Source organism: Anas platyrhynchos, chromosome 33 (genome assembly GCF_047663525.1).
Source record: "Anas platyrhynchos isolate ZD024472 breed Pekin duck chromosome 33, IASCAAS_PekinDuck_T2T, whole genome shotgun sequence".
Classification (NCBI taxonomy): Eukaryota; Metazoa; Chordata; class Aves; order Anseriformes; family Anatidae; genus Anas; species Anas platyrhynchos.
This window is the reverse complement of record NC_092618.1, coordinates 8,686,303-8,823,399: the sequence shown is the minus strand read 5'-3', so window position 1 is coordinate 8,823,399 and position 137,097 is coordinate 8,686,303. Positions and strand designations below refer to the sequence as shown.

The 137,097-nt window shown below is 59.7% G+C and overlaps 7 protein-coding genes and 3 long non-coding RNA genes across 11 annotated transcripts; all 10 read right to left on the bottom strand.

Moving 5' to 3' along the window:
- Nucleotides 1-8,440: 8,440 nt before the first annotated feature.
- LOC139998594 (protein YIF1B-like) lies at nt 8,441-12,971 on the bottom strand. The gene is made up of 3 exons (XM_072030218.1): nt 12,632-12,971; nt 12,293-12,555; nt 8,441-10,951 (listed from the first exon to the last, which is right to left on the bottom strand). Exons 1-3 carry the CDS (start codon nt 12,660-12,662, stop codon nt 10,919-10,921), a joined length of 327 nt encoding a protein of 108 aa, XP_071886319.1. The 5' UTR covers nt 12,663-12,971; the 3' UTR covers nt 8,441-10,918.
- A 12,337-nt stretch (nt 12,972-25,308) lies between these two features.
- LOC140000213 (latent-transforming growth factor beta-binding protein 4-like) lies at nt 25,309-30,964 on the bottom strand. Its single transcript, XM_072030012.1, has 6 exons — nt 30,412-30,964; nt 30,011-30,333; nt 29,213-29,278; nt 28,607-28,735; nt 26,889-27,038; nt 25,309-25,718 (listed from the first exon to the last, which is right to left on the bottom strand). Exons 1-6 carry the CDS (start codon nt 30,720-30,722, stop codon nt 25,309-25,311), a joined length of 1,389 nt encoding a protein of 462 aa, XP_071886113.1. The 5' UTR covers nt 30,723-30,964.
- A 594-nt stretch (nt 30,965-31,558) lies between these two features.
- LOC140000212 (latent-transforming growth factor beta-binding protein 4-like) lies at nt 31,559-51,787 on the bottom strand. Its single transcript, XM_072030011.1, has 15 exons — nt 51,712-51,787; nt 38,955-39,023; nt 38,735-38,857; nt 37,520-37,684; nt 37,143-37,289; nt 36,550-37,056; nt 35,694-35,822; nt 34,998-35,123; nt 34,794-34,919; nt 34,221-34,340; nt 34,023-34,148; nt 33,815-33,940; nt 33,045-33,167; nt 32,828-32,959; nt 31,559-31,566 (listed from the first exon to the last, which is right to left on the bottom strand). Exons 1-15 carry the CDS (start codon nt 51,785-51,787, stop codon nt 31,559-31,561), a joined length of 2,103 nt encoding a protein of 700 aa, XP_071886112.1.
- Nucleotides 51,788-64,364: 12,577 nt separating this feature from the next.
- Nucleotides 64,365-75,567, bottom strand: LOC140000362 (uncharacterized). Of its 2 annotated transcripts, none has more exons than XR_011805505.1 (3): nt 75,460-75,567; nt 75,109-75,372; nt 64,365-70,785 (listed from the first exon to the last, which is right to left on the bottom strand). It is a non-coding gene; the product is annotated as an uncharacterized lncRNA (long non-coding RNA). The 2 variants fall into 2 exon arrangements; XR_011805504.1 differs by lacking the exon at nt 64,365-70,785 and adding an exon at nt 71,762-73,777 and having other exon boundaries at nt 75,460-75,566.
- A 5,542-nt stretch (nt 75,568-81,109) lies between these two features.
- Nucleotides 81,110-86,624, bottom strand: LOC140000211 (latent-transforming growth factor beta-binding protein 4-like). The gene is made up of 6 exons (XM_072030010.1): nt 86,073-86,624; nt 85,672-85,994; nt 84,914-84,979; nt 84,300-84,428; nt 82,582-82,731; nt 81,110-81,519 (listed from the first exon to the last, which is right to left on the bottom strand). Exons 1-6 carry the CDS (start codon nt 86,381-86,383, stop codon nt 81,110-81,112), a joined length of 1,389 nt encoding a protein of 462 aa, XP_071886111.1. The 5' UTR covers nt 86,384-86,624.
- Nucleotides 86,625-90,249: 3,625 nt separating this feature from the next.
- Nucleotides 90,250-92,586, bottom strand: LOC140000210 (uncharacterized). Its single transcript, XM_072030009.1, has 5 exons — nt 92,575-92,586; nt 92,236-92,479; nt 91,380-91,508; nt 90,684-90,809; nt 90,250-90,605 (listed from the first exon to the last, which is right to left on the bottom strand). The coding sequence occupies exons 1-5, from the start codon at nt 92,584-92,586 to the stop codon at nt 90,250-90,252; spliced, it is 867 nt and encodes a 288-aa protein (XP_071886110.1).
- Nucleotides 92,587-92,605: 19 nt separating this feature from the next.
- On the bottom strand, nt 92,606-93,364 carry LOC140000370 (uncharacterized). The gene is made up of 3 exons (XR_011805513.1): nt 93,206-93,364; nt 92,829-92,975; nt 92,606-92,742 (listed from the first exon to the last, which is right to left on the bottom strand). It is a non-coding gene; the product is annotated as an uncharacterized lncRNA (long non-coding RNA).
- A 19,936-nt stretch (nt 93,365-113,300) lies between these two features.
- Nucleotides 113,301-118,580, bottom strand: LOC140000352 (protein YIF1B-like). Its single transcript, XM_072030219.1, has 3 exons — nt 118,475-118,580; nt 118,136-118,398; nt 113,301-116,794 (listed from the first exon to the last, which is right to left on the bottom strand). Exons 1-3 carry the CDS (start codon nt 118,503-118,505, stop codon nt 116,762-116,764), a joined length of 327 nt encoding a protein of 108 aa, XP_071886320.1. The 5' UTR covers nt 118,506-118,580; the 3' UTR covers nt 113,301-116,761.
- A 5,633-nt stretch (nt 118,581-124,213) lies between these two features.
- LOC140000209 (latent-transforming growth factor beta-binding protein 4-like) lies at nt 124,214-135,723 on the bottom strand. The gene is made up of 16 exons (XM_072030008.1): nt 135,712-135,723; nt 135,373-135,616; nt 134,517-134,645; nt 133,837-133,962; nt 133,633-133,758; nt 133,060-133,179; nt 132,862-132,987; nt 132,654-132,779; nt 131,884-132,006; nt 131,667-131,798; nt 129,252-129,486; nt 128,852-129,174; nt 128,056-128,121; nt 127,442-127,570; nt 125,775-125,924; nt 124,214-124,602 (listed from the first exon to the last, which is right to left on the bottom strand). The coding sequence occupies exons 1-16, from the start codon at nt 135,721-135,723 to the stop codon at nt 124,214-124,216; spliced, it is 2,556 nt and encodes an 851-aa protein (XP_071886109.1).
- A 19-nt stretch (nt 135,724-135,742) lies between these two features.
- LOC140000369 (uncharacterized) lies at nt 135,743-136,501 on the bottom strand. Its single transcript, XR_011805512.1, has 3 exons — nt 136,343-136,501; nt 135,966-136,112; nt 135,743-135,879 (listed from the first exon to the last, which is right to left on the bottom strand). It is a non-coding gene; the product is annotated as an uncharacterized lncRNA (long non-coding RNA).
- Between the last annotated feature and the right edge of the window lie 596 nt (nt 136,502-137,097).

Genomic DNA, 137,097 nt, shown 5'->3' with positions numbered 1-137,097 from the left:
AGGGGAACGAAGGAACGGGGGTTATGGTCAGTCTACAGCGCTTCTTCTCTGCCGCTCCTTCTCGGTCACTCTCGCCCCCTGTGCTGTGGGATCCCTCCCACGGGATGCAGTCCTTGATGAACTGATCCGGCGTGGGCTTCCCACAGGCAGCAGCTCTTCCAGAACTGCTCCAGATATGGGTCCGTAGCACGGGGTCCATCCCTCAGGAGCAGACTGCTCCAACCTGGGTCCCCCATGGGCAGCAGCTCCTGCCAGACCCCCTGCTCCTGCGTGGGCTCCTCTCCACAGGCTACAGGTCCGGCCCGGAATCTGCTCCGGCAGGGGTCTTCCACAGGCCGCAGCCTCCATCGGTGCAGGGCCACCTGCTCCACCGTGGTCTCCTCCACGCGCTGCAGCGTGGAACCCTGCTCCACCGTGGTACTCCATGAGGCTGCAGGGAGACAACCTGCTTCACCAGGGTCCTCACCACAGGCCGCAGGGGACTTGTGCTCCGGCGCCTGGAGCACCTCTCCCCCTCCTTCTTCACTGACCTTGGCGCCTGCAAGGCCGTTCCTCACTCCTCTCACTCTCCCAGCTGCTGTGTGGCGCAGCGTTTTTTTACTGGCTGGAGAACAAGAAACCCGAGCCTGCATGGAGTCTCCTGAATCACCCTTCTTGGTTCCCTCTAAACTCTTTTACATTCCTGATGGCCTCCTCGTTAAGAGTCTAATTTTATCTCAACCACAGGGCTTTCCAAGCCCCATGGCCACACTCCCAAATCTCCCCCTTCTTTATTAATATCAACCATTTTCTCCACACGAATTACCACTCCATATATCACAATCCCTCATTTTCTTTTGAATATCATTAATCCGTGTCTTGTTTTCAGATTTGGCCAAGGCCAACTGAACCACAAGAGAATGCTTTCACAATATTCCCTGCAAGATTTATAAACCAGTTTTTAACAATTGTTGGACTCCCATATCTAGAATTACGGGTCACAAAATAAGAGTTCTTGGTTCTTTACTTGCTTCTTATGTTCGAAATCTTGTTGGACTCTAGCACCGCTATCGGCAAGGGCCACTGTGTGGGGCGCCTCCCTTTGCCGGTCACAGATCCAAAGTCCAAGAAGATCACGTCGGGGTCACCAATTTGTTATAAATGAGGTCTCAACTCAATCTGAATTTTGTAATATTTATAAAACAAATATTTCTAAAAGGTAGAAAAGGCATAAAAGCTATAAAAGGTAGAAAAGGCAAGTAAACAGTGCTGGGTGTGTTCTCATCAACCACGGGGCTTGCCGACCCCCATGGCCACACTCCCACATCTCTCCCTTCTTTATTAATATCAACCAGCATCTCTCCACGAATTACCACTCCATATATAACGTAAGTACCTTAAAGAAGGTACCCCAGGATGCTGTTGGCCTTCTTGGCCCCAAGGGGATGGCTCGTGGTCCACCAGGACCCCCAGGTCCCTCTCCCCTTCCCTGCCCTCCGGCAGGCCAGCCCCCAACTTAAACTTTGGACTCCATGATCCTTATGGGTCCCTCCCAGCTGGGGATATTTTGTGATTCTAAGCGTGACGCCCAGCATTTGGCCTCGAATGCCACGCAGCTGGATGCGGCCCTCTGCACAGCCTTCCTGCCCTCATGCGGGGCCCACCCAGCCCAGGCGCGTGTCACAGTGGCACCCATTGTGACGTCACTTGGTGACACCCCAGGGCTCCGCTTTATAAGAGCGCAGCCGTGGCTCGGACCCTCAGTGTTGGTGCACGGCAGCGATGGATATGGAAGGAGCACAGGAGCCTCAAGGAGACCCTGAGCGCAGTCCAAGTCCCACAATGCCGCTGACACCCACGCGGAGGAGCCACCAGTTCCTCCTTACGAGCTCTCCCACTCCAGAGGAGGCTTCTGAATGGGATGAGGAGGGAGGCATGCCCCCCAGGCAGCCCAGGCTGGCCTGGCAGGAGACCTGGTCTTCTAGGGGCAGCAACCGGCCAGCAGAGGACAGCTTGCTGGCAGAGGACAGCACCCCAGTCGAGGCCTTTTTCCCGGAAGAGGACAGCAGCCTGGCAGAGGCCATTTTGCTGGCAGAGGCCATTGCTCAGGCAGCGGGCAGCAGCCAGGTAGAGGAGAGCCAGGACGACGTACAGTGGCTGGATCCCAGTGAGTCAGGGTCTTCGGGATGGGGTGGGGAGGGTTGGGGACACAGAGACCCCTGCCTGACTCCAGGACTCCTTCCCTGGGTAAAGCGGCGCTTGGGCTGACGGGGCCGAGCTTCCTCCGCAGCACCACAGAATGCCAGGACGCTTTGGGCTGGGGGGGACCTCGGCGATCACGATGCTTCCCCCCAGCCCAGGCTGCCCAAAGCCCACCCAGCCTGGCCGTGGGCAGTGCCAGGGAGGGGGCACCGCAGCCTGCGCCAAGGCCTCACTGCCCTGGGCGTGAAGGAGAGAAATCCCTGCCTGTCCGAAAGAAACCTGCCCTCTTTGAGGTTAAGGCCGTCACCCCTTGTCCTGTCGCTGCAGTCCATGATGAAGATCCCCCCCCAGCTTTCCTGGAGGCCCCTTTGGGCACGGGGAGGCCGCAGCGAGGTCCCCCCGCAGCCTTCTCCAGGCTCCACAAGCCCAGCTCCCTCAGCCTCTCTTCCCAGCGGAGCTGCTGCAGCCTCTGGGCATCCCCGCGGCCTCCCCACGGCCTTCTGGGGCTGGGGCCCTTCCTCTCCTCACCCCTGCATTCAGCCCCTCTCTGCAGCACTCTTTGCTTTCCTCCTTTCCAGGTAAGGCATGGAAACTGTGCAGAGACAAGGCCGTGGAATTCATCAGGGCGTATGTCAGAGGCACAGAAAAGGTAATGGCAGCCGCTTGCATCACAGCTGTGCTCCTGGCGCTGCCCTCCAGGGGTCCCACACAGCCCCAGACCCCTCAAGGCTTTGGTCCTGCTGGCCGTGGGTGTCCCCCTAATGCTCTGTTGGTGTCTTTGTGGCTGCCAGGACGACGAGGAGCAGAAGATGCTGTTCCTCAGCAAAATCTGCGATCTGTGCAGATGTGTCACCAAGAAGGGTGTGCCGCTGAACTTGCATGGCTTCTGCAGCAAACATAAGCTGGTGGAGAACATCATGGTGAGAGGATGCGCAGCGGGCTGGGGAAGGGGCAAGGCCCCCCGGCACCAGCCCCCTGGGAGGCGAGGGCTGGGGCAGCGCTGGCTTTGCTGCTGCTGGGTGCCGGCGGCTCCAAGGTCTCATCCTGCTTGTGCTCTGCAGGCGCTGCTGGAAAAGGAGCCCATGGACAGCTTGCGCACAGCATTCCGGCAGAAGGCCATGGAGACTGTCGCCCTCCTCAGGTGCGTGCCCAGCCCCTGGTGGCAATGTCCTGGTGGCCCTGAAGCTGGCAGGGAGGCTGCCCGTCCCTCCCAGGGATGCCTGGCCAAGGGAGGTCCGTGTCCTCCTTCATAAGCCTCGAGGCACTGCGTCCAACAGGCTCCTCTCTCTCTCTTCTTCAGCAAGACCGTGCCAACAGCACTGTGTGGCGAAAAGGAGAGACTCCTAAACATTTGCTTCAAGAGCATCTTCTTTCTACCTCCCAAGTCGGACATGCCAGAGACAGAAGGAGCGCTCTACACCAAGGTATGTGCTGGGTGAGGTACCGGCACCCCCAGTCCTGCTGAGCTGCTGCCTTGCTTCCCCGTGCTGACACAACCAGAGACCAGTGCAGGGCCGGGGCCCAGATTTGCTTTCCCAGCCTCGCCCCTTCCCCGACCTGATCTTGTGCTGCAGGAGGTCTGCAGGCAGCGGCTTTTTAGCCCCAAAGCCACCCCTGAACTCCCGAGGGGCTCAGAGCCAGCTCCTGGGGGTGAGGAGGGCCACAGAAATAATTCGATGCTCTTCTGTCCTCCCTGCAGACTATGAAAGCCATGGACACCATGCTGGTGGCCTTCGTACTCAACTGTCCAAAGACCAGTTTCAGCACAGAGTTGGAGAATATCTTGGAGGTTTGGCATTTGCAAAGAATTTCCAAAGAATCCTCTCAGGTCTCATTTGCAGACCACTGTCAACCCAGCAACTTCTCTCCTCGCAGGCGCTGCTGTACTTTGCCCTCTCCAAAAACCCAGCTGTGTGTGAGAGAGCTGTGAGGAGGATTGAGAGGCTGGGTGATTTCATCATCAGTTATTTTTTGAGCGAGGTAAGGCACAAGGAACCCTCCACCCTTTCCTGCATCCCAGAGCATCCTGCCACTCAGGGGTGCCTGTGAGGCAAGCCTCGATGCACGTGAGTGCCTCAGAACCGTGAATCGAGGGTCTTCGTCCCTTCTTCGCCCCTGCTCTTCCCTCCCCAGGCCCTGCTATCTCAGGGGCTGGCTCTGCCTCCACTAAGCCCTTTGTCTCTCGTCCCTTCCTCACCCAGAACTCAGATGACTATGAAAAATACAAGCACAGCTACAATGATTCCAGAGAGCTCTACATCCCCATCCTGGGACAGCTGCTGGGCCACCTCTTCATTTTCTTCAGTGGCGATATATCCATGAGACACGCAGCTTTGGATACACTTTATCGCTTCCTCACAATCTTAGAGGAAACAAGAGGTAAGAAGGTGTGGTGGGCAGCGTCTGTCCGCACACAGACATCTCCTGGTATGTCTGCTTGTTCTCCTGAGTATTGTGAAGGATTGCTTTTGTGCTTGGTGGAGGCTGCCCACGGAATTCTGCCAGGTTCCCTGGCCTCCTCTGCTCCTCACAGCAGCTTCCCGCAGCATTCTGGCTATCGTTTTCCGCAGGAGCTAGACGCTCACCTGCCGTCCAGGAGCAGTTCTCTGCTGCTGTCCTTCCCAACCCTCCCCAGATCACCTACCACGCTGTTTTGTGGTGTCCCCCAGTCTAAGCCATCGATCGATGAGCACTTCCCAAACGGCATCTTCCCCGAGGAGTGAACAGCAGAGCCAGCCGTGCATCACCAGGGATGGTGACGCCCTCCAGAATGCTCCCTGACTGTTTGCTCCCTGCCGTCTTAAAGGCAGGTGTCAGGGGGCTTCCTGCACATCCTGACCCCGAGCAGAAGGGGGTCTGTGACACGCTGCTACCCCCACGGCACCCAACGCCACTGCTTCTCCTCCTTCTGCATCATCCCTGAGGTCCCTCTTGCTCCCAGCACTCCTCACCTTGTGCTTTACATCCCTGCCCACCACTCTCCTCGCCGTGGGTCTGAGCCTCCCTCCTCAGCCATTCCTAGTGAAAGTGCTTTTCACCATTTGGCAAGCTTGTTGGCAAAGATGCGCTTCCCTACTGACTCTTTGGTGTTTCCCCCTGTTTAGAAAGCTCACAGACAAAGGACATGAAAAATTATGGGCTGCTCCGCATGATATCGAAGGATTCAAAACCTCCATTTTCTATACCATCAACTCCGTGTGAAATTGCCAAGGTAATGAGCTCTGGCCTTGCTGGGGATCTTGTCCGCAGCATCAGCAGGCATCTCGTGTGAGCAAAGGGGTCCAGAACCGGTGGGGCTGGCACGGCCTCACTCGCCCTGCTGAGAGGGTTCCTCTTGTCCCCAGGCTGGGGCTATGCGAAGGCTGCTCCCCTGTGTCCCGGCAGCAGCTCCACCCTCCTGGCCACCAGCAAGCCCTGGTTACCTGCAGGGCCAGCACTCTGGCCCCATATGCCCCATCCTCACCCCTTCCCCCGAGGGCCCTCTCTCCGGAGCTGCCCTTGCTGCTCAGCTAAGCAGCACCCTTGGGACACTCAGTGAGGCATGTCTTCGCTCCTCCTTCTTCCCACAGTGGTTTGGAGGACATCTCTTCCCTGATGAGAGGCTGGACATCGTCCTCACAGCCCTGGAAGCTTTACAAGACTCCAGCACCCATGACAAGCAGGGGGCCTGCAGCGTGCTGGACGCAGCCTTGGAGGTCCCTGACTACTGGCTGACAGATGTAAGTGGCCTGTGGCCATGGCCCTGCCCTTGAGCTCTTCCAGGCATGGTTCCTCTCTCCTTCCCTGCCTCCCTCCCTGCCTCCCTCGCACATCGGGGTCTCTTGGGCTCCAGAAGCCACCTGAAGCCAGCAGAGAGCAATGGAAGGGGTCAAAGTTTGAGTGGCAGCTGTGGCAATGGCTGCGGTCTGCTGGCAACACCATTCCCACTTTGTCCCCCAAGGTGCCAACGATCATGGAGTGCATCAGGAGAAACCTGGGCAGCATCCACACGGCATCGGCGCGGCAGTGCCTGGACTCCCTGCTTCTCCAGATGACCAACATGATGCCCTGGAGAGAAGTCATGAACCTGCTGCAGTTCTCTCCGCCACGTGACAGGTCCTGGCCTTAACATCCTTGAGGGCTTGTTCCGCGTCGGGAGATGCACCTGGAGACTCTCTGCTTGCCACACCAATGGCAAAGGGCAGGACATCCCCAAGGAGCACAGCCCTCCTTCCCACCAATGTGTTCCAGCCCTACTGGGCCAGCCAGGGCTGCAGCAGCCCAGCTGTCCAAGGCAGCCCAGAGTCCCCCTGCCCCCAGGGAACACCAGCTCAGCCCCCTCCTGCCTGCCCAGGCTGGGCCCTCAGTGCTCCCCAAGTCACAGGGGCTGCAGGACAGCCTGGGTCCTCTGGGGCTGGCCCAAGTTTGTGGCCCTGCGGCTGAGGCAGCCTCACTGACAGAGTCTTCTGGGCTTGCAGCACTGACCTGGCCATGTGGGAGGTGATCCTGGCCATGCCGAAGACCTTGAAGAGGGTTTTGAACGACATGATGGAAGACTTGCCGCTGCGCTACTGGTGCACCGCAGTCACCGAAGACACGTGCATCCGTCGCTTGGCTGTGAGTTCCCAGATGAAACCTTGCTCCCAGCAGGGCTACGTGTGCCCCTTCAGGCACACAGGCACAGCCCTGTGCCCATCTACCCCCAAATTGCCAGCTCCCGCAGGACGTACGGACACATGGTCCCTGGGGCCGGCAAGCCCCCGTAGCTCCCCGCGCCTGGTGCCTCTTTGGTGCCAGCTGGCGCTGCCCCATCCCTGCCCAAAGGTGGGAGAAGAAGAGGCTGCAGGGGGCCCTGCAGGCCCTGCCAGGCTCTCACTGCTCTTTCTTGCAGATGCTGGCCCAGAATGACATTTCTGAGGAGGACTTTGTTAACCCAGTGCACCTCCTGAGCTACCTGAGGCACCCAAGCCCAGAGATGCGCTTGATGGTTCTGAAAGGGCTCTGCACCGTGTCAGAGAGCCCTAAGAAGGTGAGCGGGCCATCGTCAAGCAAAGCCATGTTGGCAGCCTGGGGCTTTGCTCTTCTGCCCTCCCGTCCCTCCCCGCTGCCAGGAAGCAAGGCAGGAGGCTGGTGCTCAGGAACCAGAGCCCTTTGCCCAGGGTGGTCTCTCACTGCCTCACGGAAGGGAAATGGTGTCTTTCCTACAGGCAAGGGAAATTCAGGTCCTGCTGCCAGACATCCTGGAGGCCCTGCAGGACACCAACACAGACGTGGTGCTGAAGGCCCTGCCTGTGCTGAGAAACGTGATGGCTCATGTGGAGAGGAGGGAGGCCAGTGGCCCGGCTCTGCAGCTGGCTGAGAAGCTCCTGCCACTCTTTGACCACGTAAGTGTGCTGCGGGAGCCCGAGCCCTCAGCTGGGCCCCCTGTAACGAGGGCTGCCCTTCAGCCCGGCCCTGTGGGCAGCACTCAGGCAGGGCCTTCCCAGTCTCCTCGTCAGCCCAGGCGCTGGGGAGCTCTGCTTGGGCATGGCTGGTGCGGCTGGTGGCGAAAGTGGGGTGGCTGGCGGGCAGCCTGCGATGGCAACCGATTGCGTTGCCCTTCACGGGCACCAGGCCTTGCAGCTGCCCCTGAGCAGCTCCTCTGGGAAGGATCCAGCGCTGAAGCATCTCACAGTGCTGGGAGCTCCCTTCACATCGGCCACGCTAATGCTGAAATTCCTCCTGTCCTCCTCCCTGCCAGGCGTCCAGCCAGGTGCAGGAGCACTCCATCTGCCTCTTCCAAGCCGTGGTGGAGGCTGTGCTGCGGCAAAGGACGAAGAAAATGAAGAGGACAGTTCACAGGAGCCTTCTCCCACTCTACATTCATATGAGAGACCAGAGTGAGAGCGTAGCAAAGGTACAGATCTCAGAGCTGAGCAGTTATGTGGGCAAGGGTGTGCTGATGCCACAGGGTTGCTGTGGGGGATCTCTGGCCGGCAGCATGAGCTGCCTCCGATGGTGGCTGTCCCGTGGCCTTGCCTTGGCCACTGAACCCAGTGCACGCTGCCCCTCACCACAGCCTCCCATAACGCGCTGGGAAAGGCTCGCAGCCCTGCCAAGAGGAGGGGACAGAGGGTCTCCTTCCCAAGGCTGTGGTGCCATCTCCCAACCTCTGCTGCTCCGCAGGCCTCTGGGGAAGCTCTTGCTGTGGCTGCAGAGTTTCTGCGATGCAAGGAGCTCAAGCGATTCGTCCAGACAAAACAGACATGGAGGATTGGAGAGTGCTTGGTAAGGACCCAACTTGGTTTGCCCCAGCTGGGCAAACGCGCCCGGCCAGAGCCCGCTGCCTGCAGCCGCATCCTCGCTCCCTTCCTGCCAGCACAGAGCCCCAGGGGGCTCTTCTGGAGGCCCCTCTGACCTCCCTGCCCCCAGGATGCTGGAGGAGACCCTGGAGAGGGTGTGCAAGCCCCGTGACCCTGCGTTCTCTCTCTCTCCAGCTGCAGCAGGACAGAGGCAGAGTAGAAGAATACCTGCAGCAGAGCCAGCCCTACCTGAAGGCCACTCAGACCCTTGTGCGACTTGAGGCCGTCAGATTCATTGGTGAGCCCAGCCCCTGGGTCCCTCTTGGGGCAGCCTTTGGCAGCCCCAGGCACTGCCCTGTTGCCCCCAGAGCCCCCCGACTGGGCCCTTGCTCCAGGGTGCAGGAGGGGGCACAGCCTGGCTGGCCAGGCCAGGGGCTGCGCTGCTGGGAGCGTGCTGGGGAGCGGGGCTCTGATGGGGTCTCTGTGTCTAGGTCTTGCTGCGCGCTACTGCAAGGACCAGAGTGAGGAGAAGCTGAATGAAATCCTCAGCGGTGAGTGAGGGCAGTGGGGGGTGTGCTAGGGCTGGGGGGACAGCGGCAGAGGCCCCCGTGCCTTGCCCTGCTCCAGGGAAATGCTTCGGGGCGGAGGAGCAATGCAGCCATAGGAACGAGGGAGAGGAGACGGGGTAGCCTGTGGTGTCAGGGAATGGCCTCCCAGCCTGGAGCTGGGCAGTGCCGCTGAAAGGGTTGAGTGTCCCTGAGGAAGAGTCAGGGGAAAGGGCAGTAAGGCTGACAGAAGGTGGGAGCCTGTTGTAGAGCACGCAACCAGGACGAAGAGGGAGATGAGACAGCCTACAAGCAGCTAGGAGCAGGGTCACGATTGCTAGCCCTTGCTCTCATGGGGAAGCACAATAGCGAGAGGAAAGAGTCCAGGAGATTCCTGGAGTGTGTGAATCCTCCCAAGGGATGGAGGCAGGTGGTGAGGGAACCAGCTTGTGAAGGTGCCCCACTTGACCTGTGGTGCGCAGGTGGGGAAGGACTGGTGGCTGCATTTGGGACATTGCTGAGCAGCAGCTTTCAACGGATTCCTTTGTCCCTCCTGCTCCTCCTGGCCTGGGGAAGAGTCGAGAGGGGCTGGCATGCTCTGCAGGGGATGCCTGGGGATCTCTGCAAGGAGTGGGTTTTCATCTCTGCTCTTCTTTCTTTTGCAGTCCTCCAGCCTTCAAAGAAAGACCCGGAACCCATGGTCCGTTCCCTGGCAGTTCAAACCACCCTGATCCTGACGTCAAGGCATAAGGCAATGTCAGGACGGAGATTTCCACTGCTGTGGTGCCGCTAGCCCCGCAGCAGTCCTCAAAAGAGCAATATATATTTTAATAGAACTAGGTTGTTGTCTCGTTATTCCAGCAGCTCCTTCACAGTGACTCGGTGCCATGACGCTGAGCTAACTTGGAGGCCACCAAGGACCCTGAGAAGTTCCCTCTGTTCCCCTGAGAAGGCAACTTCCTTGTGAGGGGAACAGAGGGCCCTATTTGTTAGCCTGACCCTACCCGTAGGGAAGTCTGCTGCCTCCCTGGGGCTAGGGTCATGGACGTTGCCAGAAAGCTTCCCAACCTGGTTTTCCCCTCTGATTACTATCGTCTTTTGATAGTCCAGGCCGGCAGTGATACTACTGAAGATAGAAGCCTGAAGACTATCGAGCGGGACTTTAGGGGACTGGGACGGGTAGTGGATGGAGTGGGAGTTCAGGTGGTGTTTTTGTCCACCCCTACAGTGGCAGGGAGGGGTACAGAGAGGACTCACGACTCACTGGGATCCAGCAACTGCAACTCCTTCTTGCTGTCCTCTGTCAAACCTCTGTTCTCTACCACTAAGCTGTCCTCTGCTGGTCTCCTGTCCTCTGCCAGGCTGCTGTCCTCTACCGGGCTGCTGCCCTTTGACAGCAAGCTGTCCTCTGCTGGGCTTCTGTCCTCTGCCGGCAAAATGTCCTCTACCGGGGTGCTGTCCTCTGCCAGCAAGCTGTCCTCTGCTGGCCGGTTGCTGCCCTCAGAAGACCAGGTCTCCTGCCAGGCCAGCCTGGGCTGCCTGGGGGGCATGCCTCCCTCCTCATCAGATTCAGAAGGAGCCTCTGGAGTGGGAGAGTTCTCAAATAGAAAACGGAGGCTCCTTCGGGCAGGCGTGGGCTATGCTCGGGGACTCCTCGAAGGCCCAGTGCTCCTGCCCTGTCCGTCACTGCCGTGCACCGACGCTGAGGGTCCGAGCCACAGCTGCAGTCATATAAGGCGGACCCCTGGGGTGTCACCAAGGGAGGTCACCAAGGGTCCCATGTGACACGTGCCTGGGCTGGATGGGCCCCACCGGGCGCTGTAAGTTCGTGGGCGACACCAAGCTGGGCAAGGGGATCTGGACAGGCTGGATCAACGGGCCGCATCCAGCTGCGTGGCATTCAAGGCCAAATGCTGGGTTCCACACTTGGAATCATACAATATCCTGAGTTGGAAGGGGGCAGACCTGAAGGGATGAAAGACACGGTCTCCCGATGCCTCTTGAGCAGAAGGCCTTTATTGCCATTTTTCTCTGCTACATATACTTTCCCCGTAACCACATGCGCTGTCCACGCGCCCGAATCAGTCGTACAATTCATTAGAGACCCTCAGCCACGCGCCTCAAGCCAGCCAGCAATTGACCACTGCGCAAAGCTCATCTTTAATGCTGTAGCCAAGTTAATTTATCTCCACCTTGTTCAAGTTTTTGTTACTAATGCCTAGTAAAAAAAGGGGCTTTAGGGCTTTGGGGCGACTACTTAAAGGATCAGGGGAACAGGTTGTGTTTGCCTCTGTCCTTCCGATAGGGGGGATCGATGCTGACAAGCAGACTCATCACATTAACACGTAGCTTCGGGACTGGTGCAACTGGTAGAACTTTGGGCTTGCTGATCATGGGAGGGTCTATGTGACACTGGCCTGCTACCACCAGATGAGATGCGCCTCCCTGTAGTGGTTTTACCTGGCAAGGTTTTGGTAGCACGGGGCCATAGGAGTGGCTTTTGTGAGAAGGATCTGGAAGCTGCCCCATGTTTGCTAAGGGCCCCTCTGCTGACCAGAGCTGAGCCAATAAGTCACAGAATCACAGAATTTCTAGGTTGGAAGAGACCTCAAGATCATCGAGTCCAACCTCTGACCTAACGCCAACAGTCCCCACTAAACCATATCCCTAAGCTCTACATCTAAACGTCTTTTAAAGACTTCCAGGGATGGTGACTCCACCACTTCCCTGGGCAGCCTGTTCCAGTGTCTAACAACCCTTTCGGTAAAGAAGTTCTTCCTAAGATCCAACCTAAAACTCCCCTGGCGCAACTTTAGCCCATTCCTCCTCATCCTGTCATCAGGCACGTGGGAGAACAGGCCAACCCCCACCTCACTACAGCCTCCTTTAAGGTATCTGTAAAGAGCGATAAGGTCGCCCCTGAGCCTCCTCTTCTCCAGGCTGAACAAGCCCAGCTCCCTCAGCCGCTCCTCATAGGACTTGCTCTCCAGGCCCCTCACCAGCTTCGTCGCCCTTCTCTGGACCCGCTCAAGCACCTCCATGTCCTTCTTGTAGCGAGGGACCCAAAACTGAACACAGTACTCGAGGTGCGGCCTCACCAGAGCCGAGTACAGCCCCCCGTAGCCACCCATAGCCCCCCGTAGCCCCCAATAGCCCCCCATAGCACCCTAGAGCCCCCTATAGCCCCCTATAGCCCCCCTAGCCCCATATAGCCCCCTGTAGCCCCCCGCAGCCCCCTATAGCTCCCCGCCGCCCCCCCCCACCCCCCCCAATTCTCCCTCCACCCCCCCTTATCCCGCTCCTCACGTTCCGGTCCACGATGTCCCGGCCCTGGCTGGCCAAGCTGCTGCCGTAGGCGGCGGCCAGGCTGGACACGGGCTCGGCCAGGAAGGCGGCGGCGGGGGGGGGCAGGCGGGATGCGGAGGACGCCGGGGGGGCCGCCGGGGGGGCCCCGTAGGCCCGGGCCGGGCCGTGGGGGGGGGGGGCGGCCCCGCCGCTGGTGTCGTCGAAGAGCGGCCGCGGCTCCGCCATCCGCGGAGGGGCCGGGCCCGGGCCGCGGCGCTTGGGGGCTGCGGGGAGAGGAGAGGGGGGGTCAGGGGGGGCCGGGGGGGGTCGGGGGAGGGGGGGGGCGCCGGGGGTCCGCACCGAGCCCCGCCGCCGCTCCCGGGGGCTCCATGGCGCTTCCGCTTCCGGTCACGTGAGGAGCGCGGGAGGAAGCTGTTGGCGGAGCGGCGGGGCGGGGCCGGAAGTGGCGGTTGCCATGGGGACGGGCGCGCGGGGCCGTGACGTCAGCAAGGGTGTGATGTCAGCAAGGCCACCGTGCCACCAAGGTGATGACGTCACCAAGGCCACCACGTCACCAAAGCCATGATGGCAACCAAAGCCATGACGTCACCAAGGCCACCATGTCCCCAGGGCCACCACGTCCCCATAGCCCCCATGGCCCCATAGCCCCCACGGCCCCATATCCACCATGTCCCCAGCGCCATCTTATCCCCAAGGCCACCACGTCCCCAAGGCCACACGGTGGCCGTGGTGGCCCTAGGGCTGTCCCTGAGGTGTCGTGGCCATTTCCTGGCCACGGCGGCCATCTTGTCCCCAAGGCCACCACGTCCCCAGGGCTACCACTTCCCCAAGACCACCATGTCCCCAGATCCACCACATCCCTGTTGCCACCACATCTCCGTGGCCACCACATCCCCAAGGCCACACGGTGGCCGTGGTGGCCCTAGGGCTGTCCCTGAGGTGTCGTGGCCATTTCCTGGCTACGGCGGCCATCTTGTCCCCAAGGCCACCATGTCCCCATGGCCACCACATCCCCATGGCCACCATGTCTCCGTGGCCACCATGTCCCCAGGATGACCATGTCCCCATATCCACCATGTCCCCATGGCCACCACGTCCCCAAGGCCACACGGTGGCCCAGGGGGGGCTGCTGCTGCTGGGCACCCTGGGGCTCTGGGTGCTGGAGGGGGGGGCGTGGACCCTCGGGACCCCCCCCGGGACCCTCAACGCCTCCGGGACCCCGCGGTGGGACCTGGCCTCCGCCTTCTTCTTCTCCACCACCCTGCTCACCACTGTGGGTAAGGAGCCCCCCCGCCCCCAAATCGGGACCCCCCCTCCGAATTGGGACCCTCCTAAAGAACCCCATGGGCACCAGGACCCCCCCAAGGGCATTGAGACCCCCGGGACCCCCATGAACCCCAGGACCCCCATGAGCACCAATTCCCCCAGGACGCCTCTGAGCACCAGGCCCCCCCGGGACCCCCCCAAGAACACCGGGACCCCCATGAACACCAGGACCCCCGTGGGCACCAGGACCCTCCATGGCCCCCCATAGGCACCGAGCCCCCTGAGAACCTCAGGACCCCCATGGGTTTTGGGACCCCCTTTAGCACTGGGACCCCCAGGCCCCCCCCCAGCCCCACCAGGACCCCCCCAGCCCACAGAGCCCCCCAGTTCGCCCAGGACCCCCATCACCACCAAGCCCCCAACCTCCCCCCACCACCCCCAGGGGTCCCCCCTCCCCTTTCACTTACCGGGGGGGGTCCCCCCCCTAAATTTCCCTCCCCCCCCCAGGCTACGGCCCCGTGGCCCCCCTGTCCCCGGGGGGCAAAGCCTTCTGCTTGGCCTACGCGGCGCTGGGCGTCCCCTTCACGGTGTTGACGTTGGCGGTGGTGGCCCGGTGGCTTTCGGTGCCGGTCACCCGGTGGCCCCGGCGCTACCTGAGGACGCGGTGGGGTTGGAGCCCCCGGGGGGCCGCCGGGCTCCATTTGGGGCTGCTGGCGGGGGCGGTGGCGGGGGGCTTCGTGCTGCTGCCTGCCGCCGCCCTGTGGGCCCTGGGGGGCTCCGGGAGCTTCTTGGACGCCGTCTTCTTCTGCGGCATGGCCGTCACCACCGTGGGGCTGGGGGACGCGGCGGCACCGGAGGGGCACCGGAGGGGCAGCCCCCGCGCCACCTCTACCGGGTGGCCTTGGCCGGTGAGCGGGGGCGGGGGGTTGGGGGGGGGCGTTGGGGTGGGGGGCGTTGGGGTTTGGGGATCTGGGGTTGGGGTTATGTGGGGGTTGGGGCTATGTGGTTGGGGTCTTCTTGGTGGGGGGGGTCTTCATTGGGGTGGGGTCTTTATGGTGGTGGGGTCTTCATGGTTGGGGTCTTCATGGTTGGTGTCTCCATGGTTGGGGTTTAGGTGGTTGGGGTCCTCATGGTTGGGGTCTTCATGGTGGTTGGATCTTCGTGGTTGGGGGTCTTCATGGTTGGGTTCTCCATGGTGGTTGGGGTCTTCATGGTTGGGGTCTTTATGGTTGGGGTCTTCATGGTTGGGGTCTTCATGGTTGGGGTCTCCATGGTTGGGGTTTAGATGGTTGGGGTCTTCATGGTTGGGGTCTTTATGGTTGGGGTCTTCATGGTTGGGGTCTTCGTGGTTGGGGTCTTCGTGGTTGGGGGACTTCATGGTTGGGGTCTCTATGGTGGTTGGGTTCTCCATGGTTGGGGTCTCCGTGGTTGGGGTTTAGATGGTTGGGGTCTTCATGGTTGGGGTCTTGTATTGGGTCTGGCTGGAATGTTAACTTTCCCAGCAGCAGCCCATACAGTGCCGTACGCTGTACTTGTAGCTGGAACAGCAGTGTTATCACACCAGTGTTGTGTCTGCTGCTGAGCAGCAGTGGCACAGCATCGGGCCTTTCTCTAACCCTCCTAGGGGGTGGGCAAAAGTTGAGGAGAGAAACATCACTAGGGCAGCTGGCCTAAACCAATCAAAGGGATATTCCATACCATGTGATGTCACACTCAGCAATAAAAGGGGAAAAACAGGAAGAAGAGAGGAGGGGTGGGCTCTCGTTTGGAAGACGTCGGTCCTCCTCTCGAACACCGGCTGCGTGCGTTGAGGCCTTGCTTCAAGGACGTGGTCAATCATCGCTCATTTGTGGGAAGTAGAGAGTAATTTCTTTCCTCTGCACTTCCATATAGCCTTCATTTATTTTGTTTGTTTGTTTTCCTCCCTTCTTTTTATTTTCCTTTTTTCCCCTCCCTTTCCCCTTTCCCTTTTTATTTCCCCTTAGTTAAATTGTTAGTTCGGTAGTCTTTATTTTATTATTATAATTATTTTCCCTTTAATTAAATTATCCTTATCTCAACCCGTGAGTTGTTCTTTGCTTTACTTCTCCCCCTCCTCATCTAAAGGAGGGGGAGTGAGAGAGCGGTTGTGGGGTTTAGCTGCCCAGTACGGTAAAACCACCACAGTCCTTTTTGGCGCCCAACGTGGGGCACGAAGGGTTGAGATAACAATAGAATTGATTAAACGCATATAACTAACACGCTTGCTTGCTAGTAACCATGTACATTGCCCTGTTAATAATAATAGCTTTGTTCCTATGTCATGCAATCCGTGTCATATTCTCCTTTCTCCTATATATCCGATCCGACAAAGTGCTACAATCTGTGTTCACTTTTTTTAATTCGCTGTGCTGCCAAGCACTGACCTTGGTTTTAATCTGGAATTCAGGCTCTGCACTGTTATCATTTGGGTCCCATGGAAACTATCTTTCAGAGAATATTCAGAACTACACTGCCTTCCTTTTCTCATCTGGACACCAGTTTATTAATAATATTAAGAATGGTACCTTTCCCTCCTTTCACAGTGGGCTAATTACAACCGTTTGGGAGTATTTTGAAGATCCATCTGTAACCCATGTATTGCTATTTCTAATTCTGAACAACCAGTTTCATTTTCTCTCTAAGATTAGTCGATTGTTTAGAAAACTTACTTGGGAATCTGTCCCGAAACAGTCTTGTGGTGAGTGGCTAGGTGTGTGGGATGATGTTAGCAGATACCTGTCACGAGTGTCTCCTCCAATAGTTTTGAACTTCACCCCTGAGCAAGTGCTAAATCCTAAAAAATTAGTAGAATGTTTGAGAGTTGTATGTCCTGACCCTGATAATGCCGGAGAACGACAGCTTGCAGCATTGTGCTGGGTCCTGGCTTATTCCTATCAAACACTGTTTAACATCATCCAGCAACTTGAAGAGAGGGAGGAAGTCTCTGAATATGATGACCAAGTAACACACGATGTGGCTGACCCAAAAGACCAACCAACTATGGTATCAGTCGCCCCCATAGTCAAGTCAAAAAAATGGAAACGGAAATCAGCTCGTTTAGTAAGGGAAGAAGGCTCTCCTAAGGAGGAGGAAGAAGAGGAAATGGCAGGCACCTCTAAAGCAGGGCCATCACAAAAACAGCGGGAAGACGAGACAGAAATCATAAAGGAATCAGAAATCACTCGATCCTTATCCCTGAGTGAGATGCGAGAAATACGAAAGGATTATGGTCGACGCCCAGGTGAACACATCCTCACTTGGCTGCTTCGATGCTGGGATGCTGGGGCCAATAGCCTACAATTAGAAGGCAATGAAGCCAAGCAGCTGGGATCCCTCTCTAGAGAAAGGGTAATCGACAAAGTAATCGGGAGAGGAGCACAGGCCCTCAGCCTCTGGAGACGACTCCTGGCGGCTGTGAGAGAAAGATATCCCCATAAGGAAGATATTGTATATCAAATCGGCAAGTGGACCACTATAGATAAAGGTCTCCAGCATCTGCGGGAATTAGCTGTGCGGGAGATGATTTATAGTGATTTGGACAATGCCCAGACACCTCAAGACCCCGATGAAGTCCAGTGCACAACATCCATGTGGCGTAGATTTGTGCGGAGTGCACCACCAGCACATGCCAGTACCCTGGCATCAATTAACTGGGATGAGGGGATGGGACCAACATTGTATGATATGTCCTGCCAGCTTCAAAAATATGAAGACAATCTCTCTGCTCCGCTACAGTCCAGTGTCTCAGCTGTGGAGAAACTGTCTAAAGGACTTGACAAGCTCGTGGAACGAGTGGAACGAGTATATTCCCCCTCATTTGGACAGAGTGATACTTCAGCCACTAAGAATCAGCATTCGCGCACTCAAGAGAGAGAGTACCCAAGACGTACACCACGTGGCACCTTGTGGTTTTTTCTGCGTGACCATGGGGAAGATATGAGGAAATGGGATGGTGTACCTACTTCAACCCTAGCTGCTCGGGTACGTGAACTGAAAGGAAATACAGCAGCAAGAAGAGGGGTTCCTAAGAGAAATGCTGCTCCAGTTTCCATGGGGCAGTACCCCAGAGGCAGTAGAAGAGTTGATGTTATTCTTGACCCTGATGAAGAGACCTCTACCTCTCATTTGCAAGAATTAAGTGGCAGACGCTCCAGCCAGGACTAGAGGGGCCCTGCCTCTGGCCAGGTAGAGGAGAGGGATAACCGGATTTATTGGACTGTGTGGATCCGATGGCCTGGAACATCAGAACCACAAGAATACAAAGCTTTAGTGGACACTGGCGCACAATGTACCATAATGCCATCAGGCTACCAAGGGACAGAACTCACCTGTATCTCCGGAGTGACAGGGGGATCCCAACAACTATCTGTACTGGAAGCTGAAGTGAGTCTAACTGGGAATGAGTGGCAAAAGCATCCCATTGTGACTGGCCCAGAGGCTCCATGTATCCTTGGCATAGACTATCTCAAGAGAGGGTACTTCAAGGATCCAAAAGGATACCGGTGGGCTTTTGGCATAGCTGCTTTGAGCACAGAAAAGATTAGGCAGCTGTCTACCTTGCCTGGCCTTTCAGAAGACCCTTCTGTTGTAGGATTGCTGAAGGTTGAAGAACAACAGGTACCAATTGCTACTACAACGGTGCACCGACGGCAATATCGCACCAACCGAGACTCCCTGATTCCCATCCATGAGTTGATTCACCGACTGGAGAGTCAGGGAGTAATCAGCAAGACTCGCTCACCCTTTAATAGTCCTATATGGCCAGTACGAAAGTCTAATGGCGAGTGGAGGCTAACAGTGGACTACCGCGGCCTGAATGAAGTCACGCCACCACTGAGTGCTGCAGTGCCGGACATGCTGGAACTTCAGTACGAACTAGAGTCAAAGGCAGCCAAGTGGTATGCCACAATTGATATTGCTAATGCATTTTTCTCCATCCCTTTGGCAGCAGCATGCAGGCCGCAGTTTGCTTTCACTTGGAGGGGCATCCAATACACCTGGAATCGGCTGCCCCAGGGGTGGAAACACAGCCCTACCATTTGCCATGGACTGATCCAGTCTGCACTGGAGCAAGGGGGAGCTCCTGAGCACCTTCAGTACATTGACGACATCCTCGTGTGGGGCAACACAGCAGAAGAAGTTTTCGAGAAAGGGAAGAAAATAATCCAAATTCTCCTGAAAGCTGGTTTTGCCATTAAACAGAGCAAGGTCAAGGGGCCTGCACAGGAAATCCAGTTCTTGGGGGTAAAATGGCAGGATGGACGTCGCCATATTCCAATGGATGTGATCAATAAAATAACAGCAATGTCTCCGCCAACTAGCAAAAAAGAAACGCAAGCTTTCCTAGGCCTCGTGGGATTCTGGAGAATGCATGTGCCAGGCTATAGTCAACTTGTGAATCCTCTATATCGAGTGACTCGAAAGAGAAACTATTTCGAGTGGGGCCCTGAGCAACAACAGGCATTTGAACAAATCAAACAAGAAATAGCTCGTGCAGTAGCCCTTGGGCCTGTCCGTACTGGACCAGCTGTGCAAAATATACTGTACACTGCAGCTGGGGAGCATGGCCTCACCTGGAGCCTTTGGCAGAAAACCCCAGAAGAAACTCGAGGCCGACCTCTGGGCTTCTGGAGTCGGGGCTATCGAGGATCAGAAGTCAATTACACCCCAACTGAAAAAGAAATACTCACAGCATATGAGGGTGTTCGAGCTGCTTCAGAAGTTGTGGGTACAGAGGCACAGCTCCTCTTGGCACCACGGTTACCTGTGTTACATTGGATGTTCAAAGAGAAAATTCCCACTACACACCATGCAACTGATGCTACATGGAGTAAGTGGATAGCACTAATTACACAGCGGGCTCGAATGGGAAAACCCAATCGCCCAGGAATCCTGGAAGAGATTATGGACTGGCCGGAAGGTAGAGATTTCGGAGTACCAACAGAAGAGGTAACCCGTGCTGAAGAGGCACCACCATACAATGAGTTGCCAGAGGACAGAAAGCAGTATGCGTTGTTTACTGACGGATCCTGCCGTGTGATAGGGAGTCATCGGAAATGGAAAGCTGCTGTGTGGAATCCCATACGACGAGTTGCGGAGGCCATGGAAGGGGAAGGTGAGTCGAGTCAGTATGCAGAAGTAAAAGCCATACAACTAGCCCTAGATATCGCCGAAAGAGAAAATTGGCCAGTATTGTATCTTTATACTGACTCATGGATGGTGGCAAATGCTCTGTGGGGGTGGCTGCAGCAATGGAAAGAGAGCAACTGGCAGCGCAGAGGTAAACCTATCTGGGCTGCTACCCTGTGGCAAGATATTGCTGCCCGGGTAGGAAACCTGGATGTTAGAGTACGTCATGTAGATGCCCACATGCCCAAGAGTCGCGCTACTGTAGAACATCGGAACAACGAAGAAGTGGATCGAGCTTCGAAAATTGAAGTGGCTCAGGTGGACCTAGACTGGGAACGTAAGGGTGAGCTGTTTGTAGCTCGATGGGCCCATGAAACATCAGGACATCTGGGGAGGGATGCCACTTACAGATGGGCTCGTGATCGAGGGGTGGACTTGACCATTGAAGCCATCACACAGGTTACCCATGAGTGTGAGACCTGTGCTGCAATCAAGAAAGCCATGAAGGTAAAATCTCCCTGGAACAGGGGGAGATGGCTAGGGTTTCAATATGGTGAGGCCTGGCAAATTGACTATATTGGACCACTTCCAAAAACCCGCCAAGGCAAACGGTACATACTCACCATGGTAGAAGCAACTACTGGGTGGTTGGAAACATACCCTGTAAACCATGCCACGGCCCGAAATACTATCTTGGGCCTGGAAAGACAAGTATTGTGGCGTCATGGTACACCAGAGAGAATTGAGTCTGACAATGGGACTCATTTCCGAAACAATCTTGTTACCTCCTGGGCAAAGAGGCATGGTATTGAGTGGGTATACCACATCCCTTATCACCCACAAGCCTCTGGGAAGGTTGAGAGGTACAATGGACTGTTAAAGACTATGTTACGAGCATTAGGTGCTGGGACATGGAAACAATGGGACACAAATCTACCAGAAGCCACTTGGCTAGTTAACAATAGGGGGTCTAACAGCCGTGCTGGTCCTGCCGAAACAAAACCCCTACACACTGTGAAAGGAGCTAAAGTTCCCGTAGTGCATGTAGGAAGGTGGATGGGGAAGGCAGTGTGGGTTGCTCCTGCCTCGGGAAAAGGCAAACCCACTCGTGGGATTGTCTTCGCCCAAGGACCAGGGTATACCTGGTGGGTCATGCAAAGGAATGGGGATATCAAGTGTGTGCCTCAAGGAGATTTGACACTGAGAGAAAACTAATCTGTAATCTAAGTTATATGTTGTAGGAAGATGCTGTAGGATCAACGACAGGTCATCATTGCAAGGAGCCGGGCAGTGCAACAAGAACTTGAGCTAAGCTGGTGCTCGCGTCCAGACATCCAACTCCACCTGCCTTGAGTGGCCACTTTGGCAGATGAAGACCTAATCATCAACAGCTCTTATGAACGTTTTCCAAGAAAGACCTATGGAATGAGAAGATACACCTGCCTATTAATCCTGTCCTATTAAATCCTTGTCCTGTTAAAGGACAAGGAATAATGATGAGGATGCTTGTATGCTAAAGTATGGGGATCTGAGTGTGACACAAATGTTATGGAATAAGGGGTGGAGGTTGTATTGGGTCTGGCTGGAATGTTAACTTTCCCAGCAGCAGCCCATACAGTGCCGTACGCTGTACTTGTAGCTGGAACAGCAGTGTTATCACACCAGTGTTGTGTCTGCTGCTGAGCAGCAGTGGCACAGTATTAGGCCTTTCTCTAACCCTCCTAGGGGGTGGGCAAAAGTTGAGGAGAGAAACATCACTAGGGCAGCTGGCCTAAACCAATCAAAGGGATATTCCATACCATGTGATGTCACACTCAGCAATAAAAGGGGAAAAACAGGAAGAAGAGAGGAGGGGTGGGCTCTCGTTTGGAAGACGTCGGTCCTCCTCTCGAACACCGGCTGCGTGCGTTGAGGCCTTGCTTCAAGGACGTGGTCAATCATCGCTCATTTGTGGGAAGTAGAGAGTAATTTCTTTCCTCTGCACTTCCATATAGCCTTCATTTATTTTGTTTGTTTGTTTTCCTCCCTTCTTTTTATTTTCCTTTTTTCCCCTCCCTTTCCCCTTTCCCTTTTTATTTCCCCTTAGTTAAATTGTTAGTTCGGTAGTCTTTATTTTATTATTATAATTATTTTCCCTTTAATTAAATTATCCTTATCTCAACCCGTGAGTTGTTCTTTGCTTTACTTCTCCCCCTCCTCATCTAAAGGAGGGGGAGTGAGAGAGCGGTTGTGGGGTTTAGCTGCCCAGTACGGTAAAACCACCACAGTCCTTTATGGTTGGGGTCTTCATGGTTGGGGTCTTCATGGTTGGGGTCTCCATGGTTGGGGTTTAGATGGTTGGGGTCTTCATGGTTGGGATCTTCGTGGTTGGGGTCTTCGTGGTTGGGGTCTCCATTGGGGTGGTGTCTTTATGGTGGTTGGGTCTCCATGGTTGGGGTCTCCATGGTGGTTGGGTCTCCACTGGGGCGCGGTCTCCATTGGGGTGGGGTCTTCATGGTTGGGGTCTTCGTGGTTGGGGTCTTCGTGGTTGGGGGACTTCATGGTTGGGGTCTCTATGGTGGTTGGGTTCTCCATGGTTGGGGTCTCCGTGGTTGGGGTCTCCATTGGGGTGGGGTCTTTCTGGTGGTGTCTTTATGGTGGTTGGGGTCTTCATGGTTGGGGTCTCCATGGTGGTTGGGTCTCCATTGGGGTGGGGTCTTCATGGTGGCGGGGTCTTCATGGATGGGGTCACCATGGCGGATTGGGTCTTCATTGGGGGGGGGTCTCCATGGGGATCTCTCCATGGGGTGGGGGTCTCCACGGGGGGGTGGGGGTCTCTGACCGCTGTGTCCCCCCCCCCCAGCCTACCTGCTGCTGGGGGTGACGGCGGCGCTGCTGCTGCTGGCGGCCTTCCAGCAGCTGCTGGAGCTGCACGGGGTCAGCGCCGCGCTGCGCCCCCCCCCGGACCCCCCCGAGGAGGACGGGGGGCTGCTGGACGAGGGGGGGCAATAAACGGGGGGCTCGAAGCGCGACGGGCTCGCTGTGGTCACTGGGGGGGGTTGGGGGTCCCAGATGCATGGGGGGGGGGTCCCAGACACATGGGGGGGGTCCCAGACACATGGGGGGGGTCCCAGGTCCAATAGGGGGGTTCCCGGTCCCATTGGGGGGTCACAGACCCATGGGGGGGGGGGGTCACAGCACCATTGGGGTGGGGATCCTGATCCCATTGGGGGGGGTCCCCAAACCCATGGAGGGGTCCCAGACACATGGGGGGCTCCCAGTCCCATTGGGGGGGCAGACACATTGAGGGGGGGAGCAGATACATGGGGGGGGTCCCAGTCCCACTGGGGGGGGTCCCAAACCCATAGAGGGGTCCCAGTCCCAAGTAGAGGGGTCCAGACTCATGAGGGGGGGGTCCCATTTGGGGTCCCAGTCCCTGTGACACCACAGCCCCCCCCCCACCCGACCCTATTAGGATGAAAGAACTCCCCCCCCCCCAGCTCATTTTATAGAAAACCTTTATTCTGTAAAAATTGGGGGGGAAGTGAGGGGGGGCTCACATGGACGGGGGGGGAGGGAGCGGGGGGCCGGGCACCCCCATGGGCACCCCCAGGAGCCCCCCCCCCACCTCACCCCACAGCGGGCGGGGGGGGGATGCCGGACGGTGCCCCCCAGTGTCTCTCCATCCCCCCCCCCCCCCAGCTCCGATATATACAGACAATAAATACAGGGCCCCCCCCCCGGGATGGGGAGGGGGGGGCTCAGGCCGGGGGGCGCGCGGGGATGCAGCGGGGGGGTCCCTGCGCCGGGACAGAGCCGGGGGGGCAGAGGCAGCGGAAGGAGCCGGGGGTGTTGAGGCAGCGCCCCCCCCGGCACAGGGCGGCCTCCGAGCACTCGTCGAGGTCTGCGGGGAAAAGGGGGGGGGTCAGGGGGGGTCGGGGAGGGGGATTAAGGGGGGTTGGGGGGGATTTGGGGTGGGATTGGGGTGGGATTGGGGGGTTTTGGGGGGATTGGGGGAGATTGGGGGGGGAATGGGGTGGGATTTGGGGTGGGATTGGGGGGGGGGTTGGGGGGGATTGGGGTGGGATTGGGATTGGGGGGGATTGGGGTGGGATTGAGGGGGATTGGGATGGGATTGGGATGGGATTGGGGTGGGATTGGGGTGGGGTGGAATTGGGATTGTGTGGGTTTTGGGGTGGGATTGAGGGGGATGGGGATGGGATTGGGGTGGGATTTTGGTGGGGATTGGGATTGTGGGGGATTGGGATGGGATTGGGGTGGGATTGGGATTGGGGGGGATTTGAGGGGGGATTGGGGTGGGATTGGGGTTTGATTGGGATTGGGTAGGATTTGGGGTGGGATTGGGGTTGGGATTGGATTTGGGGTTAGACTGGGGTGGGGAGGGGTTGCGGATGGGATTGGGGTGAGATTTGGGATGGGATTGGGGTGGGATTAGGATGGGTTTGTGTTGGGATGGGAAGGGATTTGGGGTGGGACTGAGATTGGTTGGGATTTGGGGCGGGATTGGGATTTAGTTGGGATTTGGGGTGGGATTGGGATTGGATTTGGGGTCGGACTGGGGTGGGAAGGGGTTGCAGATGGGATTGGGGGGGGTGGGGATGGGATTGGGGTGGGATTGGGATTGGGGGTATGGAATGGGCATGGGATCGGGATTTGGGGTAGGATTGGGGTAGGATTGGGGTAGGATTTGGGGTTGGATTAGGGTGGGATTGGGGGTTGGATTAAAGTGGGATTGGGGATGGGATGGGGTGGGATTTGGTCTGGGACTGGGGTTTGGGATGGGATGGGATTGGGATGGGAACAGGCTGGGATTATGCCGGGATCAGGCCGGAATCAGGCCGGAATCAGGCCGGGATTAGGCCAGGATTAGGCTGGGATCAGGCCGGGATCAGGCCGGGATTAGGCCTGGATTATGCCAGATTAGGCCGGGACTAGGCCGGGATTATGAAGGAATTAGGACGGGATCAGGCCGGGATTATTCCGGGATCAGGCCGGGATTAGGCCGGATTAGGCCGGGATTATGCCGGGACTAGGCCGGATTAGGCCGGGATTAGGCCGGATTAGGCCGGATTAGGCTGGGATTAGGCCGGATTAGGCCGTATTATGCCGGGATTATGCCGGGACTAGGCCGGATTAGGCCGGATTAGGCCGGGACTAGGCCGGATTAGGCCGTATTATGCCGGGATTATGCCGGGACTAGGCCGGATTAGGCCGGATTAGGCCGGGATTATGCCGGAATCAGGCCGGGATTATGCCGGGACTAGGCCGGGACTAGGCCGGATTAGGCCGGATTAGGCCGGATTAGGCCGGGATTATGCCGGGACTAGGCCGGGACTAGGCCGGATTAGGCCGGATTAGGCCGGATTAGGCCGGGATTAGGCCGTGTCTCACCCACGCAGGCCACGCGTGCCGCGTCCAGCCGGTAGCCGGGGTCGCAGGCGCAGGTGAAGCCCTGGGGCACCCGCACGCAGTGCCCATGCTCGCAGCCGCTCAGCACCCCGCACAGCTCCGGCGGCAGCGCCTCGTCCCGGGGGTCTGCGGGGGGGGGTCCCCGTCAGCCCCCTCCCCATAAAAAAAACAAAATCCCCCCCCAAAACCCCTCAATCCCGCCCCCCCCCAAACTCACCATCCTCGCTGGCTCGCCCCGGCCGCTCGGCCACACCATGGGGCTGGAAGAGCCACGGGGGGGGGTCCTGGGGGGCGCTGGGGGGGCTGCGGGGCCGGGAGGAGCGGGGGGGGCCCCGGCGGGACCCCTCGAAATCCTCCAAGTCCTCGTAGCGGGGGGGGGCGGCGTAAAGGGCGTCCCCGCGGGGGTCGTAGCCCCCCCCCAGCCCATAGGGGTCGTAGTCGGCGCGCAGCCCCGGGGGGGGCAGGCGGGGGCCCGGACCCCCAAAGGGGAGGGGGCCGTAGGGCAGCCCGTAGTGGGGGGGGTATTCGGGGCCGTATTCGTAGGGGGGGCCCAGCCCCGGGCCGGGGGGGCGCAGGACGTTGCAGAGGAACTCGAAGTCATCTGGGGGGGGGGGGGGGGGAGAAAAAAAAATGGGGGGGGGGCAGGTTGTGGGGTGGGGTCCTAAAAATTGGGGATGCTAAGGGGGGGGGTGTAAAGAGGTGGGGGGGGCACTGTTATATGGGGGGTACCCAAGGGGTCTCCATTAGGGGGGGGGCGTTGTGGGGTGGTGGGAGGGGTTCCCATTATTGGGGGGGGCAAAGGGGTCCCTGTTATGGGGGGGGTCCAAGGGGTCCCAATCATGGGGGGGGTGTCTAAGGGGGACCCACTCTGGGGGGTGCCCATGGGGTCCCCATTATGGGGGTCTGGGGGGGGTCCCTATTGCTGGGGTAGGAGGGGGGCAGGGTGGGGGTCCCCCTGTGTGGGGTCTTGGGGACATGGGGACATGGGGACATGGGTATAGGGGATGGGGGGGTCGTGGGCATGGGAGGGGGCATGGGGACGTGGGCATGGGGGGGGGGACAGGGACATGGGGGGACATGGGGACACAGGGATGTGAGGCTATAGGGCCTTAGGGACATGGGGACATGGGGACGAGGGGACAAGGGGCCGTAGGGGACACGGGTGCATGGCAACATGAGGCTATGGGGCCACGTGGCTGTGGGGTCATAGGGACGTGGGGACATGGGGACACGGGGACATGGGGACACAGTGAGGTGGGGACATGGGGAGGTGATGTGGGATGTGGGGAGACAATGGGGGACACTGGGATGAAGGGATGTGGGACATGGGGACATGGGGACACGGGGATATGGTGACGTGGGACAGGGGGATGTGGGACAAGGGGAGGCGACGTGGGACATGGGGACACAGGGACACGGGGATTTGGGGACATGGGGGATACAGCGCCATGGGGGTATGGGGACACAGGACGTGGGGACACGGTGACGTGGGACATCAGGATGTGGGACATGGGGACACGGGGACACGGGGATTTGGGGACATGGGGGATACAGCGCCATGGGGGTATGGGGACACAGGACGTGGGGACACGGTGACGTGGGACATCAGGATGTGGGACATGGGGACACGGGGGGGGCATCAGGGGACAGTGCCGGGACACGGGGATGGGGGGCCACGGGGACATAGGGCAGGGATATGGGGACACGTGGGGACAGGGCGACACGGGGGGGGTGACGGTGACACGGGGGGGGTGACAGGGGGTGGCCTCACCCATGGCGCGGGTGTCGTTGGTGACGCAGCGGCGCTGGGAGCCGTCCAGCACCAGGGGGGGGGCGCAGGAGCAGAAGTAGGAGCCCACCGTGTTGACGCAGCGGCCCCCGATGCACGGCTCCGCGTCCTCGTCCTGGCACTCGTCGTTATCTGGGGGGGGGGCGGTGGTGGTCGGCAAGGGGGTGGGGGGCACGGGGGGGGGGGCTGGAAGGGGGCTCGGGGGGCTGGAAGGGTGCTCGGGGGGCTGAGGGCAGGGTGCTTGGGGTGCGAGTAGGGTGCTCGGGGTGCAGACAGGGTGCAGGCAGGGTGCTGAGGGTGCAGGGAGGGTGCACTCAGGGCACAAGTTGGGTGCTCAGGGTGCAGGTATTGTGCAGGGAGGGTGCACTCAGAGCACAATTAGGGTGCTCAGGGTGCAGGTAGGGCACGCTCAGGGTGCTCAGGGTGCTGGCTGGGTGCTGGAAGGGTGTGGGCAGGGTGCTCAGGGTGTGAGCTGGGTGCAGGCAGGGTGCTCAGGGTGCAGTCAGGGTGCAAGTAGGGTGCTCAGGGTGCAGGTAGAGCGCACTCAGGGCACAAGTTGGGTGCTCAGGGTGCAAAGAGGGTGCTCAGGGTGCAGCCAGGGTGCACTCAGAGCACAATTAGGGTGCTCAGGGTGCAGGCAGGGTGCTGGCAGGGCACAAGTTGGGTGCTCAGGGTGCAAGTAGGGTGCACTCAGGGCATAAGTTGGGTGCTCAGGGTGCTGGCTGGGTGCTGGCAGGGTGCTCAGGGTGCAGGCAGGGTGCAAGTAGGGTGCTCAGGGTGCTGGCAGGGTGCTGGAAGGGTGTGGGCAGGGTGCTCTCAGGGTGTGAGCTGGGTGCAGGCAGGGTGCTCAGGGTGCTGGCAGGGTGCAAGTAGGGTGCTCAGGGTGCAGGTAGAGTGCACTCAGGGCATAAGTTGGGTGCTCAGGGTGCAGACAGGGCACGCTCAGGGTGCTCAGGATGCAAGTTGGGTGCTCAGGGTGCTGGCTGGGTGCAGGCAGGGTGCTCAGGGTGCAGGTAGGGTGCTGGCAGGGCACAAGTTGGGTGCTCAGGGTGCAAAGAGGGTGCTCAGGGTGCAGCCAGGGTGCTCTTAGGGTGCTTTCTGGGTACAGGTTGTGTGCTCAGGGTGCAGGTAGGGAGCTCAGCGTGCTGGCTGGGTGCTCAGGGTGCTCTCAGGGTGCAAGTAGGGTGCAGGCAGGGTGCAAGTAGGGCGCACTCAGGGCACAATTAGGGTGCTCAGGGTGCAGGTAGGGCGCACTCAGGGTGCAGTCAGGGCACAAGTCGGGTGCTCAGGGTGCAAAGAGGGTGCTCAGGGTGCACTCAGGGCACAATTAGGGTGCTCAGGGTGCTCAGGGTGCAGGCAGGGTGCACCCAGGGCACAATTAGGGTGCTGAGGTCAGGGTGCTGGGGGTGCTGGGGGTGCTGGGGGTGCTGGCAGGGTGCTCAGGGTGCTGAGGGCAGGGTGCTCAAGGTGCGAGTAGGGTGCTCGGGGTGCACAGGGTGCTCTTAGGGTGCAGTCAGGGTGCAAGTAGGGTGCTCTCAGGGTGCAGGCAGGGTGCTCAGGGTGCTCAGGATGCAAGTAGGGTGCTCAGGGTGCAGGCAGGGTGCACCCAGGGCACAAGTAGGGTGCTGGGGGTGCTGGGGTCAGGGTGCTGGGGGTGCTGGGGGGGTGCTGGGGGGGTGCTGGGGGTGCTGGGTGCTCACCCACGCACTGCAGGTGCTCCTGCTCGTAGTAGTAGCCGCTGGGGCAGTAGCAGCTGAAGCCGGGGGCGGCGTTGATGCAGACCCCCCCCCGGCACAGCTGCGGCGCGAACACCCGGCACTCGTCCACATCTGGGGGGTAAGGGGGGGGGCGACGTCAGGGGGAGGGTCCTCGGAATTGGGGGGGGCACCCCCGAAACGGGGGAGCCCCTATATAGGAGGGGAACCCCAAAATAGGGGGGGTATTGCCCCAAAATAGGCGGGATGCACCCAAAAGGGGAGGGGCGTAACCCCACAAAATAGGGGGGGCATCCCCAAATTGAGGGGGCACCCTGAAAAATGGGGACATCCCCAAAATGGGAGGGGTGAGTCCCCCAAATGGGGGCCATTCCCAAATTAGGGGGGGTGAGTCCCCAAAATGGGGGGCATCCCATAAATGGGGGAGCCCCAAAACAGGGGTGGCATCCCCAAAATGGGGGGGCATCCCCAACATTGGGGAACCGCTAAATACAGGGGGGAGCCCCTGAGTAGGGGGGGGAGTCCCTAAACGGAGGGAGCCCCCAAATGGGGGGGGCCCCATCGCTGTGCCCCCCCCGCGGCCGCACTGACCTGCTGCTGAGCCCTGGGGCCCCGTGGTCTGGCCGGTCCCGTGGGGGCAGAGGGCTCGGTGCTCGGCTTGGGGGGGGGGACAGAGGTGTCACCCCCCCTGCACCTTGGCACCATCCTGACCCCATCCCCAGCCCATCCCTGTCCCCATCCACACCCCGATCCCAATCCCATCCCATCCCAGTCCTAATCCCTGGCAATACCCACCCCAATCCCAATCCCTTTACAATCCCATCCCCATCCCCATCCCAAATCCCATCACCACCCCAAACCCATCCCAATCCCTTCCCACCCCAATCCCAGTCCCATCCTCATCCCATCCCCATCCCATCCCCATTCCATCCCAGTCCCAATCCCAATCTATCTCAATCCCATCACCAACCCCATCCCAATTCCATCTCCACCCCCCCAATCCTATCCCAATCCCATCCCAATCCTAATCCTATCTCCATCCCAATCCCATCCCATCCCAGTCCCAATTGCAACTCCAATCCCATCGCCATCCCATCCCATCCCAAATCGCATCCCATCCCACTCCACTCCAATCCCAATCCCATCCCATCCCATCCCAGTCCTATCCCCATCCCTTCCCATCCCAATCCCAATCCCCATCCCCATCCCCATCCCCATCCCCATCCCCATCCCCATCCCCATCCCCATCCCCATCCCCATCCCCATCCCTATCCCCGTCCCCATCCCCAATCCCAATCCCCATCCCCAATCCCACTCCCACCCCAATCCCTTCCCACCCCATGCCATCCCCAATCCCCTCCCCCCCCCATAGCGTCCCCATGTCCCCACCGGTTCCAGGCGTGGGGCACGGCCTCGGGGGGGGGCAGCGGACCCCCCAGGCGCCCCCCACGCTGCAGCAGCACTGCTGCCGGCTGACGTTGGGCGCCAGCACCCCGCAGGCGGGGCTGAAGCACGCCGCCAAGCCCGGGGGGGCTTCCACGGCTCCGGGGGGGGCCGGAGGAGTGGGGTCGCTGGGGGGGGTCCCCCGCACGTCCCCGTCACCGGATCGAACTCGTGCCCCCCGTCGGGGCAGAGGCAGAGGAAGGAGCCGTCCACGTTCTCGCAGCGCGCCGCCCCGCACACCCCCGGCAGCGTCGCGCACTCGTCCACGTCTGGGGGGGAAACACGAAGGGGGGGGGCTCAGTGTCACTCTGGGTGTCCCCCCCCTGCTGTCCCCGCTGTCCCCGTACCCTGGCAGTGGTGGCCGTGCCGGGCGGCCTCGTAGCCCTGGTGGCAGGCGCACTGGAAGGAGCCGGGGAGGTTGTGGCAGGCGGCGTGGGGGCCGCAGCGGGACCCCCCCTCGGCGCACTCGTCCTCGTCTGCAAGCGGGGAGGTGACGTTTTTTTGGGGGGAGGGGGCGGTGGGGACATTGGGGGGGGGAGCGTGGAGCCGTCCCCCAAAAGCTCAGCCCCATGGGGGGGTCCCCACTGTCCCCCGATGGTCCCTGCTCTCCGTCTCCATCCTGACCCCATGGAGAAGCCCCCCTGCACCTCGACCCCATTGGCTTGTCCCCAGTGGCCCCATTGGCTTGTCCCCAATGTCCCCCATCGTTTTGTCCCCATTATCTCCCGTGGTGTTGTCCCTGATGTCCCCTGCTGCCCATCCCCATCCTGACCCCATAGAGAAGTCCCCCTGCACCTCGACCCCATTGGCTTGTCCCCAGCATCCCCGTTGTTTTTTCCATGTCCCCCATAGCTTTGTCCCTATTGTGCCCCATTGGCTTGTCCCTGATGTCCCCCATGCCATGGCCCCTCAGGGTCCCCTCAGCCTCTCCGTACCCCCATCCCCATCCCCGTGCCCCAGTCCCTGTCCCCATGGCCCCATCCCCGTCCCCATGGCCCCATCCCCGTCCCCATGGCCCTGTCCCCATCCCCATGGCCCCATCCCCATCCCCATGGCCCCATCCCCGTTCCCATGGCCCCATCCCCATCCCCATGGCCCCATCCCCATCCCCATGGCCCCATCCCCATCCCCATGGCCTCATCCCCGTCCCCATGGCCCCATCCCCATCCCCATGGCCCCGTCCCCATCCCCATGGCTTCATCCCCGTCCCCATGGCCCCATCCCCATCCCCATGGCCCTGTCCCCGTCCCTATGGCCCCGTACCCTCACACCCCCCGCCGTCCCGGGGCCGGTAGCCGGGCTGGCAGGGGGGCACGCAGCGGTAGGATCCGGGCAGGTTCTCGCAGCGCTCGGCCCCACACAACTCGGCCCCATGCTCCTGGCACTCGTCCACATCTGCGGGGACACCGGGGGGACCCCAAGCATGGGGGGGGGACAAGGTGGGGTGGGGGATGATGGGGACCACGGCCCCGGGCAGGATGAGCCCCGTGCGCATCACAGCCCTGTGTGCGGGTTCCCATCCCTGTCCCAGTCCCCATCCTCGTCCCGTTCTGGTCCCTGGACCTGTCTCCATTCCCATCCCATCCCCAACCCCATCCCAATCTCACCCTAATCCCATCCCAATCCCACCCCCTATTTTCATCCATTATTGGTCTCCATCTCCATCCCCATCCCAATCCTGTTCCAATCCCACCCCCATCCCCATTCCAAACCCATTCCATCCCCATCCCAGTCCCAGTCCCAGTCCCAGTCCCAGTCCCAGTCTCAGTCCCAGTCTCAGTCCCAGTCGCAGTCGCAGTCCCAGTCCCAGTCCCAGTCCCAGTCTCAGTCCCAGTCCCAGTCCCAGTCCCAGTCCCAGTCCCTATTTTCATCCATTATTAGTCTCCATTTCCATCCCCACCCCAATCCCATCCCCATCCCATCCCATCCCATCCCAACCCATCCCATCCCCACCCCAATCCCCTCCCATCCCCCTCCCATCCCCATCCCAATCTCACCCCAATCCCATCCCCTCCCATCCCCACCCCAATCCCCTCCCATCCCCTCCCATCCCCATCCCCATCCCAGTCCCAGTCCCAGTCCCAGTCCCAGTCCCAGTCCCAGTCCCAGTCCCAGTCCCAGTCCCTATTTTCATCCATTATTAGTCTCCATTTCCATCCCCACCCCAATCCCAATCCCATCCCCATCCCATCCCCATCCCATCCCCATCCCAATCCCACCCCAATCCCATCCCCTCCCATCCCCATCCCATCCCCATCCCATCCCCACCCCAATCCCACCCCAATCCCACCCCCTCCCATCCCCATCCTAGTCCCAGTCCCTAAACCCATCCACTATCGGTCTCTATCTCCATCCCCACCCCAATCCCAACCCCAACCCCAATCCCAATCCCCATCCCCATCCCATCCCCACCCCAATCTCCTCCCATCCCCATCCCCATCCCATCCCAATCCCATCCCAATCCCATCCCAATCCCCTCCCATCCCCACCCCAATCCCCTCCCATCCCCCTCCCAATCCCACCCCAATCCCATCCCCTCCCATCCCCATCCTAGTCCCAGTCCCTAAACCCATCCACTATTGGTCTCTATCTCCATCCCCAACCCCAACCCCAACCCCAACCCCAACCCCAATCCCAATCCCAATCCCAATCCCAATCCCAATCCCAATCCCAACCCCAACCCCAACCCCAACCCCAATCCCAATCCCAATCCCAATCCCAATCCCAATCCCAATCCCAATCCCAATCCCAATCCCCGCTCACCCTCACACCCCCCGCCGTCCCGGGGCCGGTAGCCGTGCTGGCAGGCGGGCACGCAGCGGTAGGATCCGGGCAAGTTCTCGCAGCGCTCAGCCCCACACAACTCGGCCCCGTGCTCCTGGCACTCGTCCACATCTGCGGGGACAGGGCCACCCTCGCCGCCAGCCCCAGGGTGGGGGGCACCCAAAATCCCCCCCCCCCCAACCCCCCAGCCCCTCACCGTGGCACTGGGCCCGCTCGGCGTCGGTGCGGAAGCCGGCGGGGCAGTGGCACTCGAAGGCGCCGTCGGTGTTGGCGCAGCGGCCGCCCCGGCACACGTCCCCGCGCTGGCACTCGTCCACGTCTGGGGGGGGACACGGGGTGAGGACGGGGGGGACATGGGCACGGGGTGGACGTGGGTACAGGGGGGGGACACGGGGGCAGGGGGGATACGGGGAAAGAGGGGGACACAAGGGGCTGGTGGCACCCCGTGGTACCCGGATGCGTGGGTGGGTGGTGGAGGGGTGGGGTGGGATGGGATGGGACTGGGGTGGGATTGGGATTGGGATGGAAATGGGGATGGGGTGGAAAAGGGATGGGATGGGATTGGGGTGGGATTGGGATTGGGGTGGAAAAAGGGTAGGATGGGGATGGGATTGGGGTGGGATGGGGATGGGATTGGGATGGGGATGGGGACTGGGGTGGGAATGGGGATGGGATGGAGACAGAGATGGGATGGGGGTTGGGATTGGGGTGGGATGGGATGGGGACAGGGAGAGACATTGGGATGGGATAGGATGGGGATGGGATTGGGATGGGGATAGGATTGGGATTGGATGGGGACATGGATAGGCACGGGGATGGGACTGAGTAGATTAACTGGGACTAAAAAACCGCAACTGGAATAGAAACCACAATGAGAATGGGGACTGCAATGGGACCGGGATGGGTATGGGGACGGGGACAGGGACAGGGACAGGGACAGGGACCGGGACCATGCCGGGCTCTGACCAACGCATGCGGTGCCCTCGGGGGTGCTGGCATAGCCCTGGGCGCAGAGGCAGCTGTAGGAGCCCTCGGTGTTGAGGCACTCGCCGTGGGGGAAGCAGAAGTCGCCCTCCAGGCACTCGTTGACATCTGTGGGCAGATGGGGGCCGTGGGGGGGCCGTCGGGTGTGGGGGGGACACGGCACCATCCCCACGCCGCCCCCACCACTCACCCGCGCATGGCGCGCCGCCGGCACCCACCCGGTATCCGCGCCGGCACTGGCAGTGGAAGGAGCCCTCGGTGTTACTGCAGCGGCCGTGGGGACCGCAGGGCGAGCCCGTGGCGCACTCGTCCACGTCTAGGGGGTGGCACAATTAAGGGTTGGCCCCCCCCTCGGGGGGACAGGGGGGACGTGGGGGGACGCGGGTACCTGCGCAGCGCCCATGGTGCAGCTCGAAGCCGTCGCGGCACGGCCGGCACTGGAAGGAGCCCGGCGTGTTGGCGCACTCCTGGCCGGGGCAGGCCAGGTGGTTCTCGCACTCGTCGATGTCTGCGCGGCACGGAGAGGGGGCGGCGGTGGTGGCACCGCGGGGAGGGCGTGGGTGGTGGCACCACGGACGGGGACACCACGGATGGGGACACCACAGATGGGGACACCACGTATTGGGAGGTTATGGATGGGTTCACCATGGATGGGGACTCCATGGATGGGGACACCACGCATGGGGACACCACGCATGGGGACACCACGTATTGGGAGGTTATGGATGGGTTCACCATGGATGTTTAACCCCGTGGCTGGCAACACTATGGCATGGTGACCCCATGGCTGCTGACCCAATGGATGGTGACCCCATGAACGATGACCCCATGGGTGTTGAACACGCAGATGGTGTCCCCATACCCTTGGTGTCCCCATACCCTTGGTGTCCCCACACCCCGGTGTCCCCACACCCAGTGTCCCCACAGCCCGGTGTCCCCACACCCCCGTGTCCCCGCTCACCCTGGCACTGTCCCGTGGGCGTGCTGGCCTGGTAGCCGGCCGGGCAGACGCAGCGGTAGCCACCGGGCAAGTTCTCGCAGCGGCTCTGGGCGCAGGGCGAGGGGCTCTGGGCGCATTCATCCACATCTACGGGGACACGGCCACCTCAGCCCCATCCCCGTTGTCCCCATTGTCCCCCTCTGTCCCCCCCCCGTCCCTGCTGACCTTGGCAGTCGGTGCCGCCGGGGCCGGGCCGGTAGCCGGGGCCGCAGACGCAGCGGAAGCTCCCCACCGTGTTCTCGCAGCGGCCGGGGGCGCAGGGCCGGGGGCTGCGCCGGCACTCGTCCACGTCTGGGCAGGCGGGGGGACGGACGGCAATGGGGACAGACGGACGGACAGGAGCGGGGACGGATGGAGAGGTGGGTGGGAGGGAAGGGGGAGAGGGGAGTGGGGAGGTGGGTGCGCGGGGAAATGGGGGCAGGGGGAAATGGGGGCACGGGGAGGTGGGGGCATGGAGAGATGGGTGGGTGCGTGGGGAAACGGGTGCATGGGGAAATGGGGGCAGGGGGAAATTGGGGCTTGGAGAGGTGGGTGCACGGGGAGGTGGGTGCACAAGGAAGTGGATAGATGGGGAAATGGGTGCACGGAGAAATGGGTGGGTACATGGGGAGGTGGGCGCATGGGGAAATGGGTGCAGAAGGAAATGGGTGCGTGAGGAAATGGGTGCATGAGGAAATGGGTGGCTGCACGGGGAAATAGGTGCACGGGGAAACGGGTGAGTGCATGGGGAGGTGGGTGCATGGGGAAACAGGTGCACAGGGAGGTGGGTGCACAGGGAAATGGGCGCACGGGGAAATGAGTGCAGGGGGAGGTGGGTGCATGGGGACATGGGTGCCCAGGGAGGGGCCGGGCGCCGCTCACCGATGCAGTGGGTGCCCTGGGTGCTGAGCCAGAAGCCGGGGTGGCACAGGCAGGTGTAGCCGCCCTGGCGCGGGACGCAGCGCCCGGGGCCGCAGATCCGCGGGTTCCGCTCGCACACGCTGCCGGCGGCTGCAAGCGGGCACACGTGAGTAACACATGTGTGTGCAAACGGGCAGGCGTGCAGCTGTGCACACCTGTGCAAACATGCACGCATGCACACTGTGCACGTGTGTGCAATCAAGCATGCATGCAACTGTGGACATGTGTGCAAATAGGCATACAGGACACATGCACACGTGTAGGCGTGTGTAAGTAGGCATTGTGCACACGTGTGTAAGCAGGCATGCATGTAGCCGTGCACACGTGTGCAAATAGTCATGCATGCAAACCGTGCACACGTGCACAATATATTTAGCTGTGCATGCATGAGATGCACACGTGCTACTGCAGCTGCATGCAGCTGGGCAAGCCTGCAATGGTGTGCACACGTGTAACACGCACGTGTGTAACTGTGCACGCCTATAACTGTGCACAAATGAGACTGAATAAATGCAAATTGCACACGTAACTGCTTGCACATGTAACTGAGCACACGTGCACATGCAACTGCACACATGCAGCCATGCAAGCATGCAACCATGCACAAGTGCACAGCCACATGCACACACGTGTGACCTTGCACGCCTGTGCTGAGATGTGTATGTGCAACGGCGCAGAGCGTAACCACACGTGCAAAAAATAAAATAAAATGCACGCACACAGCTGCACACAGTGCAACCCTGCGCACATCTGCAACCATGCATGCGTGCAACGGTGCACACACGTGTGCAGCCGTGCACAAGTGCCCCAGCCCTACCTGGTGCCGGACCCTCCGGGCCGGGTGGCGTGGGGAGGGGTCCCAGCAGCCCCAGGGTGGGTCGAGGCACGATGACAACCTCGGGGGCTGGTGGTGGCACCTCGGGGATGCGCGGTGGCACCTCGGGGACGCGTTGTGGCACCTCGGGGACGTCTGGTGGCACCTCGGGGACACGTTGTGGCGCCTCAGGGACCCGCTGTGGAACCTTGGGGACATGTGGCACCTCAGGGACATGCGGTGGTGCCTCAGGGACACGTGGTGGCACATCAGGGACATGTGGTGACACCTCGGGGACACGTGGTGGTACCTCGGGGATGCGTTGTGGCACCTCGGGGACACGTGGTGGCACATCGGGGACCCGTGGTGGCACCTCGGGGACACGCGGTGGCACGTGTGGGACGCGTGGTGGCACCTCAGGGACGCGTTGTGGCACCTTGGGGACCCGCGGTGGCACCTCGGGGACAGGCGGTGACCTGCTGGGGGGCGGCCGACCGGGGCGCCAGCGAGCTGTGGGGCAGAGCAATGGGGTGAGGGGGGGTCCTGGCAGCCGGGGGGGGTGGGGGGGGACAAAGCGGGGGGGACAAGGGGCTCACGGGCGGCGGTCCCAGCTGGGGAGGGGACACGGGGACGCCCCAGGGGGACACGGGGCAGGTCCTGGCCCAGGTAGCGGGTGTTGTAGTGCAGGTCGGAGGCCGAGTAGTGGTAGCCGGGGCCGGCGGGGCAGATCTCCTTGAACCCCTCTGCAATTGAAGGGGGGGGAGGGGGTGTCAAAATGGACCCCCCCCCAAAAAAAATTACCCCCCTCCCCCAAAAAAAACCCCCCTCCAAAGGGTGAGCCCGTGGCTTTGGGTGCAAATCCCATGAAACGGAGGCTCCCCAAAGGGTTTTTGTTTTTTTTGGGGGGGGTCCGCCCTAAAGGGTTTTTTTTGGGGGGATCCCAAGGGGTTGGGGGGGTCCCGGGGGGGCTCACCGGAGCCGAAGGGGGGGCAGCGCTGGCACGCCGGCCCCCAGGCCTTGCCCACGCGGCTGCAGCAGCAGATCTGGCGGGTGATGTTGCGCAGGGTGGGCAGCGCGCAGCGCCCCTCCCGCAGCACCCGGTAACATGGCCCCCGCGCCTCCGAGATCACCTGGTGGGCTGGGGGGGGGGGGGGCGGGGGGGTGGTACCGGTCACCCTAATCCCAATCCCAATCCCAATCCCAGTCCTAGTCCTGGTCCTAACCCCAATCCCAATCCCAACCCCAATTCCAATCCCAACCCCAATTCCAATCCCAATCCCAGTCCTAGTCCTGGTCCTAACCCCAATCCCAATCCCAACCCCAATTCCAATCCCAACCCCAAAACCCCAATCCCAATCCCAATCCCAATCCCAATCCCAATCCCAGTCCTAGTCCTGGTCCTAACCCCAATCCCATTTCATCCTGTTCCCATCCCAATCCCACCTCATCCTACTCCATCCCCATCCCACCCCAATCCTTTCCCCTTCCTCTTCCCTTCCCTATCCCCTCCCAATCCCAATCCCAATCCCAATCCCAATCCCAATCCCTATTCCATTTCAGACCACCCCCATCCCCATCCCATCCCCATCCCCTCCCAATCCCAACTCCAACTCCAATCCCAACCCCTACTCCCTCCTCACCCCATCCCCATCCACATCCCAACCACAATCCCAATCCCAACCCTAATCCCAATTCCAACCCCAATCCCAATCCCTACCACAATTCCAGGCCTTGCCCCGACCTCAACCCCAACCCCAATTCCAATTCCAATCCCAATCCCAGCCCCAGCCCCAGCCCCTGCCCCAACCCCAATCCCAATCCCAATCCCAATCCCAATCCCAATCCCAATCCCAACCCCAACCCCAGCCCCAACCCCAATCCCAATCCCAACCCCACCCATAATCCCAACCCCAACCTCATCCCCAATCCCACCCCCAACCCCAACCCCAATCTCAACCCCAACCCCAACCTCACCCCCAATCCCAATCCCAATCCCACCCCCAATCCCATCCCGATCCCAACCCCAATCCCAATCCCAACCCCAACCCCAATCCCAGCCCCAACCCCAACCCCAACCCCAATCCCAATCCCAATCCCAATCCCAATCCCAATCCCAACCCCAACCCTACCCATAATCCCAACCCCAACCCCACCCCCAACCCCACCCCCAATCCCATCCCGATCCCACAGATGCAGCTGCTCCGGGACGAGTCCAGGATGAAGCCCTCGTGGCAGAGGCAGGCGAAGCTGCCCCGGGTGTTGGTGCAGAGCCCGTTCTTGCAGAACCCCCCCTCCTGGCACTCATCCACATCTGGGGGGGGGACGCACACACACAGGGTGGGGGTCAGCACCCCAAAACCCCCCCATCCCCTTTTAACCCCCCCAAAAATAAATCTCCCCAAACTCACCCACGCAGGAGCCGTTGGCGCGGCGGAAACCTTTGGGGCAGGGGTGCTGCCCCACGGCGGGGGGGTTCGCTGCAAATGGGGGGGGGGGAGGGGGGGACAAAGTGAGCCCCCCCCACACACCGCAGAACCCCCCCCAACCCCATAACCCCAAAAAAAACCCCGCTGCCTTACGGGGGTCGGCGTCGCAGGGCTGGCACTCGTGCACCCCCCAGGCCACACCGGCCCCCCGGCAGCAGACGTCCTGGGTGCGCAGACCGGGCAGGGGCGAGCTGCACTGCACGGGGCGGGGGGGTCGGGGGGCGCCGGGACCCCCCCCGTGTCCCCATGTCCCCCCCCACGTCCCCATGTCCCCACCTGGATCCCCAGGTCCCCCTCCGTGTCCCCACCACGTCCCCAGCCCCACATCCTCGGCCACCTCCCCGTGCTCACGGTGCCATCCCCATGTCCCCACCCCAATGTCCCCATCCCCATGTCCCCATCCCCATCCCAATGTCCCCATCCCCATGTCCCCATCCCCACCCCAATGTCCCCATCCCCATCCCAATGTCCCCACCCCAATGTCCCCATCCCCATGTCCCCATCCCCACCCCAATGTCCCCATCCCCATGTCCCCATCCCCACCCCAATGTCCCCATCCCCATCCCAATGTCCCCACCCCAATGTCCCCATCCCCATGTCCCCATCCCCACCCCAATGTCCCCATCCCCATCCCAATGTCCCCACCCCAATGTCCCCATCCCCATGTCCCCATCCCCACCCCAATGTCCCCATCCCATCCCAATGTCCCCACCCCAATGTCCCCACCCCAATGTCCCCATCCCCATGTCCCCATCCCCACCCCAATGTCCCCATCCCATCCCAATGTCCCCACCCCAATGTCCCCATCCCCACCCCAATGTCCCCATCCCCATGTCCCCATCCCAATGTCCCCATCCCTGTCCCCATGTCCCCATCCCCGCCCCCAAGTCCCCATCCCCATCCCCATGTCCCCCATCTCCCCAGGCACAACTTGTGGCCATTTCCTCAAGTCCTATCATTAGTTATCTGAGAAAAGAGGCTGACCCCCTCCTCATCACAACCTCCCTTCAGGAAGTTGTAGAGTACAATGAGGTCTCCCCTGAGCCTCCACTTCCGCAGACCAACCACCCCCAGCTCCCTCAGCCGCTCCTCACAGGACTTGTGCCCCAGGCCCTTCCCCAGCTTTGTAGCCCTGCTCTGGGCACACTCCAGGGCCTCGATGTCCTTCTGGTACTGAGGGGCCCAAAGCTGAGCACAGCACCTGAGGGGCGGCCTCACCATGTAATACACAATAAATGTTTGTTCATTGTCTTTTGTATTATAAAAACAAGGAGTTCTGTTTGAGGAGCAGGAGTTGCAAAAGCTCCCTGCTGAAGTAAGGAGCTGTATAATACTTGGCTAGACACTATGAAAATTCTTTTGCTTAATGTAACAAAAAAGAGAACCCCCTCCCCTTCTCTCCTTCTGCATCTCAGTTGCCTCTTTCGTTCAAAGACCCTGCTGCAAAGCTCATGTAACCATCTCCTGATAAGTTGTTAAACTAGTGTATCAACATCCTGCCTTCCTGTCTCACGCTGGGCCAACATGACCAACTAAAAAAAGAAGTTGAACCACAACGCCGAGGAAGACTACGGCCTTCATCTTCACGACCACCAGAGGGACAGAGACGACCCCCTAGCAACAGTGCGCACAGTCGCAGAATATACCAGGATGTGCTGCGTAATCCCGGAATTACCAAGATGTAAAAAGGGACCCTGGGGGGGGGTGAGGTGCGTGCCGTTGGTGGAGCCGAGACTCCGTTGCCGCCCAGCGCTGTTTTGCTTGCTGTTGCTTACTCAATAACTTCCTTTCTATTATTAATGCAATGCTCTCTGAAAATTAATTAAGGGGGCAACTTATAACACTGGGGAGCTCTGCTTGGGCATGGCTGGTGCGGCTGGTGGCGAAAGTGGGGTGGCTGGCGGGCAGCCTGCGATGGCAACCGATTGTGTTGCCCTTCACGGGCACCAGGCCTTGCAGCTGCCCCTGAGCAGCTCCTCTGGGAAGGATCCAGCGCTGAAGCATCTCACAGTGCTGGGAGCTCCCTTCACATCGGCCACGCTAATGCTGAAATTCCTCCTGTCCTCCTCCCTGCCAGGCGTCCAGCCAGGTGCAGGAGCACTCCATCTGCCTCTTCCAAGCCGTGGTGGAGGCTGTGCTGTGGCAAAGGACGAAGAAAATGAAGAGGACAGTTCACAGGAGCCTTCTCCCACTCTACGTTCATATGAGAGACCAGAGTGAGAGCGTAGCAAAGGTACAGATCTCAGAGCTGAGCAGTTATGTGGGCAAGGGTGTGCTGATGCCACAGGGTTGCTGTGGGGGATCTCTGGCCGGCAGCATGAGCTGCCTCCGATGGTGGCTGTCCCGTGGCCTTGCCTTGGCCACTGAACCCAGTGCACGCTGCCCCCCACCACAGCCTCCCATAACGCGCTGGGAAAGGCTCGCAGCCCTGCCAAGAGGAGGGGACAGAGGGTCTCCTTCCCAAGGCTGTGGTGCCATCTCCCAACCTCTGCTGCTCCGCAGGCCTCTGGGGAAGCTCTTGCTGTGGCTGCAGAGTTTCTGCGATGCAAGGAGCTCAAGCGATTCGTCCAGACAAAACAGACATGGAGGATTGGAGAGTGCTTGGTAAGGACCCAACTTGGTTTGCCCCAGCTGGGCAAACGCGCCCGGCCAGAGCCCGCTGCCTGCAGCCGCATCCTCGCTCCCTTCCTGCCAGCACAGAGCCCCAGGGGGCTCTTCTGCAGGCCCCTCTGCCCTCCCTGCCCCCAGGATGCTGGAGGAGACCCTGGAGAGGGTGTGCAAGCCCCGTGACCCTGCGTTCTCTCTCTCTCCAGCTGCAGCAGGACAGAGGCAGAGTAGAAGAATACCTGCAGCAGAGCCAGCCCTACCTGAAGGCCACTCAGACCCTTGTGCGACTTGAGGCCGTCAGATTCATTGGTGAGCCCAGCCCCTGGGTCCCTCTTGGGGCAGCCTTTGGCAGCCCCAGGCACTTCCCTGGCAGTGAGGCACAGCCCTGTTGCCCCCAGAGCCCCCCGACTGGGCCCTTGCTCCAGGGTGCAGGAGGGGGCACAGCCTGGCTGGCCAGGCCAGGGGCTGCGCTGCTGGGAGCGTGCTGGGGAGCGGGGCTCTGATGGGGTCTCTGTGTCTAGGTCTTGCTGCGCGCTACTGCGAGGACCAGAGCGAGGAGAAGCTGAATGAAATCCTCAGCGGTGAGTGAGGGCAGTGGGGGGTGTGCTAGGGCTGGGGGGACAGCGGCAGAGGCCCCCGTGCCTTGCCCTGCTCCAGGGAAATGCTTTGGGGCGGAGGAGCAATGCAGCCATAGGAACGAGGGAGAGGAGACGGGGTAGCCTGTGGTGTCAGGGAATGGCCTCCCAGCCTGGAGCTGGGCAGTGCCGCTGAAAGGGTTGAGTGTCCCTGAGGAAGAGTCAGGGGAAAGGGCAGTAAGGCTGACAGAAGGTGGGAGCCTGTTGTAGAGCACGCAACCAGGACGAAGAGGGAGATGAGACAGCCTACAAGCAGCTAGGAGCAGGGTCACGATTGCTAGCCCTTGCTCTCATGGGGAAGCACAATAGCGAGAGGAAAGAGTCCAGGAGATTCCTGGAGTGTGTGAATCCTCCCAAGGGATGGAGGCAGGTGGTGAGGGAACCAGCTTGTGAAGGTGCCCCACTTGACCTGTGGTGCGCAGGTGGGGAAGGACTGGTGGCTGCATTTGGGACATTGCTGAGCAGCAGCTTTCAACGGATTCCTTTGTCCCTCCTGCTCCTCCTGGCCTGGGGAAGAGTCGAGTGGGGCTGGCATGCTCTGCAGGGGATGCCTGGGGATCTCTGCAAGGAGTGGGTTTTCATCTCTGCTCTTCTTTCTTTTGCAGTCCTCCAGCCTTCATATAAAGACCCGGAACCCATGGTCCGTTCCCTGGCAGTTCAAACCACCCTGATCCTGATGTCAAGGCATAAGGCAATGTCAGGACGGAGATTTCCACTGCTGTGTTGCTGCTAGCCCCGCAGCAGTCCTCAAAAGAGCAATATATATTTTAATAGAACTAGGTTGTTGTCTCGTTATTCCAGCAGCTCCTTCACAGTGACTCGGTGCCATGACGCTGAGCTAACTTGGAGGCCACCAAGGACGTCTTTTCCCTGGGCCCGGTGACTGCATGGCGCCTACTCAACCAGTGAAAGAGTCACAGAACCCTTGCGCTTGGAAAAGGGCCTTCAGCTCAAGTCCAAGCGTCAGCTAACACCACCAGGCCCACCACAAAACCACGGCCCTTAGCGCCAAGTCCACGCATTTCATAGAATCATAGAATATCCTGAGTTGGAAGGGACCCTTAAGGATCATCAAGTCCAACTCTTGACACTGCACAGGTCTACCCAAAAGTTCAGACCATGTGACTAAGTGCACAGTCCAATCTCTTCTTAAATTGAGTCAGGCTCGGTGCAGTGACCACTTCCCTGGGGAGCCTGTTCCAGTGTGCAACCACTCTCTCTGTGAAGAACCCCTTCCTGATGTCCAGCCTAAACTTCCCCTGCCTCAGCTTAACTCCGTTCCCACGGGTCCTGTTGCTGGTGTTAATGGAGAAAAGGTCTCCTGCCTCTCGACACCCCGTTACGAGGAAGTTGTAGACTGCGATGAGGTCTCCCCTCAGCCTCCTCTTCTCCAGGCTGAACAGGCCCAGTGCCCTCAGCCGTTCCTCGTACGTCTTCCCCTCCAGGCCTTTCACCATCTTCGTAGCCCTCCTCTGGACACTCTCCAACAGTTTCATGTCCTTTTTATACTGTGGTGCCCAGAACTGCACACAGTACTCGAGGGGAGGCCGCACCAGCGCAGAGTAGAGCGGGACAATCACCTCCCTTGACCTACTAGCGATGCCGTGCTTGATGCACCCCAGGACACGGTTGGCCCTCCTGGCTGCCAGGGCACACTGCCGGCTCATATTCAACTTGTTGTCTACCACGACCCCCAGATCCCTCTCTTCTAGGCTGCTCTCCAGCGTCTCGTCGCCCAGTCTGTACGTGCAGCCAGGGTTTCCCCGTCCCAGGTGCAGGACCCGGCACTTGCTCTTATTGAACTTCATGCGGTTGGTGATGGCCCAGCTCTCCAACCTATCCAGATCCCTCTGCAAGGCCTTTCCACCCTCATTCGAGTCCACAACTCCTCCAAGTTTGGTGTCATCAGCAAACTTGCTCAAAATGCCTTCTATTCCTACATCCAGATCGTTTATAAAAATATTGAAAAGTACCGGCCCTAAAATGGAGCCTTGAGGGACCCCACTGGTGACCGCCCGCCAGCCTGACGCAGCACCATTCACCATAACCCTTTGGGCCCTGCCCGTTAGCCAATTGCTCACCCATCGTATGATGTTTTTATTTAGCTGTATGGTGGACATTTTGTCCAGTAGGATCCTATGGGAAACCGTGTCAAAAGCCTTGCTGAAGTCCAAAAAAATCACATCAGCTGGTTTCCCTTGGTCCACCATACGGGTGATCTTATCATAAAAGGAAATCAGGTTAGTTAGGCAGGACCTACCCTTCACAAACCCATGCTGGCTGGGACCAATGACTGCATTGTCCCCCAGGCGCGCCTCAATACGTTCGAGAACCATCTTCTCCATGATTTTACCAGGCACTGATGTGAGACTGACAGGCCTGTAATTGCTAGGGTCTTCTTTCTGACCCTTCTTGAAAATCGGCACAACATTTGCCAGCTTCCAGTCTACCGGGACCTCTCCAGACTCCCAGGATCGTTGAAAAATAATTGAGAGAGGTTCCGGACCCATGGACTTGTAGGGATCCAGGTGGAGTAGCAGATCCCGCACACGTTCAGGGTCGGTTGGGAGTTTGTCATCCCCACCGTCCCGGTCCTCCAGCTCGGGGCACCCTGGGTCCCGAAGCCCATCATCGGCATTGAAGACAGAGGCAAAGAAGGCGTTAAGCGTCTCTGCTTTGCCTATGTCATCGTCTGTGAGAAGACCTTCCCTATCAAGGAGCGGCCCTATGTATTCTTTAGTTCTCCTTTTTCCATTCACATATCTAAAAAAACCCTTTTTATTTTCTCTCACAGACACAGCCAGCTTCAACTCTAGGTGTGCTTTAGCCACACGAATTTTCTTCCTACAGACACGAACAGCATCCCTGTATTCTTTCCATGTCACCTGGCCCTCCTTCCAGTAGCGAAACACTCTCTGTTTCCGCCTAATCTCCATTAGAATGTTCCTGGTCAGCCACGCCGGCCTCCTGCCACGCCTGCCTGACTTGCGATATTTAGGAATTGCCTGATCTTGTGCTTCTAGGAGGCATCGCTTAAAGAGTGACCAGCACTGGTGGACATCAAGGCCTTCAAGAGCAGCTTCCCAGGGGACCTTGCTGACTAGTTCCCCGAGCAGCCTGAAGTCCGCCTTCCCCATATCTAGGGATGAGGTTTTGGTGGCACTTTTCCTTCTGTCACCGTAAATTTTGAACTCAACCACTTCATGGTCGCTATGACCGAGGCGGCCACCAATCACCACATCTCCCACCAGACCCTCTCTGTTTTCTAGCAACAGGTCTAGGAGGGCACCTTTCCTAGTTGGCTCCGTTAACACCTGCACCAAGAAGTGCAAGGAGCTATTAAAGGAGCTATTTCTTTAATAGCTCCAGGCCTGGGACTCCAGCAGTGCCCTGGGCAGCCGGTTCCACCCTTTGCATGAAGAAATTCTTCCTGACATCCCATCCTGTGAGTCCACCTGTGGTAGGTGCGCCCAGGTAGAAGAACTGCTCAGCCTCCTGGCAGAGCTTCGGGAGGACGTGGGCAGGCTGAGGAGCACCAGGGAGTCGGAGAAGGTTGAACTGTACTGTGCCAGCCCTGGGACAGATGCGTCAGGCAGACACAGCAGAGGAAATGGAGGATCCCCTACCCTCTGGCCATCAGGCAGAAGGAGTGCATCTCAGTGACGAAGGGATGGAAGTTTAGATCTGCTCGGGGCAGCAGGCGAACCCCTCCTTGCCTACCTCACCTTCCTTTCAGGTGCCCTGAAACAACAGACTCTGGAAGTAATGGACACACAAACGATGATGTGCATGAAGGTCCATCCAGGTTGGAGGGGTTTTCTAGGGCAAGTCAGCCTTCCCCAGTATCACGACCACCTCCATCAAGAAGAAGAGAAGGGTTACTGTCATACGTGACTCCCTTCTGAGCAGAACAGAGGGCCGCATATGCCGGCCTGACCCAACCCATGGAGAAGTCTGCTGCCTCCCAGGAGATCAGGGTAAAAGGTGTTTCTGGAAAGCTCACTTGCCCCGTAAGGCCCTCTGAGCATCATCCATTATTGTTCTGTCCTGACAGAATCTTCTAAGTGGCACACCAAAATGGGAGGGAGTGTGCGCTAGCGAGATCCTTCGGCCTGCTCCATGCCACGCTGGGTACACTGGAGCACATTTGGAATGTTTCTGCACCGATGCACCCAGCATGAGGGACAAGCAGGAGGAGCTGGAAGCTTCAGCTCCATCCCAGAACAAGCGAGACTTGGTGTGCTGTGATGGACGGGTATGGGCTCTTCAGGAAGGATAGGCAGGGCAGGCGAGGCAAGGGGCTGGCACAAGGACGTGGCCGAGAGCTTCTGGGTAAGGATTAAGGGAGAAAGCAATCACTTGGATGTTGCAGTGGGTGTTTGCGATACCAATGAATTATTCGCTAAGCAACTAAGAGAGACCTCTCTTAGCTCAACTGCCCTTGTCCTGATGGGGGACTTCAACTTGCCAGACGTTAACTGGGAAGACCACACAGCTGATACAAGCAGGTCCAGGAGATTCCTCACACACCTTGATGACAACTCCTTGGTACAGCTACTGAGGGAGACAACAAGGAAAGGTGCCATCCTAGACCTGTTGCTTGTGTTATAAATGGCTCAGTCTTCAAAATAGGATTATAATCAAAGTTTACAATTTATTAAAGGAATAGAGGTAAGCAAACAGCGCTGGGTGCGCCGGGAGTCTCTGCTCCACCAGGACGCACACCAGTTACATCAAGCAGCTGATTTTTATGCTCCTAGGCTGATACATATTCATTACTACTTCTAAAAAAAATGGGTTATTATAATTAGCTTCCGGGATCCAAACCCTCCTACTGGAGCATGCGCATCAGTCTCTGGTGGTCCCCCTGGGGGTCTCTGGGGGTCTTTCATGCTGAAGGCTCGTAGTCTTCCTCTCAGTTTTTTTTTCTTGTCCTTCCCCTTTGTACTCCTTGGCAGCATGTCAAAAGCTTACACAGCGTTCCCTGCAAGTTTTGTCTTCTAGCCATCCTTCAGCTTCTTTCTTCTCCTTAATCTCCTGGCCGCCTGGCCAGATATCAGGGGCTTGCATAGTGTCCCATTCAGAAGTCATAACAGTTACTAGTTGTTAGCAGTTGTTCTGAAACCCCCAGACATCAGAGACTTCAAAGAAAGAACATACAAACACAAATAGCTCTCTATTGACACTTCACATTTAAAAATCTTTGGCGATTGGAGGAAAACTGCCAGTACGCCTGCTTTTGGCAGGGGGGTTGGACCCGATGATCTCTTGAGGTCCCTTCCAACCCCTCCAATTCTGTGAACTTTGGACACGGGGAGGGCAGAGTTCAGGCTGCTCAGGGAACTAGTTCGGAAGATCCCCTGAGAAGCTGTTTTGGAAGGTATCGGGGTCCATCTTTTTAAGCACGACCTCCTAAGAGCACAGGAGCAGGCGATTCCAAAATGTTGGAAGTCAAGCAGGCGGGGCAGGAGGCCAGCTTGGCTGAGCAGGGATCTTCTTCTAGAGCTTAAGTGCAAAAAGAAAGCGTGTGGCCACTGGAAGCGAGGTCGTGTGACATGGCAGGGCTACAGAGGTGCTGTTTGCCTCTGTCAGGAGAAAATTCGTGCAGGCAAAGCTCAGGGGTGACGCTGGCTAGTAGTGTGGGCAACAACGCAGATATATACATTAATATGTGTATTGAAGATGTGAACTGCTAAAGGAGGGCTAGAGGAAACATTGGTCCCTTACTTGCTGAGGATGGTCACCTCACAAACACAGACATAGGCGAAGCAGAGCCATTTAATGTCTCTTTTGCCTCTGTCTTCAAGAGCAATGATGGGCTCTGGGACCCAAGGGGCCCAGAGTTGGGGGGCCATGAGTGCGGTAACAAAAACCTCCTAGCCAAACCCACACTGGATGCATATGAGTCCACGGGGCCTGAGGGGATTCATTCCAGGGTTCTCAGAGGGCCGACTAATCTCCTTGTGAGACCTCTCTCAATTATTTTTCAATGGTCTTGGGAGGCCAGAGAGGTCCAAGTTGACTGTAGGCTGGCAATCATTGTGACAGGTTTCCAGAAGGGCAAGAAAGAAGAGCCCAATAATTACAGACCCGCCAGTCTCTCTTCAGAGCCTAGTAAAAATACGGAGAAACTCTTCTGGGCATTACTGAAGAACACCGGAAAGACAACGCAGTTGTTGATCACAGCCCACCCAGGTTCATGAGGGGAAAGTCCTGTTTAACAAACTTAATTTCCTTTTATGACAACATCACCCGTCTAGTTGAGCAAGGGATGCCAGGTTTTGGATTTCCATCAAGTTTTCAGTACTGTTTCTCTCAGTATCCTTCTGGACAAAATGTCCATTGTACAGCTAGATAAATACATGCGGTTTAGGGTGAAAAGTTGGCTGATGGGTTGGGCTCAAGGGGTTACAGAAATGGGGTTGCATCAGGCTGTTGACCAGTCCCTAGTGGGGTTCCCCAGGGTTCCACTTAGGGCCAGCAGAAGAGGCTGGAGAGCAGCCTTGCAGAAAGGGATCTGGGGGTTTTGGTCGACAGCAAGTTGCATACGTGTCAGAATTCAGCCTGGAGGAGAGTGAGGGGAGGCCTCCTGGCGGCCTGCAGCTCCCTCACGAGGGGAGCAGAGGGGCAGTGTGGCATTTAGGGGTGTAGCCGATTAACCGTTACGGGTCCGGTCAGATTCAGGGTCCTGAACTATCACAATCACAGATTCACCAATAACGCATGTATGAAATACAGAGGTGGCACAGGTGCGCAGCCTGGAAATGAACGCGTTACAAGGCACAAAGACTCTATAGAGATTCCTAAGTTTCCGCAGAGACACACGATATAACCTAGTGTTCAAATCTCACCCAAAGGCGTCCCAATGGGCGAGAAGAGAGGCTCAGCCCGTCGACTGATCCCAGGAGTCAGGAGGTCCTCAGGATGGTGTATTCCCTTGGGATGGCATCTCCCCTGATGGTGGTATCTTCCCTAATGATGGTACCTTCCCTAACAATGGTATCTTCCCTGACACACCCTCTCTCTTAGGCCAATTTATGAGGTGGAGCTTGAGTGACTCTAGTCAAGCATATTTTAGTTAGGATTGGTGAAAAGGTTTCTTGTCTCTGTTTAAAGTAGTAGGCTCTGAGAAATTCAGAGCACATGCTCAGAGAGGGGTGGTCGCACCTTGGAAGCAGGGAGCTTTTGGGATGGAGGTGTGTTTTGGCATTTTAATGATATTATAATTGTACTGGGTCTGGCTGGAATGTTAACTTTCCCGGCAGCAGCCCATACAGTGCCGTACTCTGGACTTGTAGCTGGAACAGCAGTGTTATCACACCAGTGTTGTGTCTACTGCTGAGCAGCAGTGGCACAGCATCGGGCCTTTCTCTAACCCTCCTAGGGGGTGGGCAAAAAGTGAGGAGAGAAACATCACTAGGGCAGCTGACCTAAACCGATCAAAGGGATATTCCATACCATGTGATGTCACACTCAGCAATAAAAGGTGGAAACAGGAAGAAGAGGGGAGGGGTGGGCTCTTGTTGAGAAGACGTCGGTCCTCCTCTGGAACACTGGCTGCGTGCGTTGAGGCCTTGCTTCAAGGACGCGGTCAATCATCGCTCATTTGTGGGAAGTAGAGAGTAATTTCTTTCCTCTGCACTTCCATATAGCTTTCATTTATTTTGTTGGTTTGTTTTCCTCCCTTCTTTTTATTTTTCCTTTTCCCCTCCCTTTTCCCCTTTCCCTTTTATTTCCCCTTAGTTAAATTTTTAGTTCATAGTAGTCTTGATTTAATTATTATAGTTATTTCCCTTTAATTAAATTATCCTTATCTCAACCCGTGAGTTGTTCTTTGCTTTATTTCTCCCCCTCCTCATCTAAAGGAGGGGGAGTGAGAGAGCGGTTGTGGGGTTTAGCTGCCCAGCACGGTAAAACCACCACAATAATGAGCAAAAGTACATTAGAATACAGCATTTGTCAAAACATGACAGGTCGTTGGCTCAGGGTAGCAAAAAGTGCAGCTTATCGGTCTCAGCGTGCACAGGAACAATCGAGTCCGCACCTGGTCACAGAGCCTAGCCGTGGTGTCTCCACTCCACTCTATGCTCCGTGCTGTTCCTTAGAGCTAGCACACCAGGTTCCCCCAGCGCAATAGCATCTAAGGTTGGAAGCCTAGGGAATGCTCAGGTAATGCAGCTACGCCCTACCCTGAAAGCCTTTTCAATGCTGTGCATTTTCTTTAAGATGTGAATGTTAGTTTTATTTTCCTAGTTACTTCAGGCAACTGCACCACAGGCAGGTGCTGAGCTCTGCTCTCTGGGGACAGTGACAGGACCCGAGAGAACGGCACGGAGCTGGGACAGGGGAGGCAGAGGCTGGGTGTTAGGAAAAGGTTTTTCACTGAAAGGGTGGTCGGGCACTGGGACAAGCTGCCCAGGGCATTGGGCATGGCTCCAAGCCTGCTGGAAGTCAAGTCAAGCGTTTGCACAACGCTCTAACATCCTCCGATAATGGGTGGTTCTGTGTGGAGCCTGGCGTTTGACTCAATGATCCTTGTGGGTCTTGTGTGGGAAAGGAATTTGTAGGTGGCTTTGCACTATTGCACACGTTCCTGAATTAGAGATAATGAAGAAATAATCGTAGAATCGTAGAATCTCCCGAGTTGGAAGGGACCCATAACGTTCAAGTCCAACTGCTGGCACCGCACAGGTCTACCCAAAAGTTTAGACCATGTGACTAAGTGCACAGTCCAATCGCTTCTTCAATTCAGACAGGCTTGGTGCAGTGACTACTTCACTGGGAAGCCTGCTCCAGTGTGCGACCACCCTCTTGGTGAAGAACCTCTTCCTGATGTGCAGCCCAAACTTCCCCTGCCTCAGCTTAACACCTTTCCCACGGGTCCTATCACTGGTGATTACGGAGAATAGGTCACCTGCCTCTCCACTCCCCCTCGCAAGGAAGTTGTAGACTGCGATGAGGTCCCCCCTCAGCCTCCTCTTCTCCAGGCTGAACAGGCCCAGCGCCCTCAGCCGCTCCTCATATGTCTTCCCCTCTAGGCCCTTCACCATCTTCGTCGCCCTCCTCTGGACCCTCTCCAACAGAGAGCCGGAGTCGCCAGGTCAACCCAGACCCGGCAAGGGGGGGGGGGAGGAAAAAAAACGGGGAAGGAGACGGGAGAGAGACCCAATCCATGCCGCGTGGAGCGGGGAAGTGGGGCCGTGTGATGGGAAGAGGGTAAGAGGGAAAAGAGGGAGAAAAGCGAGAGTGTTCTCCCCCGAGGGGGGAACGAGTGAACGGCAGGCAGGCGCAGGTCTGCGCGTGACAACTGCATCCCCTTGCCTTTCCCTCCTCCGCCCGGTGGTGGCAAGGGCGAAAAGTGACAAAAACTCGTGTCAAGGGCTGACTCTCAATAGATCGCAGCGAGGGAGCTGCTCTGCTACGTACGGAACCCTGACCCAGAATCAGGTCGTCTACAAATGATTTAGCACCGGGTTTCCCACGAACATGCGGGACGCAACGGTAAGCATACATGCGCCCAAGCCTTGAGCAGCCAGTTTCTCCGGGAGAATTCTGTGAGAAAAGGTGTCGAAAGCCTTACGGAGGGTTAGGTAGACCACATCCACAGCCATTCCTTCATCCACTGAGCACATTGCCTTGTCTTAGAAGGAGATCAGATTTGTCAAGCAGGACCTCTCTTTGATAACCACCTACTGAAATGGCCTGATCACCCGACTGTTCTTTCAGTGTTACAGAATCACAGAATCACAGAATTTCTAGGTTGGAAGAGACCTCAAGATCATCGAGTCCAACCTCTGACCTAACGCCAACAGTCCCCACTAAACCATATCCCTAAGCTCTACATCTAAACGTCTTTTAAAGACTTCCAGGGATGGTGACTCCACCACTTCCCTGGGCAGTCTGTTCCAGTGCCTAACAACCCTTTCGGTAAAGAAGTTCTTCCTAAGATCCAACCTAAAACTCCCCTGGCGCAACTTTAGCCCATTCCCCCTCGTCCTGTCACCAGGCACGTGGGAGAACAGGCCAACCCCCACCTCACTACAGCCTCCTTTAAGGTATCTGTAAAGAGCGATAAGGTCGCCCCTGAGCCTCCTCTTCTCCAGGCTGAACAAGCCCAGCTCCCTCAGCCGCTCCTCGTAGGACTTGTTCTCCAGGCCCCTCACCAGCTTCGTCGCCCTTCTTTGGACCCGCTCAAGCACCTCGATGTCCTTCTTGTAGCGAGGGGCCCAAAACTGAACACAGTACTCGAGGTGCGGCCTCACCAGAGCCGAGTACAGGGGGAAATGTGTTGTGTGATGGTACTCCGGATAATCTGATCCATGAGCTTTCCCAGCATCGTGGACAGAATAACAGATCCGTAGGTCCCCGACTCCTCCTTCCAGCCCTTCCTGTAGACAGACGTCACATTTGCTAGTCGCCAGTTGACCGCAGCCTCCCCTGATAGCCACGACTGCTGATCAATGATGGTTGCAGGTTGGCAAGTGATTCTGCCAGCTCCCTCAGTAGTGACAGGTGGATCCAATTCTGCCCCATAGATGTGTGTATATCTAAGTGGAGTAGCAGTTCTCTAACTATTTCCTCCTGGATTATGAGTGTTTCATTCTGCTCCCTGTACCTATCTACCAGCTCTGGAGGCTGAGTACCAGGGGAACAACTGGTCTTGCTGCTAAAAACTGAGGCAACGAAGGAATTAAGTACCTCAGCCTTTTCCTCATGTCTTCTATGGTTCTATGTCACTATCATTCCCCTCACATCCAATTCAGAATGGAGATGCTCCTTAATGCTCTTGTTATGTGTATATATATGTGTATATATATATATATATATATATATATATAATTACTCTTTTTGTTAGTAATAGTCAGATAGAGCTCCAGTTAGGATTTGGCCATTCTGATTTTGTCCCTGCACAGCTTCAAGACATGGAGGACTGAGCTCCACACCAAACGAAAAAATGGATGGAAAAAAAGCACAGAAAAGGTGGAACGTGGCAGCTTTACATCCCCTGCCCTTACCTGAGTCTATGCTGTAATTCCGTTCAACTGCTTACTGCCGTATTCTCTAAAGCGTCCTGCAACTCCTGTTGCTGTTATCTTGTGAGAGACAGCACAATCAGGGTGAGTCATCTGCCTACAGAAATTAACAACTGACAGAATGGAGCATCTGTCCAGGAGAAGTTGGAGTGGCTGATGGGCCTGCCACAGGGACTGGCGTGTGCCTGCAGGAAAAGTCCCAGGGGTCGGAGACGTGTTGCCTGTGGCTTGTTAAGCACAGGTCAAGCCCCAGCACATTCCAGTAATTTGTGTCTCTTTGGAAATGCCAGGGTGATCACACGCAGTTTTCAAGCATTTCACAGTTTTTTCTAGGATTCTGCACATTCTCAGAGGTGAAGCTCCAAAGCACTGGAGGTGCCCACTGCTCTAGGTTCCTGCCCATATCCTCACACAGTCCCTGCCACTCCTAACTCTCCTGCCTCTGGAAAGATCTCTGGATGGCATGCTTAAGTAGTTGTTTAAAATTATACAAAACCTGAATCACATTTAGGAGATGGGACAACAGAAACATGCTGGTTCGGCCATCCCACGGATATTCAAAGCTTTCAAGAGCTATTGTAATTAGCCCGGAGGAGAAGAAGAAAGGGAGAGTGAAGAAGTGGGGAGAAACGTCCCCCACTGTCCACACCAGTTCCATCCCCCCACCTCCTGCCCCACCCTGCACAGGAGAAAAGGCAAAAAGTGTAAAATAATGTAACTATTAATAGTTTCTAAGAGATGAAGAGATGGTTCCCGAGGTACAGAGGTGGCAATAATTTTATCCTGTCATAAGTCAGTGTTATCCCATACATCAAAACAGTAACCTTAAACCAGCCCCCAGAATTGATGAACAGCATGACATGGAAGACAGACAGTTAGTGATGTGCTATACAACACAATTCTGAAAACAAGCACAACAGCCCCAAGATCAAAAAGATCAACATTGTGATCAGCAACTGTTAAAGCAACTGTTAAACTGATCTATTGCTTATAACAATTTACTTTTAAAATGCTCTGGTCCGATTTGTCATCTCAACCTTTGTGCTCCATGCTAGGCACCAAAAAGACTTGCAGTGGTTTGACCCAGGAGGCAGCTCAGCACTACAGATCTATTTATCCAATGCAATGAAGGAGAGAACTGGGAGAAAAAAAAAAAAAGAAAAAAAAAAAAGACACAAAAGGAGTAGGTTGTTATTGTTATTGTTACAGACACCAACAGAGTAAGGGCATGATATTTTTGTGTGCACATCAATGTGGGGGGGAGGATTGGGAGGGACCGTGGGTGGGGCAAAGGGTCACGGGGATCTGGGGCAGTCATGTGTATAAGAAGCTATGCTACGCAGCAATAAATTGGCACTTGAGCTAGACACGGTGTGTCTGTCTCTGGTGTCCCTGCTTGGGGAGCAGACGTCCAGGCAGCCAAGTGATGTTGTCTCTCGGGATGGGGTAGCACGGAGAGAGACAACAATCAAAAGACAGGAAAGGTGGCGGTGATTAATTGAAAAGTGTTGGACCTAAGCATGACGTATATGGTATGGAATTAGGGGTGGATATTGTCCTAGTTTTGGCTGCGATAGAGTTCATTTTTCTTCCTAGTAGCTGGTATGTTGCTGCCTTTCGTATTTACAGAATCACAGAACAGTTTGGGTAGGAAAGGACCTTAAAGATCACATAATTCCAACTCTCCTGCCATGGGCAGAGACATCTTCCGCTAGACCAGGTTGCTGAAAGCCCCATCCAACCTGGCCCTGCTTCCAGAGATGAGGCAGCCACAGCTTCTCTGGGCAGCCTGTTCCCGTGCCTAATCATTCTCTGAGTAAACAACTTTCTAATATCTAATCCGGATCTACCCTCTTGCAGTTTAAAACCATTACCCCTAGTTACTGCTGGCTCATATTCAGCTGACTATCTACCAATATCCCCAGGAGCCTTTCTGCTGGGCGGCTTTCCACGCACTCTTCCCCCAGCTTGTGGCATTACATGGGGTTGTTGTGCCCAAGTGCAGGACCCGGCACTTTGCCTTGTTGAACTTCATCCAGTTGGCCTCAGCCCATGGGTGCAGCCTATCCATTTCCCTCTGCAGAGCCTTCCTACCCTCAAGGAGATCAACACTCTCTCTGAACTAGGTGTCATCTGCAAACTCACTGAGGGTGCACTTGATCCCCTTGTCCAGATCACTGATGGAGATATTGAAAAGAAGTGGCCCCAGTACTGGGCCCAGTGGGACACCACTAGTGACTGGCCTCCAGCTGCATTTAGCTCCATTCACCACAGCAATTTGGACCTGGCCACCCAGACAGTTTTCGACCCATTGATGCATCCATCCATCCAGGCCTTGAGCCGCCAGTTCCTCTGGGAGAATGCTGTGGGAAATGGTTTCAAAAGCCTTACTGAGGTCTAGGTAGACCACGTCCACAGCCTTCCCCTTGTCCACTGAAAGCATAACCTTATCTTCAAAGGGGATCAGATTTGCCAAGCAGGACCTGGCGTTGATAAACTCATGATGACTGGGCCTGCTCACCTGCTTGTCCTGGAAGCGTTGCGTGACAATCTGCTCCATGAGCTTCCCCAGCACCAAGATCAGACTGACAGGCCTGTAGTTCCCCGGATCCTCCTTCCGGCCCTTCTTGTAGACAGACGTCACGTTTGCTAGTCACCGGGTGACTGGGACCTCCCCTGATAGCCAGGACTGCTGGTCAGTGATGGAAAGCAGCTTGGAGAGCACTTCAGCCAGCTCCCTCAGTAACAACGGGTGGATGCCATCTAGCCCCCTAGACTTGTGCACATCTGAGTGCAGTAGCAGTTTTCTCAACATTTCCTCATGAGAGCTTCATTCTGCTGAAGGTCCTTATCTACCAGCTCAGAGGGCTGAGTACTAGGGGAACAACTGGTCTTGCTGCTAAACACTGAGGTAAAGAATGCATTAAGTACCTCAGCCTTTTCCACATCTCTTCTAATTCTGTTTTCCCACATCCAATAAAGGATGAAGATTCTCTTTTCCCTCCCCTCCCCTCCCCTCCCTTCCCCTCTGCTCTCCTTTCATTATAAAAACCTTTCTTATTGTCTCTGACAGCAATAGATAGATTGATCTCCGCTAGGGTCTGGCCCTTCCAATTTTGTCCTTGCCCACCCTAACAACATTTAGGACACAGCTTCAGACAAAATGACAGCATACATGAGAAGCACAGAAAAGGTGGAATCTGGCAGCCTTCCATCCACCAGCCTTCTGTGAGTCTGTGCTGCAATTCTGTTCAACTGGTTACTCCTCTACTGTCCACAATATCTACTAACACCTCATTGATGCTATCTTGTGAGAGACAGCACAATCAGGGGGAGCCGTCTTCCTGCAGAAATTAACAGATGAAAGAATGGAGCATTCAAGGTCCAGGGGAACCTTGAGAAACTGCAGGATTTTGCCTACAGAAACCTCTTGACATTTACAAGAAGAAAAGCCTCATCCTGCACCAGAGGAAGAGGAACCCCACACATCAGGGCAGACTGGGACCTTGCTGAGTGAGCAGTGCCCAGGAGGAGGAGGGCCTGGGCACCACGAGGGATGCCATACGAGCTCACCAGGAGCTCACCAGGAACCAGGCCAACTTCCTACAGAGCTGCCTTATGAGGAGCATGGCCACCAAGAAAATGTAAGTTACCATGCTCGGCTCCGATCTGATGAGACACCACACAGCCAGCAGGGAAAGAGGTGCAGGTCTGTGAATCTCTTGGACAGCCTGGTGTGGAGAGGAGCAAGCACACTGGAAAGGCTGAAAGTCCCAACAGGCCTGAGGTCTGTGTGTCAATGGCTAGGGCTCTTGTCTCCGACAGCGAGGCCTATGAGGAGGCAGCTTCTTGTTAAAGCACCAGGGTCTCATTGCCTCCTCACCAGCCATGAACCAGGCAGGAGTCGTACCCTTCTCCTGCACTGGGCCATGGACATCCCCATCTCCTACTGCCCAGGAAGAGCCCTGAGCTCCTGTGTGAAGGGAAAGGATCTCCCTTCCCAGGAGCCTGGGGTCAAAGCCTGTTTTTCAATACATCAGTGTCACCTTCACATTTGTCTACCTGTCCTCACTGCCTCCAGTGTTCTGCTCTAATGAGCTCCAAGGGAGGCTGTGTCAGTGCCAGCAGAGTCCCCCCTCAGGGGGACACTGCAGGAAACTTGCATCTGCCTTGGATTTCTTGAGAGATTTCTTCAACGCACTCTCAGTGCCTGAGGTTCATGGGCTCATCGCCAAAGCCCCCAGAGGGCTGATTCCAATGCCTCTGCTGCTGATCTGGGCTGGGCTCCTGGGACAGGGAGAGCTCCTGGCAAGAGGGCCCTGGTGCAGAGAGACAGCTCTGCCCAGGAGCAGCTCCTCTGCACAGCGCAGAAGGGCTGGGGGCTCTGACCCCCATGGGGAGAGGAGAGGAGAGAGGGGTTTGTTATAAATGGCTCAGGATTCAAATTAGGATTAAATAAAAAAATAGGATTTATTAAAAGAATATAAAGGAATAGAGGTAAGCAAACAGCGCTGGGTGCACCGGGAGTCTCCACTCCACCAGGACGCACACCAGTTACATCAAGCAGCTGATTTTTATGCACCTAGACTAATACATATTCATTACTACTTCTTAAAAAGTAGATTATTATAATTAGCTTCTGGGGTCCAGTTCCTCCTACTGGAGCATGCGCATCAGTCTCCTCTGGGGGTCTCTAGGGGTCTTTCATGCTGAAGGCTCGTAGTCTTCCTCTCACCCTTTGTACTTACTCGGCACTATTCCAAGTTTATGGAACACTCTCTGTACACTCTCCGCAGGTCTTGTCTCCCAACTGTCCTTCAGCTTCTTTTTTCTTCCTCTTAATCTCTTGGCCCCCCTGGCCAGATACCAAGGATCTCATAACAGTCACCAGCAGTCACCAGTTATTATCAGTTGTTCTGAAACTCCCAAACAGGTTGACGACTCACGAGCAATTAAAACATTCTTTCCCAGCTATTTACAGTCATCTACATAACATCTATAGCAGTGTTAAATCAATCTCGAAGAAGACAGAAAAAAACTGTAACTGTTAGAACTAGAAGTCAGGAATAACAAAAGCAAACAGGTTCATAAATTTAAGGAGTGTTTTCTGAAGACTTGATAAATTGACTGGAATGAGGGGGAGACTGGGACACACTGCATCTGTGGTTCAAGAATTAAACTGCCAGTGCAGGGCCCAGAGGCAGACAGGATTCAAACAGAGGCAGACAGGATTCAAACAGAATTATTCTTTATGGACACGAATTTATGGACACGAATTGGAATTGTTAAAACATTCCTCACAGGTTGGAGGCAGTTGGGAGTGGGAGGGTGCTGAGAGCTGCCTGCAGGAGAAACCTGCACAGCCCTTGACAAGGTAAGTCTCTGGCTGCAGGGCCATGCAGCTGCAGCTCCTGGAAGGGTCTTGTTTCTGGGAGGGCGGTGGGCAATGCAGTAGGCTGTGAGAGTCCTGCTGGATTGCACTGCGAGGTGAGGAAGTCTGGCAGAAGCCCCTTGGAGTGGCCTAAGCCAGGTGCCCCTGACACCCTAGAAGCCTCGAACACCCTGCTGGTGATGCAGGGCTCTCTCTCAGCTGCCCCATAGCTCCTGCTGCATGGAGGTGCCCCTTGGCAGGGCCCTGGTGGTGGCAGGGTGCTGCAGGGCAGCGCTGAGCACAGCCGCATGGGATGGGGTCTGCGAGCACAGGCGGGGGAAAGAAGAGTTTGGCCAAGATCAGCAGGAACAGAGTGGCCAAGAATCCTCTAGGTACAGCATGTTGTGTGCCTGGGATACTGGAATACCCCAGCGTGTGGATATTCACCTGTCTGCGGGGTGTTTTCCTGGGCTTCAGGCTGCTCTCCAGCAGGATGCAGCTCTCTCGTGGCATCCTTGTGGCATGCAGGCGTCCCAAGGAGAAGACACCTCCTTGCTAAGGCCATGTCCGTGCTGCTGGATGTCTGTCTGTGGGCAGCTGGAGTGAGGCCTCGGCAGCCCTGGCTAGGGGGGAAGAGCTGAGATCCTGCTCAGGCCCCCAGGGCCAAGGTAAGGATTCTGTCCAGCCTCACTCGGACTGGGGCTTCTCTGCTCTCAGCTGTCTCCGTTTTTTTCTCAGCGTAACACGAGTATGATCGGTGTCCTAAGCATTACAGGGGGAATTATAAGAAAATACAGCAAATAAAATCTCTCTTGCTCTACAGTGTGGTCGGATGAGTTGTTTGCAAAAAGACTGCATGGCTCATTGATCTGACAAGTGGACTGCACTTGAGTTTCCCCCACGGTCCTGCTTCCCTCCTGCTGCACAGCAGGAAGGACTCCTCTGGAGCCCACAGCAGCCCCTGCTCCCAGTGTCACACGCAGCCAGCACCACCCAGAGCTCAAGCAAGAGAGCTGCAGAAAGCTGCGGGCTTTCCAGGAGATGAAATAGGTTTTCCTCATTGAAGTCTGTTCTATTTTTTTTTCTCCTCTTCAAAGATACCTGTGTCCAAAGTCAGCAAATGCCCAACAGCAGCTCTGTGAGCGAGTTCCTCCTGCTGGCATTCGCAGACACGCGCGAGCTGCGGCTCCTGCACTTCGTGCTCTTCCTGGCCATCTCCCTGGCTGCCCTCCTGGGCAACGGCCTCATCCTCACCGCCGTAGCCTGCGACCACCGCCTCCACACCCCCATGTACTTCTTCCTCCTCAACCTCGCCCTTCTCGACCTGGGCTGCATCTCCACCACTCTGCCCAAAGGCATGGCCAATGCCCTCTGGGACACCAGGGCCATCTCTTACCACGGGTGTGCTGCACAGGTCTTCTTTTTTGTCTTCTTGGTTGGAGCAGAGTATTCCCTCCTCACCGTCATGGCCTACGACCGCTACGTTGCCATCTGCAAGCCCCTGCACTACGGGAGCCTCCTGGGCAGCAGAGCTTGTGCCCAGATGGCAGCAGCTGCCTGGGGCAGTGGCTTTCTCAGTGCTGTCCTGCACACAGCCAATACATTTTCCCTGTCCCTCTGCCTTGGAAACGCAGTGGCCCAGTTCTTCTGTGAGATCCCCCAGATCCTCAAGCTCTCCTGCTCAGATGCCTACCTCAGGGAAGTTGCTGTACTCTTATTTACTCTTTCTTTAATCTTTGCTTGTTTTGTTTTCATTATGTTGTCCTATATACGGATTTTCAGGGCTGTGCTGAGGATTCCCTCTGAGAAGGACCAGCACAAAGCCTTTTCCACGTGCCTCCCTCATCTGGTTGTGGTCTCTCTGACTGTCAGCACTGGCATGTTTGCCTACCTGAAGCCCCCCTCCATCTCCTCTCCATCCCTGGACCTGTTGGTGGCCGCTCTATTCTCGGTGGTGGCTCCAGCAGTGAACCCCTTCATCTACAGCATGAGGAACAAGGACCTCAAGAATGCCTTGTGGAAACTGATGACTTGATTTGCTTCGGAAACAATAATTTCACAGTCTGTTTCTGCAGATTACTCAGAATATCACTTACACAGAACAACCTATATTCCCTTTTTTGTTGTTTTTGTGTGTGTGAGTGTGTATTTTTAGTACTGGTATTACTTAGTTTTGTGTTTTGTTTTGTTGTTGTTTCTTTTTTTTTTTTCAGGTTAGGTTGCCCAATAAAATGTCATTTTTGTCCCACTCCCAATTCTGTACGTGTGTTTAGTGTATGTACTGAGTCTCTGTCCATGTGGAATTATGGTCTCTGTGAACTTTTAACGAAATAAAACAGCCTACACTGCCTTCTTTGTCTGATGTCCTTCCTCTGAGACCTGGTCTGGCTCTGCTGGGGCAGTGCCCATTTGCAGAGGAAAAGAGTCCCATTCCAGCAGCACAGCCAGGGAGCACCAGCGCTTGGGGCATGCCAAGCTGCTCTCTTGCCTCTGCCGCCCTCTCCTGCTGGTGGGGCCAGGCCCGGCTGCTCCTGGAGCTTGGTGCCAGTGCTGTTGTGGGGCTGTGCTGGGACTGCTGGCAGGTTAATGTTTCTTGCAGAGGGAATTAGCATCTGCCAGCAGAGTCCAGGGTATTGGCCGGAGCAGCATGAGCCCATAAAACAGGTGGAGCCCGCAGAGCATGAGCCTGTGCAAGGTGAATTTAGCAGAGCTCAAGTGCTCAAGCTGCTGCCAACAGGCAGAGGAGAGCTCTGCAGCCCCACGACACGCAGTAGCCCCAGCAAAGGAGGCTGGTGACTGATTCCTTGCAGCCTTGGGCAATGACAGTGACCCCATGAGCTGGGTCTGCCTCCCAGCCTGCCCAGCATGGCCCTGCAGAGTGTCCCCGTGCCCTGGGCACCACAGCCCCCTTGCTCTGCAGAGCAGCACCGCCAGCTCGGGCTGGGGCAGGGGCTGGGAGGGCGCTTCCCAGAGTGTCTTCTAGGCCAGCTTCAGGCACACAACATCTGCATGTCAGAGTGATCTTTGCTGTGTGCAAGGAGCTGAGAGACCAACAACAGTCATGGGGCTGGAACATTGCCTGCAAGGTCCCACCTGCCCTAGCACCTCCCAGAACTGGCACGGAACTGGTTCACATGCATCAGAGGGTCTGGGAGCCCAGCAGCAGTGCCATGGGCTTGAAGGATCACAATCAGATCACTTCTACCTGGGCAGGTCCTAGGCCAAAAAGGGGGTGTTTTGTAGGTATGATATTATGAGGCGGTGGTGCCTCAGAAATTCTAAGTCCAGCAGGAAGTGAATGGCTGTTAAATGGCCTTTGAGGTGGCTTCTTGGAGAAATAGCTGGCAGCTCATCCCTTGACTCCCGGCTGGGATCTATGCCATTAGGCTCATATCTGCAAAAGTACCTGAAAGGCAAGCAGAAGGCACTTGCTGTGCCTGTAGTTTGTGAGATCCGCTCTTTCCGAGTACCTGGTAGGCCCCATAAAGGAAGAGGTCTTGGATAGGGCTTGTCATGTCAGAGGTGTCAGCTTTTGCCTGAAGTCATCCTTCAGGACTGCTTTCAGTTTTCAACACAGAGGGGGCCACTGCCTCCAAGATGCCTGGGGTAAACTGAACCATGCACGAGGGCCTGGAAAAAGTTACCCTGGCTGCATAGGAGCCATTCTATATCCAAAAGCTGGAGGCAGGAAACAAATTTTTAGCGTGGTACGGAGCTGCAGGGCACATTGTGCAGGGTGTTCCTGCAGCCTTTATGTTCTTTTCCATCCTGGCTTCGGTGCTGCGTCTGTCTTAAGAAAGGAGTAGCCAACAGAGGTAAGACAGACACTGTGAGATCATGAAAGCCATCAGAAAACTACCCCTAAGAAGATGACTGATATGGGGAGGTCAGAAGAAGCCTGGCCAGGAGAAATGTGAGATTTGGGAGAGAGAAGAGGCCAGCAGGAATCAATGATTTCTGGGAGGCTAGAAGGTTCAGGCAATGTTGATTCTGCTGTAGCACTGACTTAAAAGAGTCATGTAAAGACCTTGCCCTATTTTAACCAGCAACATTAATCCTTAAACCTAAATGCTACTGTACACACTGTCAGGAATCCACTACTCTAATGCCTGACCTCAACGCATCCCTTGAAGCCAAAATTCATCACATAGCCCCTTCCCCTTGTTTTTACTCTCTTAATCACTCTGATCCCTGACCTTAACACTAGCATTAAAATGCTCTTTTTAACCCTAGGAAACTGCCTGAGAGACCTAAACAAAACCCTAAACCACAAAGCTTGTCCATACCCTAAACACAGACCTGATACCCACATAAGAATACCAAAACATTCCCATTCAAACTTTGCTTAATCTTTAACCCAGTAAGGTGGGCCCTAGTCCCTAGTCATATACATGAACACCTAACACCCAAAACCCCTGTTCCTGTGCATTAACCTCCTCACCTTCAGCCCCTCTACTAAGCCTTAACTTTAGGCCCGTCATCCCTTGGGACAGGGCAGGAACCATGAGGTTGCTCTGCAGTCATGGCACTCAAAGCTGAATGTGAGGGGCCATGGATCTCATCAGATTGTGGGCCACAAGGAGGAGACAGGGGAGAATGCTCTGATGAGCTCAGCTCTGCCTCAGGAAGTCCTGCACCAGCAGGAGCAATGTGACTGTGGCAGTGACGGTAAGGTCACTTCTGTCCCTGCAGAAGATAGGGCAGCAGCAGGAACATGTCACAGAAAGGGACTGAGAGGTCACTTCTGTCTGTAGGTGGCAGGTCACCCTTGACTTAGAGCTGGGATCGGTACTTTTCGGCTGACATCTGCCAGTGGCCCTGGTAGGCCAGCAAAAGGCACCTGGCTGGCATGCTGACTGTGGGATCCCCTCTGCCTACATACCCAGGAGGACCCATGCAGAAAGAAGGCCCACATATGGGTTGTCCTGTCCCTTCTGCTTGAGTCCATGACTGGACAGCAGCAGGCCCATGGCTTGGAAGATGCTGGTGCGGTGACTTCTGTCTGGTTGGCTGACAGGCCGCAAGGAGCCTGATGGATTGGGATGCCTACTTTAGGAGGGGGTTCCACCCTGATGGAGCTTTCTTTTGTAGTAGAAAAGAGTAGGAGAGAAAAAACTGCCACAAAGTGCACTTTGGAATGTTGGTGCTGGCCACGAGGAGGAAGAACTGTCCCTCAGAGTGTTGTGCTGCGTTGCCAGAGGTCACCCAAAGAGCGTCTGTGATCAGAGCATGGCTTTGTGTGAGAAGGAGCAGCTGGGGAGGGTTGATGAGACACTGGTGAAATGATGGAAATGCTGGGATGAGAGCAAGGTGGTGAACAGAGACGGGTGTCTACAGTCCTCAAAGAAATAGGTGAAAGTCATCAAAGTCAACAAAGTGCTCTGCCGGGCACTGCCCAGCCCAGCCCGGCCCCTGCCCACCTCTCCCCACCACCCTGCCCTCTCTCCAGCCCAGCCCAGCCCAGCAGCCCAGGCTGGGCTGGCCCCAGGGCAATGCCCTCCACAGGCTGCTGCAGGGCTCTGGGCACGGCCACCCCAGCCCCAGCCCCTCACAAGGCACCGCAGCTGCTGGGACAAAGTGTGGTGGTTTTACTCAGGTGGGCAGCCGAGCTCCACCACAACCGCTCTCTCACTCCCCCTCTCCTCAAAGAGGAAGGGGGAGAAAATACAACACAGAGAACTCGAGGTTTGAGATGAGAAAGGTTTAATTAAATGGAAAGGGAATGGGGAGGAAAAAAAAAAAAAAAACGAAACAAAAGAAACAATCAGTCCGCGCGGGAGCACGGAGAGAGGGAAAAAAAAATTATTCTCTACTTCCCATCAACGAGCGGTGTTCAGCCACGTCCTGGGAAGCAGGGCCTGAGGGTCCGAGCCACGGCTGCGCTCGCGTCAGGCAGCACCCTGGGGTGTCACCAAGTGACGTCACAATGGGTGCCCACCCAGCCCAGGCGCGTGTCACAGTGGCACCCATTGTGACGTCACTTGGTGACACCCCAGGGCTCCGCCTTATAAGAGCGCAGCCGTGGCTCGGACCCTCAGTGTCGGTGCACGGCAGTGACGGACAGGGCAGGAGCACAGGGCCTTCGAGGAGTCCCCGAGCATAGCCCACGTCCCACAATGCCGCAACCGCCCGCCCGGAGGAGCCGCCGGTTTATCCTTGTGAGCTCTCCCACTCCAGAGGCTGCTTCTGAAGGGGAGTCGCAGCTGCTGGATCGCAGTGAGTCTTAGGGATGCGGTGGGGAGGGTTGGGGACACAGAGACCCCTGCCTGACTCCAGGACTCCTTCCCTGGGTAAAGCGGCGCTTGGGCTGACGGGGCCGAGCTTCCTCCGCAGCACCACAGAATGCCAGGACGCTTTGGGCTGGGGGGGACCTCGGCGATCACGATGCTTCCCCCCAGCCCAGGCTGCCCAAAGCCCACCCAGCCTGGCCGTGGGCAGTGCCAGGGAGGGGGCACCGCAGCCTGCGCCAAGGCCTCACTGCCCTGGGCGTGAAGGAGAGAAATCCCTGCCTGTCCGAAAGAAACCTGCCCTCTTTGAGGTTAAGGCCGTCACCCCTTGTCCTGTCGCTGCAGTCCATGATGAAGATCCCCCCCCAGCTTTCCTGGAGGCCCCTTTGGGCACGGGGAGGCCGCAGCGAGGTCCCCCCGCAGCCTTCTCCAGGCTCCACAAGCCCAGCTCCCTCAGCCTCTCTTCCCAGCGGAGCTGCTGCAGCCTCTGGGCATCCCCGCGGCCTCCCCACGGCCTTCTGGGGCTGGGGCCCTTCCTCTCCTCACCCCTGCATTCAGCCCCTCTCTGCAGCACTCTTTGCTTTCCTCCTTTCCAGGTAATATATGGAAACTGTGCAGAGACAAGGCCGTGGAATTCATCAGGGCGTATGTCAGAGGCACAGAAAAGGTAATGGCAGCCGCTTGCATCACAGCTGTGCTCCTGGCGCTGCCCTCCAGGGGTCCCACACAGCCCCAGACCCCTCAAGGCTTTGGTCCTGCTGGCCGTGGGTGTCCCCCTAATGCTCTGTTGGTGTCTTTGTGGCTGCCAGGACGACGAGGAGCAGAAGATGCTGTTCCTCAGCAAAATCTGCGATCTGTGCAGATGTGTCACAGAGAGGGGTGTGCCAATGAACTTGCATGACTTCTGCTGCCAAACTAACCTGGTGGAGAACATCATGGTGAGAGGATGCGCAGCGGGTTGGGGAAGGGGCAAGGCCCCCCGGCACCAGCCCCCTGGGAGGCGAGGGCTGGGGCAGCGCTGGCTCTGCTGCTGCTGGGTGCCGGCGGCTCCAAGGTCTCATCCTGCTTGTGCTCTGCAGGCGCTGCTGGAAAAGGAGCCCATGGACAGCTTGCGCACAGCATTCCGGCAGAAGGCCATGGAGACTGTCGCCCTCCTCAGGTGCGTGCCCAGCCCCTGGTGGCAATGTCCTGGTGGCCCTGAAGCTGGCAGGGAGGCTGCCCGTCCCTCCCAGGGATGCCTGGCCAAGGGAGGTCCGTGTCCTCCTTCATAAGCCTCGAGGCACTGCGTCCAACAGGCTCCTCTCTCTCTTTTCTTCAGCAAGACCGTGCCAATAGTACTGCATGGCAAAAAGGAGAGACTCCTGCGTGTGTGCTGTAAGAGCATCTTCTTTCTGCCTCCCGAGTCAGATGTGCCAGAGACAGAAAGAGCGCTCTTCACTGAGGTATGTGCTGGGTGAGGTACCGGCACCCCCAGTCCTGCTGAGCTGCTGCCTTGCTTCCCCGTGCTGACACAACCAGAGACCAGTGCAGGGCCGGGGCCCAGATTTGCTTTCCCAGCCTCGCCCCTTTCCCGACCTGATCTTGTGCTGCAGGAGGTCTGCACACAGTGGCTTTTTAGCCCCAAAGACACCCCTGAACTTCAGAGGGGCTCAGAGCCAGCTCCTGGGGGTGAGGAGGGCCACAGAAATAATTCGATGCTCTTCTGTCCTCCCTGCAGACTATGAAAGCCATGGACACCATGCTGGCGGCCTTCGTACGCAACTGTCCCAACACCAGTGTCAGCATAGAGTTGGAGAATATCTTGGAGGTTTGGCATTTGCAAAGAACTTCCAAAGAATCCTCTCAGGTCTCATTTGCAGACCACTGTCAACCCAGCAACTTCTCTCCTCGCAGGCGCTGCTGGACTTTGCCCTCTCCAAAGACCCAGCTGTGTGTGAGAGAGCTGTGAGGATGATTGAGAGGCTGAGTGCTTTCATCGTCTTGTATTTTGAGGCCGAGGTAAGGCACAACGAACCCTTCACCCTTTCCTGCATCCCAGAGCATCCTGCCACTCAGGGGTGCCTGTGAGGCAAGCCTCGATGCACGTGAGTGCCTCAGAACCGTGAATCGAGGGTCTTCGTCCCTCCTTCGCCCCTGCTCTTCCCTTCCCAGGCCGTGCTCTCTCAGGGACCGGCTCTGCCTCCACTAAGCCCTTTGTCTCTCCTCCCTTCCTCACCCAGATCACAGATGACTATGAAAACTATAGCGATGATGATTCCAGAGAGCTCTACATCCCCATCCTGGGACAGCTGCTGGGCATCCTCTTCATTTTCACGGGTGACAAAATTTCCATCAGATTCACAGCTTTAGAAACTCTTTCTCACATATACAACATCATCAGAAAAGGAAGAGGTAAGAAGGTGTGGTGGGCAGCGTCCGTCTGCACACAAACATCTACTGATATGTCTACTTGTTTTCCCCGAGTTTAGTGGGGACTGTTAGTGTTAGGTTAGAGGTTGGACTCGATGATCTTGAGGTCTCTTCCAACCTAGACATTCTGTGATTCTGTGAGTATTGTGAAGGATTGTTTTTGTGCTTGGTGGAGGCTGCCCACGGAATTCTGCCAGGTTCCCTGGCCTCCTCTGCTCCTCACAGCAGCTTCCCGCAGCATTCTGGCTATCGTTTTCCGCAGAAGCTAGACGCTCACCTGCCGTCCAGGAGCAGTTCTCTGCTGCTGTCCTTCCCAACCCTCCCCAGATCACCTACCACGCTGTTTTGTGGTGTCCCCCAGTCTAAGCCATCAATCGATGAGCACTTCCCAAACGGCATCTTCCCCGAGGAGTGAACAGCAGAGCCAGCCGTGCATCACCAGGGATGGTGACGCCCTCCAGAATGCTCCCTGACTGTTTGCTCCCTGCCGTCTTAAAGGCAGGTGTCAGGGGGCTTCCTGCACATCCTGACCCCGAGCAGAAGGGGGTCTGTGACACGCTGCTACCCCCACGGCACCCAACGCCATTGCTTCTCCTCCTTCTGCATCATCCCTGAGGTCCCTCTTGCTCCCAGCACTCCTCACCTTGTGCTTTACATCCCTGCCCACCACTCTCCTCGCCGTGGGTCCGAGCCTCCCTCCTCAGCCATTCCTAGTGAAAGTGCTTTTCACCATTTGGCAAGCTTGTTGGCAAAGATGCTCTTCCCTACTGACTCTTCGCTGTTTCCCCCTGTTTAGAATGCATATTGAGAGCGGACATGGTAAATTATGCAGTGAGACACAAGAAATTGGAGTATGCAAAACTTCCATTTTCTATAACATCAACTCCGTGTGAAATTGCCAAGGTAATGAGCTCTGGCCTTGCTGGGGATCTTGTCCGCAGCATCAGCAGGCATCTCGTGTGAGCAAAGGGGTCCAGAACCGGTGGGGCTGGCACGGCCTCACTCGCCCTGCTGAGAGGGTTCCTCTTGTCCCCAGGCTGGGGCTATGCGAAGGCTGCTCCCCTGTGTCCCGGCAGCAGCTCCAGCCCTCCTGGCCACCAGCAAGCCCTGGTTACCTGCAGGGCCAGCACTCTGGCCCCATATGCCCCATCCTCACCCCTTCCCCCGAGGGCCCTCTCTCCAGAGCCGCTCTTGCTGCTCAGCTAAGCAGCACCCTTGGGACACTCAGTGAGGCATGTCTTCGCTCCTCCTTCTTCCCACAGCGGTTTCGAGGACATCTCTTCCCTGCTGAGAGGCTGGACATCATCCTCACAGCCCTGGAAGCTTTACCAGACTCCAGCATCCATGACAAGCAGGGGGCCTGCAGCGTGCTGGACGCAGCCTTGGAGGACCCTGACTACTGGCTGACAGATGTAAGTGGCCTGTGGCCATGGCCCTGCCCTTGAGCTCTTCCAGGCATGGTTCCTCTCTCCTTCCCTGCCTCCCTCCCTGCCTCCCTCGCACATCGGGGTCTCTTGGGCTCCAGAAGCCACCTGAAGCCAGCAGAGAGCAATGGAAGGGGCCAAAGTTTGAGTGGCAGCTGTGGCAATGGCTGCGGTCTGCTGGCAACACCATTCCCACTTTGTCCCCCAAGGTGCCAACAATCATGGAGCGCATCAGGAGAAACCTGGGCAGCATCCACACGGCATCGGCGCGGCAGTGCCTGGACTCCCTGCTTCTCCAGCTGACCAACATGATGCCCAGGGAAGAAGTTGAGAACCTGCTGCAGTTCTCTCCGCCACGTGACAGGTCCTGGCCTTAACATCCTTGAGGGCTTGTTCCGCGTCGGGAGATGCACCTGGAGACTCTCTGCTTGCCACACCAATGGCAAAGAGCAGGACATCCCCAAGGAGCACAGCCCTCCTTCCCACCAATGTGTTCCAGCCCTACTGGGCCAGCCAGGGCTGCAGCAGCCCAGCTGTCCAAGGCAGCCCAGAGTCCCCCTGCCCCCAGGGAACACCAGCTCAGCCCCCTCCTGCCTGCCCAGGCTGGGCCCTCAGTGCTCCCCAAGTCACAGGGGCTGCAGGACAGCCTGGGTCCTCTGGGGCTGGCCCAGTTTGTGGCCCTGCGGCTGAGGCAGCCTCACTGACAGAGTATTCTGGGCTTGCAGCACTGACCTGGCCATGTGGGAGGTGATCCTGGCCATGCCGCAGACCTTGAAGAGGGTTTTAAACATCATGATGGAAGACTTGCCGCTGTGCCTGTGGTGCACCGCAGTCACCGAAGACACGTGCATCCGTCGCTTGGCTGTGAGTTCCCAGATGAAACCTTGCTCCCAGCAGGGCTACGTGTGCCCCTTCAGGCACACAGGCACAGCCCTGTGCCCATCTACCCCCAAACTGCCAGCTCCCGCAGGACGTACGGACACATGGTCCCTGGGGCCGGCAAGCCCCCGTAGCTCCCCGCGCCTGGTGCCTCTTTGGTGCCAGCTGGCGCTGCCCCATCCCTGCCCAAAGGTGGGAGAAGAAGAGGCTGCAGGGAGCCCTGCAGGCCCTGCCAGGCTCTCACTGCTCTTTCTTGCAGATGCTGGGCCACAATCACATTTTTTTGGAGGACTTTGGTAACCCAGTGCACCTCCAGAGCTACCTGAGGCACCCAAGACCAGAGATGCGCTTGATGGTTCTGAAAGGGCTCTGCACCGTGTCAGAGAGCCCTGAGAAGGTGAGCGGGCCATCGTCAAGCAAAGCCATGTTGGCAGCCTGGGGCTTTGCTCTTCTGCCCTCCCGTCCCTCCCCGCTGCCAGGAAGCAAGGCAGGAGGCTGGTGCTCAGGAACCAGAGCCCTTTGCCCAGGGTGGTCTCTCACTGCCTCACGGAAGGGAAATGGTGTCTTTCCTACAGGCAAGGAAAATTCAGGTCGTGCTGCCAGACATCCTGGAGGCTCTGCAGGACACCAACACAGACGTGGTGCTGAAGGCCCTGCCTGTGCTGAGAAACGTGATGGCTCATGTGGAGAGGAGGGAGGCCAGTGGCCCGGCTCTGCAGCTGGCTGAGAAGCTCCTGCCACTCTTTGACCACGTAAGTGTGCTGCGGGAGCCCGAGCCCTCAGCTGGGCCCCCTGTAACGAGGGCTGCCCTTCAGCCCGGCCCTGTGGGCAGCACTCAGGCAGGGCCTTCCCAGTCTCCTCGTCAGCCCAGGCGCTGGGGAGCTCTGCTTGGGCATGGCTGGTGCGGCTGGTGGCGAAAGTGGGGTGGCTGGCGGGCAGCCTGCGATGGCAACCGATTGCGTTGCCCTTCACGGGCACCAGGCCTTGCAGCTGCCCCTGAGCAGCTCCTCTGGGAAGGATCCAGCGCTGAAGCATCTCACAGTGCTGGGAGCTCCCTTCACATCGGCCACGCTAATGCTGAAATTCCTCCTGTCCTCCTCCCTGCCAGGCGTCCAGCCAGGTGCAGGAGCACTCCATCTGCCTCTTCCAAGCCGTGGTGAAAGCTGTGCTGTGGCAAAGGAAGAAGGAAATGAAGAGGACGGTGCACAGGAGCCTTCTCCCACTCTACTTTCACATGAGAGACCAGAGTGAGAGCGTAGCAAAGGTACAGATCTCAGAGCTGAGCAGTTATGTGGGCAAGGGTGTGCTGATGCCACAGGGTTGCTCTGGGGGATCTCTGGCCGGCAGCATGAGCTGCCTCCGATGGTGGCAGTCCCGTGGCCTTGCCTTGGCCACTGAACCCAGTGCACGCTGCCCCTCACCACAGCCTCCCATAACGCGCTGGGAAAGGCTCGCAGCCCTGCCAAGAGGAGGGGACAGAGGGTCTCCTTCCCAAGGCTGTGCTGCTACCTCCCAACCTCTGCTGCTCCGCAGGCCTCTGGGAAAGCTCTCGCCGTGGCTGCAGAGTTTCTGCGACGCAAGGAGCTGAAGCGCTTGGCCCAGACAGAACAGACATGGAGGATCGGGGAGTGCTTGGTAAGGACCCAACTTGGTTTGCTCCAGCTGGGCAAACGCGCCCGGCCAGAGCCCGCTGCCTGCAGCCGCATCCTCGCTCCCTTCCTGCCAGCACAGAGCCCCAGGGGGCTCTTCTGGAGGCCCCTCTGACCTCCCTGCCCCCAGAATGCTGGAGGAGACCCTGGAGAGGGTGTGCAAGCCCCGTGACCCTGTGTTCTCTCTCTCTCCAGCTGCAGCAGGACAGAGGCAGAGTAGAAGAATACCTGCAGCAGAGCCAGCCCTACCTGCAGGCCACTCAGACCCTTGTGCGACTTGAGGCCGTCAGATTCATTGGTGAGCCCAGCCCCTGGGTCCCTCTTGGGGCAGCCTTTGGCAGCCCCAGGCACTGCCCTGTTGCCCCCAGAGCCCCCCGACTGGGCCCTTGCTCCAGGGTGCAGGAGGGGGCACAGCCTGGCTGGCCAGGCCAGGGGCTGTGCTGCTGGGAGCGTGCTGGGGAGCGGGGCTCTGATGGGATCTCTGTGTCTAGGTCTTGCTGCGCGCTACTGCAAGGACCAGAGCGAGGAGAAGCTGAATGAAATCCTCAGCGGTGAGTGAGGGCAGTGGGGGGTGTGCTAGGGCTGGGGGGACAGCGGCAGAGGCCCCCGTGCCTTGCCCTGCTCCAGGGAAATGCTTCGGGGCGGAGGAGCAATGCAGCCATAGGAACGAGGGAGAGGAGACGGGGTAGCCTGTGGTGTCAGGGAATGGCCTCCCAGCCTGGAGCTGGGCAGTGCCGCTGAAAGGGTTGAGTGTCCCTGAGGAAGAGTCAGGGGAAAGGGCAGTAAGGCTGACAGAAGGTGGGAGCCTGTTGTAGAGCACGCAACCAGGACGAAGAGGGAGATGAGACAGCCTACAAGCAGCTAGGAGCAGGGTCACGATTGCTAGCCCTTGCTCTCATGGGGAAGCACAATAGCGAGAGGAAAGAGTCCAGGAGATTCCTGGAGTGTGTGAATCCTCCCAAGGGATGGAGGCAGGTGGTGAGGGAACCAGCTTGTGAAGGTGCCCCACTTGACCTGTGGTGCGCAGGTGGGGAAGGACTGGTGGCTGCATTTGGGACATTGCTGAGCAGCAGCTTTCAACGGATTCCTTTGTCCCTCCTGCTCCTCCTGGCCTGGGGAAGAGTCGAGTGGGGCTGGCATGCTCTGCAGGGGATGCCTGGGGATCTCTGCAAGGAGTGGGTTTTCATCTCTGCTCTTCTTTCTTTTGCAGTCCTCCAGCCTTCAGAGAAAGACCCGGAACCCATGGTCCGTTCCCTGGCAGTTGAAACCACCGTGAATCTGACGTCAAGGCATAAGGCAATGTCAGGACGGAGATTTCCACTGCCGTGTTGCCGCTAGCCCCGCAGCAGTCCTCAAAAGAGCAATATATATATTTAATAGAACTAGGTTGTTGTCTCGTTATTCCAGCAGCTCCTTCACAGTGACTCGGTGCCATGACGCTGAGCTAACTTGGAGGCCACCAAGGACCCTGAGAAGTTCCCTCTGTTCCCCTGAGAAGGCAACTTCCTTGTGAGGGGAACAGAGGGCCCTATTTGTTAGCCTGACCCTACCCGTAGGGAAGTCTGCTGCCTCCCTGGGGCTAGGGTCATGGACGTTGCCAGAAAGCTTCCCAACCTGGTTTTCCCCTCTGATTACTATCGTCTTTTGATAGTCCAGGCCGGCAGTGATACTACTGAAGATAGAAGCCTGAAGACTATCGAGCGGGACTTTAGGGGACTGGGACGGGTAGTGGATGGAGTGGGAGTTCAGGTGGTGTTTTTGTCCACCCCTACAGTGGCAGGGAGGGGTACAGAGAGGACTCACGACTCACTGGGATCCAGCAACTGCAACTCCTTCTTGCTGTCCTCTGTCAAACCTCTGTTCTCTACCACTAAGCTGTCCTCTGCTGGTCTCCTGTCCTCTGCCAGGCTGCTGTCCTCTACCGGGCTGCTGCCCTTTGACAGCAAGCTGTCCTCTGCTGGGCTTCTGTCCTCTGCCGGCAAAATGTCCTCTACCGGGGTGCTGTCCTCTGCCAGCAAGCTGTCCTCTGCTGGCCAGTTGCTGCCCTCAGAAGACCAGGTCTCCTGCCAGGCCAGCCTGGGCTGCCTGGGGGGCATGCCTCCCTCCTCATCAGATTCAGAAGGAGCCTCTGGAGTGGGAGAGTTCTCAAATAGAAAACGGAGGCTCCTTCGGGCAGGCGTGGGCTATGCTCGGGGACTCCTCGAAGGCCCAGTGCTCCTGCCCTGTCCGTCACTGCCGTGCACCGACGCTGAGGGTCCGAGCCACAGCTGCAGTCATATAAGGCGGACCCCTGGGGTGTCACCAAGGGAGGTCACCAAGGGTCCCATGTGACACGTGCCTGGGCTGGATGGGCCCCACCGGGCGCTGTAAGTTCGTGGGCGACACCAAGCTGGGCAAGGGGATCTGGACAGGCTGGATCAACGGGCCGCATCCAGCTGCGTGGCATTCAAGGCCAAATGCTGGGTTCCACACTTGGAATCATACAATATCCTGAGTTGGAAGGGGGCAGACCTGAAGGGATGAAAGACACGGTCTCCCGATGCCTCTTGAGCAGAAGGCCTTTATTGCCATTTTTCTCTGCTACATATACTTTCCCCGTAACCACATGCGCTGTCCACGCGCCCGAATCAGTCGTACAATTCATTAGAGACCCTCAGCCACGCGCCTCAAGCCAGCCAGCAATTGACCACTGCGCAAAGCTCATCTTTAATGCTGTAGCCAAGTTAATTTATCTCCACCTTGTTCAAGTTTTTGTTACTAATGCCTAGTAAAAAAAGGGGCTTTAGGGCTTTGGGGCGACTACTTAAAGGATCAGGGGCACAGGTTGTGTTTGCCTCTGTCCTTCCGATAGGGGGGATCGATGCTGACAAGCAGACTCATCACATTAACACGTAGCTTCGGGACTGGTGCAACTGGTAGAACTTTGGGCTTGCTGATCATGGGAGGGTCTATGTGACACTGGCCTGCTACCACCAGATGAGATGCGCCTCCCTGTAGTGGTTTTACCTGGCAAGGTTTTGGTAGCACGGGGCCATAGGAGTGGCTTTTGTGAGAAGGATCTGGAAGCTGCCCCATGTTTGCTAAGGGCCCCTCTGCTGACCAGAGCTGAGCCAATAAGTCACAGAATCACAGAATTTCTAGGTTGGAAGAGACCTCAAGATCATCGAGTCCAACCTCTGACCTAACGCCAACAGTCCCCACTAAACCATATCCCTAAGCTCTACATCTAAACGTCTTTTAAAGACTTCCAGGGATGGTGACTCCACCACTTCCCTGGGCAGCCTGTTCCAGTGTCTAACAACCCTTTCGGTAAAGAAGTTCTTCCTAAGATCCAACCTAAAACTCCCCTGGCGCAACTTTAGCCCATTCCTCCTCATCCTGTCATCAGGCACGTGGGAGAACAGGCCAACCCCCACCTCACTACAGCCTCCTTTAAGGTATCTGTAGAGAGCGATAAGGTCGCCCCTGAGCCTCCTCTTCTCCAGGCTGAACAAGCCCAGCTCCCTCAGCCGCTCCTCATAGGACTTGCTCTCCAGGCCCCTCACCAGCTTCGTCGCCCTTCTCTGGACCCGCTCAAGCACCTCCATGTCCTTCTTGTAGCGAGGGACCCAAAACTGAACACAGTACTCGAGGTGCGGCCTCACCAGAGCCGAGTACAGCCCCCCGTAGCCACCCATAGCCCCCCGTAGCCCCCAATAGCCCCCCATAGCACCCTAGAGCCCCCTATAGCCCCCCTAGCCCCATATAGCCCCCTGTAGCCCCCCGCAGCCCCCTATAGCTCCCCGCCGCCCCCCCCCACCCCCCCCAATTCTCCCTCCACCCCCCCTTATCCCGCTCCTCACGTTCCGGTCCACGATGTCCCGGCCCTGGCTGGCCAAGCTGCTGCCGTAGGCGGCGGCCAGGCTGGACACGGGCTCGGCCAGGAAGGCGGCGGCGGGGGGGGGCAGGCGGGATGCGGAGGACGCCGGGGGGGCCGCCGGGGGGGCCCCGTAGGCCCGGGCCGGGCCGTGGGGGGGGGGGGGCGGCCCCGCCGCTGGTGTCGTCGAAGAGCGGCCGCGGCTCCGCCATCCGCGGAGGGGCCGGGCCCGGGCCGCGGCGCTTGGGGGCTGCGGGGAGAGGAGAGGAGAGGAGAGGGGGGGTCAGGGGGGGTCGGGGGGGGTCGGGGGAGGGGGGGGGCGCCGGGGAGTCCGCACCGAGCCCCGCCGCCGCTCCCGGGGGCTCCATGGCGCTTCCGCTTCCGGTCACGTGAGGAGCGCGGGAGGAAGCTGTTGGCGGAGCGGCGGGGCGGGGCCGGAAGTGGCGGTTGCCATGGGGACGGGCGCGCGGGGCCGTGACGTCAGCAAGGGTGTGATGTCAGCAAGGCCACCGTGCCACCAAGGTGATGACGTCACCAAGGCCACCACGTCACCAAAGCCATGATGGCAACCAAAGCCATGACGTCACCAAGGCCACCATGTCCCCAGGGCCACCACGTCCCCATAGCCCCCATGGCCCCATAGCCCCCACGGCCCCATATCCACCATGTCCCCAGCGCCATCTTATCCCCAAGGCCACCACGTCCCCAAGGCCACACGGTGGCCGTGGTGGCCCTAGGGCTGTCCCTGAGGTGTCGTGGCCATTTCCTGGCCACGGCGGCCATCTTGTCCCCAAGGCCACCACGTCCCCAGGGCTACCACTTCCCCAAGACCACCATGTCCCCAGATCCACCACATCCCTGTTGCCACCACATCTCCGTGGCCACCACATCCCCAAGGCCACACGGTGGCCGTGGTGGCCCTAGGGCTGTCCCTGAGGTGTCGTGGCCATTTCCTGGCTACGGCGGCCATCTTGTCCCCAAGGCCACCATGTCCCCATGGCCACCACATCCCCATGGCCACCATGTCTCCGTGGCCACCATGTCCCCAGGATGACCATGTCCCCATATCCACCATGTCCCCATGGCCACCACGTCCCCAAGGCCACACGGTGGCCCAGGGGGGGCTGCTGCTGCTGGGCACCCTGGGGCTCTGGGTGCTGGAGGGGGGGGCGCGGACCCTCGGGACCCCCCCCGGGACCCTCAACGCCTCCGGGACCCCGCGGTGGGACCTGGCCTCCGCCTTCTTCTTCTCCACCACCCTGCTCACCACTGTGGGTAAGGAGCCCCCCCGCCCCCAAATCGGGACCCCCCCTCCGAATTGGGACCCTCCTAAAGAACCCCATGGGCACCAGGACCCCCCCAAGGGCATTGAGACCCCCGGGACCCCCATGAACCCCAGGACCCCCATGAGCACCAATTCCCCCAGGACGCCTCTGAGCACCAGGCCCCCCCGGGACCCCCCAAGAACACCGGGACCCCCATGAACACCAGGACCCCCGTGGGCACCAGGACCCTCCATGGCCCCCCATAGGCACCGAGCCCCCTGAGAACCTCAGGACCCCCATGGGTTTTGGGACCCCCTTTAGCACTGGGACCCCCAGGCCCCCCCCCAGCCCCACCAGGACCCCCCCAGCCCACAGAGCCCCCCAGTTCGCCCAGGACCCCCATCACCACCAAGCCCCCAACCTCCCCCCACCACCCCCAGGGGTCCCCCCTCCCCTTTCACTTACCGGGGGGGGTCCCCCCCCTAAATTTCCCCCCCCCCCCCAGGCTACGGCCCCGTGGCCCCCCTGTCCCCGGGGGGCAAAGCCTTCTGCTTGGCCTACGCGGCGCTGGGCGTCCCCTTCACGGTGTTGACGTTGGCGGTGGTGGCCCGGTGGCTTTCGGTGCCGGTCACCCGGTGGCCCCGGCGCTACCTGAGGACGCGGTGGGGTTGGAGCCCCCGGGGGGCCGCCGGGCTCCATTTGGGGCTGCTGGCGGGGGCGGTGGCGGGGGGCTTCGTGCTGCTGCCTGCCGCCGCCCTGTGGGCCCTGGGGGGCTCCGGGAGCTTCTTGGACGCCGTCTTCTTCTGCGGCATGGCCGTCACCACCGTGGGGCTGGGGGACGCGGCGGGGGCACCGGAGGGGCAGCCCCCGCGCCACCTCTACCGGGTGGCCTTGGCCGGTGAGCGGGGGCGGGGGGTTGGGGGGGGGCGTTGGGGTGGGGGGCGTTGGGGTTTGGGGATCTGGGGTTGGGGTTATGTGGGGGTTGGGGCTATGTGGTTGGGGTCTTCTTGGTGGGGGGGGTCTTCATTGGGGTGGGGTCTTTATGGTGGTGGGGTCTTCATGGTTGGGGTCTTCATGGTTGGTGTCTCCATGGTTGGGGTTTAGGTGGTTGGGGTCCTCATGGTTGGGGTCTTCATGGTGGTTGGATCTTCGTGGTTGGGGGTCTTCATGGTTGGGTTCTCCATGGTGGTTGGGGTCTTCATGGTTGGGGTCTTTATGGTTGGGGTCTTCATGGTTGGGGTCTTCATGGTTGGGGTCTCCATGGTTGGGTTTAGATGGTTGGGGTCTTCATGGTTGGGGTCTTTATGGTTGGGGTCTTCATGGTTGGGGTCTTCGTGGTTGGGGTCTTCGTGGTTGGGGGACTTCATGGTTGGGGTCTCTATGGTGGTTGGGTTCTCCATGGTTGGGGTCTCCGTGGTTGGGGTTTAGATGGTTGGGGTCTTCATGGTTGGGGTCTTTATGGTTGGGGTCTTCATGGTTGGGGTCTTCATGGTTGGGGTCTCCATGGTTGGGGTTTAGATGGTTGGGGTCTTCATGGTTGGGATCTTCGTGGTTGGGGTCTTCGTGGTTGGGGTCTCCATTGGGGTGGTGTCTTTATGGTGGTTGGGTCTCCATGGTTGGGGTCTCCATGGTGGTTGGGTCTCCACTGGGGCGCGGTCTCCATTGGGGTGGGGTCTTCATGGTTGGGGTCTTCGTGGTTGGGGTCTTCGTGGTTGGGGGACTTCATGGTTGGGGTCTCTATGGTGGTTGGGTTCTCCATGGTTGGGGTCTCCGTGGTTGGGGTCTCCATTGGGGTGGGGTCTTTCTGGTGGTGTCTTTATGGTGGTTGGGGTCTTCATGGTTGGGGTCTCCATGGTGGTTGGGTCTCCATTGGGGTGGGGTCTTCATGGTGGCGGGGTCTTCATGGATGGGGTCACCATGGCGGATTGGGTCTTCATTGGGGGGGGGTCTCCATGGGGATCTCTCCATGGGGTGGGGGTCTCCACGGGGGGGTGGGGGTCTCTGACCGCTGTGTCCCCCCCCCCCAGCCTACCTGCTGCTGGGGGTGACGGCGGCGCTGCTGCTGCTGGCGGCCTTCCAGCAGCTGCTGGAGCTGCACGGGGTCAGCGCCGCGCTGCGCCCCCCCCCGGACCCCCCCGAGGAGGACGGGGGGCTGCTGGACGAGGGGGGGCAATAAACGGGGGGCTCGAAGCGCGACGGGCTCGCTGTGGTCACTGGGGGGGGTTGGGGGTCCCAGATGCATGGGGGGGGGGTCCCAGACACATGGGGGGGGTCCCAGACACATGGGGGGGGTCCCAGGTCCAATAGGGGGGTTCCCGGTCCCATTGGGGGGTCACAGACCCATGGGGGGGGGGGGGTCACAGCACCATTGGGGTGGGGATCCTGATCCCATTGGGGGGGGTCCCGAAACCCATGGAGGGGTCCCAGACACATGGGGGGCTCCCAGTCCCATTGGGGGGGGCAGACACATTGAGGGGGGGAGCAGATACATGGGGGGGGTCCCAGTCCCACTGGGGGGGGTCCCAAACCCATAGAGGGGTCCCAGTCCCAAGTAGAGGGGTCCAGACTCATGAGGGGGGGGTCCCATTTGGGGTCCCAGTCCCTGTGACACCACAGCCCCCCCCCCACCCGACCCTATTAGGATGAAAGAACTCCCCCCCCCCCAGCTCATTTTATAGAAAACCTTTATTCTGTAAAAATTGGGGGGGAAGTGAGGGGGGGCTCACATGGACGGGGGGGGAGGGAGCGGGGGGCCGGGCACCCCCATGGGCACCCCCAGGAGCCCCCCCCCCACCTCACCCCACAGCGGGCGGGGGGGGGATGCCGGACGGTGACCCCCAGTGTCTCTCCATCCCCCCCCCCCCAGCTCCGATATATACAGACAATAAATACAGGGCCCCCCCCCCGGGATGGGGAGGGGGGGGCTCAGGCCGGGGGGCGCGCGGGGATGCAGCGGGGGGGTCCCTGCGCCGGGACAGAGCCGGGGGGGCAGAGGCAGCGGAAGGAGCCGGGGGTGTTGAGGCAGCGCCCCCCCCGGCACAGGGCGGCCTCCGAGCACTCGTCGAGGTCTGCGGGGAAAAGGGGGGGGGTCAGGGGGGGTCGGGGAGGGGGATTAAGGGGGGTTGGGGGGGATTTGGGGTGGGATTGGGGTGGGATTGGGGGGTTTTGGGGGGATTGGGGGAGATTGGGGGGGGAATGGGGTGGGATTTGGGGTGGGATTGGGGGGGGGGTTGGGGGGGATTGGGGTGGGATTGGGATTGGGGGGGATTGGGGTGGGATTGAGGGGGATTGGGATGGGATTGGGATGGGATTGGGGTGGGATTGGGGTGGGGTGGAATTGGGATTGTGTGGGTTTTGGGGTGGGATTGAGGGGGATGGGGATGGGATTGGGGTGGGATTTTGGTGGGGATTGGGATTGTGGGGGATTGGGATGGGATTGGGGTGGGATTGGGATTGGGGGGGATTTGAGGGGGGATTGGGGTGGGATTGGGGTTTGATTGGGATTGGGTAGGATTTGGGGTGGGATTGGGGTTGGGATTGGATTTGGGGTTAGACTGGGGTGGGGAGGGGTTGCGGATGGGATTGGGGTGAGATTTGGGATGGGATTGGGGTGGGATTAGGATGGGTTTGTGTTGGGATGGGAAGGGATTTGGGGTGGGACTGAGATTGGTTGGGATTTGGGGCGGGATTGGGATTTAGTTGGGATTTGGGGTGGGATTGGGATTGGATTTGGGGTCGGACTGGGGTGGGAAGGGGTTGCAGATGGGATTTGGGGGGGTGGGGATGGGATTGGGGTGGGATTGGGATTGGGGGTATGGAATGGGCATGGGATCGGGATTTGGGGTAGGATTGGGGTAGGATTGGGGTAGGATTTGGGGTTGGATTAGGGTGGGATTGGGGGTTGGATTAAAGTGGGATTGGGGATGGGATGGGGTGGGATTTGGTCTGGGACTGGGGTTTGGGATGGGATGGGATTGGGATGGGAACAGGCTGGGATTATGCCGGGATCAGGCCGGAATCAGGCCGGAATCAGGCCGGGATTAGGCCAGGATTAGGCTGGGATCAGGCCGGGATCAGGCCGGGATTAGGCCTGGATTATGCCAGATTAGGCCGGGACTAGGCCGGGATTATGAAGGAATTAGGACGGGATCAGGCCGGGATTATTCCGGGATCAGGCCGGGATTAGGCCGGATTAGGCCGGGATTATGCCAGGACTAGGCCGGATTAGGCCGGGATTAGGCCGGATTAGGCCGGATTAGGCTGGGATTAGGCCGGATTAGGCCGTATTATGCCGGGATTATGCCGGGACTAGGCCGGATTAGGCCGGATTAGGCCGGGACTAGGCCGGATTAGGCCGTATTATGCCGGGATTATGCCGGGACTAGGCCGGATTAGGCCGGATTAGGCCGGGATTATGCCGGAATCAGGCCGGGATTATGCCGGGACTAGGCCGGGACTAGGCCGGATTAGGCCGGATTAGGCCGGATTAGGCCGGGATTAGGCCGTGTCTCACCCACGCAGGCCACGCGTGCCGCGTCCAGCCGGTAGCCGGGGTCGCAGGCGCAGGTGAAGCCCTGGGGCACCCGCACGCAGTGCCCATGCTCGCAGCCGCTCAGCACCCCGCACAGCTCCGGCGGCAGCGCCTCGTCCCGGGGGTCTGCGGGGGGGGGTCCCCGTCAGCCCCCTCCCCATAAAAAAAACAAAATCCCCCCCCAAAACCCCTCAATCCCGCCCCCCCCCAAACTCACCATCCTCGCTGGCTCGCCCCGGCCGCTCGGCCACACCATGGGGCTGGAAGAGCCACGGGGGGGGGTCCTGGGGGGCGCTGGGGGGGCTGCGGGGCCGGGAGGAGCGGGGGGGGCCCCGGCGGGACCCCTCGAAATCCTCCAAGTCCTCGTAGCGGGGGGGGGCGGCGTAAAGGGCGTCCCCGCGGGGGTCGTAGCCCCCCCCCAGCCCATAGGGGTCGTAGTCGGCGCGCAGCCCCGGGGGGGGCAGGCGGGGGCCCGGACCCCCAAAGGGGAGGGGGCCGTAGGGCAGCCCGTAGTGGGGGGGGTATTCGGGGCCGTATTCGTAGGGGGGGCCCAGCCCCGGGCCGGGGGGGCGCAGGACGTTGCAGAGGAACTCGAAGTCATCTGGGGGGGGGGGGGGGGGGAGAAAAAAAAATGGGGGGGGGGGCAGGTTGTGGGGTGGGGTCCTAAAAATTGGGGATGCTAAGGGGGGGGGTGTAAAGAGGTGGGGGGGGCACTGTTATATGGGGGGTACCCAAGGGGTCTCCATTAGGGGGGGGGCGTTGTGGGGTGGTGGGAGGGGTTCCCATTATTGGGGGGGGCAAAGGGGTCCCTGTTATGGGGGGGGTCCAAGGGGTCCCAATCATGGGGGGGGTGTCTAAGGGGGACCCACTCTGGGGGGTGCCCATGGGGTCCCCATTATGGGGGTCTGGGGGGGGTCCCTATTGCTGGGGTAGGAGGGGGGCAGGGTGGGGGTCCCCCTGTGTGGGGTCTTGGGGACATGGGGACATGGGGACATGGGTATAGGGGATGGGGGGGTCGTGGGCATGGGAGGGGGCATGGGGACGTGGGCATGGGGGGGGGGACAGGGACATGGGGGGACATGGGGACACAGGGATGTGAGGCTATAGGGCCTTAGGGACATGGGGACATGGGGACGAGGGGACAAGGGGCCGTAGGGGACACGGGTGCATGGCAACATGAGGCTATGGGGCCACGTGGCTGTGGGGTCATAGGGACGTGGGGACATGGGGACACGGGGACATGGGGACACAGTGAGGTGGGGACATGGGGAGGTGATGTGGGATGTGGGGAGACAATGGGGGACACTGGGATGAAGGGATGTGGGACATGGGGACATGGGGACACGGGGATATGGTGACGTGGGACAGGGGGATGTGGGACAAGGGGAGGCGACGTGGGACATGGGGACACAGGGACACGGGGATTTGGGGACATGGGGGATACAGCGCCATGGGGGTATGGGGACACAGGACGTGGGGACACGGTGACGTGGGACATCAGGATGTGGGACATGGGGACACGGGGGGGGCATCAGGGGACAGTGCCGGGACACGGGGATGGGGGGCCACGGGGACATAGGGCAGGGATATGGGGACACGTGGGGACAGGGCGACACGGGGGGGGTGACGGTGACACGGGGGGGGTGACAGGGGGTGGCCTCACCCATGGCGCGGGTGTCGTTGGTGACGCAGCGGCGCTGGGAGCCGTCCAGCACCAGGGGGGGGGCGCAGGAGCAGAAGTAGGAGCCCACCGTGTTGACGCAGCGGCCCCCGATGCACGGCTCCGCGTCCTCGTCCTGGCACTCGTCGTTATCTGGGGGGGGGGCGGTGGTGGTCGGCAAGGGGGTGGGGGGCACGGGGGGGGGGGCTGGAAGGGGGCTCGGGGGGCTGGAAGGGTGCTCGGGGGGCTGAGGGCAGGGTGCTTGGGGTGCGAGTAGGGTGCTCGGGGTGCAGACAGGGTGCAGGCAGGGTGCTGAGGGTGCAGGGAGGGTGCACTCAGGGCACAAGTTGGGTGCTCAGGGTGCAGGTATTGTGCAGGGAGGGTGCACTCAGAGCACAATTAGGGTGCTCAGGGTGCAGGTAGGGCACGCTCAGGGTGCTCAGGGTGCTGGCTGGGTGCTGGAAGGGTGTGGGCAGGGTGCTCAGGGTGTGAGCTGGGTGCAGGCAGGGTGCTCAGGGTGCAGTCAGGGTGCAAGTAGGGTGCTCAGGGTGCAGGTAGAGCGCACTCAGGGCACAAGTTGGGTGCTCAGGGTGCAAAGAGGGTGCTCAGGGTGCAGCCAGGGTGCACTCAGAGCACAATTAGGGTGCTCAGGGTGCAGGCAGGGTGCTGGCAGGGCACAAGTTGGGTGCTCAGGGTGCAAGTAGGGTGCACTCAGGGCATAAGTTGGGTGCTCAGGGTGCTGGCTGGGTGCTGGCAGGGTGCTCAGGGTGCAGGCAGGGTGCAAGTAGGGTGCTCAGGGTGCTGGCAGGGTGCTGGAAGGGTGTGGGCAGGGTGCTCTCAGGGTGTGAGCTGGGTGCAGGCAGGGTGCTCAGGGTGCTGGCAGGGTGCAAGTAGGGTGCTCAGGGTGCAGGTAGAGCGCACTCAGGGCATAAGTTGGGTGCTCAGGGTGCAGACAGGGCACGCTCAGGGTGCTCAGGATGCAAGTTGGGTGCTCAGGGTGCTGGCTGGGTGCAGGCAGGGTGCTCAGGGTGCAGGTAGGGTGCTGGCAGGGCACAAGTTGGGTGCTCAGGGTGCAAAGAGGGTGCTCAGGGTGCAGCCAGGGTGCTCTTAGGGTGCTTTCTGGGTACAGGTTGTGTGCTCAGGGTGCAGGTAGGGAGCTCAGCGTGCTGGCTGGGTGCTCAGGGTGCTCTCAGGGTGCAAGTAGGGTGCAGGCAGGGTGCAAGTAGGGCGCACTCAGGGCACAATTAGGGTGCTCAGGGTGCAGGTAGGGCGCACTCAGGGTGCAGTCAGGGCACAAGTCGGGTGCTCAGGGTGCAAAGAGGGTGCTCAGGGTGCACTCAGGGCACAATTAGGGTGCTCGGGGTGCTCAGGGTGCAGGCAGGGTGCACCCAGGGCACAATTAGGGTGCTGAGGTCAGGGTGCTGGGGGTGCTGGGGGTGCTGGGGGTGCTGGCAGGGTGCTCAGGGTGCTGAGGGCAGGGTGCTCAAGGTGCGAGTAGGGTGCTCGGGGTGCACAGGGTGCTCTTAGGGTGCAGTCAGGGTGCAAGTAGGGTGCTCTCAGGGTGCAGGCAGGGTGCTCAGGGTGCTCAGGATGCAAGTAGGGTGCTCAGGGTGCAGGCAGGGTGCACCCAGGGCACAAGTAGGGTGCTGGGGGTGCTGGGGTCAGGGTGCTGGGGGTGCTGGGGGGGTGCTGGGGGGGTGCTGGGGGTGCTGGGTGCTCACCCACGCACTGCAGGTGCTCCTGCTCGTAGTAGTAGCCGCTGGGGCAGTAGCAGCTGAAGCCGGGGGCGGTGTTGATGCAGACCCCCCCCCGGCACAGCTGCGGCGCGAACACCCGGCACTCGTCCACATCTGGGGGGTAAGGGGGTAAGGGGGGGGGCGACGTCAGGGGGAGGGTCCTCGGAATTGGGGGGGGCACCCCCGAAACGGGGGAGCCCCTATATAGGAGGGGAACCCCAAAATAGGGGGGGTATTGCCCCAAAATAGGCGGGATGCACCCAAAAGGGGAGGGGCGTAACCCCACAAAATAGGGGGGGCATCCCCAAATTGAGGGGGCACCCTGAAAAATGGGGACATCCCCAAAATGGGAGGGGTGAGTCCCCCAAATGGGGGCCATTCCCAAATTAGGGGGGGTGAGTCCCCAAAATGGGGGGCATCCCATAAATGGGGGAGCCCCAAAACAGGGGTGGCATCCCCAAAATGGGGGGGCATCCCCAACATTGGGGAACCGCTAAATACAGGGGGGAGCCCCTGAGTAGGGGGGGGAGTCCCTAAACGGAGGGAGCCCCCAAATGGGGGGGGCCCCATTGCTGTGCCCCCCCCGCGGCCGCACTGACCTGCTGCTGAGCCCTGGGGCCCCGTGGTCTGGCCGGTCCCGTGGGGGCAGAGGGCTCGGTGCTCGGCTTGGGGGGGGGGACAGAGGTGTCACCCCCCCTGCACCTTGGCACCATCCTGACCCCATCCCCAGCCCATCCCTGTCCCCATCCACACCCCGATCCCAATCCCATCCCATCCCAGTCCTAATCCCTGGCAATACCCACCCCAATCCCAATCCCTTTACAATCCCATCCCCATCCCCATCCCAAATCCCATCACCACCCCAAACCCATCCCAATCCCTTCCCACCCCAATCCCAGTCCCATCCTCATCCCATCCCCATCCCATCCCCATTCCATCCCAGTCCCAATCCCAATCTATCTCAATCCCATCACCAACCCCATCCCAATTCCATCTCCACCCCCCCAATCCTATCCCAATCCCATCCCAATCCTAATCCTATCTCCATCCCAATCCCATCCCATCCCAGTCCCAATTGCAACTCCAATCCCATCGCCATCCCATCCCATCCCAAATCGCATCCCATCCCACTCCACTCCAATCCCAATCCCATCCCATCCCATCCCATCCCCATCCCCATCCCCATCCCCATCCCCATCCCCATCCCCATCCCCATCCCCATCCCCATCCCCATCCCTATCCCCGTCCCCATCCCCAATCCCAATCCCCATCCCCAATCCCACTCCCACCCCAATCCCTTCCCACCCCACGCCATCCCCAATCCCCTCCCCCCCCCATAGCGTCCCCATGTCCCCACCGGTTCCAGGCGTGGGGCACGGCCTCGGGGGGGGGCAGCGGACCCCCCAGGCGCCCCCCACGCTGCAGCAGCACTGCTGCCGGCTGACGTTGGGCGCCAGCACCCCGCAGGCGGGGCTGAAGCACGCCGCCAAGCCCGGGGGGGCTTCCACGGCTCCGGGGGGGGCCGGAGGAGTGGGGTCGCTGGGGGGGGTCCCCCGCACGTCCCCGTCACCGGATCGAACTCGTGCCCCCCGTCGGGGCAGAGGCAGAGGAAGGAGCCGTCCACGTTCTCGCAGCGCGCCGCCCCGCACACCCCCGGCAGCGTCGCGCACTCGTCCACGTCTGGGGGGGAAACACGAAGGGGGGGGGCTCAGTGTCACTCTGGGTGTCCCCCCCCTGCTGTCCCCGCTGTCCCCGTACCCTGGCAGTGGTGGCCGTGCCGGGCGGCCTCGTAGCCCTGGTGGCAGGCGCACTGGAAGGAGCCGGGGAGGTTGTGGCAGGCGGCGTGGGGGCCGCAGCGGGACCCCCCCTCGGCGCACTCGTCCTCGTCTGCAAGCGGGGAGGTGACGTTTTTTTGGGGGGAGGGGGCGGTGGGGACATTGGGGGGGGGAGCGTGGAGCCGTCCCCCAAAAGCTCAGCCCCATGGGGGGGTCCCCACTGTCCCCCGATGGTCCCTGCTCTCCGTCTCCATCCTGACCCCATGGAGAAGCCCCCCTGCACCTCGACCCCATTGGCTTGTCCCCAGTGGCCCCATTGGCTTGTCCCCAATGTCCCCCATCGTTTTGTCCCCATTATCTCCCGTGGTGTTGTCCCTGATGTCCCCTGCTGCCCATCCCCATCCTGACCCCATAGAGAAGTCCCCCTGCACCTCGACCCCATTGGCTTGTCCCCAGCATCCCCGTTGTTTTTTCCATGTCCCCCATAGCTTTGTCCCTATTGTGCCCCATTGGCTTGTCCCTGATGTCCCCCATGCCATGGCCCCTCAGGGTCCCCTCAGCCTCTCCGTACCCCCATCCCCATCCCCGTGCCCCAGTCCCTGTCCCCATGGCCCCATCCCCGTCCCCATGGCCCCATCCCCGTCCCCATGGCCCTGTCCCCATCCCCATGGCCCCATCCCCATCCCCATGGCCCCATCCCCGTTCCCATGGCCCCATCCCCATCCCCATGGCCCCATCCCCATCCCCATGGCCCCATCCCCATCCCCATGGCCTCATCCCCGTCCCCATGGCCCCATCCCCATCCCCATGGCCCCGTCCCCATCCCCATGGCTTCATCCCCGTCCCCATGGCCCCATCCCCATCCCCATGGCCCTGTCCCCGTCCCTATGGCCCCGTACCCTCACACCCCCCGCCGTCCCGGGGCCGGTAGCCGGGCTGGCAGGGGGGCACGCAGCGGTAGGATCCGGGCAGGTTCTCGCAGCGCTCGGCCCCACACAACTCGGCCCCATGCTCCTGGCACTCGTCCACATCTGCGGGGACACCGGGGGGACCCCAAGCATGGGGGGGGGACAAGGTGGGGTGGGGGATGATGGGGACCACGGCCCCGGGCAGGATGAGCCCCGTGCGCATCACAGCCCTGTGTGCGGGTTCCCATCCCTGTCCCAGTCCCCATCCTCGTCCCGTTCTGGTCCCTGGACCTGTCTCCATTCCCATCCCATCCCCAACCCCATCCCAATCTCACCCTAATCCCATCCCAATCCCACCCCCTATTTTCATCCATTATTGGTCTCCATCTCCATCCCCATCCCAATCCTGTTCCAATCCCACCCCCATCCCCATTCCAAACCCATTCCATCCCCATCCCAGTCCCAGTCCCAGTCCCAGTCCCAGTCCCAGTCTCAGTCCCAGTCTCAGTCCCAGTCGCAGTCGCAGTCCCAGTCCCAGTCCCAGTCCCAGTCTCAGTCCCAGTCCCAGTCCCAGTCCCAGTCCCAGTCCCTATTTTCATCCATTATTAGTCTCCATTTCCATCCCCACCCCAATCCCATCCCCATCCCATCCCATCCCATCCCAACCCATCCCATCCCCACCCCAATCCCCTCCCATCCCCCTCCCATCCCCATCCCAATCTCACCCCAATCCCATCCCCTCCCATCCCCACCCCAATCCCCTCCCATCCCCTCCCATCCCCATCCCCATCCCAGTCCCAGTCCCAGTCCCAGTCCCAGTCCCAGTCCCAGTCCCAGTCCCAGTCCCAGTCCCTATTTTCATCCATTATTAGTCTCCATTTCCATCCCCACCCCAATCCCAATCCCATCCCCATCCCATCCCCATCCCATCCCCATCCCAATCCCACCCCAATCCCATCCCCTCCCATCCCCATCCCATCCCCATCCCATCCCCACCCCAATCCCACCCCAATCCCACCCCCTCCCATCCCCATCCTAGTCCCAGTCCCTAAACCCATCCACTATCGGTCTCTATCTCCATCCCCACCCCAATCCCAACCCCAACCCCAATCCCAATCCCCATCCCCATCCCATCCCCACCCCAATCTCCTCCCATCCCCATCCCCATCCCATCCCAATCCCATCCCAATCCCATCCCAATCCCCTCCCATCCCCACCCCAATCCCCTCCCATCCCCCTCCCAATCCCACCCCAATCCCATCCCCTCCCATCCCCATCCTAGTCCCAGTCCCTAAACCCATCCACTATTGGTCTCTATCTCCATCCCCAACCCCAACCCCAACCCCAACCCCAACCCCAATCCCAATCCCAATCCCAATCCCAATCCCAATCCCAACCCCAACCCCAACCCCAACCCCAATCCCAATCCCAATCCCAATCCCAATCCCAATCCCAACCCCAACCCCAACCCCAACCCCAACCCCAATCCCAATCCCAATCCCAATCCCAATCCCCGCTCACCCTCACACCCCCCGCCGTCCCGGGGCCGGTAGCCGTGCTGGCAGGCGGGCACGCAGCGGTAGGATCCGGGCAAGTTCTCGCAGCGCTCAGCCCCACACAACTCGGCCCCGTGCTCCTGGCACTCGTCCACATCTGCGGGGACAGGGCCACCCTCGCCGCCAGCCCCAGGGTGGGGGGCACCCAAAATCCCCCCCCCCCCAACCCCCCAGCCCCTCACCGTGGCACTGGGCCCGCTCGGCGTCGGTGCGGAAGCCGGCGGGGCAGTGGCACTCGAAGGCGCCGTCGGTGTTGGCGCAGCGGCCGCCCCGGCACACGTCCCCGCGCTGGCACTCGTCCACGTCTGGGGGGGGACACGGGGTGAGGACGGGGGGGACATGGGCACGGGGTGGACGTGGGTACAGGGGGGGGACACGGGGGCAGGGGGGATACGGGGAAAGAGGGGGACACAAGGGGCTGGTGGCACCCCGTGGTACCCGGATGCGTGGGTGGGTGGTGGAGGGGTGGGGTGGGATGGGATGGGACTGGGGTGGGATTGGGATTGGGATGGAAATGGGGATGGGGTGGAAAAGGGATGGGATTGGGGTGGGATTGGGATTGGGGTGGAAAAAGGGTAGGATGGGGATGGGATTGGGGTGGGATGGGGATGGGATTGGGATGGGGATGGGGACTGGGGTGGGAATGGGGATGGGATGGAGACAGAGATGGGATGGGGGTTGGGATTGGGGTGGGATGGGATGGGGACAGGGAGAGACATTGGGATGGGATAGGATGGGGATGGGATTGGGATGGGGATAGGATTGGGATTGGATGGGGACATGGATAGGCACGGGGATGGGACTGAGTAGATTAACTGGGACTAAAAAACCGCAACTGGAATAGAAACCACAATGAGAATGGGGACTGCAATGGGACCGGGATGGGTATGGGGACGGGGACAGGGACAGGGACAGGGACAGGGACCGGGACCATGCCGGGCTCTGACCAACACATGCGGTGCCCTCGGGGGTGCTGGCATAGCCCTGGGCGCAGAGGCAGCTGTAGGAGCCCTCGGTGTTGAGGCACTCGCCGTGGGGGAAGCAGAAGTCGCCCTCCAGGCACTCGTTGACATCTGTGGGCAGATGGGGGCCGTGGGGGGGCCGTCGGGTGTGGGGGGGACACGGCACCATCCCCACGCCGCCCCCACCACTCACCCGCGCATGGCGCGCCGCCGGCACCCACCCGGTATCCGCGCCGGCACTGGCAGTGGAAGGAGCCCTCGGTGTTACTGCAGCGGCCGTGGGGACCGCAGGGCGAGCCCGTGGCGCACTCGTCCACGTCTAGGGGGTGGCACAATTAAGGGTTGGCCCCCCCCTCGGGGGGACAGGGGGGACGTGGGGGGACGCGGGTACCTGCGCAGCGCCCATGGTGCAGCTCGAAGCCGTCGCGGCACGGCCGGCACTGGAAGGAGCCCGGCGTGTTGGCGCACTCCTGGCCGGGGCAGGCCAGGTGGTTCTCGCACTCGTCGATGTCTGCGCGGCACGGAGAGGGGGCGGCGGTGGTGGCACCGCGGGGAGGGCGTGGGTGGTGGCACCACGGACGGGGACACCACGCATGGGGACACCACAGATGGGGACACCACGTATTGGGAGGTTATGGATGGGTTCACCATGGATGGGGACTCCATGGATGGGGACACCACGCATGGGGACACCACGCATGGGGACACCACGTATTGGGAGGTTATGGATGGGTTCACCATGGATGTTTAACCCCGTGGCTGGCAACACTATGGCATGGTGACCCCATGGCTGCTGACCCAATGGATGGTGACCCCATGAACGATGACCCCATGGGTGTTGAACACGCAGATGGTGTCCCCATACCCTTGGTGTCCCCATACCCTTGGTGTCCCCACACCCCGGTGTCCCCACACCCAGTGTCCCCACAGCCCGGTGTCCCCACACCCCCGTGTCCCCGCTCACGCTGGCACTGTCCCGTGGGCGTGCTGGCCTGGTAGCCGGCCGGGCAGACGCAGCGGTAGCCACCGGGCAAGTTCTCGCAGCGGCTCTGGGCGCAGGGCGAGGGGCTCTGGGCGCATTCATCCACATCTACGGGGACACGGCCACCTCAGCCCCATCCCCGTTGTCCCCATTGTCCCCCTCTGTCCCCCCCCCGTCCCTGCTGACCTTGGCAGTCGGTGCCGCCGGGGCCGGGCCGGTAGCCGGGGCCGCAGACGCAGCGGAAGCTCCCCACCGTGTTCTCGCAGCGGCCGGGGGCGCAGGGCCGGGGGCTGCGCCGGCACTCGTCCACGTCTGGGCAGGCGGGGGGACGGACGGCAATGGGGACAGACGGACGGACAGGAGCGGGGACGGATGGAGAGGTGGGTGGGAGGGAAGGGGGAGAGGGGAGTGGGGAGGTGGGTGCGCGGGGAAATGGGGGCAGGGGGAAATGGGGGCACGGGAAGGTGGGGGCATGGAGAGATGGGTGGGTGCGTGGGGAAACGGGTGCATGGGGAAATGGGGGCAGGGGGAAATTGGGGCTTGGAGAGGTGGGTGCACGGGGAGGTGGGTGCACAAGGAAGTGGATAGATGGGGAAATGGGTGCACGGAGAAATGGGTGGGTACATGGGGAGGTGGGCGCATGGGGAAATGGGTGCAGAAGGAAATGGGTGCGTGAGGAAATGGGTGCATGAGGAAATGGGTGGCTGCACGGGGAAATAGGTGCACGGGGAAACGGGTGAGTGCATGGGGAGGTGGGTGCATGGGGAAACAGGTGCACAGGGAGGTGGGTGCACAGGGAAATGGGCGCACGGGGAAATGAGTGCAGGGGGAGGTGGGTGCACGGGGACATGGGTGCCCAGGGAGGGGCCGGGCGCCGCTCACCGATGCAGTGGGTGCCCTGGGTGCTGAGCCAGAAGCCGGGGTGGCACAGGCAGGTGTAGCCGCCCTGGCGCGGGACGCAGCGCCCGGGGCCGCAGATCCGCGGGTTCCGCTCGCACACGCTGCCGGCGGCTGCAAGCGGGCACACGTGAGTAACACATGTGTGTGCAAACGGGCAGGCGTGCAGCTGTGCACACCTGTGCAAACATGCACGCATGCACACTGTGCACGTGTGTGCAATCAAGCATGCATGCAACTGTGGACATGTGTGCAAATAGGCATACAGGACACATGCACACGTGTAGGCGTGTGTAAGTAGGCATTGTGCACACGTGTGTAAGCAGGCATGCATGTAGCCGTGCACACGTGTGCAAATAGTCATGCATGCAAACCGTGCACACGTGCACAATATATTTAGCTGTGCATGCATGAGATGCACACGTGCTACTGCAGCTGCATGCAGCTGGGCAAGCCTGCAATGGTGTGCACACGTGTAACACGCACGTGTGTAACTGTGCACGCCTATAACTGTGCACAAATGAGACTGAATAAATGCAAATTGCACACGTAACTGCTTGCACATGTAACTGAGCACACGTGCACATGCAACTGCACACATGCAGCCATGCAAGCATGCAACCATGCACAAGTGCACAGCCACATGCACACACGTGTGACCTTGCACGCCTGTGCTGAGATGTGTATGTGCAACGGCGCAGAGCGTAACCACACGTGCAAAAAATAAAATAAAATGCACGCACACAGCTGCACACAGTGCAACCCTGCGCACATCTGCAACCATGCATGCGTGCAACGGTGCACACACGTGTGCAGCCGTGCACAAGTGCCCCAGCCCTACCTGGTGCCGGACCCTCCGGGCCGGGTGGCGTGGGGAGGGGTCCCAGCAGCCCCAGGGTGGGTCGAGGCACGATGACAACCTCGGGGGCTGGTGGTGGCACCTCGGGGATGCGCGGTGGCACCTCGGGGACGCGTTGTGGCACCTCGGGGACGTCTGGTGGCACCTCGGGGACACGTTGTGGCGCCTCAGGGACCCGCTGTGGAACCTTGGGGACATGTGGCACCTCAGGGACATGCGGTGGTGCCTCAGGGACACGTGGTGGCACATCAGGGACATGTGGTGACACCTCGGGGACACGTGGTGGTACCTCGGGGATGCGTTGTGGCACCTCGGGGACACGTGGTGGCACATCGGGGACCCGTGGTGGCACCTCGGGGACACGCGGTGGCACGTGTGGGACGCGTGGTGGCACCTCAGGGACGCGTTGTGGCACCTTGGGGACCCGCGGTGGCACCTCGGGGACAGGCGGTGACCTGCTGGGGGGCGGCCGACCGGGGCGCCAGCGAGCTGTGGGGCAGAGCAATGGGGTGAGGGGGGGTCCTGGCAGCCGGGGGGGGTGGGGGGGGACAAAGCGGGGGGGACAAGGGGCTCACGGGCGGCGGTCCCAGCTGGGGAGGGGACACGGGGACGCCCCAGGGGGACACGGGGCAGGTCCTGGCCCAGGTAGCGGGTGTTGTAGTGCAGGTCGGAGGCCGAGTAGTGGTAGCCGGGGCCGGCGGGGCAGATCTCCTTGAACCCCTCTGCAATTGAAGGGGGGGGAGGGGGTGTCAAAATGGACCCCCCCCCAAAAAAAATTACCCCCCTCCCCCAAAAAAAACCCCCCTCCAAAGGGTGAGCCCGTGGCTTTGGGTGCAAATCCCATGAAACGGAGGCTCCCCAAAGGGTTTTTGTTTTTTTTGGGGGGGGTCCGCCCTAAAGGGTTTTTTTTGGGGGGATCCCAAGGGGTTGGGGGGGTCCCGGGGGGGCTCACCGGAGCCGAAGGGGGGGCAGCGCTGGCACGCCGGCCCCCAGGCCTTGCCCACGCGGCTGCAGCAGCAGATCTGGCGGGTGATGTTGCGCAGGGTGGGCAGCGCGCAGCGCCCCTCCCGCAGCACCCGGTAACATGGCCCCCGCGCCTCCGAGATCACCTGGTGGGCTGGGGGGGGGGGGGGCGGGGGGGTGGTACCGGTCACCCTAATCCCAATCCCAATCCCAATCCCAGTCCTAGTCCTGGTCCTAACCCCAATCCCAATCCCAACCCCAATTCCAATCCCAACCCCAATTCCAATCCCAATCCCAGTCCTAGTCCTGGTCCTAACCCCAATCCCAATCCCAACCCCAATTCCAATCCCAACCCCAAAACCCCAATCCCAATCCCAATCCCAATCCCAATCCCAATCCCAGTCCTAGTCCTGGTCCTAACCCCAATCCCATTTCATCCTGTTCCCATCCCAATCCCACCTCATCCTACTCCATCCCCATCCCACCCCAATCCTTTCCCCTTCCTCTTCCCTTCCCTATCCCCTCCCAATCCCAATCCCAATCCCAATCCCAATCCCAATCCCTATTCCATTTCAGACCACCCCCATCCCCATCCCATCCCCATCCCCTCCCAATCCCAACTCCAACTCCAATCCCAACCCCTACTCCCTCCTCACCCCATCCCCATCCACATCCCAACCACAATCCCAATCCCAACCCTAATCCCAATTCCAACCCCAATCCCAATCCCTACCACAATTCCAGGCCTTGCCCCGACCTCAACCCCAACCCCAATTCCAATTCCAATCCCAATCCCAGCCCCAGCCCCAGCCCCTGCCCCAACCCCAATCCCAATCCCAATCCCAATCCCAATCCCAATCCCAACCCCAACCCCAGCCCCAACCCCAATCCCAATCCCAATCCCAACCCCACCCATAATCCCAACCCCAACCTCATCCCCAATCCCACCCCCAACCCCAACCCCAATCTCAACCCCAACCCCAACCTCACCCCCAATCCCAATCCCAATCCCACCCCCAATCCCATCCCGATCCCAACCCCAATCCCAATCCCAACCCCAACCCCAATCCCAGCCCCAACCCCAACCCCAACCCCAATCCCAATCCCAATCCCAATCCCAATCCCAATCCCAACCCCAACCCTACCCATAATCCCAACCCCAACCCCACCCCCAACCCCACCCCCAATCCCATCCCGATCCCACAGATGCAGCTGCTCCGGGACGAGTCCAGGATGAAGCCCTCGTGGCAGAGGCAGGCGAAGCTGCCCCGGGTGTTGGTGCAGAGCCCGTTCTTGCAGAACCCCCCCTCCTGGCACTCATCCACATCTGGGGGGGGGACGCACACACACAGGGTGGGGGTCAGCACCCCAAAACCCCCCCCATCCCCTTTTAACCCCCCCAAAAATAAATCTCCCCAAACTCACCCACGCAGGAGCCGTTGGCGCGGCGGAAACCTTTGGGGCAGGGGTGCTGCCCCACGGCGGGGGGGTTTGCTGCAAATGGAGGGGGGGGAGGGGGGGACAAAGTGAGCCCCCCCCCCACACCGCAGAACCCCCCCCAACCCCATAACCCCAAAAAAAACCCCGCTGCCTTACGGGGGTCGGCGTCGCAGGGCTGGCACTCGTGCACCCCCCAGGCCACACCGGCCCCCCGGCAGCAGACGTCCTGGGTGCGCAGACCGGGCAGGGGCGAGCTGCACTGCACGGGGCGGGGGGGTCGGGGGGCGCCGGGACCCCCCCCGTGTCCCCATGTCCCCCCCCACGTCCCCATGTCCCCACCTGGATCCCCAGGTCCCCCTCCGTGTCCCCACCACGTCCCCAGCCCCACATCCTCGGCCACCTCCCCGTGCTCACGGTGCCATCCCCATGTCTCCACCCCAATGTCCCCATCCCCATGTCCCCATCCCCACCCCAATGTCCCCATCCCCATCCCAATGTCCCCACCCCAATGTCCCCATCCCCATGTCCCCATCCCCACCCCAATGTCCCCATCCCCATCCCAATGTCCCCACCCCAATGTCCCCATCCCCATGTCCCCATCCCCACCCCAATGTCCCCATCCCATCCCAATGTCCCCACCCCAATGTCCCCACCCCAATGTCCCCATCCCCATGTCCCCATCCCCACCCCAATGTCCCCATCCCATCCCAATGTCCCCACCCCAATGTCCCCACCCCAATGTCCCCATCCCAATGTCCCCATCCCTGTCCCCATGTCCCCATCCCCGCCCCCAAGTCCCCATCCCCATCCCCATGTCCCCCATCTCCCCAGGCACAACTTGTGGCCATTTCCTCAAGTCCTATCATTAGTTATCTGAGAAAAGAGGCTGACCCCCTCCTCATCACAACCTCCCTTCAGGAAGTTGTAGAGTACAATGAGGTCTCCCCTGAGCCTCCACTTCCGCAGACCAACCACCCCCAGCTCCCTCAGCCGCTCCTCACAGGACTTGTGCCCCAGGCCCTTCCCCAGCTTTGTAGCCCTGCTCTGGGCACACTCCAGGGCCTCGATGTCCTTCTGGTACTGAGGGGCCCAAAGCTGAGCACAGCACCTGAGGGGCGGCCTCACCATGTAATACACAATAAATGTTTGTTCATTGTCTTTTGTATTATAAAAACAAGGAGTTCTGTTTGAGGAGCAGGAGTTGCAAAAGATCCCTGCTGAAGTAAGGAGCTGTATAATACTTGGCTAGACACTATGAAAATTCTTTTGCTTAATGTAACAAAAAAGAGAACCCCCTCCCCTTCTCTCCTTCTGCATCTCAGTTGCCTCTTTCGTTCAAAGACCCTGCTGCAAAGCTCATGTAACCATCTCCTGATAAGTTGTTAAACTAGTGTATCAACATCCTGCCTTCCTGTCTCACGCTGGGCCAACATGACCAACTAAAAAAAGAAGTTGAACCACAACGCCGAGGAAGACTACGGCCTTCATCTTCACGACCACCAGAGGGACAGAGACGACCCCCTAGCAACAGTGCGCACAGTCGCAGAATATACCAGGATGTGCTGCGTAATCCCGGAATTACCAAGATGTAAAAAGGGACCCTGGGGGGGGGTGAGGTGCGTGCCGTTGGTGGAGCCGAGACTCCGTTGCCGCCCAGCGCTGTTTTGCTTGCTGTTGCTTACTCAATAACTTCCTTTCTATTATTAATGCAATGCTCTCTGAAAATTAATTAAGGGGGCAACTTATAACACTGGGGAGCTCTGCTTGGGCATGGCTGGTGCGGCTGGTGGCGAAAGTGGGGTGGCTGGCGGGCAGCCTGCGATGGCAACCGATTGTGTTGCCCTTCACGGGCACCAGGCCTTGCAGCTGCCCCTGAGCAGCTCCTCTGGGAAGGATCCAGCGCTGAAGCATCTCACAGTGCTGGGAGCTCCCTTCACATCGGCCACGCTAATGCTGAAATTCCTCCTGTCCTCCTCCCTGCCAGGCGTCCAGCCAGGTGCGGGAGCACTCCATCTGCCTCTTCCAAGCCGTGGTGGAGGCTGTGCTGCGGCAAAGGACGAAGAAAATGAAGAGGACAGTTCACAGGAGCCTTCTCCCACTCTACGTTCATATGAGAGACCAGAGTGAGAGCGTAGCAAAGGTACAGATCTCAGAGCTGAGCAGTTATGTGGGCAAGGGTGTGCTGATGCCACAGGGTTGCTGTGGGGGATCTCTGGCCGGCAGCATGAGCTGCCTCCGATGGTGGCTGTCCCGTGGCCTTGCCTTGGCCACTGAACCCAGTGCACGCTGCCCCCCACCACAGCCTCCCATAACGCGCTGGGAAAGGCTCGCAGCCCTGCCAAGAGGAGGGGACAGAGGGTCTCCTTCCCAAGGCTGTGCTGCTACCTCCCAACCTCTGCTGCTCCGCAGGCCTCTGGGGAAGCTCTCGCCGTGACTGCAGAGTTTCTGCGATGCAAGGAGCTGAAGCGCTTGGCCCAGACAGAACAGACGTGGAGGATCGGGGAGTGCTTGGTAAGGACCCAACTTGGTTTGCCCCAGCTGGGCAAACGCGCCCGGCCAGAGCCCGCTGCCTGCAGCCGCATCCTCGCTCCCTTCCTGCCAGCACAGAGCCCCAGGGGGCTCTTCTGCAGGCCCCTCTGCCCTCCCTGCCCCCAGGATGCTGGAGGAGACCCTGGAGAGGGTGTGCAAGCCCCGTGACCCTGCGTTCTCTCTCTCTCCAGCTGCAGCAGGACAGAGGCAGAGTAGAAGAATACCTGCAGCAGAGCCAGCCCTACCTGAAGGCCACTCAGACCCTTGTGCGACTTGAGGCCGTCAGATTCATTGGTGAGCCCAGCCCCTGGGTCCCTCTTGGGGCAGCCTTTGGCAGCCCCAGGCACTGCCCTGTTGCCCCCAGAGCCCCCCGACTGGGCCCTTGCTCCAGGGTGCAGGAGGGGGCACAGCCTGGCTGGCCAGGCCAGGGGCTGCGCTGCTGGGAGCGTGCTGGGGAGCGGGGCTCTGATGGGATCTCTGTGTCTAGGTCTTGCTGCGCGCTACTGCAAGGACCAGAGCGAGGAGAAGCTGAATGAAATCCTCAGCGGTGAGTGAGGGCAGTGGGGGGTGTGCTAGGGCTGGGGGGACAGCGGCAGAGGCCCCCGTGCCTTGCCCTTCTCCAGGGAAATGCTTCGGGGCGGAGGAGCAATGCAGCCATAGGAACGAGGGAGAGGAGACGGGGTAGCCTGTGGTGTCAGGGAATGGCCTCCCAGCCTGGAGCTGGGCAGTGCCGCTGAAAGGGTTGAGTGTCCCTGAGGAAGAGTCAGGGGAAAGGGCAGTAAGGCTGACAGAAGGTGGGAGCCTGTTGTAGAGCACGCAACCAGGACGAAGAGGGAGATGAGACAGCCTACAAGCAGCTAGGAGCAGGGTCACGATTGCTAGCCCTTGCTCTCATGGGGAAGCACAATAGCGAGAGGAAAGAGTCCAGGAGATTCCTGGAGTGTGTGAATCCTCCCAAGGGATGGAGGCAGGTGGTGAGGGAACCAGCTTGTGAAGGTGCCCCACTTGACCTGTGGTGCGCAGGTGGGGAAGGACTGGTGGCTGCATTTGGGACATTGCTGAGCAGCAGCTTTCAACGGATTCCTTTGTCCCTCCTGCTCCTCCTGGCCTGGGGAAGAGTCGAGTGGGGCTGGCATGCTCTGCAGGGGATGCCTGGGGATCTCTGCAAGGAGTGGGTTTTCATCTCTGCTCTTCTTTCTTTTGCAGTCCTCCGGCCTTCAGAGAACGACCCGGAACCCATGGTCCGTTCCCTGGCAGTTCAAACCACCCTGATCCTGACGTCAAGGCATAAGGCAATGTCAGGACGGAGATTTCCACTGCTGTGGTGCCGCTAGCCCCGCAGCAGTCCTCAAAAGAGCAATATATATTTTAATAGAACTAGGTTGTTGTCTCGTTATTCCAGCAGCTCCTTCACAGTGACTCGGTGCCATGACGCTGAGCTAACTTGGAGGCCACCAAGGACGTCTTTTCCCTGGGCCCGGTGACTGCATGGCGCCTACTCAACCAGTGAAAGAGTCACAGAACCCTTGCGCTTGGAAAAGGGCCTTCAGCTCAAGTCCAAGCGTCAGCTAACACCACCAGGCCCACCACAAAACCACGGCCCTTAGCGCCAAGTCCACGCATTTCATAGAATCATAGAATCATAGAATATCCTGAGTTGGAAGGGACCCTTAAGGATCATCAAGTCCAACTCTTGACACTGCACAGGTCTACCCAAAAGTTCAGACCATGTGACTAAGTGCACAGTCCAATCTCTTCTTAAATTGAGTCAGGCTCGGTGCAGTGACCACTTCCCTGGGGAGCCTGTTCCAGTGTGCAACCACTCTCTCTGTGAAGAACCCCTTCCTGATGTCCAGCCTAAACTTCCCCTGCCTCAGCTTAACTCCGTTCCCACGGGTCCTGTTGCTGGTGTTAATGGAGAAAAGGTCTCCTGCCTCTCGACACCCCCTTACGAGGAAGTTGTAGACTGCGATGAGGTCTCCCCTCAGCCTCCTCTTCTCCAGGCTGAACAGGCCCAGTGCCCTCAGCCGTTCCTCGTACGTCTTCCCCTCCAGGCCTTTCACCATCTTCGTAGCCCTCCTCTGGACACTCTCCAACAGTTTCATGTCCTTTTTATACTGTGGTGCCCAGAACTGCACACAGTACTCGAGGGGAGGCCGCACCAGCGCAGAGTAGAGCGGGACAATCACCTCCCTTGACCTACTAGCGATGCCGTGCTTGATGCACCCCAGGACACGGTTGGCCCTCCTGGCTGCCAGGGCACACTGCCGGCTCATATTCAACTTGTTGTCTACCACGACCCCCAGATCCCTCTCTTCTAGGCTGCTCTCCAGCGTCTCGTCGCCCAGTCTGTACGTGCAGCCAGGGTTTCCCCGTCCCAGGTGCAGGACCCGGCACTTGCTCTTATTGAACTTCATGCGGTTGGTGATCGCCCAGCTCTCCAACCTATCCAGATCCCTCTGCAAGGCCTTTCCACCCTCAACAGAGTCCACAACTCCTCCAAGTTTGGTGTCATCAGCAAACTTGCTCAAAATGCCTTCTATTCCTACATCCAGATCGTTTATAAAAATATTGAAAAGTACCGGCCCTAAAATGGAGCCTTGAGGGACCCCACTGGTGACCGCCCGCCAGCCTGACGCAGCGCCATTCACCATAACCCTTTGGGCCCTGCCCGTTAGCCAATTGCTCACCCATCGTATGATGTTTTTATTTAGCTGTATGGTGGACATTTTGTCCAGTAGGATCCTATGGGAAACCGTGTCAAAAGCCTTGCTGAAGTCCAAAAAAATCACATCAGCTGGTTTCCCTTGGTCCACCATACGGGTGATCTTATCATAAAAGGAAATCAGGTTAGTTAGGCAGGACCTACCCTTCACAAACCCATGCTGGCTGGGACCAATGACTGCATTGTCCCCCAGGTGCGCCTCAATACGTTCGAGAACCATCTTCTCCATGATTTTACCAGGCACTGATGTGAGACTGACAGGCCTGTAATTGCTAGGGTCTTCTTTCTGACCCTTCTTGAAAATCGGCACAACATTTGCCAGCTTCCAGTCTACCGGGACCTCTCCAGACTCCCAGGATCGTTGAAAAATAATTGAGAGAGGTTCCGCGATGACGTCCGCCAGCTCCTTCAGCACCCGGGGATGAATCCCATCCGGACCCATGGACTTGTAGGGATCCAGGTGGAGTAGCAGATCCCGCACACGTTCAGGGTCGGTTGGGAGTTTGTCATCCCCACCGTCCCGGTCCTCCAGCTCGGGGCACCCTGGGTCCCGAAGCCCATCATCGGCATTGAAGACAGAGGCAAAGAAGGCGTTAAGCGTCTCTGCTTTGCCTATGTCATCGTCTGTGAGAAGACCTTCCCTATCAAGGAGCGGCCCTATGTATTCTTTAGTTCTCCTTTTTCCATTCACATATCTAAAAAAACCCTTTTTATTTTCTCTCACAGACACAGCCAGCTTCAACTCTAGGTGTGCTTTAGCCACACGAATTTTCTTCCTACAGACACGAACAGCATCCCTGTATTCTTTCCATGTCACCTGGCCCTCCTTCCAGTAGCGAAACACTCTCTGTTTCCGCCTAATCTCCATTAGAATGTTCCTGGTCAGCCACGACGGCCTCCTGCCCCGCCTGCCTGACTTGCGATATTTAGGAATTGCCTGATCTTGTGCTTCTAGGAGGCATCGCTTAAAGAGTGACCAGCACTGGTGGACATCAAGGCCTTCAAGAGCAGCTTCCCAGGGGACCTTGCTGACTAGTTCCCCGAGCAGCCTGAAGTCCGCCTTCCCCATATCTAGGGATGAGGTTTTGGTGGCACTTTTCCTTCTGTCACCGTAAATTTTGAACTCAACCACTTCATGGTCGCTATGACCGAGGCGGCCACCAATCACCACATCTCCCACCAGACCCTCTCTGTTTTCTAGCAACAGGTCTAGGAGGGCACCTTTCCTAGTTGGCTCCGTTAACACCTGCACCAAGAAGTGCAAGGAGCTATTAAAGGAGCTATTTCTTTAATAGCTCCAGGCCTGGGACTCCAGCAGTGCCCTGGGCAGCCGGTTCCACCCTTTGCATGAAGAAATTCTTCCTGACATCCCATCCTGTGAGTCCACCTGTGGTAGGTGCGCCCAGGTAGAAGAACTGCTCAGCCTCCTGGCAGAGCTTCGGGAGGACGTGGGCAGGCTGAGGAGCACCAGGGAGTCGGAGAAGGTTGAACTGTACTGTGCCAGCCCTGGGACAGATGCGTCAGGCAGACACAGCAGAGGAAATGGAGGATCCCCTACCCTCTGGCCATCAGGCAGAAGGAGTGCATCTCAGTGACGAAGGGATGGAAGTTTAGACCTGCTCGGGGCAGCAGGCGGACCCCTCCTTGCCTACCTCACCTTCCTTTCAGGTGCCCTGAAACAACAGACTCTGGAAGTAATGGACACACAAACGATGATGTGCATGAAGGTCCATCCAGGTTGGAGGGGTTTTCTAGGGCAAGTCAGCCTTCCCCAGTATCACGACCACCTCCATCAAGAAGAAGAGAAGGGTTACTGTCATAAGTGACTCCCTTCTGAGCAGAACAGAGGGCCGCATATGCCGGCCTGACCCAACCCATGGAGAAGTCTGCTGCCTCCCAGGAGATCAGGGTAAAAGGTGTTTCTGGAAAGCTCACTTGCCCCGTAAGGCCCTCTGAGCATCATCCATTATTGTTCTGTCCTGACAGAATCTTCTAAGTGGCACACCAAAATGGGAGGGAGTGTGCGCTAGCGAGATCCTTCGGCCTGCTCCATGCCACGCTGGGTACACTGGAGCACATTTGGAATGTTTCTGCACCGATGCACCCAGCATGAGGGACAAGCAGGAGGAGCTGGAAGCTTCAGCTCCATCCCAGAACAAGCGAGACTTGGTGTGCTGTGATGGACGGGTATGGGCTCTTCAGGAAAGATAGGCAGGGCAGGCGAGGCAAGGGGCTGGCACAAGGACGTGGCCGAGAGCTTCTGGGTAAGGATTAAGGGAGAAAGCAATCACTTGGATGTTGCAGTGGGTGTTTGCGATACCAATGAATTATTCGCTAAGCAACTAAGAGAGACCTCTCTTAGCTCAACTGCCCTTGTCCTGATGGGGGACTTCAACTTGCCAGACGTTAACTGGGAAGACCACACAGCTGATACAAGCAGGTCCAGGAGATTCCTCACACACCTTGATGACAACTCCTTGGTACAGCTACTGAGGGAGACAACAAGGAAAGGTGCCATCCTAGACCTGTTGCTTGTGTTATAAATGGCTCAGTCTTCAAAATAGGATTATAATCAAAGTTTACAATTTATTAAAGGAATAGAGGTAAGCAAACAGCGCTGGGTGCGCCGGGAGTCTCTGCTCCACCAGGACGCACACCAGTTACATCAAGCAGCTGATTTTTATGCTCCTAGGCTGATACATATTCATTACTACTTCTAAAAAAAATGGGTTATTATAATTAGCTTCCGGGATCCAAACCCTCCTACTGGAGCATGCGCATCAGTCTCTGGTGGTCCCCCTGGGGGTCTCTGGGGGTCTTTCATGCTGAAGGCTCGTAGTCTTCCTCTCAGTTTTTTTTTCTTGTCCTTCCCCTTTGTACTCCTTGGCAGCATGTCAAAAGCTTACACAGCGTTCCCTGCAAGTTTTGTCTTCTAGCCATCCTTCAGCTTCTTTCTTCTCCTTAATCTCCTGGCCGCCTGGCCAGATATCAGGGGCTTGCATAGTGTCCCATTCAGAAGTCATAACAGTTACTAGTTGTTAGCAGTTGTTCTGAAACCCCCAGACATCAGAGACTTCAAAGAAAGAACATACAAACACAAATAGCTCTCTATTGACACTTCACATTTAAAAATCTTTGGCGATTGGAGGAAAACTGCCAGTACGCCTGCTTTTGGCAGGGGGGTTGGACCCGATGATCTCTTGAGGTCCCTTCCAACCCCTCCAATTCTGTGAACTTTGGACACGGGGAGGGCAGAGTTCAGGCTGCTCAGGGAACTAGTTCGGAAGATCCCCTGAGAAGCTGTTTTGGAAGGTATCGGGGTCCATCTTTTTAAGCACGACCTCCTAAGAGCACAGGAGCAGGCAATTCCAAAATGTTGGAAGTCAAGCAGGCGGGGCAGGAGGCCAGCTTGGCTGAGCAGGGATCTTCTTCTAGAGCTTAAGTGGGAAAAGAAAGCGTGTGGCCACTGGAAGCGAGGTCGTGTGACATGGCAGGGCTACAGAGGTGCTGTTTGCCTCTGTCAGGAGAAAATTGGTGCAGGCAAAGCTCAGGGGTGAACCTGGCTAGTAGTGTGGGCGACAACGCAGATATATACATTAATATGTGTATTGAAGATGTGAACTGCTAAAGGAGGGCTAGAGGAAACATTGGTCCCTTACTTGCTGAGGATGGTCACCTCACAAACACAGACATAGGCGAAGCAGAGCCATTTAATGTCTCTTTTGCCTCTGTCTTCAAGAGCAATGATGGGCTCTGGGACCCAAGGGGCCCAGAGTTGGGGGGCCATGAGTGCGGTAACAAAAACCTCCTAGCCAAACCCACACTGGATGCATATGAGTCTACGGGGCCTGAGGGGATTCATTCCAGGGTTCTCAGAGGGCCGACTAATGTCCTTGTGAGACCTCTCTCAATTATTTTTCAATGGTCTTGGGAGCCCAGAGAGGTCCAAGTTGACTGTAGGCTGGCAATCATTGTGACAGGTTTCAAGAAGGGCAAGAAAGAAGAGCCCAATAATTACAGACCCGCCAGTCTCTCTTCAGAGCCTAGTAAAAATACGGAGAAACTCTTCTGGGCATTCCTGAAGAACACCGGAAAGACAACGCAGTCGTTGATCACAGCCCACCCAGGTTCATGAGGGGAAAGTCCTGTTTAACAAACTTAATTTCCTTTTATGACAACATCACCCGTCTAGTTGAGCAAGGGATGCCAGGTTTTGGATTTCCATCAAGTTTTCAGTACTGTTTCTCTCAGTATCCTTCTGGACAAAATGTCCATTGTACAGCTAGATAAATACATGCGGTTTAGGGTGAAAAGTTGGCTGATGGGTTGGGCTCAAGGGGTTACAGAAATGGGGTTGCATCAGGCTGTTGACCAGTCCCTAGTGGGGTTCCCCAGGGTTCCACTTAGGGCCAGCAGAAGAGGCTGGAGAGCAGCCTTGCAGAAAGGGATCTGGGGGTTTTGGTCGACAGCAAGTTGAATACGTGTCAGAAAAATAAAGTGTGTGGCCACTGGAAGCGAGGTCGTGTGACATGGCAGGGCTACAGAGGTGCTGTTTGCCTCTGTTGGGAGAAAATTCCACCATACACCAGCCACAGGACTCATCCCACCAGGTTTCACTTATGCCGATGATGTCGTAGCTGTGGGACAGGGCCAAGACTTCTAGCTCATCCATTTGATTCCTCATAGTGCCTGCGTTTGTGTAGAAGCACTTCAAATGCGCCTCCCTACACACTGCGCCTTGTGGAGCTGACCGCAGGACCTCACTAGCACACCGTCCCTCTGATTCTAGCGCACCATCCCTCAGCTTAGCAGCGGTGTGTCTGGTTTTATCCCCTTCCTCCTTCGACTCTAGTTTAAAGCCCTATCTATCAGCCCTGCCAAGTCCTGAGCAAAAATCCTTACCCCTCTCTGAGAGAGTGTGGTGGTTTTACTTGGGTGGGCAGCCGAGCTTCACCCCTCCTCAAAGAGGAACGGGGAGAAAATACGATGAAAAGGGCTCAAGGGTTGAGATAAGGACGAGGAGATGGCACAGTAATTATCGTGACGGACAAAACAGACTCAGCATAGGGAGATGGTAAGATTTATTGCTTATTACTAACAAGCTAGAGAAGTGAGAAACAAAGGAGAGAAGCCAAAAGCACCTTCTCCCCCGTCTACCCTCTTCCACCTCCTCCCCCCGAGCAGTGCAGGGGAACGAAGGAACGGGGGTTATGGTCAGTCTACAGCGCTTCTTCTCTGCCGCTCCTTCTCGGTCACTCTCGCCCCCTGTGCTGTGGGATCCCTCCCACGGGATGCAGTCCTTGATGAACTGATCCGGCGTGGGCTTCCCACAGGCAGCAGCTCTTCCAGAACTGCTCCAGATATGGGTCCGTAGCACGGGGTCCATCCCTCAGGAGCAGACTGCTCCAACCTGGGTCCCCCATGGGCAGCAGCTCCTGCCAGACCCCCTGCTCCTGCGTGGGCTCCTCTCCACAGGCTACAGGTCCGGCCCGGAATCTGCTCCGGCAGGGGTCTTCCACAGGCCGCAGCCTCCATCGGTGCAGGGCCACCTGCTCCACCGTGGTCTCCTCCACGCGCTGCAGCGTGGAACCCTGCTCCACCGTGGTACTCCATGAGGCTGCAGGGAGACAACCTGCTTCACCAGGGTCCTCACCACAGGCCGCAGGGGACTTCTGCTCCGGCGCCTGGAGCACCTCTCCCCCTCCTTCTTCACTGACCTTGGCGCCTGCAAGGCCGTTCCTCACTCCTCTCACTCTCCCAGCTGCTGTGTGGCGCAGCGTTTTTTTACTGGCTGGAGAACAAGAAACCCGAGCCTGCATGGAGTCTCCTGAATCACCCTTCTTGGTTCCCTCTAAACTCTTTTACATTCCTGATGGCCTCCTCGTTAAGAGTCTAATTTTATCTCAACCACAGGGCTTTCCAAGCCCCATGGCCACACTCCCAAATCTCCCCCTTCTTTATTAATATCAACCATTTTCTCCACACGAATTACCACTCCATATATCACAATCCCTCATTTTCTTTTGAATATCATTAATCCGTGTCTTGTTTTCAGATTTGGCCAAGGCCAACTGAACCACAAGAGAATGCTTTCACAATATTCCCTGCAAGATTTATAAACCAGTTTTTAACAATTGTTGGACTCCCATATCTAGAATTACGGGTCACAAAATAAGAGTTCTTGGTTCTTTACTTGCTTCTTATGTTCGAAATCTTGTTGGACTCTAGCACCGCTATCGGCAAGGGCCACTGTGTGGGGCGCCTCCCTTTGCCGGTCACAGATCCAAAGTCCAAGAAGATCACGTCGGGGTCACCAATTTGTTATAAATGAGGTCTCAACTCAATCTGAATTTTGTAATATTTATAAAACAAATATTTCTAAAAGGTAGAAAAGGCATAAAAGCTATAAAAGGTAGAAAAGGCAAGTAAACAGTGCTGGGTGTGTTCTCATCAACCACGGGGCTTGCCGACCCCCATGGCCACACTCCCACATCTCTCCCTTCTTTATTAATATCAACCAGCATCTCTCCACGAATTACCACTCCATATATAACGTAAGTACCTTAAAGAAGGTACCCCAGGATGCTGTTGGCCTTCTTGGCCCCAAGGGGATGGCTCGTGGTCCACCAGGACCCCCAGGTCCCTCTCCCCTTCCCTGCCCTCCGGCAGGCCAGCCCCCAACTTAAACTTTGGACTCCATGATCCTTATGGGTCCCTCCCAGCTGGGGATATTTTGTGATTCTAAGCGTGACGCCCAGCATTTGGCCTCGAATGCCACGCAGCTGGATGCGGCCCTCTGCACAGCCTTCCTGCCCTCATGCGGGGCCCACCCAGCCCAGGCGCGTGTCACAGTGGCACCCATTGTGACGTCACTTGGTGACACCCCAGGGCTCCGCTTTATAAGAGCGCAGCCGTGGCTCGGACCCTCAGTGTTGGTGCACGGCAGCGATGGATATGGAAGGAGCACAGGAGCCTCAAGGAGACCCTGAGCGCAGTCCAAGTCCCACAATGCCGCTGACACCCACGCGGAGGAGCCACCAGTTCCTCCTTACGAGCTCTCCCACTCCAGAGGAGGCTTCTGAATGGGATGAGGAGGGAGGCATGCCCCCCAGGCAGCCCAGGCTGGCCTGGCAGGAGACCTGGTCTTCTGAGGGCAGCAACCGGCCAGCAGAGGACAGCTTGCTGGCAGTGGAAAGAACCCCAGTCGAGGCCTTTTTGCCATCAGAGGACAGCAGCCTGGCAGAAGACAGCTTGCTGGCAGAGGACAGCACCTCGGTAGAGGACATATTGCCGGCAGAGGACAACAGCCTGGCAGAGGACAGCAGCCCGGCAGAGGCCATTGCTCAGGCAGCGGGCAGCAGCCAGGTAGAGGAGAGCCAGGACGACGTACAGTGGCTGGATCCCAGTGAGTCAGGGTCTTCGGGATGGGGTGGGGAGGGTTGGGGACACAGAGACCCCTGCCTGACTCCAGGACTCCTTCCCTGGGTAAAGCGGCGCTTGGGCTGACGGGGCCGAGCTTCCTCCGCAGCACCACAGAATGCCAGGACGCTTTGGGCTGGGGGGGACCTCGGCGATCACGATGCTTCCCCCCAGCCCAGGCTGCCCAAAGCCCACCCAGCCTGGCCGTGGGCAGTGCCAGGGACGGGGCACCGCAGCCTGCGCCAAGGCCTCACTGCCCTGGGCGTGAAGGAGAGAAATCCCTGCCTGTCCGAAAGAAACCTGCCCTCTTTGAGGTTAAGGCCGTCACCCCTTGTCCTGTCGCTGCAGTCCATGATGAAGATCCCCCCCCAGCTTTCCTGGAGGCCCCTTTGGGCATGGGGAGGCCGCAGCGAGGTCCCCCCCGCTGCGGACACCCACGCGGAGGAGCCACCAGTTACTCATTACGAGCTCTCCCACTCCAGAGGAGGCTTCTGAATGGGATGAGGAGGGAGGCATGCCCCCCGGGCAGCCCAGCCTGTTCTGGCAGGAGACCTGGTCTTCTGAGGGCAGCGACCAGCCAGCAGAGGACAGCTTGCTGGAAGAAGGCTACATCGCAGATGAGGACAGCATCCTGTCTGAGGACAGCGAGGGGAGCCTGGATGACCTGCTGGATGTGGAACGCAGCCTGCCAGAGGACACTGCCCTGTCAGAGCCCACCAATACGGCCCAGTTGCTGGAGGATGCTGGTAAGTGAGGGTCCCTGTGAGACAAGGTGGGGGCCCAGTGTGGGAGAGAGCTGGGGGGCCCCATCCCATCCCATCCCATCCCATCCCATCCCATCCCATCCCATCCCATCCCATCCCATCCCATCCCATCCCATCCCATCCCATCCCATCTACCTGCGGTGGGGCCGGGCAGCGAGAGGCACCCATGGGGAGGCTGTGCCAGGGAGAAATCCCTGCCTGTCCGAAAGAAACCTGCCCTCTTTGAGGTTAAGGCCGTCACCCCTTGTCCTGTCGCTGCAGTCCATGATGAAGATCCCCCCCCAGCTTTCCTGGAGGCCCCTTTGGGCACGGGGAGGCCGCAGCGAGGTCCCCCCGCAGCCTTCTCCAGGCTCCACAAGCCCAGCTCCCTCAGCCTCTCTTCCCAGCGGAGCTGCTGCAGCCTCTGGGCATCCCCGCGGCCTCCCCACGGCCTTCTGGGGCTGGGGCCCTTCCTCTCCTCACCCCTGCATTCAGCCCCTCTCTGCAGCACTCTTTGCTTTCCTCCTTTCCAGGTAAGGCATGGAAACTGTGCAGAGACAAGGCCGTGGAATTCATCAGGGCGTATGTCAGAGGCACAGAAAAGGTAATGGCAGCCGCTTGCATCACAGCTGTGCTCCTGGCGCTGCCCTCCAGGGGTCCCACACAGCCCCAGACCCCTCAAGGCTTTGGTCCTGCTGGCCGTGGGTGTCCCCCTAATGCTCTGTTGGTGTCTTTGTGGCTGCCAGGACGACGAGGAGCAGAAGATGCTGTTCCTCAGCAAAATCTGCGATCTGTGCAGATGTGTCACCAAGAAGGGTGTGCCGCTGAACTTGCATGGCTTCTGCAGCAAACATAAGCTGGTGGAGAACATCATGGTGAGAGGATGCGCAGCGGGCTGGGGAAGGGGCAAGGCCCCCCGGCACCAGCCCCCTGGGAGGCGAGGGCTGGGGCAGCGCTGGCTCTGCTGCTGCTGGGTGCCGGCGGCTCCAAGGTCTCATCCTGCTTGTGCTCTGCAGGCGCTGCTGGAAAAGGAGCCCGTGGACAGCTTGCGCACAGCATTCCGGCAGAAGGCCATGGAGACTGTCGCCCTCCTCAGGTGCGTGCCCAGCCCCTGGTGGCAATGTCCTGGTGGCCCTGAAGCTGGCAGGGAGGCTGCCCGTCCCTCCCAGGGATGCCTGGCCAAGGTCCGTGTCCTCCTTCATAAGCCTCGAGGCACTGCGTCCAACAGGCTCCTCTCTCTCTCTTCTTCAGCAAGACCGTGCCAACAGCACTGTGTGGCGAAAAGGAGAGACTCCTAAACATTTGCTTCAAGAGCATCTTCTTTCTACCTCCCAAGTCGGACATGCCAGAGACAGAAGGAGCGCTCTACACCAAGGTATGTGCTGGGTGAGGTACCGGCACCCCCAGTCCTGCTGAGCTGCTGCCTTGCTTCCCCGTGCTGACACAACCAGAGACCAGTGCAGGGCCGGGGCCCAGATTTGCTTTCCCAGCCTCGCCCCTTCCCCGACCTGATCTTGTGCTGCAGGAGGTCTGCAGGCAGCGGCTTTTTAGCCCCAAAGCCACCCCTGAACTCCCGAGGGGCTCAGAGCCAGCTCCTGGGGGTGAGGAGGGCCACAGAAATAATTTGATGCTCTTCTGTCCTCCCTGCAGACTATGAAAGCCATGGACACCATGCTGGTGGCCTTCGTACTCAACTGTCCAAAGACCAGTTTCAGCACAGAGTTGGAGAATATCTTGGAGGTTTGGCATTTGCAAAGAATTTCCAAAGAATCCTCTCAGGTCTCATTTGCAGACCACTGTCAACCCAGCAACTTCTCTCCTCGCAGGCGCTGCTGGACTTTGCCCTCTCCAAAAACCCAGCTGTGTGTGAGAGAGCTGTGAGGAGGATTGAGAGGCTGGGTGATTTCATCATCAGTTATTTTTTGAGCGAGGTAAGGCACAAGGAACCCTCCACCCTTTCCTGCATCCCAGAGCATCCTGCCACTCAGGGGTGCCTGTGAGGCAAGCCTCGATGCACGTGAGTGCCTCAGAACCGTGAATCGAGGGTCTTCGTCCCTTCTTCGCCCCTGCTCTTCCCTCCCCAGGCCCTGCTATCTCAGGGGCTGGCTCTGCCTCCACTAAGCCCTTTGTCTCTCGTCCCTTCCTCACCCAGAACTCAGATGACTATGAAAAATACAAGCACAGCTACAATGATTCCAGAGAGCTCTACATCCCCATCCTGGGACAGCTGCTGGGCCACCTCTTCATTTTCTTCAGTGGCGATATATCCATGAGACACGCAGCTTTGGATACACTTTATCGCTTCCTCACAATCTTAGAGGAAACAAGAGGTAAGAAGGTGTGGTGGGCAGCGTCTGTCCGCACACAGACATCTCCTGGTATGTCTGCTTGTTCTCCTGAGTATTGTGAAGGATTGCTTTTGTGCTTGGTGGAGGCTGCCCACGGAATTCTGCCAGGTTCCCTGGCCTCCTCTGCTCCTCACAGCAGCTTCCCGCAGCATTCTGGCTATCGTTTTCCGCAGAAGCTAGACGCTCACCTGCCGTCCAGGAGCAGTTCTCTGCTGCTGTCCTTCCCAACCCTCCCCAGATCACCTACCACGCTGTTTTGTGGTGTCCCCCAGTCTAAGCCATCAATCGATGAGCACTTCCCAAACGGCATCTTCCCCGAGGAGTGAACAGCAGAGCCAGCCGTGCATCACCAGGGATGGTGACGCCCTCCAGAATGCTCCCTGACTGTTTGCTCCCTGCCGTCTTAAAGGCAGGTGTCAGGGGGCTTCCTGCACATCCTGACCCCGAGCAGAAGGGGGTCTGTGACACGCTGCTACCCCCACGGCACCCAACGCCATTGCTTCTCCTCCTTCTGCATCATCCCTGAGGTCCCTCTTGCTCCCAGCACTCCTCACCTTGTGCTTTACATCCCTGCCCACCACTCTCCTCGCCGTGGGTCTGAGCCTCCCTCCTCAGCCATTCCTAGTGAAAGTGCTTTTCACCATTTGGCAAGCTTGTTGGCAAAGATGCGCTTCCCTACTGACTCTTTGGTGTTTCCCCCTGTTTAGAAAGCTCACAGACAAAGGACATGAAAAATTATGGGCTGCTCCGCATGATATCGAAGGATTCAAAACCTCCATTTTCTATACCATCAACTCCGTGTGAAATTGCCAAGGTAATGAGCTCTGGCCTTGCTGGGGATCTTGTCCGCAGCATCAGCAGGCATCTCGTGTGAGCAAAGGGGTCCAGAACCGGTGGGGCTGGCACGGCCTCACTCGCCCTGCTGAGAGGGTTCCTCTTGTCCCCAGGCTGGGGCTATGCGAAGGCTGCTCCCCTGTGTCCCGGCAGCAGCTCCAGCCCTCCTGGCCACCAGCAAGCCCTGGTTACCTGCAGGGCCAGCACTCTGGCCCCATATGCCCCATCCTCACCCCTTCCCCCGAGGGCCCTCTCTCCGGAGCTGCCCTTGCTGCTCAGCTAAGCAGCACCCTTGGGACACTCAGTGAGGCATGTCTTCGCTCCTCCTTCTTCCCACAGTGGTTTGGAGGACATCTCTTCCCTGATGAGAGGCTGGACATCGTCCTCACAGCCCTGGAAGCTTTACAAGACTCCAGCACCCATGACAAGCAGGGGGCCTGCAGCGTGCTGGACGCAGCCTTGGAGGTCCCTGACTACTGGCTGACAGATGTAAGTGGCCTGTGGCCATGGCCCTGCCCTTGAGCTCTTCCAGGCATGGTTCCTCTCTCCTTCCCTGCCTCCCTCCCTGCCTCCCTCGCACATCGGGGTCTCTTGGGCTCCAGAAGCCACCTGAAGCCAGCAGAGAGCAATGGAAGGGGCCAAAGTTTGAGTGGCAGCTGTGGCAATGGCTGCGGTCTGCTGGCAACACCATTCCCACTTTGTCCCCCAAGGTGCCAACGATCATGGAGTGCATCAGGAGAAACCTGGGCAGCATCCACACGGCATCGGCGCGGCAGTGCCTGGACTCCCTGCTTCTCCAGCTGACCAACATGATGCCCTGGAGAGAAGTCATGAACCTGCTGCAGTTCTCTCCGCCACGTGACAGGTCCTGGCCTTAACATCCTTGAGGGCTTGTTCCGCGTCGGGAGATGCACCTGGAGACTCTCTGCTTGCCACACCAATGGCAAAGGGCAGGACATCCCCAAGGAGCACAGCCCTCCTTCCCACCAATGTGTTCCAGCCCTACTGGGCCAGCCAGGGCTGCAGCAGCCCAGCTGTCCAAGGCAGCCCAGAGTCCCCCTGCCCCCAGGGAACACCAGCTCAGCCCCCTCCTGCCTGCCCAGGCTGGGCCCTCAGTGCTCCCCAAGTCACAGGGGCTGCAGGACAGCCTGGGTCCTCTGGGGCTGGCCCAAGTTTGTGGCCCTGCGGCTGAGGCAGCCTCACTGACAGAGTCTTCTGGGCTTGCAGCACTGACCTGGCCATGTGGGAGGTGATCCTGGCCATGCCGAAGACCTTGAAGAGGGTTTTGAACGACATGATGGAAGACTTGCCGCTGCGCTACTGGTGCACCGCAGTCACCGAAGACACGTGCATCCGTCGCTTGGCTGTGAGTTCCCAGATGAAACCTTGCTCCCAGCAGGGCTACGTGTGCCCCTTCAGGCACACAGGCACAGCCCTGTGCCCATCTACCCCCAAATTGCCAGCTCCCGCAGGACGTACGGACACATGGTCCCTGGGGCCGGCAAGCCCCCGTAGCTCCCCGCGCCTGGTGCCTCTTTGGTGCCAGCTGGCGCTGCCCCATCCCTGCCCAAAGGTGGGAGAAGAAGAGGCTGCAGGGGGCCCTGCAGGCCCTGCCAGGCTCTCACTGCTCTTTCTTGCAGATGCTGGCCCAGAATGACATTTCTGAGGAGGACTTTGTTAACCCAGTGCACCTCCTGAGCTACCTGAGGCACCCAAGACCAGAGATGCGCTTGATGGTTCTGAAAGGGCTCTGCACCGTGTCAGAGAGCCCTGAGAAGGTGAGCGGGCCATCGTCAAGCAAAGCCATGTTGGCAGCCTGGGGCTTTGCTCTTCTGCCCTCCCGTCCCTCCCCGCTGCCAGGAAGCAAGGCAGGAGGCTGGTGCTCAGGAACCAGAGCCCTTTGCCCAGGGTGGTCTCTCACTGCCTCACGGAAGGGAAATGGTGTCTTTCCTACAGGCAAGGGAAATTCAGGTCCTGCTGCCAGACATCCTGGAGGCCCTGCAGGACACCAACACAGACGTGGTGCTGAAGGCCCTGCCTGTGCTGAGAAACGTGATGGCTCATGTGGAGAGGAGGGAGGCCAGTGGCCCGGCTCTGCAGCTGGCTGAGAAGCTCCTGCCACTCTTTGACCACGTAAGTGTGCTGCGGGAGCCCGAGCCCTCAGCTGGGCCCCCTGTAACGAGGGCTGCCCTTCAGCCCGGCCCTGTGGGCAGCACTCAGGCAGGGCCTTCCCAGTCTCCTCGTCAGCCCAGGCGCTGGGGAGCTCTGCTTGGGCATGGCTGGTGCGGCTGGTGGCGAAAGTGGGGTGGCTGGCGGGCAGCCTGCGATGGCAACCGATTGCGTTGCCCTTCACGGGCACCAGGCCTTGCAGCTGCCCCTGAGCAGCTCCTCTGGGAAGGATCCAGCGCTGAAGCATCTCACAGTGCTGGGAGCTCCCTTCACATCGGCCACGCTAATGCTGAAATTCCTCCTGTCCTCCTCCCTGCCAGGCGTCCAGCCAGGTGCGGGAGCACTCCATCTGCCTCTTCCAAGCCGTGGTGGAAGCTGTGCTGCGGCAAAGGACGAAGAAAATGAAGAGGACAGTTCACAGGAGCCTTCTCCCACTCTACATTCATATGAGAGACCAGAGTGAGAGCGTAGCAAAGGTACAGATCTCAGAGCTGAGCAGTTATGTGGGCAAGGGTGTGCTGATGCCACAGGGTTGCTGTGGGGGATCTCTGGCCGGCAGCATGAGCTGCCTCCGATGGTGGCTGTCCCGTGGCCTTGCCTTGGCCACTGAACCCAGTGCACGCTGCCCCTCACCACAGCCTCCCATAACGCGCTGGGAAAGGCTCGCAGCCCTGCCAAGAGGAGGGGACAGAGGGTCTCCTTCCCAAGGCTGTGCTGCCATCTCCCAACCTCTGCTGCTCCGCAGGCCTCTGGGGAAGCTCTTGCTGTGGCTGCAGAGTTTCTGCGATGCAAGGAGCTCAAGCGATTCGTCCAGACAAAACAGACATGGAGGGTTGGAGAGTGCTTGGTAAGGACCCAACTTGGTTTGCCCCAGCTGGGCAAACGCGCCCGGCCAGAGCCCGCTGCCTGCAGCCGCATCCTCGCTCCCTTCCTGCCAGCACAGAGCCCCAGGGGGCTCTTCTGGAGGCCCCTCTGACCTCCCTGCCCCCAGGATGCTGGAGGAGACCCTGGAGAGGGTGTGCAAGCCCCGTGACCCTGCGTTCTCTCTCTCTCCAGCTGCAGCAGGACAGAGGCAGAGTAGAAGAATACCTGCAGCAGAGCCAGCCCTACCTGAAGGCCACTCAGACCCTTGTGCGACTTGAGGCCGTCAGATTCATTGGTGAGCCCAGCCCCTGGGTCCCTCTTGGGGCAGCCTTTGGCAGCCCCAGGCACTGCCCTGTTGCCCCCAGAGCCCCCCGACTGGGCCCTTGCTCCAGGGTGCAGGAGGGGGCACAGCCTGGCTGGCCAGGCCAGGGGCTGCGCTGCTGGGAGCGTGCTGGGGAGCGGGGCTCTGATGGGGTCTCTGTGTCTAGGTCTTGCTGCGCGCTACTGCAAGGACCAGAGTGAGGAGAAGCTGAATGAAATCCTCAGCGGTGAGTGAGGGCAGTGGGGGGTGTGCTAGGGCTGGGGGGACAGCGGCAGAGGCCCCCGTGCCTTGCCCTGCTCCAGGGAAATGCTTCGGGGCGGAGGAGCAATGCAGCCATAGGAACGAGGGAGAGGAGACGGGGTAGCCTGTGGTGTCAGGGAATGGCCTCCCAGCCTGGAGCTGGGCAGTGCCGCTGAAAGGGTTGAGTGTCCCTGAGGAAGAGTCAGGGGAAAGGGCAGTAAGGCTGACAGAAGGTGGGAGCCTGTTGTAGAGCACGCAACCAGGACGAAGAGGGAGATGAGACAGCCTACAAGCAGCTAGGAGCAGGGTCACGATTGCTAGCCCTTGCTCTCATGGGGAAGCACAATAGCGAGAGGAAAGAGTCCAGGAGATTCCTGGAGTGTGTGAATCCTCCCAAGGGATGGAGGCAGGTGGTGAGGGAACCAGCTTGTGAAGGTGCCCCACTTGACCTGTGGTGCGCAGGTGGGGAAGGACTGGTGGCTGCATTTGGGACATTGCTGAGCAGCAGCTTTCAACGGATTCCTTTGTCCCTCCTGCTCCTCCTGGCCTGGGGAAGAGTCGAGTGGGGCTGGCATGCTCTGCAGGGGATGCCTGGGGATCTCTGCAAGGAGTGGGTTTTCATCTCTGCTCTTCTTTCTTTTGCAGTCCTCCGGCCTTCAGAGAACGACCCGGAACCCATGGTCTGTTCCCTGGCAGTTCAAACCACCCTGATCCTGACGTCAAGGCATAAGGCAATGTCAGGACGGAGATTTCCACTGCTGTGGTGCCGCTAGCCCCGCAGCAGTCCTCAAAAGAGCAATATATATTTTAATAGAACTAGGTTGTTGTCTCGTTATTCCAGCAGCTCCTTCACAGTGACTCGGTGCCATGACGCTGAGCTAACTTGGAGGCCACCAAGGACCCTGAGAAGTTCCCTCTGTTCCCCTGAGAAGGCAACTTCCTTGTGAGGGGAACAGAGGGCCCTATTTGTTAGCCTGACCCTACCCATAGGGAAGTCTGCTGCCTCCCTGGGGCTAGGGTCATGGACGTTGCCAGAAAGCTTCCCAACCTGGTTTTCCCCTCTGATTACTATCGTCTTTTGATAGTCCAGGCCGGCAGTGATACTACTGAAGATAGAAGCCTGAAGACTATCGAGCGGGACTTTAGGGGACTGGGACGGGTAGTGGATGGAGTGGGAGTTCAGGTGGTGTTTTTGTCCACCCCTACAGTGGCAGGGAGGGGTACAGAGAGGACTCACGACTCACTGGGATCCAGCAACTGCAACTCCTTCTTGCTGTCCTCTGTCAAACCTCTGTTCTCTACCACTAAGCTGTCCTCTGCTGGTCTCCTGTCCTCTGCCAGGCTGCTGTCCTCTACCGGGCTGCTGCCCTTTGACAGCAAGCTGTCCTCTGCTGGGCTTCTGTCCTCTGCCGGCAAAATGTCCTCTACCGGGGTGCTGTCCTCTGCCAGCAAGCTGTCCTCTGCTGGCCGGTTGCTGCCCTCAGAAGACCAGGTCTCCTGCCAGGCCAGCCTGGGCTGCCTGGGGGGCATGCCTCCCTCCTCATCAGATTCAGAAGGAGCCTCTGGAGTGGGAGAGTTCTCAAATAGAAAACGGAGGCTCCTTCGGGCAGGCGTGGGCTATGCTCGGGGACTCCTCGAAGGCCCAGTGCTCCTGCCCTGTCCGTCACTGCCGTGCACCGACGCTGAGGGTCCGAGCCACAGCTGCAGTCATATAAGGCGGACCCCTGGGGTGTCACCAAGGGAGGTCACCAAGGGTCCCATGTGACACGTGCCTGGGCTGGATGGGCCCCACCGGGCGCTGTAAGTTCGTGGGCGACACCAAGCTGGGCAAGGGGATCTGGACAGGCTGGATCAACGGGCCGCATCCAGCTGCGTGGCATTCAAGGCCAAATGCTGGGTTCCACACTTGGAATCATACAATATCCTGAGTTGGAAGGGGGCAGACCTGAAGGGATGAAAGACACGGTCTCCCGATGCCTCTTGAGCAGAAGGCCTTTATTGCCATTTTTCTCTGCTACATATACTTTCCCCGTAACCACATGCGCTGTCCACGCGCCCGAATCAGTCGTACAATTCATTAGAGACCCTCAGCCACGCGCCTCAAGCCAGCCAGCAATTGACCACTGCGCAAAGCTCATCTTTAATGCTGTAGCCAAGTTAATTTATCTCCACCTTGTTCAAGTTTTTGTTACTAATGCCTAGTAAAAAAAGGGGCTTTAGGGCTTTGGGGCGACTACTTAAAGGATCAGGGGCACAGGTTGTGTTTGCCTCTGTCCTTCCGATAGGGGGGATCGATGCTGACAAGCAGACTCATCACATTAACACGTAGCTTCGGGACTGGTGCAACTGGTAGAACTTTGGGCTTGCTGATCATGGGAGGGTCTATGTGACACTGGCCTGCTACCACCAGATGAGATGCGCCTCCCTGTAGTGGTTTTACCTGGCAAGGTTTTGGTAGCACGGGGCCATAGGAGTGGCTTTTGTGAGAAGGATCTGGAAGCTGCCCCATGTTTGCTAAGGGCCCCTCTGCTGACCAGAGCTGAGCCAATAAGTCACAGAATCACAGAATTTCTAGGTTGGAAGAGACCTCAAGATCATCGAGTCCAACCTCTGACCTAACGCCAACAGTCCCCACTAAACCATATCCCTAAGCTCTACATCTAAACGTCTTTTAAAGACTTCCAGGGATGGTGACTCCACCACTTCCCTGGGCAGCCTGTTCCAGTGTCTAACAACCCTTTCGGTAAAGAAGTTCTTCCTAAGATCCAACCTAAAACTCCCCTGGCGCAACTTTAGCCCATTCCTCCTCATCCTGTCATCAGGCACGTGGGAGAACAGGCCAACCCCCACCTCACTACAGCCTCCTTTAAGGTATCTGTAAAGAGCGATAAGGTCGCCCCTGAGCCTCCTCTTCTCCAGGCTGAACAAGCCCAGCTCCCTCAGCCGCTCCTCGTAGGACTTGTTCTCCAGGCCCCTCACCAGCTTCGTCGCCCTTCTCTGGACCCGCTCAAGCACCTCCATGTCCTTCTTGTAGCGAGGGACCCAAAACTGAACACAGTACTCGAGGTGCGGCCTCACCAGAGCCGAGTACAGCCCCCCGTAGCCACCCATAGCCCCCCGTAGCCCCCAATAGCCCCCCATAGCACCCTAGAGCCCCCTATAGCCCCCTATAGCCCCCCTAGCCCCATATAGCCCCCTGTAGCCCCCCGCAGCCCCCTATAGCTCCCCGCCGCCCCCCCCCACCCCCCCCAATTCTCCCTCCACCCCCCCTTATCCCGCTCCTCACGTTCCGGTCCACGATGTCCCGGCCCTGGCTGGCCAAGCTGCTGCCGTAGGCGGCGGCCAGGCTGGACACGGGCTCGGCCAGGAAGGCGGCGGCGGGGGGGGGCAGGCGGGATGCGGAGGACGCCGGGGGGGCCGCCGGGGGGGCCCCGTAGGCCCGGGCCGGGCCGTGGGGGGGGGGGGCGGCCCCGCCGCTGGTGTCGTCGAAGAGCGGCCGCGGCTCCGCCATCCGCGGAGGGGCCGGGCCCGGGCCGCGGCGCTTGGGGGCTGCGGGGAGAGGAGAGGGGGGGTCAGGGGGGGCCGGGGGGGGTCGGGGGAGGGGGGGGGCGCCGGGGGTCCGCACCGAGCCCCGCCGCCGCTCCCGGGGGCTCCATGGCGCTTCCGCTTCCGGTCACGTGAGGAGCGCGGGAGGAAGCTGTTGGCGGAGCGGCGGGGCGGGGCCGGAAGTGGCGGTTGCCATGGGGACGGGCGCGCGGGGCCGTGACGTCAGCAAGGGTGTGATGTCAGCAAGGCCACCGTGCCACTAAGGTGATGACGTCACCAAGGCCACCACGTCACCAAAGCCATGATGGCAACCAAAGCCATGACGTCACCAAGGCCACCATGTCCCCAGGGCCACCACGTCCCCATAGCCCCCATGGCCCCATAGCCCCCACGGCCCCATATCCACCATGTCCCCAGCGCCATCTTATCCCCAAGGCCACCACGTCCCCAAGGCCACACGGTGGCCGTGGTGGCCCTAGGGCTGTCCCTGAGGTGTCGTGGCCATTTCCTGGCCACGGCGGCCATCTTGTCCCCAAGGCCACCACGTCCCCAGGGCTACCACTTCCCCAAGACCACCATGTCCCCAGATCCACCACATCCCTGTTGCCACCACATCTCCGTGGCCACCACATCCCCAAGGCCACACGGTGGCCGTGGTGGCCCTAGGGCTGTCCCTGAGGTGTCGTGGCCATTTCCTGGCTACGGCGGCCATCTTGTCCCCAAGGCCACCATGTCCCCATGGCCACCACATCCCCATGGCCACCATGTCTCCGTGGCCACCATGTCCCCAGGATGACCATGTCCCCATATCCACCATGTCCCCATGGCCACCACGTCCCCAAGGCCACACGGTGGCCCAGGGGGGGCTGCTGCTGCTGGGCACCCTGGGGCTCTGGGTGCTGGAGGGGGGGGCGCGGACCCTCGGGACCCCCCCCGGGACCCTCAACGCCTCCGGGACCCCGCGGTGGGACCTGGCCTCCGCCTTCTTCTTCTCCACCACCCTGCTCACCACTGTGGGTAAGGAGCCCCCCCGCCCCCAAATCGGGACCCCCCCTCCGAATTGGGACCCTCCTAAAGAACCCCATGGGCACCAGGACCCCCCCAAGGGCATTGAGACCCCCGGGACCCCCATGAACCCCAGGACCCCCATGAGCACCAATTCCCCCAGGACGCCTCTGAGCACCAGGCCCCCCCGGGACCCCCCCAAGAACACCGGGACCCCCATGAACACCAGGACCCCCGTGGGCACCAGGACCCTCCATGGCCCCCCATAGGCACCGAGCCCCCTGAGAACCTCAGGACCCCCATGGGTTTTGGGACCCCCTTTAGCACTGGGACCCCCAGGCCCCCCCCCAGCCCCACCAGGACCCCCCCAGCCCACAGAGCCCCCCAGTTCGCCCAGGACCCCCATCACCACCAAGCCCCCAACCTCCCCCCACCACCCCCAGGGGTCCCCCCTCCCCTTTCACTTACCGGGGGGGGTCCCCCCCCTAAATTTCCCCCCCCCCCCCAGGCTACGGCCCCGTGGCCCCCCTGTCCCCGGGGGGCAAAGCCTTCTGCTTGGCCTACGCGGCGCTGGGCGTCCCCTTCACGGTGTTGACGTTGGCGGTGGTGGCCCGGTGGCTTTCGGTGCCGGTCACCCGGTGGCCCCGGCGCTACCTGAGGACGCGGTGGGGTTGGAGCCCCCGGGGGGCCGCCGGGCTCCATTTGGGGCTGCTGGCGGTGGCGGTGGCGGGGGGCTTCGTGCTGCTGCCTGCCGCCGCCCTGTGGGCCCTGGGGGGCTCCGGGAGCTTCTTGGACGCCGTCTTCTTCTGCGGCATGGCCGTCACCACCGTGGGGCTGGGGGACGCGGCGGGGGCACCGGAGGGGCAGCCCCCGCGCCACCTCTACCGGGTGGCCTTGGCCGGTGAGCGGGGGCGGGGGGTTGGGGGGGGGCGTTGGGGTGGGGGGCGTTGGGGTTTGGGGATCTGGGGTTGGGGTTATGTGGGGGTTGGGGCTATGTGGTTGGGGTCTTCTTGGTGGGGGGGGTCTTCATTGGGGTGGGGTCTTTATGGTGGTGGGGTCTTCATGGTTGGGGTCTTCATGGTTGGTGTCTCCATGGTTGGGGTTTAGGTGGTTGGGGTCCTCATGGTTGGGGTCTTCATGGTGGTTGGATCTTCGTGGTTGGGGGTCTTCATGGTTGGGTTCTCCATGGTGGTTGGGGTCTTCATGGTTGGGGTCTTTATGGTTGGGGTCTTCATGGTTGGGGTCTTCATGGTTGGGGTCTCCATGGTTGGGGTTTAGATGGTTGGGGTCTTCATGGTTGGGGTCTTTATGGTTGGGGTCTTCATGGTTGGGGTCTTCGTGGTTGGGGTCTTCGTGGTTGGGGGACTTCATGGTTGGGGTCTCTATGGTGGTTGGGTTCTCCATGGTTGGGGTCTCCGTGGTTGGGGTTTAGATGGTTGGGGTCTTCATGGTTGGGGTCTTTATGGTTGGGGTCTTCATGGTTGGGGTCTTCATGGTTGGGGTCTCCATGGTTGGGGTTTAGATGGTTGGGGTCTTCATGGTTGGGATCTTCGTGGTTGGGGTCTTCGTGGTTGGGGTCTCCATTGGGGTGGTGTCTTTATGGTGGTTGGGTCTCCATGGTTGGGGTCTCCATGGTGGTTGGGTCTCCACTGGGGCGCGGTCTCCATTGGGGTGGGGTCTTCATGGTTGGGGTCTTCGTGGTTGGGGTCTTCGTGGTTGGGGGACTTCATGGTTGGGGTCTCTATGGTGGTTGGGTTCTCCATGGTTGGGGTCTCCGTGGTTGGGGTCTCCATTGGGGTGGGGTCTTTCTGGTGGTGTCTTTATGGTGGTTGGGGTCTTCATGGTTGGGGTCTCCATGGTGGTTGGGTCTCCATTGGGGTGGGGTCTTCATGGTGGCGGGGTCTTCATGGATGGGGTCACCATGGCGGATTGGGTCTTCATTGGGGGGGGGTCTCCATGGGGATCTCTCCATGGGGTGGGGGTCTCCACGGGGGGGTGGGGGTCTCTGACCGCTGTGTCCCCCCCCCCCAGCCTACCTGCTGCTGGGGGTGACGGCGGCGCTGCTGCTGCTGGCGGCCTTCCAGCAGCTGCTGGAGCTGCACGGGGTCAGCGCCGCGCTGCGCCCCCCCCCGGACCCCCCCGAGGAGGACGGGGGGCTGCTGGACGAGGGGGGGCAATAAACGGGGGGCTCGAAGCGCGACGGGCTCGCTGTGGTCACTGGGGGGGGTTGGGGGTCCCAGATGCATGGGGGGGGGGTCCCAGACACATGGGGGGGGTCCCAGACACATGGGGGGGGTCCCAGGTCCAATAGGGGGGTTCCCGGTCCCATTGGGGGGTCACAGACCCATGGGGGGGGGGGGTCACAGCACCATTGGGGTGGGGATCCTGATCCCATTGGGGGGGGTCCCCAAACCCATGGAGGGGTCCCAGACACATGGGGGGCTCCCAGTCCCATTGGGGGGGGCAGACACATTGAGGGGGGGAGCAGATACATGGGGGGGGTCCCAGTCCCACTGGGGGGGGTCCCAAACCCATAGAGGGGTCCCAGTCCCAAGTAGAGGGGTCCAGACTCATGAGGGGGGGGTCCCATTTGGGGTCCCAGTCCCTGTGACACCACAGCCCCCCCCCCACCCGACCCTATTAGGATGAAAGAACTCCCCCCCCCCCAGCTCATTTTATAGAAAACCTTTATTCTGTAAAAATTGGGGGGGAAGTGAGGGGGGGCTCACATGGACGGGGGGGGAGGGAGCGGGGGGCCGGGCACCCCCATGGGCACCCCCAGGAGCCCCCCCCCCACCTCACCCCACAGCGGGCGGGGGGGGGATGCCGGACGGTGCCCCCCAGTGTCTCTCCATCCCCCCCCCCCCCCAGCTCCGATATATACAGACAATAAATACAGGGCCCCCCCCCCGGGATGGGGAGGGGGGGGCTCAGGCCGGGGGGCGCGCGGGGATGCAGCGGGGGGGTCCCTGCGCCGGGACAGAGCCGGGGGGGCAGAGGCAGCGGAAGGAGCCGGGGGTGTTGAGGCAGCGCCCCCCCCGGCACAGGGCGGCCTCCGAGCACTCGTCGAGGTCTGCGGGGAAAAGGGGGGGGGTCAGGGGGGGTCGGGGAGGGGGATTAAGGGGGGTTGGGGGGGATTTGGGGTGGGATTGGGGTGGGATTGGGGGGTTTTGGGGGGATTGGGGGAGATTGGGGGGGGAATGGGGTGGGATTTGGGGTGGGATTGGGGGGGGGGGTTGGGGGGGATTGGGGTGGGATTGGGATTGGGGGGGATTGGGGTGGGATTGAGGGGGATTGGGATGGGATTGGGATGGGATTGGGGTGGGATTGGGGTGGGGTGGAATTGGGATTGTGTGGGTTTTGGGGTGGGATTGAGGGGGATGGGGATGGGATTGGGGTGGGATTTTGGTGGGGATTGGGATTGTGGGGGATTGGGATGGGATTGGGGTGGGATTGGGATTGGGGGGGATTTGAGGGGGGATTGGGGTGGGATTGGGGTTTGATTGGGATTGGGTAGGATTTGGGGTGGGATTGGGGTTGGGATTGGATTTGGGGTTAGACTGGGGTGGGGAGGGGTTGCGGATGGGATTGGGGTGAGATTTGGGATGGGATTGGGGTGGGATTAGGATGGGTTTGTGTTGGGATGGGAAGGGATTTGGGGTGGGGACTGAGATTGGTTGGGATTTGGGGCGGGATTGGGATTTAGTTGGGATTTGGGGTGGGATTGGGATTGGATTTGGGGTCGGACTGGGGTGGGAAGGGGTTGCAGATGGGATTGGGGGGGTGGGGATGGGATTGGGGTGGGATTGGGATTGGGGGTATGGAATGGGCATGGGATCGGGATTTGGGGTAGGATTGGGGTAGGATTGGGGTAGGATTTGGGGTTGGATTAGGGTGGGATTGGGGGTTGGATTAAAGTGGGATTGGGGATGGGATGGGGTGGGATTTGGTCTGGGACTGGGGTTTGGGATGGGATGGGATTGGGATGGGAACAGGCTGGGATTATGCCGGGATCAGGCCGGAATCAGGCCGGAATCAGGCCGGGATTAGGCCAGGATTAGGCTGGGATCAGGCCGGGATCAGGCCGGGATTAGGCCTGGATTATGCCAGATTAGGCCGGGACTAGGCCGGGATTATGAAGGAATTAGGACGGGATCAGGCCGGGATTATTCCGGGATCAGGCCGGGATTAGGCCGGATTAGGCCGGGATTATGCCGGGACTAGGCCGGATTAGGCCGGGATTAGGCCGGATTAGGCCGGATTAGGCTGGGATTAGGCCGGATTAGGCCGTATTATGCCGGGATTATGCCGGGACTAGGCCGGATTAGGCCGGATTAGGCCGGGACTAGGCCGGATTAGGCCGTATTATGCCGGGATTATGCCGGGACTAGGCCGGATTAGGCCGGATTAGGCCGGGATTATGCCGGAATCAGGCCGGGATTATGCCGGGACTAGGCCGGGACTAGGCCGGATTAGGCCGGATTAGGCCGGATTAGGCCGGGATTATGCCGGGACTAGGCCGGGACTAGGCCGGATTAGGCCGGATTAGGCCGGATTAGGCCGGGATTAGGCCGTGTCTCACCCACGCAGGCCACGCGTGCCGCGTCCAGCCGGTAGCCGGGGTCGCAGGCGCAGGTGAAGCCCTGGGGCACCCGCACGCAGTGCCCATGCTCGCAGCCGCTCAGCACCCCGCACAGCTCCGGCGGCAGCGCCTCGTCCCGGGGGTCTGCGGGGGGGGGTCCCCGTCAGCCCCCTCCCCATAAAAAAAACAAAATCCCCCCCCAAAACCCCTCAATCCCGCCCCCCCCCAAACTCACCATCCTCGCTGGCTCGCCCCGGCCGCTCGGCCACACCATGGGGCTGGAAGAGCCACGGGGGGGGGTCCTGGGGGGCGCTGGGGGGGCTGCGGGGCCGGGAGGAGCGGGGGGGGCCCCGGCGGGACCCCTCGAAATCCTCCAAGTCCTCGTAGCGGGGGGGGGGCGGCGTAAAGGGCGTCCCCGCGGGGGTCGTAGCCCCCCCCCAGCCCATAGGGGTCGTAGTCGGCGCGCAGCCCCGGGGGGGGCAGGCGGGGGCCCGGACCCCCAAAGGGGAGGGGGCCGTAGGGCAGCCCGTAGTGGGGGGGGTATTCGGGGCCGTATTCGTAGGGGGGGCCCAGCCCCGGGCCGGGGGGGCGCAGGACGTTGCAGAGGAACTCGAAGTCATCTGGGGGGGGGGGGGGGGGGAGAAAAAAAAATGGGGGGGGGGGCAGGTTGTGGGGTGGGGTCCTAAAAATTGGGGATGCTAAGGGGGGGGGGTGTAAAGAGGTGGGGGGGGCACTGTTATATGGGGGGTACCCAAGGGGTCTCCATTAGGGGGGGGGCGTTGTGGGGTGGTGGGAGGGGTTCCCATTATTGGGGGGGGCAAAGGGGTCCCTGTTATGGGGGGGGTCCAAGGGGTCCCAATCATGGGGGGGGTGTCTAAGGGGGACCCACTCTGGGGGGTGCCCATGGGGTCCCCATTATGGGGGTCTGGGGGGGTCCCTATTGCTGGGGTAGGAGGGGGGCAGGGTGGGGGTCCCCCTGTGTGGGGTCTTGGGGACATGGGGACATGGGGACATGGGTATAGGGGATGGGGGGTCGTGGGCATGGGAGGGGGCATGGGGACGTGGGCATGGGGGGGGGGACAGGGACATGGGGGGACATGGGGACACAGGGATGTGAGGCTATAGGGCCTTAGGGACATGGGGACATGGGGACGAGGGGACAAGGGGCCGTAGGGGACACGGGTGCATGGCAACATGAGGCTATGGGGCCACGTGGCTGTGGGGTCATAGGGACGTGGGGACATGGGGACACGGGGACATGGGGACACAGTGAGGTGGGGACATGGGGAGGTGATGTGGGATGTGGGGAGACAATGGGGGACACTGGGATGAAGGGATGTGGGACATGGGGACATGGGGACACGGGGATATGGTGACGTGGGACAGGGGGATGTGGGACAAGGGGGAGGCGACGTGGGACATGGGGACACAGGGACACGGGGATTTGGGGACATGGGGGATACAGCGCCATGGGGGTATGGGGACACAGGACGTGGGGACACGGTGACGTGGGACATCAGGATGTGGGACATGGGGACACGGGGACACGGGGATTTGGGGACATGGGGGATACAGCGCCATGGGGGTATGGGGACACAGGACGTGGGGACACGGTGACGTGGGACATCAGGATGTGGGACATGGGGACACGGGGGGGGCATCAGGGGACAGTGCCGGGACACGGGGATGGGGGGCCACGGGGACATAGGGCAGGGATATGGGGACACGTGGGGACAGGGCGACACGGGGGGGGTGACGGTGACACGGGGGGGGTGACAGGGGGTGGCCTCACCCATGGCGCGGGTGTCGTTGGTGACGCAGCGGCGCTGGGAGCCGTCCAGCACCAGGGGGGGGGCGCAGGAGCAGAAGTAGGAGCCCACCGTGTTGACGCAGCGGCCCCCGATGCACGGCTCCGCGTCCTCGTCCTGGCACTCGTCGTTATCTGGGGGGGGGGCGGTGGTGGTCGGCAAGGGGGTGGGGGGCACGGGGGGGGGGGCTGGAAGGGGGCTCGGGGGGCTGGAAGGGTGCTCGGGGGGCTGAGGGCAGGGTGCTTGGGGTGCGAGTAGGGTGCTCGGGGTGCAGACAGGGTGCAGGCAGGGTGCTGAGGGTGCAGGGAGGGTGCACTCAGGGCACAAGTTGGGTGCTCAGGGTGCAGGTATTGTGCAGGGAGGGTGCACTCAGAGCACAATTAGGGTGCTCAGGGTGCAGGTAGGGCACGCTCAGGGTGCTCAGGGTGCTGGCTGGGTGCTGGAAGGGTGTGGGCAGGGTGCTCAGGGTGTGAGCTGGGTGCAGGCAGGGTGCTCAGGGTGCAGTCAGGGTGCAAGTAGGGTGCTCAGGGTGCAGGTAGAGCGCACTCAGGGCACAAGTTGGGTGCTCAGGGTGCAAAGAGGGTGCTCAGGGTGCAGCCAGGGTGCACTCAGAGCACAATTAGGGTGCTCAGGGTGCAGGCAGGGTGCTGGCAGGGCACAAGTTGGGTGCTCAGGGTGCAAGTAGGGTGCACTCAGGGCATAAGTTGGGTGCTCAGGGTGCTGGCTGGGTGCTGGCAGGGTGCTCAGGGTGCAGGCAGGGTGCAAGTAGGGTGCTCAGGGTGCTGGCAGGGTGCTGGAAGGGTGTGGGCAGGGTGCTCTCAGGGTGTGAGCTGGGTGCAGGCAGGGTGCTCAGGGTGCTGGCAGGGTGCAAGTAGGGTGCTCAGGGTGCAGGTAGAGTGCACTCAGGGCATAAGTTGGGTGCTCAGGGTGCAGACAGGGCACGCTCAGGGTGCTCAGGATGCAAGTTGGGTGCTCAGGGTGCTGGCTGGGTGCAGGCAGGGTGCTCAGGGTGCAGGTAGGGTGCTGGCAGGGCACAAGTTGGGTGCTCAGGGTGCAAAGAGGGTGCTCAGGGTGCAGCCAGGGTGCTCTTAGGGTGCTTTCTGGGTACAGGTTGTGTGCTCAGGGTGCAGGTAGGGAGCTCAGCGTGCTGGCTGGGTGCTCAGGGTGCTCTCAGGGTGCAAGTAGGGTGCAGGCAGGGTGCAAGTAGGGCGCACTCAGGGCACAATTAGGGTGCTCAGGGTGCAGGTAGGGCGCACTCAGGGTGCAGTCAGGGCACAAGTCGGGTGCTCAGGGTGCTCAGGGTGCAGGCAGGGTGCACCCAGGGCACAATTAGGGTGCTGAGGTCAGGGTGCTGGGGGTGCTGGGGGTGCTGGGGGTGCTGGCAGGGTGCTCAGGGTGCTGAGGGCAGGGTGCTCAAGGTGCGAGTAGGGTGCTCGGGGTGCACAGGGTGCTCTTAGGGTGCAGTCAGGGTGCAAGTAGGGTGCTCTCAGGGTGCAGGCAGGGTGCTCAGGGTGCTCAGGATGCAAGTAGGGTGCTCAGGGTGCAGGCAGGGTGCACCCAGGGCACAAGTAGGGTGCTGGGGGTGCTGAGGTCAGGGTGCTGGGGGTGCTGGGGGGGTGCTGGGGGGGTGCTGGGGGTGCTGGGTGCTCACCCACGCACTGCAGGTGCTCCTGCTCGTAGTAGTAGCCGCTGGGGCAGTAGCAGCTGAAGCCGGGGGCGGCGTTGATGCAGACCCCCCCCCGGCACAGCTGCGGCGCGAACACCCGGCACTCGTCCACATCTGGGGGGTAAGGGGGTAAGGGGGGGGGCGACGTCAGGGGGAGGGTCCTCGGAATTGGGGGGGCACCCCCGAAACGGGGGAGCCCCTATATAGGAGGGGAACCCCAAAATAGGGGGGGGTATTGCCCCAAAATAGGCGGGATGCACCCAAAAGGGGAGGGGCGTAACCCCACAAATAGGGGGGGCATCCCCAAATTGAGGGGGCACCCTGAAAAATGGGGACATCCCCAAAATGGGAGGGGTGAGTCCCCCAAATGGGGGCCATTCCCAAATTAGGGGGGGTGAGTCCCCAAAATGGGGGGCATCCCATAAATGGGGGAGCCCCAAAACAGGGGTGGCATCCCCAAAATGGGGGGGCATCCCCAACATTGGGGAACCGCTAAATACAGGGGGGAGCCCCTGAGTAGGGGGGGGAGTCCCTAAACGGAGGGAGCCCCCAAATGGGGGGGGGCCCCATTGCTGTGCCCCCCCCGCGGCCGCACTGACCTGCTGCTGAGCCCTGGGGCCCCGTGGTCTGGCCGGTCCCGTGGGGGCAGAGGGCTCGGTGCTCGGCTTGGGGGGGGGGACAGAGGTGTCACCCCCCCTGCACCTTGGCACCATCCTGACCCCATCCCCAGCCCATCCCTGTCCCATCCACACCCCGATCCCAATCCCATCCCATCCCAGTCCTAATCCCTGGCAATACCCACCCCAATCCCAATCCCTTTACAATCCCATCCCCATCCCCATCCCAAATCCCATCACCACCCCAAACCCATCCCAATCCCTTCCCACCCCAATCCCAGTCCCATCCTCATCCCATCCCCATCCCATCCCCATTCCATCCCAGTCCCAATCCCAATCTATCTCAATCCCATCACCAACCCCATCCCAATTCCATCTCCACCCCCCAATCCTATCCCAATCCCATCCCAATCCTAATCCTATCTCCATCCCAATCCCATCCCATCCCAGTCCCAATTGCAACTCCAATCCCATCGCCATCCCATCCCATCCCAAATCGCATCCCATCCCACTCCACTCCAATCCCAATCCCATCCCATCCCATCCCAGTCCTATCCCCATCCCTTCCCATCCCAGTCCCAATCCCCATCCCCATCCCCATCCCCATCCCCATCCCCATCCCCATCCCCATCCCCATCCCCATCCCCATCCCCATCCCTATCCCCGTCCCCATCCCCAATCCCAATCCCCATCCCCAATCCCACTCCCACCCCAATCCCTTCCCACCCCACGCCATCCCCAATCCCCTCCCCCCCCCATAGCGTCCCCATGTCCCCACCGGTTCCAGGCGTGGGGCACGGCCTCGGGGGGGGGCAGCGGACCCCCCAGGCGCCCCCCACGCTGCAGCAGCACTGCTGCCGGCTGACGTTGGGCGCCAGCACCCCGCAGGCGGGGCTGAAGCACGCCGCCAAGCCCGGGGGGGCTTCCACGGCTCCGGGGGGGGCCGGAGGAGTGGGGTCGCTGGGGGGGGTCCCCCGCACGTCCCCGTCACCGGATCGAACTCGTGCCCCCCGTCGGGGCAGAGGCAGAGGAAGGAGCCGTCCACGTTCTCGCAGCGCGCCGCCCCGCACACCCCCGGCAGCGTCGCGCACTCGTCCACGTCTGGGGGGAAACACGAAGGGGGGGGGCTCAGTGTCACTCTGGGTGTCCCCCCCCTGCTGTCCCCGCTGTCCCCGTACCCTGGCAGTGGTGGCCGTGCCGGGCGGCCTCGTAGCCCTGGTGGCAGGCGCACTGGAAGGAGCCGGGGAGGTTGTGGCAGGCGGCGTGGGGGCCGCAGCGGGACCCCCCCTCGGCGCACTCGTCCTCGTCTGCAAGCGGGGAGGTGACGTTTTTTTGGGGGGAGGGGGCGGTGGGGACATTGGGGGGGGAGCGTGGAGCCGTCCCCCAAAAGCTCAGCCCCATGGGGGGGTCCCACTGTCCCCCGATGGTCCCTGCTCTCCGTCTCCATCCTGACCCCATGGAGAAGCCCCCCTGCACCTCGACCCCATTGGCTTGTCCCCAGTGGCCCCATTGGCTTGTCCCAATGTCCCCCATCGTTTTGTCCCCATTATCTCCCGTGGTGTTGTCCCTGATGTCCCCTGCTGCCCATCCCCATCCTGACCCCATAGAGAAGTCCCCCTGCACCTCGACCCCATTGGCTTGTCCCCAGCATCCCCGTTGTTTTTTCCATGTCCCCATAGCTTTGTCCCTATTGTGCCCCATTGGCTTGTCCCTGATGTCCCCCATGCCATGGCCCCTCAGGGTCCCCTCAGCCTCTCCGTACCCCCATCCCCATCCCCGTGCCCCAGTCCCTGTCCCCATGGCCCCATCCCCGTCCCCATGGCCCCATCCCCGTCCCCATGGCCCTGTCCCCATCCCCATGGCCCCATCCCCATCCCCATGGCCCCATCCCCGTTCCCATGGCCCCATCCCCATCCCCATGGCCCCATCCCCATCCCCATGGCCTCATCCCGTCCCCATGGCCCCATCCCCATCCCCATGGCCCCGTCCCCATCCCCATGGCTTCATCCCCGTCCCCATGGCCCCATCCCCATCCCCATGGCCCTGTCCCCGTCCCTATGGCCCCGTACCCTCACACCCCCCGCCGTCCCGGGGCCGGTAGCCGGGCTGGCAGGGGGGCACGCAGCGGTAGGATCCGGGCAGGTTCTCGCAGCGCTCGGCCCCACACAACTCGGCCCCATGCTCCTGGCACTCGTCCACATCTGCGGGGACACCGGGGGGACCCCAAGCATGGGGGGGGGACAAGGTGGGGTGGGGGATGATGGGGACCACGGCCCCGGGCAGGATGAGCCCCGTGCGCATCACAGCCCTGTGTGCGGGTTCCCATCCCTGTCCCAGTCCCCATCCTCGTCCCGTTCTGGTCCCTGGACCTGTCTCCATTCCCATCCCATCCCCAACCCCATCCCAATCTCACCCTAATCCCATCCCAATCCCACCCCCTATTTTCATCCATTATTGGTCTCCATCTCCATCCCCATCCCAATCCTGTTCCAATCCCACCCCCATCCCCATTCCAAACCCATTCCATCCCCATCCCAGTCCCAGTCCCAGTCCCAGTCCCAGTCCCAGTCTCAGTCCCAGTCTCAGTCCCAGTCGCAGTCGCAGTCCCAGTCCCAGTCCCAGTCCCAGTCTCAGTCCCAGTCCCAGTCCCAGTCCCAGTCCCAGTCCCTATTTTCATCCATTATTAGTCTCCATTTCCATCCCCACCCCAATCCCATCCCCATCCCATCCCATCCCATCCCAACCCATCCCATCCCCACCCCAATCCCCTCCCATCCCCCTCCCATCCCCATCCCAATCTCACCCCAATCCCATCCCCTCCCATCCCCACCCCAATCCCCTCCCATCCCCTCCCATCCCCATCCCCATCCCAGTCCCAGTCCCAGTCCCAGTCCCAGTCCCAGTCCCAGTCCCAGTCCCAGTCCCTATTTTCATCCATTATTAGTCTCCATTTCCATCCCCACCCCAATCCCAATCCCATCCCCATCCCATCCCCATCCCATCCCCATCCCAATCCCACCCCAATCCCATCCCCTCCCATCCCCATCCCATCCCCATCCCATCCCCACCCCAATCCCACCCCAATCCCACCCCCTCCCATCCCCATCCTAGTCCCAGTCCCTAAACCCATCCACTATCGGTCTCTATCTCCATCCCCACCCCAATCCCAACCCCAACCCCAATCCCAATCCCCATCCCCATCCCATCCCCACCCCAATCTCCTCCCATCCCCATCCCCATCCCATCCCAATCCCATCCCAATCCCATCCCAATCCCCTCCCATCCCCACCCCAATCCCCTCCCATCCCCCTCCCAATCCCACCCCAATCCCATCCCCTCCCATCCCCATCCTAGTCCCAGTCCCTAAACCCATCCACTATTGGTCTCTATCTCCATCCCCAACCCCAACCCCAACCCCAACCCCAACCCCAACCCCAATCCCAATCCCAATCCCAATCCCAATCCCAATCCCAACCCCAACCCCAACCCCAACCCCAATCCCAATCCCAATCCCAATCCCAATCCCAACCCCAACCCCAACCCCAACCCCAACCCCAATCCCAATCCCAATCCCAATCCCAATCCCCGCTCACCCTCACACCCCCCGCCGTCCCGGGGCCGGTAGCCGTGCTGGCAGGCGGGCACGCAGCGGTAGGATCCGGGCAAGTTCTCGCAGCGCTCAGCCCCACACAACTCGGCCCCGTGCTCCTGGCACTCGTCCACATCTGCGGGGACAGGGCCACCCTCGCCGCCAGCCCCAGGGTGGGGGGCACCCAAAATCCCCCCCCCCCCAACCCCCCAGCCCCTCACCGTGGCACTGGGCCCGCTCGGCGTCGGTGCGGAAGCCGGCGGGGCAGTGGCACTCGAAGGCGCCGTCGGTGTTGGCGCAGCGGCCGCCCCGGCACACGTCCCCGCGCTGGCACTCGTCCACGTCTGGGGGGGGACACGGGGTGAGGACGGGGGGGACATGGGCACGGGGTGGACGTGGGTACAGGGGGGGGACACGGGGGCAGGGGGGATACGGGGAAAGAGGGGGACACAAGGGGCTGGTGGCACCCCGTGGTACCCGGATGCGTGGGTGGGTGGTGGAGGGGTGGGGTGGGATGGGATGGGACTGGGGTGGGATTGGGATTGGGATGGAAATGGGGATGGGGTGGAAAAGGGATGGGATGGGATTGGGGTGGGATTGGGATTGGGGTGGAAAAAGGGTAGGATGGGGATGGGATTGGGGTGGGATGGGGATGGGATTGGGATGGGGATGGGGACTGGGGTGGGAATGGGGATGGGATGGAGACAGAGATGGGATGGGGGTTGGGATTGGGGTGGGATGGGATGGGGACAGGGAGAGACATTGGGATGGGATAGGATGGGGATGGGATTGGGATGGGGATAGGATTGGGATTGGATGGGGACATGGATAGGCACGGGGATGGGACTGAGTAGATTAACTGGGACTAAAAAACCGCAACTGGAATAGAAACCACAATGAGAATGGGGACTGCAATGGGACCGGGATGGGTATGGGGACGGGGACAGGGACAGGGACAGGGACAGGGACCGGGACCATGCCGGGCTCTGACCAACGCATGCGGTGCCCTCGGGGGTGCTGGCATAGCCCTGGGCGCAGAGGCAGCTGTAGGAGCCCTCGGTGTTGAGGCACTCGCCGTGGGGGAAGCAGAAGTCGCCCTCCAGGCACTCGTTGACATCTGTGGGCAGATGGGGGCCGTGGGGGGGCCGTCGGGTGTGGGGGGGACACGGCACCATCCCCACGCCGCCCCCACCACTCACCCGCGCATGGCGCGCCGCCGGCACCCACCCGGTATCCGCGCCGGCACTGGCAGTGGAAGGAGCCCTCGGTGTTACTGCAGCGGCCGTGGGGACCGCAGGGCGAGCCCGTGGCGCACTCGTCCACGTCTAGGGGGTGGCACAATTAAGGGTTGGCCCCCCCCTCGGGGGGACAGGGGGGACGTGGGGGGACGCGGGTACCTGCGCAGCGCCCATGGTGCAGCTCGAAGCCGTCGCGGCACGGCCGGCACTGGAAGGAGCCCGGCGTGTTGGCGCACTCCTGGCCGGGGCAGGCCAGGTGGTTCTCGCACTCGTCGATGTCTGCGCGGCACGGAGAGGGGGCGGCGGTGGTGGCACCGCGGGGAGGGCGTGGGTGGTGGCACCACGGACGGGGACACCACGCATGGGGACACCACAGATGGGGACACCACGTATTGGGAGGTTATGGATGGGTTCACCATGGATGGGGACTCCATGGATGGGGACACCACGCATGGGGACACCACGCATGGGGACACCACGTATTGGGAGGTTATGGATGGGTTCACCATGGATGTTTAACCCCGTGGCTGGCAACACTATGGCATGGTGACCCCATGGCTGCTGACCCAATGGATGGTGACCCCATGAACGATGACCCCATGGGTGTTGAACACGCAGATGGTGTCCCCATACCCTTGGTGTCCCCATACCCTTGGTGTCCCCACACCCCGGTGTCCCCACACCCAGTGTCCCCACAGCCCGGTGTCCCCACACCCCCGTGTCCCCGCTCACCCTGGCACTGTCCCGTGGGCGTGCTGGCCTGGTAGCCGGCCGGGCAGACGCAGCGGTAGCCACCGGGCAAGTTCTCGCAGCGGCTCTGGGCGCAGGGCGAGGGGCTCTGGGCGCATTCATCCACATCTACGGGGACACGGCCACCTCAGCCCCATCCCCGTTGTCCCCATTGTCCCCCTCTGTCCCCCCCCCGTCCCTGCTGACCTTGGCAGTCGGTGCCGCCGGGGCCGGGCCGGTAGCCGGGGCCGCAGACGCAGCGGAAGCTCCCCACCGTGTTCTCGCAGCGGCCGGGGGCGCAGGGCCGGGGGCTGCGCCGGCACTCGTCCACGTCTGGGCAGGCGGGGGGACGGACGGCAATGGGGACAGACGGACGGACAGGAGCGGGGACGGATGGAGAGGTGGGTGGGAGGGAAGGGGGAGAGGGGAGTGGGGAGGTGGGTGCGCGGGGAAATGGGGGCACGGGGAGGTGGGGGCATGGAGAGATGGGTGGGTGCGTGGGGAAACGGGTGCATGGGGAAATGGGGGCAGGGGGAAATTGGGGCTTGGAGAGGTGGGTGCACGGGGAGGTGGGTGCACAAGGAAGTGGATAGATGGGGAAATGGGTGCACGGAGAAATGGGTGGGTACATGAGGAGGTGGGCGCATGGGGAAATGGGTGCAGAAGGAAATGGGTGCGTGAGGAAATGGGTGCATGAGGAAATGGGTGGCTGCACGGGGAAATAGGTGCACGGGGAAACGGGTGAGTGCATGGGGAGGTGGGTGCATGGGGAAACAGGTGCACAGGGAGGTGGGTGCACAGGGAAATGGGCGCACGGGGAAATGAGTGCAGGGGGAGGTGGGTGCATGGGGACATGGGTGCCCAGGGAGGGGCCGGGCGCCGCTCACCGATGCAGTGGGTGCCCTGGGTGCTGAGCCAGAAGCCGGGGTGGCACAGGCAGGTGTAGCCGCCCTGGCGCGGGACGCAGCGCCCGGGGCCGCAGATCCGCGGGTTCCGCTCGCACACGCTGCCGGCGGCTGCAAGCGGGCACACGTGAGTAACACATGTGTGTGCAAACGGGCAGGCGTGCAGCTGTGCACACCTGTGCAAACATGCACGCATGCACACTGTGCACGTGTGTGCAATCAAGCATGCATGCAACTGTGGACATGTGTGCAAATAGGCATACAGGACACATGCACACGTGTAGGCGTGTGTAAGTAGGCATTGTGCACACGTGTGTAAGCAGGCATGCATGTAGCCGTGCACACGTGTGCAAATAGTCATGCATGCAAACCGTGCACACGTGCACAATATATTTAGCTGTGCATGCATGAGATGCACACGTGCTACTGCAGCTGCATGCAGCTGGGCAAGCCTGCAATGGTGTGCACACATGTAACACGCACGTGTGTAACTGTGCACGCCTATAACTGTGCACAAATGAGACTGAATAAATGCAAATTGCACACGTAACTGCTTGCACATGTAACTGAGCACACGTGCACATGCAACTGCACACATGCAGCCATGCAAGCATGCAACCATGCACAAGTGCACAGCCACATGCACACACGTGTGACCTTGCACGCCTGTGCTGAGATGTGTATGTGCAACGGCGCAGAGCGTAACCACACGTGCAAAAAATAAAATAAAATGCACGCACACAGCTGCACACAGTGCAACCCTGCGCACATCTGCAACCATGCATGCGTGCAACGGTGCACACACGTGTGCAGCCGTGCACAAGTGCCCCAGCCCTACCTGGTGCCGGACCCTCCGGGCCGGGTGGCGTGGGGAGGGGTCCCAGCAGCCCCAGGGTGGGTCGAGGCACGATGACAACCTCGGGGGCTGGTGGTGGCACCTCGGGGATGCGCGGTGGCACCTCGGGGACGCGTTGTGGCACCTCGGGGACGTCTGGTGGCACCTCGGGGACACGTTGTGGCGCCTCAGGGACCCGCTGTGGAACCTTGGGGACATGTGGCACCTCAGGGACATGCGGTGGTGCCTCAGGGACACGTGGTGGCACATCAGGGACATGTGGTGACACCTCGGGGACACGTGGTGGTACCTCGGGGATGCGTTGTGGCACCTCGGGGACACGTGGTGGCACATCGGGGACCCGTGGTGGCACCTCGGGGACACGCGGTGGCACGTGTGGGACGCGTGGTGGCACCTCAGGGACGCGTTGTGGCACCTTGGGGACCCGCGGTGGCACCTCGGGGACAGGCGGTGACCTGCTGGGGGGCGGCCGACCGGGGCGCCAGCGAGCTGTGGGGCAGAGCAATGGGGTGAGGGGGGGTCCTGGCAGCCGGGGGGGGTGGGGGGGGACAAAGCGGGGGGGACAAGGGGCTCACGGGCGGCGGTCCCAGCTGGGGAGGGGACACGGGGACGCCCCAGGGGGACACGGGGCAGGTCCTGGCCCAGGTAGCGGGTGTTGTAGTGCAGGTCGGAGGCCGAGTAGTGGTAGCCGGGGCCGGCGGGGCAGATCTCCTTGAACCCCTCTGCAATTGAAGGGGGGGGAGGGGGTGTCAAAATGGACCCCCCCCCAAAAAAAATTACCCCCCTCCCCCAAAAAAAACCCCCCTCCAAAGGGTGAGCCCGTGGCTTTGGGTGCAAATCCCATGAAACGGAGGCTCCCCAAAGGGTTTTTGTTTTTTTTGGGGGGGGTCCGCCCTAAAGGGTTTTTTTTGGGGGGATCCCAAGGGGTTGGGGGGGTCCCGGGGGGGCTCACCGGAGCCGAAGGGGGGGCAGCGCTGGCACGCCGGCCCCCAGGCCTTGCCCACGCGGCTGCAGCAGCAGATCTGGCGGGTGATGTTGCGCAGGGTGGGCAGCGCGCAGCGCCCCTCCCGCAGCACCCGGTAACATGGCCCCCGCGCCTCCGAGATCACCTGGTGGGCTGGGGGGGGGGGGGGGCGGGGGGGTGGTACCGGTCACCCTAATCCCAATCCCAATCCCAATCCCAGTCCTAGTCCTGGTCCTAACCCCAATCCCAATCCCAACCCCAATTCCAATCCCAACCCCAATTCCAATCCCAATCCCAGTCCTAGTCCTGGTCCTAACCCCAATCCCAATCCCAACCCCAATTCCAATCCCAACCCCAAAACCCCAATCCCAATCCCAATCCCAATCCCAATCCCAATCCCAGTCCTAGTCCTGGTCCTAACCCCAATCCCATTTCATCCTGTTCCCATCCCAATCCCACCTCATCCTACTCCATCCCCATCCCACCCCAATCCTTTCCCCTTCCTCTTCCCTTCCCTATCCCCTCCCAATCCCAATCCCAATCCCAATCCCAATCCCAATCCCTATTCCATTTCAGACCACCCCCATCCCCATCCCATCCCCATCCCCTCCCAATCCCAACTCCAACTCCAATCCCAACCCCTACTCCCTCCTCACCCCATCCCCATCCACATCCCAACCACAATCCCAATCCCAACCCTAATCCCAATTCCAACCCCAATCCCAATCCCTACCACAATTCCA

Bases quoted from the DNA above. Each gene is read 5' to 3' on its own strand.
- LOC139998594 (XM_072030218.1), bottom strand. From the start codon at position 12,662: ATGGAGCCCCCGGGAGCGGCGGCGGGGCTCG. The intron at 12,556-12,631 runs GTGCGGACCCCC...CTCTCCCCGCAG, and splicing joins GGGAGCGGCGGCGGGGCTCG to CCCCCAAGCGCCGCGGCCCG. The intron at 10,952-12,292 runs GTGAGGAGCGGG...TCATCCCTTCAG, and splicing joins GGGACATCGTGGACCGGAAC to GTCTGCCCCCTTCCAACTCA.
- LOC140000213 (XM_072030012.1), bottom strand. From the start codon at position 30,722: ATGGGGTCGAGGTGCAGGGGGGCTTCTCCATGGGGTCAGGATGGAGAC. The intron at 30,334-30,411 runs GTACGGGGACAG...TTTCCCCCCCAG, and splicing joins GCACGGCCACCACTGCCAGG to ACGTGGACGAGTGCGCGACG. The intron at 29,279-30,010 runs GTGGGGACATGG...CCCCCCCCCAAG, and splicing joins GTGCCCCACGCCTGGAACCG to CCGAGCACCGAGCCCTCTGC.
- LOC140000212 (XM_072030011.1), bottom strand. From the start codon at position 51,787: ATGTATGCTTACCGTTGCGTCCCGCATGTTCGTGGGAAACCCGGTGCT. The intron at 38,858-38,954 runs GTGAGTTTGGGG...TCCCCCCCCCAG, and splicing joins CGCCAACGGCTCCTGCGTGG to ATGTGGATGAGTGCCAGGAG. The intron at 33,168-33,814 runs GTCAGAGCCCGG...GTCCCCCCCCAG, and splicing joins CGAGGGCACCGCATGCGTTG to ACGTGGACGAGTGCCAGCGC.
- LOC140000211 (XM_072030010.1), bottom strand. From the start codon at position 86,383: ATGGGGTCGAGGTGCAGGGGGGCTTCTCCATGGGGTCAGGATGGAGAC. The intron at 84,429-84,913 runs GTCAGTGCGGCC...CTTACCCCCCAG, and splicing joins GCCCCAGGGCTCAGCAGCAG to ATGTGGACGAGTGCCGGGTG. The intron at 81,520-82,581 runs GTGAGGCCACCC...CCCCCCCCCCAG, and splicing joins CAACGACACCCGCGCCATGG to ATGACTTCGAGTTCCTCTGC.
- LOC140000210 (XM_072030009.1), bottom strand. The intron at 90,810-91,379 runs GTGAGCGGCGCC...CCGCCTGCCCAG, and splicing joins CCAGGGCACCCACTGCATCG to ACGTGGACGAGTGCCGGCGC. The intron at 90,606-90,683 runs GTCAGCAGGGAC...GTGTCCCCGTAG, and splicing joins CGGCGGCACCGACTGCCAAG to ATGTGGATGAATGCGCCCAG.
- LOC140000352 (XM_072030219.1), bottom strand. From the start codon at position 118,505: ATGGAGCCCCCGGGAGCGGCGGCGGGGCTCG. The intron at 118,399-118,474 runs GTGCGGACCCCC...CTCTCCCCGCAG, and splicing joins GGGAGCGGCGGCGGGGCTCG to CCCCCAAGCGCCGCGGCCCG. The intron at 116,795-118,135 runs GTGAGGAGCGGG...TCATCCCTTCAG, and splicing joins GGGACATCGTGGACCGGAAC to GTCTGCCCCCTTCCAACTCA.
- LOC140000209 (XM_072030008.1), bottom strand. The intron at 134,646-135,372 runs GTAGGGCTGGGG...GCCCGCTTGCAG, and splicing joins CCCGGAGGGTCCGGCACCAG to CCGCCGGCAGCGTGTGCGAG. The intron at 125,925-127,441 runs GTGAGCACCCAG...CCCCCCCCCCAG, and splicing joins GGAGCACCTGCAGTGCGTGG to ATAACGACGAGTGCCAGGAC.